The sequence below is a fragment of the Callorhinchus milii genome, unplaced genomic scaffold (genome assembly GCF_018977255.1).
Source record: "Callorhinchus milii isolate IMCB2004 unplaced genomic scaffold, IMCB_Cmil_1.0 Scaffold12, whole genome shotgun sequence".
NCBI lineage: Eukaryota > Metazoa > Chordata > Chondrichthyes > Chimaeriformes > Callorhinchidae > Callorhinchus > Callorhinchus milii.
The window spans coordinates 1,494,247-1,638,425 of NW_024704753.1; the positions used below are offsets into that span (position 1 = coordinate 1,494,247).

Below are 144,179 nucleotides of genomic sequence, written 5' to 3' on the forward strand. Positions count from 1 at the left end.
TTCGTCTAGAAAATTCTTTGAGGAATTATGCTCTTATGGAATTATGTTCTTATGGAACAGGTTCAATGGCTGGATGGTTTTCTTGTGTTACGGATACCTATTGTAGCATCCTGCTGTTGTTTAGGGGAAAATACTTCAGGTTAAAGAACATTCATTGTGCTCCAGGATGAAATGTGCTCATTATATAACAATAATATTCCTTGCATTTGATGTGGCGCCTTATCAGGGTGTTGAGATGTCTCAAAGCGCTTCGCAGATTACATTGTAAAGTGAATTGATTGGATATTTTGCGGGCGGAACATGGCAGCCAATTGCACGCAGACAGTCCCACAAACTGTCGTGAATTGAGCGACCAAATCATTATTAACAAAAAAAGGCCCGAATGTCCTCCTCTCGTGCCGCAGTTTCTAATTTCCATGAAATGAGACTAAGAGGTGACACATGGTGGTAAATGGGTCTCAATGATTTGATGGGATCTATTTCCCATTAATGAGTTTCAGTCTGGCCAGAAATTTCTGAAATTATTCTAAGGTTACAGGTAGAGACTGGCTTCACTCAGAAACATCTTGTGTTAATCAGGTTACCTTTCAAACCAGAAAAATAAAGATCTGTAGATGCCATTAGTTTTCCGTTCTTCAAAATATTTATTTTGCTTCATATGAAGAAATAATAATACTAATAATAATGCTTGCATTTTTTGGTGCAGCGCCTTATCATGTCGCCGAGACGTCTCAAAGCGCTTCACAGGATTTATTGTGAAATGGAGTGACTGCGTATTTGTGGGCAAGTGCAGCAGCACAATTGTGCACGAGGTCCCACAAACAGCCGTGGGACGAAAGACCAATTTTACTGGCGGGTGGAAGGTATTGGCGAGGACGCAGGGAGAGATAAACTCTTCTCTTTTCGAATAGTCCCAAATTTGCAGGTATTCCTCAAAGCCTTCCTTATGCTAATTCAGCCTTGAGGAAGAATCCCTACTCGCAAAAACGTGGACGACAGAGGGCTGCGTGACTTAACGTGACTCTTTTCCACCTGAACAGCAGGCAGGACCTCGGTTTAACGTCTCATCTATGAAAAAGCATACATGCATATGACACTTTTTCAGTAGAGTGTGAATGGTTTGCACACATTTGCGAATGTGCACCGACTTAATGTTGCAGCAAGACCAACCCTGAAACACACCCATGCTGGAAACATCCATAAAACGCTCATCGAGGTATTATTTGAAACTGGAGTTGGGATTTACATAACCGAACCCTTCACAGTGTGATACAACGCGTCACCCTCCGTTGCAGATGGAACTAATCTGTCATCCGTCACACATACAAAATCATCCACGAATGAGTTACATACCACACACTCGCACACAATGCTTTTCACCCACACCTCGATCCTGACCTCAGACAAGCCTACAATGCTGTCTTTGTTGGACGTTTCATCATGCTTTCCTTCCCTGCCTCGTTCACTGATCTCTTCGTACGACAGAGTTACCCGAGGAGCGCTCAGCTCTGGATGTTCCTCCGTGAAATAAGAAAGAAAACCCATTCAAGCGAAGAAAATAATTCCCAAACCCACTCGTTAAACTCTGCTACCTGTACCTGTCGCGAACATGGAGTCCATACCATAGTAGTTAGCTCGCTTGCCTCACAAGCGAGAGGACCTGGGTTTGATTCTCGAGTGGGGAAATTTACCTCTCAGGTGCTTATCCCAGTTCCTTTTTGGATGTGTGTATCGTTCCAGCTGTAAAAGCCACCTGAGCGAGGAGATTACACCCCTAATACTTTTGCAAACAAACCTGAGTGGTGGGTTATCGAGCATTTGTATATCCCTTAACCCCCCCCCACCCCCACCTCTAGTTTTCTGACCGAGATCCCAGCAAACATCAGAGCAGCAACACAGGCCAATAAGTAATTACAGGGCGGGGAGGGAGGGGGGGGGAAAAGAGAGAAAAAATACCAATGCGATTTTCAGGTGTCTGGAACCTGTGATCCAAACTCAACCTATGTAAAGAACAACCAACCCATTGCAAATAAAATGATGCAGTAAATAAATAAATGGAACCAGATGCTTGCACTTTTGCACAATGAATCTTTGATTATCTTTGAGCCAAAGCAGTGGGCCATTATTAACCATTCAGTAAAGAACATTTTACACCTCCCTGCCTGTGAGGCACAGGGCTCATTCACCATCAGGATGCTTTTCATCACAGCCGGTCACGCTGCCCGCCTCTCAACAATAAAACACACACACCTACGTTTACAAAAAGAAGGGAAACAAAGCTACGATACCAATCAGTTGTGCGCAGGGCAAACAGACGACACGGAGATGCTCCATTATGTCACGTGGCTGACTCGTGGCGGCCCACCTTTTTTTGTGAGTAACAATTCGTTGAAGCGGGCGAAACAAATCGAGGGACAAAATTCACGGTTGCTCCTCAAAGCCGAATTAGTATCAGGAAGGCTTTGAGGAACACGTGCAAAATTTGGGGCTTCCACTTAATCAGCATCACTCACCCGTGCCCATTGAGGGCTGATCTGCACGCTTCTCACCACCAAGGACATCCACTGCATCTGCCTTCTCCCAGTCCGCTGACTGCTCGTCAGTTAAAAGGAGAATTAATAAGAAGAAGAATCCTTACATTTCATACAGCGTCGTATCACATCGTTTTGCGCAAAGCGAATTGCCTGTGTATTTGGTGGGCGAGAAGCGGAGGCCAATTGCAAGCAGCAGCGTCCCACAAACAGACGTGGATTGAGTGACCATATTTTTGTGGGGAGTAGGGCTTATTACTGTTAGGGCCTCTGCTCTGTTAGGGCCTTAAACCCACAACCTTCTGACAGTCACTGCAAAAGGAACGAGAGACACACAATAGCCCCTGAAAGTGTCGACCGAATCTTTTTTTTCTCTCTCTCGAAAACCTAAAATATTCGCCGGCTCCCGAGTCAGGTTTTATTTTCCGGCAGTTTTTTTTCAAAAAGGTTTTTTTTTTTACTTCTTCTTCTTCTTCTTCTTCAAAAAAAAACAACTCGTTTCAGGACTTTTTAAAGAAATATATACAGGGTGACCAAAACCTGGTGACACCATCACAATGTCTGGTAAGTCTTAAAGAAATTAGGATTTTTCTTTGAGACAGTAGGTTAGCTGAAAAATAAGCCCTTTTTGGTCACCCTGAATAAAACACTGCCTTCGACTGCCATTTCAGAGGCTCTCCTTTTCCTCCCCCATCGCACTGCACTTCTGGCTGCCTGATTAAGTGGTTTACCGTTTCTTTAAAAGGTTCTGTAACTTAGACTGAAAACAAATACCTCGAATCCATCACAAAACGTAAGGCGAGCCCCTCAGTAATTACCGCTTGGTGTAGCGCTTAAGGAGGTCAGCCCGCGAACTGTTAACAATGTTTATATGTAAATAAAAGAGCATCACCTTGCGTGCTCGCACTATAAGCTCGAAAAGCCCCCCTTTCCCCCCCCTTTCCCCCCCACCACCCCTCAGTCGCTAATGATGGAAAGGTTCACGACCTGCCCCAAACGTACAGGATTAGTTTCATTTCCTATCGCGAGGGAAGGCAAGCCACTGGGATTCGGCAGGCTTTGGCTCAGGCCACGGCGCTCGCGGAAAATAAGAACAGGATCCGATCAATAAATTAATCGCGACTTCACCGAGGGGACGCACTTTACATGGGTAGAAACTGTCATCAGCTTTTAGGGTAAGGGTGAGTTAGGGCAAAGTTGGACTCGGCACTGAATTAAATGATTAAATGCTTCCCATTCACAATTATTCCAGTCCAGCTCTCCCTCTCTCTCTTTCTCTCTCCACAACTGGAATGAGATTCCCCCAAGTCGGGCGGTTTCCCAGCTTGCTCCCCGCTCGCCCCCAGCCGCCCCCCTTTACCCTCCCCCCTCTCAAGCGAGGGCTTGTAACCAAGAAACCTCGCTGGAATCACGCTCCACCAAGGTTGGTAACAGTGGGACCTTAACTGCCTTCAAATTGGCTGCTGCAAGCGCTGTGAAAATCCACAAGCCAAGTGAGCCACCAAGTTTTTTGGAGCCCTCCCCTCCCCATCCCCACTCCAGCACTTCAGTGAAGCGTCAGGCCCAGGTCACCAATTCACAACGTCCTGATGTGGGACTTGAACCCACAACCAAACATAACCCACAACTGGAATGTAGTTTGTTGGCAATATATGCGCTACCAAACCACTGTGGTGCAAAGTCATTGCCTTTTTCCATCGCACCATTGAGGGAGCGGGGAGCGGTGGGGGGGGAGCCTTAATAGTAATAATCCTTGCATTTGATATATCGCCTTATCACATCATCGAGACGTCTCAAAGCGCTTCACAGAATATACTGTAAAGTGGATTGGCTGTGTATTTTGTGGGCGAAACTCGGCAGCCAATTGCGCACAGCAGCGTCCCCACACACAGTCATGAATTGAGTGACCAAAATATTATTTATTTATTTTTTGAAGGGATTATTATCCCCGGAAAGCGATCCGCCAATTGACTATCAACCAGATTTCTACTTAATGCTGAGTAAACAGAGGGGTGTGGGGTAAGGAACTTTGCCTAAGGTTTCGCCCTGCCCGGGAATCGACACCGGGTTCTCTCGAATTCGAGGCGATTGCTCTAACCACTACATTACAGGACTTCACATTGCCATTTCTGGAGCCCAGTTTGGAATTGCCTGTCTCAGTGCTTCACTATAAATGTACGATCAACAATAATATTAAGTCTCATGAATTAGCATCCTGGCACGGCGCTGAAAAAGCTGCTTCCAAGCGATGAAAGACAGCGACAGAAGTTAAACGCCACTGAGTCGCACATCTGACATCCAAACAAAATAATCTTAAGAGGGAAGAAAATTCTCCCATATGTTTGATGCAGCCTTTCTGAAAGGAAAAGCCTACATTGATTCGCATACACCTGTTAAGGATTACTACAAAAATAATTACCGAACCAGAGGCAAACCAGTGCCAGTATTTATTCATTCTAATAAAGCCCTTAAAGTGACAGCCCCTTCTCGGCTCACCCACCCACACAGAGTCAGAAGGTTATAAGGCAAGCGAGAGGACCCGGGTTCGATTCCCTTACTCCACACGCCTTTGTTTACCCAGCAGTAAATTAGACGTCAGTCGATTGGCAGATCACTTTCCGGGGCTAATAATCCCTCCAAAAAACATTTGGTCACTCAATCCACGACTGTTTTGTGGGACACTACTATATGCAATTAGCTGTCGTGTTTCGCCCACAAAGTACCGTCAATGCACTTGACAATGTATTCTGTGAAGCACTTTGAGCCGTTTCAACGATGCGAGAAACCACTTTATCAAATGCAAGGATTATTAATATTAATAATATTCCCGTGGGTTCAGAAAAGTTCAGTTTAAAGTATTTGCAGCAATGGATTAAAAAAAAAGAGAAACCCCCAAATTCAATTGGTGGTAGAATTAGTAGCTGAAGGATGATTGAAGCAATAAGCAATAAGGTGGGACCTGTATTTTAGCCACAACAAGACATTGCATTTATATGGGGTGAATCAGAAGTCCTTACTCAGAATTTTGAATTATTAATTATGTTCGTTTTTAAGAACATTTGCCCCTATTCCAGGAGACGTCTTTCAACTTGTTCGTGTAAGTTTTGTCACCGAGTTGAGGTGTGTGAACATCGACGTGGCATGCAGTTTGAACATCTCCTGAACACCTACGCCTCAGGACTTTTGATTCGCTCTGTATGTATTGCGGCTTTCACAAGTGGAGAACATCTTGTGGCAAAAGCGAACAAAAAGTGTTGCTTTGAGCAAATTTGCACAAGCCCAACAGCTTTCAATGACGAAACATTTCCATGTCATTCACAGAGCCTCATACTTTCTGCCATGGAAGTCTCAAAGGTCCTCAGAGCTGAATGTCTCAATCATAAGGATTTTGCAGCCGCGCTTTCTCTACCCGCCCCCCCCACCCCCCCCCCTTCCCCGCCACCCCAACACCTCTAACTTTCTAACTTTGCCACCCGAACACTGGGACATTATTACCCTGTGTGAGGGGAGCTGTATAAATGCAAGTTGTTGTTGTCGCTGGCAACTTGGGATTCTTCAGACTTCAAAACACACGACATGAGCTCATTTCCACCCAACACTTTTATAAGCGGTGTCGCTTAAACGGGTTTTGGTGGCTGCAATTACAGTAACGTGCGAAGACGAGCGAAAACAACACATTAACTCGTTCACGGCTACAATACGTAATCTGGCATTGGCCGCAGCTGGATGCTGGAACCGGAGAGGGTGCCACATGGCGCTGTTTTTGCAGCTGTGAGAGCGACTGTGGCTGGAAGTGAGTTAAACATCGCCATCTCAGGATGCAATGAGTCATTTGCCACGTTTCGTTTTTTTTTCTCCTTACAAACACTAATTTAGGAACGTCGGAACCCTTACAGCACGAACCCACTCGTACCCTTGCTTTCCATCAATTTATTTCGGGGCACAGATAAAGACAGTGGATTTAAGCAGGGCATTAACAACAACAACAAAAGAAACCACCGCGTGTGCAAAAGACGTTTGCTCTGATAGCCTTGTGGATTGCGGGACTTAACCGTACTGACCAGACAGTCGCAGGTTCAAATCCTGGTCTCTGCTGCTTCTCTCAACCAGGGCAGCAGTTGAGACACTGAAGTTGGCCAATGGGTTGGAGAAGGGAATAATCAGGTATTATTCCCGCTCCCCTTGGTAGCCAGAGCCATATTGTACGCTAATGCAGTGTTGTTCCAGATTAGACGTTAAACCGATGTCCCGTCTGCCTGTTCAGGTGGATGTTAAAGATCCCGATGCACAACTCGAAAAGAAAAGGAAGTTTCTCCCAAATGTCCTGGCAAAACAATCCGCCAGATAATATTGGGTCATTTCATTCGTGGCTGTTTCCAGGGACATTGCTGTGCGAAAATTTGCTTAATTAAAGCTAAATCCTTCCGAATGAAACTTCTTTTTTTTTTAAATTGTTCAAATCTGTGTAAATTGAAATGCTCTCCACGGTCCCACATATAGTCCATCCAACCCAGCAAATTGCCAAAGTTTCAACCCAGAAACTTTATCATTAGACAATAATAATAATAATAATAACTCTTGCATTCGCTGTAGCACCTTATCACAAATCGTTGAGATACCACAAAGTGCTTCACAGGATTTACTGCAAGATGTGGTGAATTTATTGGTAGTCGACTTATGCATATTACTCAACGTACAATACAAAAGGGTTGAGGCTCAGTGCCCAATGGGTCTGTTGGAGAGTTGAAGTATGTTAACCTTGTTATATACGGGCAGCCGAGAGCACAAAAAAAACGTTTCATCATTGCTCAGACCTAATCCGTGCAGCTGGTCAAAAGCTCGAGCACTTTCTTAGCATCTGCTGAAATGTTTTCATCAGTGCTCTGTGTTGAACAGTGAATGGGGCCGGAGCCAAAGTTTAAAAACTGTTATGAGATAACAAGCTTACATTTGGTGCCCTAATGCGTTGGGCACATTTGTCCATGACAAGATCTCTTTCATTAACTTTGTAGAACATCTTTTAAGCTCGCCACAAAGAATCAAAGGGACTTTCAGAAAATAAACTGTAAGCCCTTTTCGCAATCACGCAGCTCTTTTTTGGCAAACGAAATCTCACTTTTTTTTTGTAAAAAAGACATACACACACTCACCGCCCGGCGACCACACAGGAACAAGCATTAAACAAAACATTCTGTTCCAATTAACATACAACTCCTTTATTGAACCGAGTTCCGAGCAGCGACATGGCATTGGCTCACGGCAGCTCACTCTGGGCAAGGTGTAAGCAAAAAGTCAAAAAAAAAACATTAAAAGAAAAGCTTATGCATTTCAGGGAAATTAAATATTAAATCTACATTTCCTCTCTCTTCCACCCCCCCCCCCCACCCCACCCCCACCAAGAAAAATAATTGTGGGTCAGTTTGAAGTCAGAACCGCGATTAATTAGATGGACAAGGTTCCCAACCTTTCAATGAGCTGAATTAGAACAACTTAGATTTATAATAATTCTGGCATTTGATACAGCGCCTTCAATGGAAATGTCTCAAAGCACTTGACAACGTTTCTGCAAAGTGTAGTGACTGTGCATTTGTAGGCAAAGAATCCCACCCAGAGCACGGCTTCATTTCCAGCAACCTGCGGCCCAGGCATTAGTCGAAGAATTGCTTTGCTGCTGTTAAAAAAAAGATTTTCACTTGACGTGATCCCAAATCTGGTTTGAAATCAAACTAAACAAGCAAACAGCGTGTGTGTGTGGGGGGGGGGGGGGGGGGGGGGGGGGTGCTAGTTATATGAAGACTGTGTTTGATTTTTATGGTGTTACTTCTCCTCTCCCCCACCCTATAGACTGGGGTTAGAATTCCACCCCTAAGCACTGATTGACACTATTTGACATATGTATAAATTGGCACTGATTATATGCTGATTTCCACTTTGGTCATTGCAAACATCTGGACATATTGGACACGTGCTGACTTTGCTTATATGGACTTGGATTAAAACAGACACAATATAAATTAGTTCACAGTGACTGCAGCATTCTACGAAAAGATATTCAAACACAAGTCAATTTGATTGCCCGAAATATTCCATAATAATATTCAGTTTAATGATTTTCCCCTTTGATTCCGGCTTCTTGAATCTAAACATGGACATTTTTTAAAATTATAACACATGTAATTGATCTTTTACATTAACCCGGACGTGACATGGATCAAAGTGATGGCTTTCCATCTGCTCCAGTTTGCCAAACAAAAGCATTTTAACACATCACAGAAATTAGAATTATAACATAGAAAGGAGGCCATTTGGCCCATTGAGCTTGTACTTGATTTATTTTGGGGGTGGGGGCGGGCGCATTGACAATTAACCATATCGTTAGCTCAAACCTACAATGCACAGAATGGTTTTCTTTGAATTCAGCCTCATTGATCTTTCATTTTGACCTACGATTATGTGTTCTGACCTACGGTTTACAGAGATCTGTCTCCCCACACGATTTCTTCCATTTCCTCACTCCTCCCAAAACAATTAACATTTCACAACCGCAACATTTGGTCAATGACACGCATTCGGTACGAATGTTTCCCCCAATGAAGGGTGACATCCAACATCCCGGAAATAGCCGAACAGGATCCAAACAAAAACTTGTCAAAGGTTTTGCGGAAACACTTTTTTTTTAAAAAAAAATTATTTAAAAAAAATGAATAATTTAAAACGCTGATGCAACCAGAATGACATTTCAACAAAATTGAGTTGGTTTCGAGTTACTAACCTACAAGCCGGTAGTTCAAGCGATAAAGCACTCGACTCAAAACAGAAAGCCAAGTGTTCACGTCCCAGGTCACATTCCACTTGCCCCAAGGCTAGTGACTCCCCCAGTTATTTACCAGGCTATTGAATGGAATGCATGGCCTCTGTGTGTCAGAGGGCCTGTGGTCTGGAAAGGGGAGGAAAGCACCAATTACTTACTGCTTTCTGCTGAGCTTCGTGAAAATACTCCTTACAATTGGCTTGATTTCCAATGGTCCGCATTCATTTCAAACACCAGCTACTCGATACCACAGGAGAGAACCCAGGCCCGGCTAACGAGCAATATCGCGTGAAGCTTTCTGGACCAAACAGGAAAAGGCCCTTCAGCCTGTCAAGCCTGTTCGGGCATTTTATGAGGTCACGTCAGACGTTTAAATCCCATTTCCTCAACTTTTCTCCATAAATTTTCATGCTCCTTCCTAAATATTAATCTTCTTTCTAGAATTTTATTTGGAGTGAGAAGAATTTAATGCTTACTCCAATCTGCTGCTCAGTCAGGCAAGGGTTCCCACTGTTCATTGCCTACACAATCAGGGGATAATCTTTCTATATACAAAAAAAANCAATTGAGAACAATTGCCACTTTACATATCATTTGGAGAAACAGATGGTGCCACCCAGGTAACAGCACTGCGAGCCCAACTTTATTTTATTAGGCAGCAAAAGCTTTTTACATTCACCAATTAAAACAGGCATTCCAGGCACTTGTTCACAAGCAAACACCAAATCATTTTCATCTCTGGAATATCAAACAATAATGAGTTAACTGCTCTCTTCTCAAATGGACAAGGTAACTCTGATTACGTTGGTCAACATTTAATTGGAGAAGCTACATACTAGACAGAATTAAAATGTAATCCTAATAATCTTCAATTCCTCTGAGAATAGTACTTTAGTTTCCAGTTTCTTGCGCGGTTTCTGGACAGCAATCACAGAGGAGATTCAGGCGCAGGACACTGTTTGGTCAATTTAAAATCTAATTCGTCCAGAAAAGTAGACATTACTGTCTACTTAAGATGTTTCTTAAATGAGACCCAGCATCATGAACCTGCAAACTCTTGACTTGCTCCTTTGGTGTATCTAAATGTATTGGGACAAGGCCAGTCACTAGTCAAAGCTTACACTAGTCAACTCTTTCCAATGGTGGACTGTCACTCTTCTGTAAGAACCACACGCAACAACAACTTGCACTTATATAGCGTTCTCCACGCAGGGTAGCTTCTCCGAGCGTTTTAGCAAACACTGATGAAACCCGGCTTTTATGGAGATGGGTGACCCTTGGGATTTCACAGGGCTGTTGGAATAAGCTCCAATTGAACAAGCTGACTTCTGAAGCACGTTTGGGACAGTTCCAAACGAAAGTTAATTAACTTTTCCTATATCTGATTTATCCGATATCAATTGTCTCTTGCCTACAAAGCCTAGAGGGAACCAAGTGAATGATACTGAAGCAATTCTAGTTCTCGACTCCTTATGTGATTTGTGGAGTCTAGTAGTTTTTAGTTGTTAGGGCACTCGCCTCACAAGTGAGAGGACCTGGGTTCGATTCCTGGGCAGGGCAAAATGTTGGGCAAGTTTCCTTACTTCACACACCTGCGTTTACCTAGCAGAAAAGGAATTAGGAGCCCAATTGTTAGTTGATTGGCAGATCGCTTTTACTGGGGTAATAATCTCTTGAAAATAAGAAAAACTTGGTCACTCAATCGACGACTGTTTGTGGGAACGCTGCCGTGCGCAATTGGCTGCCACGTTTCGCCCACAAGATATACATTCAATTCACTTTACAGTGTGTTCTGTGAAGCGCTTTGGGACGTCCTCCCGACGTGAAAAGCGCTATATCAAATGCAAGGATTATTATTATTATTATTATTATTCTGTGAAGCGCTTTGAAACATCTCGAAGACGTGATAAGGCTCTATATCAAATGCAAGGATTATTATTATTAATAAAAGAGATTCCTTCCAGACTCCTCTCTGCTTTTCTGGGGATACATTAATTCCCAATTTGTTTTGGAGAAATGTGCACAGGCGATGTCCAAGTACTCTCAGTTTTAAAAAAAACTGTATTTTGTTTCATTGAGAAAACATAAAAATGACACAAGGTCATTTAGGTGCCAATCAAACAACCATTATCGTGCACTGATTTTTGTACTTTTTCTCCATTCTACTGTTCAAAATACCTAGATATATTAATACAGCTCCTTAATGAACAGAACACAAATAACATTTCAAATGTTTATTCTGATTCTGTGAATTCTGGTGTTTTCATACTACAAATCCATGTCAGATGTTAATGGAAATAACGTCATTTTTAGTCAAAAAATGGCAAGGTGCCATTGCTTAAAATGAAAACAAACATGCATGCCTTAATGGTCTTGGACCAGAAATTATTTAAGATGGATACAGTTTATGAATGATTTATGTGGAATTGTGCCTCAATATCTTTTGTAAGAGTTCTGATTGGCGCACCTTTCAAAGAGACTCTGGAAAGCAAGAATACATCATTGTTCATTTATCACTCCGGACTGACAGTTTTACAATATATAATCCTTATAGAAATTACCTTCTCAATAAAGACATCCTTTATTTACAGAGGGCTGAATTTATTAAGTGTTTCTGGTTGCTGTTTTGTGTAAATATAGATCACGTGCACATTTATTTTCCCAGCACTATAAATTTTAACGAGCTATATTTTCAACAAGTACACTACAGGAAATGTATATACAACCTCATCATTGTGGCATTAGTTGTGCTAAGTTGTTCATGATGGCTAAATTCATAGCTCCATTACACATTTTACAAACACTGGTTTCAGCTGAAAGAACAGTGGTGTACTAAAGCCCTGAGAACTGCAAATGGCAGAAGCAATCTGAATGTTTATTCCAAATAATAGCCTGTAGACTGGATAGTTTGTGGTGGTGTGGCCAGTGGATAATTATAGATGTGTACTGATCCAATTCACGAGAAGCTAAGGCTTGGTAACAAACCAAGGAATCCAACAATCAACCTGTTAATATTAGGGAGCAAGTTTACAGAAAAGTGGAAAATTATCTCCTGTAATCGGAGGACATAAAGAGTCAGAGAATCAAGAGTATTAAAATAGTGAGTGACTCATTCAGCAACGTATCCCTGGAATAAGTGAGGAAGAGTGAAGGATTGAAGAACCCGACTGAAGGATATCAATAAATTCTTACGTGGGGGAATTCGTTTTTTGACGCACCTCTTTTCATTCCAATGAATGAAATAAAGCAAGGTTTTCCGGGATACAATGAGATCTTTGGAACAGGTTCAGAAGAAATAGTAAAAACGGCCACACGTAGCCAGCGTTATAGCCCATCCCTCAATAGAAATCAGCTTTAGCTCGCAATTGCTTGGACTCTCGCCTCTGGGTCAGAAGGTTGTGAGTTCAAGCCCCCATTGGAACTTGAGCTCGCATGTCAGGCTGAGACTCGAGTCACTAACTGCAGGAGCGTTGAATTACTGTCACAAGTGCACAGTGACTACACTTGACAGCAATTACCCGTGAAGCACTTTGAGATATAATAGGCACTGTATCACACGTGAGATGAATTGTCCTTTCCAAGATACCTTGCTTTACCGCACACTCTACCAGCAATCCAAGAGGCACAGGTTTTACAAAACAGTCTATTCTCACAGCTGTGTGAAAAGGCCAGTTCAACAATCACTGACAAATGCATTTAGAAAAATAAACCCCTCCGGAAAATGAAAAGCACAAAAGAAATGGTGTTTCTAAATTGGGAGATTTGCAGGAATGATAGGAAACATGTGCGTATGTTGAAAAGAATGAAGAGGGACGTTCAACATTCAAAGGGGTAACATAAAAGCATCTGTAACTCAGCAGCAAATTACCAATCCAAAATAATCTAAACAGTGAATGTCTAAGTTTAATATTTCAATTAAAAGCACTCTGTGATCTCCACGATAGTGGCCTCATCTGCCCGCCTCGTTGTGCTCAAGTGTAAGACATTGCTTCCATCTAGTGGAATCAAGAGTGATTTGCTGAGGATTCCCTTATTTAAAAGAAATGAAATGAAAACTACCTTTGAAGGCAAGAAACACTAAGAGCTACGAAGCATATTTTACATAATTCTAAATTCTGGGGCTGGGGGGGGAAAAGATGTACGTGAAGCTAACTAAACAAAATTAGTTCAATCACCGAACACGTGATGTTACAATAGACTAGACGTGAACTTTGCTTACAAGAGCTATCCTGCAAAAAGGGAAGAGAGGTCGAAGGAAGGCGCTCCAAGAGCCAGTTGATATTTGACAAGAAGAAAAGTACGCACAGATGTGCAGATGTCACGTAACAGTGGGTAAAACGCCCACTACAAAAATGGCATCTTTACACTTTGCATTACTTGAACAAACTAGAACAATGTTAGGACAACCGTCGGGGTCACAAGTCTCGAGTAAGACTGTCTGTTCCCTGCAGAGGTTATTCCTCTGAATCTACCGCTGCTTTTAAATCACAGTACCTTGTATTTTTCTGGGCCACATATCAGCGACCTAATCTACAGCAAACAATGACAATTAAATTTAAATGAACAACACGCAGGGAGAATCGCAACTCATTGCCCTCCGGGGAGCTCACAAGTCTATTGTCCAATCCGAAATCCGATCATGAATGCAAACTCCCTCTTCGGAGAACCGTACCACTTTACGTCTGCAACTGAAAATCATTTACATTTTTTCTCTCAGTGCTCGCTGCCAAGTTCTGTCGAGCGGTCGCAAGCGAAGTCTAGTTTGAAAAGCCGATGTGGAAATGTACTACGATGTTTATTCCAGGACACCCTTGGTCAGTTCAAAGCGAGTATCGCAGCCCTATCCACTACCCACCCAGTGCTTTTCAACCTGAGGACCATCAGTGGGTAATTATGGACGGAATAATCGGTAACACAACCAGGTCCCAGCGTTGCTCATTTCAAAACAAACCCAGCCTGATGAGGCGGTCAATCTTTAAATCGATTTGAGTACTTTCAATCCTCGTAAACGTTTGAATTTTTGAATAAAATCTTTAGGCCTGGAATTTCACTTTGTCTTAGCCTTAAAATTTTGGCTGAAGATTTAAGATCACACTGGAATTGTGGAAAAATCCTAAATGCGGTCTCTGGGAGCCGGTTCTATTTAAGCACTCAAAAACAATTTTTCAAAATGCCTATTTCGCCCATATAGTCAATTCCCTTTACAGTATGCGCTGTGAAGCGCTTTGGGACGTCTCGAAGACATGATAAGGCGTTATGTCAAATGCAAGGACTATTATTATTATCATCAATGACGCAGAGAAAGATCTCAAGAGGCCTTTTACAAATGTCGGTAACTAATCTGTGGTATTTCTTTCTGTGATTCCTTAATAAGGTCTCTGTTCAGTTTAAACTGTGCTTTTTGGAACAAGTTAGTTATTGAAGATCCTATAGCGCCTCACAGGAAACTACTTGCCAAATAGCGACTGTTCGTGTAGATAAGACATTTACACGGTATCATCCCAGAAACCGCCATTAAGTGAACGGCCAATTTATTCAGAGGATTTGGGGGCAGAACACTGACATAAACTCACCTTTTCCTTTCAAATAATACCATGGGATGTTTAACTTTGACCTGGACTGGTAGGACCTTGATGCAATCTCATCTGAACGGTGGCACTTATAACAATGCAGTGCTCACTCCAATACTGGGTGATGGGTGTGTTTGGGGGGGGGGTGGGGGGGGGAGAAATGAGGAATAGAAGGGAACGGGAAGCTTCACTGTCTTAAAACAGGGATAAAATTATGGTACAACATAGAATTAATTCCAGATTCGATGAGTAAATGGTGGCGGAATCACTTTGTTGAGGGTATTCGAGCCACGATGCACGATATGCGTGAGTGCGCAATCACACACGGTTCAAAACATCCGCAATGTGTAATTGCAAGACGCTAAACAGGGAGCAGACATTGGCCTTAGGAAACTTTCCCGCGTTGAGTAGATGGGACATGGACTTCGGAAAACAATGAAACATGGGTGTCCAGTTCACTGTTGGGCAAGTCACCCGATTTTGCCAGACATTGTAGGGCAGGAAATAGATGAGTAGGTATGAAATCAGTGGATTTCATATGCACGGTCTAAGGGACAAGTTTTAAGACAAGTGCCACAGACATAGATAGGCAAGTTGCATTTCGTTCACTCGTCATGAGCAATACACCAACCATACAATCAGTTTATTCCGTATCCGATGCCAGACTGGGAGGCAAAAGGCTCTAAAATGTTGCATTTGGCATTTTTTTTAAAAATGCTTCCAGAAAAATTACCATCAAGAATTAAGACACAGCTAGATTCTTAAATAAACAACCAGTTCAAAAGTGTTTGAATATTTCCCACAGTGTATTAACCAATAATAGTTATATTTTAATTTGCAATTATGGAGAATTTTCCAAGAGTAGATTTACTAACCAATACATTTACTATCGAGGATTACTTCTGCTAAATGTTAATTACTGCTGTACGAGCAACACGCTAAAGCTTTTTACTTATTCCAATGTCCATCTACTTCCTCTGGTACATTGGAATGCAACTTTTTTTAAAAATCAGATCTGCAAAATGTACAGCTTTCCCAGTACTCCTTTGTTTGCAACCTTGACATATTAAACAAAACCTTTAAGGTAAAAAAAATCTCATTGCTCAGCAACTGTACCGAGCTCTTTGTGCAATCAGTCATGAGGGCTGCTTGACACAAAACACATGAACTACCTGGACTGTTCCAACCAGTTAGAAGCAGTAATGTGTAAAACACTGATAGTCATACATCTTTAAAAAAAAGATATTAAATAAGTATACTGGAAGGTCTTTGTGCTTAAAATGACAGCCATCAATTTTCAGGTTCTTTGCCAGAATTTATTGGTTTGCTTTCAACATAATGTTGAAAATATGGTCTGTACCCTTCGGTAGTCAAGTTTTCTGGCAAAAATGTTGCGTCTTGGCATTAATTTAGTGCAAACAGCATGTTGATGGAAAAATGCTGCAGAGACTCATGGCATTTTTCAGGGCCAGGGGAGCACCAGGTTTCCACCATTTATACACTGAACATTTTTTGAGACAGTTTGCAAGTGAAAAGTCACGGAACATGTGAAACAGAGGAGTATGTAGATTTTATTTTTTTTAACAGTTTTAAAACACAATCTCTACAAGTTCGGAAAGAATATGGTCACTTCATTCTGCAGATATAACATACGGAAAAGGCTGAATAAACTGTACCAAGCTGTAGGAGATTTACTTTCTCTGCTTAATAATGTACACATCATTAATAGCTAAAACAAAAATGCAAAGATTTGTGTTGCAATTTATAGTGCAGTTCAACTTAAAGAAATTAAACGCTGACAAAACTAACGACTGTGAAAGTCCATATTGCCCTTTATCAGCCAACAAACATCCATTTCCAACTGCAATATACAGCAAGAACCAGCATACAACTCCATTTGCACAGCGCATCCCCTTTTGTTTCCTGTTTAACCTGGTACATCTCAGTAATTAATTTAATCTTTCACCTGCATTTTATGCCACACGCCAACATTATAAATACAAACTAAGGCTGTCTAGAATTAAATCAACGGATAGTGCTTAACATAAGTTTAAAGTGAGTGGACTGCATGTTTTATGTAACACAGATTTCAGATTTAATCTGACAATCAAATAAAATAGATCAGCTTGTGACAACAGTAACACACAGAAAGCTGCACTAGCATACTTCAGTTTGGGATACTGATACACAATACATTTTGGTTAAACAAGGCAATATTCCTTTGCTCTGGTTCTACGTGGGACTATTTTTAAAATAGAAGTTTTAAACCTACTCAAGGTTTCCTTTCATTTAATTAACCAGGCCAACTCATGCATTCGGTATCTACTGATTTCATCTTGCATTGACTTTTTTTTCCCCCCCAATTAAAATCCAAAATACAATTTCTTCATGATTCCTCAATCTCTTGGTTTATACGCAAAGTTCCTGAAAACGTACAAGACTCGTGCATGTCGATGAGCACATTGGTGTGGGCAAGTTTGAATTCACTGGGATCAGTTCAAAAGATGGGGTGGGGGAGAGAAGAGTCTATCATACACACCAATCAATAAAAATAGCAATTTTTTCATGACTTGTTTATAAAGGGGTAAAATAGTAATGCAAGGATTGCGGCCAGCGCATGATAGACCCCTGCAACGCTAACACAAGATAATGGGTTAATAATAATAAAACACTTTTGTGATATCACAGTTGCCCTCTCTCCGGGGCAATTAATGTTATTTATTTGTGCCTTGAGGTTCAAGATGCCAGGGTCAATGTTACACACATTGAAGCTTTAAAACTGTTAAAAAAANCTGAGATGATCAATATACATTTCATGTCTTTTACTAAAAGCATCCAGACCTTTTTTCCCCCCCAATTGAAGATGTATTTATCAAAAAGAATGCAAAGTATCCAAGAAAAATCTATATACAAGATACTGTGGGACTTAAAATGTGGACTGAGGGTCTTGGCTGGAACCTGCTTCACTTAATTCCTGAGGTTCATTGTTAAATTTTAACTGCAGCCATTTCCACCCAATGTTTAATTCGCTGATATAAATTTTGAGCGTTTATTTTCTACAACACAAAGCGCCATTATTTTAGCTGATGATCTTGATGTACAGCAATAAAAACATATCAAAAATTTTAAATGACACATAAAAAAAATCAAGATAGTCAACGCACGAATTTTGTGGCTAAAATGAACTATCTTTAAACGTTTTCCTAATAGTATACAGGAATTTCTTTTTCTTTTTCAAAAAATAAAGTTTGTAAATAAAAATGTGTCAGGTAACTATAAGGTGGTCTCAAGAGGGCAAAAAGGAATGGTTTTCATAAACTACCACAGAAAGCCCTAATTATCTAAATTATAAATATAGAAAAAAAAGCACAGATAGTCTGGCAGGATTATACCACTTAAAGGCCAAAAACTGTGTAATCTTATGATTGACAAAAGGGAAGGAGGGAAGTGGAGAAAACTCAAGACTAAGATTTTGTGTCACAATTTCAGGAAAAGGATCACAAGTACTGTAGTTGAAAAATTTAAAAAACAAAGCGCTTAAGAAATGTATAAATATAAAAAGCTACAAATATTAATAAATTACAGTAAGTCACGTGGACTTAAGACACATTAACACGTCACTAGTTAAGACCAAAATACTTCATGTTGCATCATAATGCAAAGTTTAAAACAATAAGCTCAAATAGAACACAAGTGTTAAGCTTATTCACACAGCCTTGTCGCTGAAATGTAGATTTTTCTTCTTCTTTTTAAACTGATGTATCGTGATTACGTACTGTTTTGCAAGGCCACACAAAAGTAATGTCTGTTTTTCAGGCAATGCCTTTTATAAAAAATAAAGTTCCATTATTGTATGAACAAACTGAAGAAACATTTTATTGCAAAGACAAAAAAAATCTTTAAAAAGGTAGTGGAGCAACAGGTAGCTACAGAGCAACAACCTGTATGTCTTTTGCAATAAAGGTCAGTATTTTGATCATATTTACAGGGCTCGCATCATGATTTTTTTTAGAAAGAATGTTTCCTTAAATCTAAAATATGGAATTGCCTGAGAAACAAGTTTATAGAGACAATATCCATTAACTTAGATTAAAATGCAGCAGTGCATTATTTAGCTTGTTTTGTAACAGACTTCTTTCACGAGTCAGGTTCACAATTTTAAATAATCTGAGTCTTCAAGACAATAAAAGCCTTTACAGATAGATCCATTCTCGGTACTGCCATCCGTAATTTAATGCTTAACACAGTGCTTTACCAGAAGGCTCAGTGATGTTAAAGGTATTATTGTGACATCTTTGAAACCTATTAAATGCTATTTAATGCTATTTAGTGAGCTTCCCCGGTTATGCCACAAGCCAACTGGAGACAACCTGCCAAGAACAGCCAAGTGCTACAAATGTGCCGAGAACGCTCCACAGACAAGTAAAATGGATATAGTCTCTAAACGGAATGATCTAAATGTGTTAATCTTTAGGTCACACATTTAACAGCGTTCGAGTCAGGCTAAATTCTAAGACAAAACGTTTCTCATTCTGAATTTTATAGAAGAAGTTTTCCATTCCTATGTATTTTTAGTATCTTCCCAAGCCTCTGTTTAGCAGTTGCCATGCCCTTCTTTAAACGTTTTCCTGAAAGAAAGAAAATACATAAGATTATTACTGCACTGATTACACATCATGCGTGTGTTACTGCAAAGATTCATTTCACAGCTATAAAAGCATTGGGCAAAGCTACAAGTATGTTCCTTTGAACAGTAAAAATTGACTTACCTAAAGCACATACACAATGGAAGGGCTAACACAACACATGTTGAATAATTACTAGAAATTAGTCTTTTATATGCCACAACTAAAACACTGAGGTCTACAATTCTATTGTAAAATGTGGCTTGCTGACATTCTTCAACATACTGGACTTAATCAGACACCTACATTTTACAGAAATATATCTGATATGTACACAGATTGCAGCAAGGTTGTAATGTGACTTGAGGGGTTCAGATTAAGTGCTCCTTGTGATACTTATCACACTAAATGGACCCAAAGCAGCACTCTCTCGCCTTCTCTCAAGCCACAACAAGCTCTCATGATAAACTCTGAAAACAAAATCCTAAATGAGAACTGTCAGCACTGCAGGACAGCTTTTTAAAATATATAATATATACCGTGAGCGTCACTGGGTATCTTATATGCTGTTGCTATTTGGGGGCCTTTTATTCTTCGCTGGCGACAATCTCCAAACTGAAATAATTAACAATGGTGACAAGCCCATGATAAAATCATTTGTAGGCAACTAACAGCTGGCATTCATTACAAAAACTTAAGAAGAAATAAACCAGTGCCCAGCAGACTTTGATTCAGCAATTGTTACATAGACCATTGAAAGAATATTGAATATTTAAATACGACATCAATGCGTTCTGACATCTTAGATAGTTTTACACAATAAAACTGAACACAAATAATTAGAATAATAACAGTAAGGTGCAGCTCTGATGTAAACATATTTTGGGAGGGGGGGTCTGCTGGTGTCTGACACTTCCGGATACCTATCACTATGCTTCAGAGTATCCAAACCGAGCTGTGATTTCCATGTATCCCACCTACACATGGGAATTCCAGAAATAGATTGTTAGAATGAAATGCGCACTCTCTTTATTCAAAGTGAAGTACAAAATGTGCCAGTAAACAATTCACCAAAAGGCATTTAGTGTCTTAGCTAAGCATCCAGCAGTCAATTAGACTTCAGAAGAGCTGCATTGATAAGCTCCTCATTACTATCCTGAAAAAAAGCTCGAGCCCTACTTCAGAAAGCATAGATTGGCTGAACCAGTTTGAATTGCCATCATCTGAATTTCCAACTCAAGACTCTGCAGCTGCAAATATCTAACTAGATGCTGTACTGAAAGTTAATAATCACTAAATGGCTGCAACAACAAACTACATTTACATAACGCCTTTCATGACAGAAGGACATCCCAAGACTCTGGACAGTTGTTTGCACCCTTAACTGTGTAGCGCCTTAAACATTAAAACTTTTCTTCCCCATTTGTTTAAATCTTGTACTCTACCAACTAACTTATGCCTCCGTTATACTGGCTATCACAGTATCACATTCACGTCCACGCAAGTATAAGTGAGAAATCTGTTTTTTGCACCTCATGTAGATTGGGTGTATTTTGACAGCAGCCAATGATTTTTAATTAATAGAAAAAAGGACCAAAAAAGCCTAACTTTTTTTTTTACAAAAGAGGTAAGAGGAAGAAATTCGAAGAGGATATGCATTGCACTGGTGGCATTATCGGGGCAGGTGATGGAAGGGAGCCAGGATGGGGGGGGGTTGTTAATGGTTGTCCAGGCAAAAGAGCATAGAGTTGCAGACATAGTGGAAACTGGGAGATATCAGTGAGGCTCAAGAGAGCGAGAAAGGGATGGAGGAAAAAAAAATAAGGGTAATGAAACAGAACGCTATGATTTAAACCTCTCCAATTCAAAGCTCAGGCCAGAAAAGCACAGTTCAGTCTAAAGTTGTGGCAGGAATTGTAGATGTGGAATCTGGAGCTGATTAGATCCGCAATTTTTTTTATTAAAGCAAAAGTCCAAAAGTGGGTGATCAAGAGCAGCGGCAACGCATAACTTGTTGGGTGAGATTTGGGGATTGGAGGAGGAAACCAGATTATCTAAGCAACCGCTGCTCTGTTGAGGAGGGAGCTGGAAGCAACAGATCCCTCCCCTTCACCCCCATCACTCACACCACCTTGCTGCTTCATTTCATATAGAATTAATTTTACATTGGGTGAGAGGCAGTTAAAGCTTACAGATCTTTCTCTTCCAACAGTACTCTGCAAGTCTGCAGGATTTAAAATGGAACAGATGGAAAGAAAATGAGGTGCAACAGGAAGAGGCACTCTTCATGTTCTCTCGCACGGAAGGACTTGTAGACATGGATGTTAATCTAGTCCAGACATTTGCGTTCTGTGATGAACGTGGTGTGCAAGAATGTACGTTTAACTCCCTTAAAACAATCCTAAAGATGTGCTACATTCCTCGATTAAGATTGAAACTTTGGTCTCCAGTCTGAACTGGACGGCTATCTCAATGCTTCTGGGGTTGAGACAACAATTCACAAATTTAATGAAGTGGCAAAAAGAAAAAAGGTTGGAAAATGGATTTCTTACCATTAGTTAGGATATAAGGACTTAGTGAGATGGCTCCAGCTCCTCCAAAAAAAGCGCAGTTAACCTCCTGTCCACTCACTATCCCTTGCCTGCTCTTTCAAACTTACCCTTGTCTGCTGAACTAGAGCTGGGTGTAATTGATGGTCTTTTCTGTGTCACGAACACACCTGGAGCCATAGGCTGAGACCCTCTGTTGGCTTCGACTACACCCAAAGTGCTGGCACCAGCAGTATATTCATGATCCACTAAACTACCTGTATGGCTGTCAGTCTTCATTTCTGTTGAAGCGCTTTCCTGAGGGATTTTACTCGAGTCATCCAGCGACAGCTTCCGTTTGGTATATTTTCTCTTCTGACCTTTCTGTTGCTCCTGCAGCAAAACACAATGATCAAAATTAGAAACAAAAATATAAACGGTAGGATACAAGTGGGAAACTGAAACCCCAACACAAGGCTGTGCTTTCACAAAAGCGGAAAAAGGGAAATCTTAGATGGGAGAAATAATAATCCTTGCATTTGGTATAGCGCCTCATCACACCTTCCAGACATCTCAAAGGCCTTCACAGAATATACTGTAAAGTGGGCGATATAATATTGTTAAGGTCATACCGGTTTACTAATGCTCAGCTTTGCACATAATTAAAATGTTTATGATTTGAGAAACCCATTAGTTAACGGTTTACACAAAGCAAGTGTCTACATAAGGCATCCAGAAGAGAAGAGCACCTCAACGATTCTTTTTAACTGCAAAGATATGTTCTCATCAATATAATCACCAAAATATTATCTGCATATTTTGTCAGACATCTATAATACTTATTTTGGTTAAAACATGGAAAATAAAGAGAAACTTGTAATGTAGAAATCAGCCAAAAAATTGGCATAATTTTCTGCCATTTCTGAATGATCGGGACATACACAATATATAGTTTCCAAATTAAACTAATATCTGAGAGCAGCAATGTGTAATGGAGTCTAGCATTCAATTTGCTAGATCTAGATAGGAAACCCCCCCAAAGGAACTCACTTGCTGCGATAATTTTGCTGCAGCTGCCGCCAATCCAGTTTCTATCGAGGCGACTCTTGCCCCTTCTCGTGTTGGTCTATCATGTCGAGGAACAGATGGTGTAACTCTGGCTGGAAAAACGCAAAAAACATCTATTTGCAATTGCTGGATTCCATTTAGAAGGGAGATTCTCTGAGCTCGAATGCACTTAAATTAAATAATGTTTATTTACTCGCAGCTTTCGTCATGAGCAAAACTATTTCCGACTAAAATCATATGCCTTTGCCTGCCAGATTAATTGGTATTTCAACCCCAAGGCCATTTATGGGACCTGCTGTGTGCAACATATGCACAATAGGATTGTTCACTCCAGGGGGGGAGAAGGCCCCAACAGACAGGGGGCAAATGGCCTCCTTTTGTGATGTAACTCGCTAGGATTCTGAACAATCTGCAATTTCCCACACAACAGTTTATGGCACAAAGTGATTTACTACAACTCTGCGGTAGATGCTGAACTCTTGAGAAGGCAGCAAATGTACCTGTAGGATTCCAAGGTGTATCTGAACTTTTTCTCTTTTTGGATCTCGATTTGAAAACTGGATCATCATCGTCAGATTCAAGAGACGGATAAACTGAGAATACAAAAGAAACCTTTAAATACATTGCTCACCGTCGCCTTTTCATTGTAAGCTATTCAACTTCAATAACCTGGTCTGGACAATGATATACAACAGCTGCTGCTCATTAAAAAAATAATATTTTTCATTACTTTCCAAACAGAATGGTTGCACAGTAGATAGGAAACACTCCTTTCATTTATAGGCTTTCGCTACCATACAACATTCCCCCCACTGAGAGGACAGGCAAGTAATAATAATAATAATCCTTTTCACGTCGGGAGGACGTCCCAAAGCGCTTCACAGAATATACTGTAAAGTGAATTGACTGTATATTTGTGGGCGAACGCGGCAGCCAATTGCGCACAGCAATGTCCCACAAACAGTCGTAGATTGAAAATGACCAATTTATTATTGTTTTTGGTTTTGGAGGGATTATTATTAGGCATGTAACCAAATAACTGGCCTGTCAAAACTCCCTGTGTAACAGAAGTCTAGGGTAGGGGTTGCTTTGATTTTCCCTCTTGCAGTGTACCCTAGCTATATTAATACAATTTATGTTTATATATTGCCTTTCGTGTCAGGAGGATGTCTCAAAGCACAGTAATATATCCTGAAAGTACTGAAGCCTAAAGTAAGTTGAAAAGCAACAAAATCAATGAGTGCTAATTAGCAAACATCTCTGGTTTAAAAATGTATAAGGTATAGTACAACTCTAAATTTAATCCACAGCTATAGGTTGAGTTTTGGAGATTAACTTTCCAGTCACTCAGACGATAACAGGTTGTGATATACTCACAAAATAACAGTCAACGTCCCATTAATATAGACTAATCAGATCAGCACTTTGAAATTATACAGACCCTACACAACGACATATTCCTTTGAAATCTGAATCCAATTTAGGATAATGATCAGTAACATCAGCATCCAGAAAGTTAGTTACAGCATTCAAAATGCTTTGGTATGAGCAAGAGTACAGACACATGTGTAAAACAATGTTGGATCATTATGTGAGGTTTAGGTGAGGTATGTGGCTATAATTATGCAACATTAATTTGCTTATGTCATTACGTGATTGAATAATTTATAGTCATTTTGAAAACTAACTTTGCAAGCCAACATCCAATAAATTACGGCTTGATGCATTTAGTGAGATCTCCTCAAACCCTCCTGCAAATAATTTACTGCTGCGATTTTGCTAGGTTTCACGAAAGCGGAGCATTGTCAAGATTACTAGTATGATTCATTACAACCATGCCATGCCATCTGGATGTGCACGACCAGAGGGGGGCAGATTATACCAAAACAGCGTGTAGAATGGCATAATAGGATGTACACGAGAAAAAGAGGAGATTGTTTCTTGACAAGATTCCAGTTTTTAAAAAGTAGCCAGGAAAATTTGCATCAAAACTTCTTAGAACGCTTAGCGCATTTTAAAATGCAAGCAAAATGTCACTATTTTGAATTATGTTTAATTATATTTATATTTAAGATCTAGAAAAATCACCATTCAAAACGAATTTACAGCACTTCACTTAGTTTCCAACCTCTATTCACTTTGGTGGGCCTAACCCCAGCTGAATTTACAATAGTGAAAGCTTACAGAAACCAGTAAGCTTTCTGCACCAACTCATTATCATTTGAAAAATATTTTAGCACATTAGCAATCTAGAGAAAAATAGAAATCTTGCAACGCAAGCAATGCATTCAGAAGCCTTCGTGAGGCATCCAAGATTTACACATCCTTTTATTCAAATTTTGTGACAACGCTCAATTTTCTGAAGTTCATGTCATACAAAGTCCTGATCTGTGCAAATGAATAACTTAAAAACAGATGGAGTGAGTATTCTGCATCATATTTTCACTATCTTGCGTCAGGCCCTACATAAATTGTAAGTGATGGAAGTTTAATGAAGGCCATGTGAGAAACATTCCACCTGTGTAATTGACAAACATGATTAAAGGGAACAATGGTTCGAGAACCACAATAAACCAATGTAACTTTTTCCATTCATCAGGAAAATATTAGAAATCCCCCAACAATTATAATAATGAATTCAAAAGCGAGTCTTAAAATTGGCTTCAGGAATTACATCTTAATCACCGAAGTTCATTAACAAGGAATTGATTATCATTTTGGCAATATCAGCGTTTCATATTTCAGGTTTTGTGTAAAGTGTCCAAAGCTAATCTGCTACACTATGGAGAACCATATTTCACAAAATTATTTTTTCTTGGTATCGATGAGAGGAAGAAGCATTAGGCGTTGGTTGCAATCATACTGCTGTATAGTAATCAATCTAATAGGGTACCATGCTGATGATCAGACGTTTCCAGCAATACATTAATGTCAAAGCTGATGTACAATTTATTTGTATTTCAAGTACACAAATTTATAAGGATGCACAAATACGCTATTTCCCAAAGGAATGTAGTTTTGGACAAGTGGGTCATTAATGAAGTTGTTTAAAATCTGATTGAAGTACTTTTAAGTCATTCACAGACCTTGTTACAATTTCAAGAGTGAATAATATTTGTGAAAGGGCACTTTTATGTCTGTGTGGTATTACCACTGCATTTTAGCAGAAAGTAAAAATGTAAACTTGTAAATGTTGGATACAATATTCAGATGTTAAAAAGGTCAATAACAGCTGCCAAACTTTCAGGACTGATTAAAGTTCTATTGTAAACAATTTAGTTTGTCGAACATTTTTGAAGACTAAAGTACTTTATAAATGCAATTTAGCAAATTAGATTCTAATGGTTTTTATTTGGTCCTGGTAAGGAAACAGAAGAAATTTCAGCTTTCACCTGCCAGTGATGAGTACTGCCAGATGCACATTAATAAGACAGCCAAATTGTGGACTAGTTTTTAAAGAGTGAAACTTTGCCGTGTCAGATAAATGAACTTCTTATGAAATACCCAATGTGCTAATGCTTCATGTGCATTCATCGTGAAATTCTGAGATTTACTAAAACACATGTGTATTCCCCCTCTGGGAATCTTTTCAGAAGTGCACATAAGTAATTTAAATCCAATCTAATGAAGTTTTACATGCCCATTATACTTTAAAATTTAAATTATTAGATGCAAGGTTACTTCCAAATGTTTGTGCGCTATTGTGCATTCGCTCTACCCTTTTGCCATTTTTTTTACTTCATTTGTGCGACGGTTCTTTACCAGAAGATGCTCTTACCGTAATCGGAATCTTTAAAGCATGCTCCTAGGCTGTCCTGGTCTTCCTCATAGTCATTAATGTCAATAGTGCTCTGTACGGTGTTTTTGACTAACCGCTTCCCTGTGGGCTTTTTAAGCTTGTTACTAGTTTTCTTTGACGTTTGAACTATGGAGGAACTATTTTTAACTTGGTTACTGGTCCATGATGTCTGCAGGCAGGAGTCCGAGGACTGAAGGTTTGCCATGGATAACATGCCCTGGATGGCCTCCTGTGTGCTGGGAGAGGCGGGCGGTTGGCTGGAGTAGAAGATGAACAGCAGTCAGTGAACGAGATCTCATCAATAACAACAGGTTTGAATCCCATTTTATATCTTCAAAGTTTCACCTTTTATTATTATAAACTGGAAAATATTAAAATAGAAATATTTTAAAAATGCATTAATCCTAAGGGAATTTAAAACATTTTTGGACCCACATTAAAAACACTGAAACAATAATTTTATTTTAAACTACATTTGAACTAAAATGTTTTTTTGAATTAGAATCATAAAACTTAAGAATAGAAGGCCTTTTAGTTAATCAAGACAGTGCTGGTGGAAGCTAATCCTATGTAAGCCACATTACACCACCCCTTTATGTTGGTACACTTCAAAAACTTAACTAATTTACTTTTAAAATTTGCTAGGGCTATATTTTCAAAAGCCAGTAGAAGCAAGCATTTCATATTCGAAAAAAAACTGTGGAGAAATTCTACAATTGTCAACAAGCAAGTGCTTTCACCCCATCACAGTTAGAAAGCACCTAACCTCCATTTACTGCCTCAATTCTATTTATTGGCTACGGCTATTTATTATGTCCAGTTTTATTAAATCCAAGAAAGCAACTAATATTAAAACAACTAAATTACTAAATTAAGCACCAGGCAGATGCAATTTTCTGTTACTTTTAAAATATCATCACCTGGATGTCTAAAACATATTATTTTTTCTTCAAGGCCATTTTCTTCACCTTTTTTGCAGCTCTCAAACAATGCAAATGGACCATCAAAATTTAAATACTGACCCACTTAAAATGAAGGAAGCGCCCAGGGCAATGCAGAGAATAAACAGAGAGGTTGTACATGCAAAACTGTGATGAAAATCTTAAGGCAATAATGGGAACTATGTCCATACATTGTATGAGTTGCACATGTATATTAGGAATGAAGAAAGAACGCCAACTGGTATTAATATCAGAGCAGCGCCAGATTGGTCATACTCCCAATCAGTGTGCCTACTTGGTCCAGCTCAATGCTTCATACTGTCAAGATCATTTTAGCAGTTGAAAGAGGGATAAAATATCTCAAGTACCTCGTGTTTTAAGGTAGAAAATACTTCAGTATTACCAAAATAAATTAAATTTTCGTGTGAACTTCATGTGCAGATCAAGTCATTAATCAACTGAGGCAATATAGACAAATAGTTTAGCACCCTTTCATCGCTTTATTTTAGGCAAGAGCAAAGTATGCAAATATGCAAACAATTTGAGTAACTAAATATCCAAAAGAAACCAACCAAATACTTTGGATTAAAGCATCCCATTATCCCACTTGAATCTTAGCTTACATCTGATAATGTTTTCCACTCTTATGGTATCATATGCTCTTCCAGCTGAAATGTTTGCTATTCTTTCTGAAGTTACTGAATTAAAACATCTGACTTTATAAGAGTGCCTAAAGGAAGTGATGTCATTGCTTCAATCACCAGATTTTGCTGTGGAAAGACATATTAATTATTTGGACTAAGTGAATATCTACCAGATTGACTGAGACATTACTGCTCTGCATTTATACCTGAAGAGTACTAGACAAATGTCTACACTGCTATTTGATGGGAGGAATCCCACAGGAAGAGTAAAACCCAATAAACAACTTGAACCAAACAAAGCCACTGTAATTTAGTAGTGTTATGGACAGTTCTGCAATACTCTGAATCCTAGCGCTTGATCTTTCAAATATAATTCCTACCTGTTTGCACTGTACTCCAGGCCCCCGACTTGCTTGCTAGCCTGTAGTAAATCTAGTATTCCTGCAGAGCTTCCTGTGTCAGCCTTCTTGTCAGTAGCTGGATCTGCCTTTGCCTCGGTATCTATATGAAGTGAACCTTCATCAGACGAGTTGTCAGCCTGCCAGTTAGAACAGGACAATGACAAAAAGTAAGAATCTAACTGCAAACAACACTTCCACAGTAACACAACGCAACGGATAAGATTATTCATTCCATTAAACTCAGCAGTCTATACGTGGAGCTTCACAGTGCGACGATTTAAATACAATTGTGATTGATGAATTTGATTGGTTATTGTAATTAGCTCTACACTGGTCACTTCCTTTAAGGGCTAATTGATCTGTAGGTTTTACACCGATTAAATGTGCATTAATTGGATGTGCATTAACTTTACAAACACTCAAACGTAGAATAGGAGTTTTACACAAGGGATCTCAAAAACAGTTACAGCGTCTGAAAGAAGCAAATCTCACCATGCTGTAGCTTTGCAATGGGTGAAAACTAATAATAAATAATAATAATCCTTGCATTTGATATAGTGCCTTATCACATCTTTGAGGCATCTCAAAGCGCTTCATAGAACTGACTGTATATTTTGTGGGTGAAACGTGGCAGAGAACTGTGCACACAGCCGTGGTCCCACAAACAGTCGTGGATTGAGTGACCAAATTAACTGGTTTCAGGGGAGGTCAGAGTATTATCTGAAGGAATCATTCAATCCCAACAGAATAAACTGACAGAAAAACAAGATTGATTAAAAACTAATTTAAAATGTAATACTAAGTGAACTTTTAAAAGTTCCCTGATGAAGTCGTTTTACAAATGGAAGCAAAGAACAGACAACCATTGGTTTCCCACAAACATTACAAAGTTACTGCCATTGCGGATTCAGGTTCGCTGAGCAGAGTGAATGCAATGCACGCAAGAGTGCACAACGAGCGCTCCTTTCACTTTTCTTTGGTTGCAAAGCTGTATGGAATTGGTAGGTTACAGGACTGGACCTGGTGTGAAACCAGAACCTCCAAAAATAGCTGGAGTTAAAGTGCCCTGTTCACATCGCCATTGTTAACAATGCTATATAAATACCTTCCCTTAATTTAGGCCAGCCCAGCAAGAATTCTTAATACATTCTGGATCAAATCCAAGTGATTAAATTAACATGCCTAAGGCAAACCAATAAATAAAATGTTTTACCTACTTCTCATGTCTGATTATATTACTGAGCTGAATAGCAGAGCCCCTAACTAACAGTCACAGGCCAATCATGCATTAAAAACAGAATGGGTTATACCTGGTTGGAACTGTGCTTGACTAGTAATTCTCGCATTCCAATACGTCCAGTACTCTCTTTGGTCTTTGGCAAAACTGATGGGTTAAAACATACAATAAATAGTTAATTGTAGCAGTGGCATTATTTTGGGTGTCAGCCTGGCTCAGTTGGGAGCATACTCGCCTCAGAGTCAGAAGGTTGTGGGTTCAAGCCCCATGTTGGGACTTTTGAGCTCATAGTCTAGGATGACACTTCAATGCAGCGCTGTTGGAATGCTGCATTGTCAGAGGTGCTGTCCTCTGGATGAGATGCTTAACCAGGGCCTATTCGGGTGGATGTTAAAGATTCCATAGCACTATTCAAAAAGAGAAGGGAGTTTCTCCTGATCAACAATCTCCCAGATTTTAAAAAATTGGTCATTCACTTCATGGCTGCAATTAAGACATAGTTACGTGCAAATTAGCTGCCATGTCTGCCAAAAAATACGGTCACTAGACACTAGATTTTCCTTTATAGAAAAGGCACTTTTGAACCAATAAGGTGCCATATTAATTGTAAGGAATATTATATATTTTCTCTTAATAGCAAATGTCACACGATGATTGTAGACTGTAGAAGGCGCTGCTTCTGAAGGCTGTACCGGCAAAAACAATTTGAATGTTTAAAAGGGAGGTGGAAAGATTAGCTATTTAGGAAGTAAAGGTTTTAAGAGATATGGTGAATTGGTGGGGAAGGGATAAATTGGTATATTTTAATTAATGCAAACATGTGAAGATTCACTTACAAGGCAGGTTTTTTTTGGAAGTAGATTTCTTTCTTCTTATAGGAAACTCATCAATCTGCAGCTCACCATCATCGGACACATACTCGTATTCATCTCTTACTAGTTTCGGTTTGTCTTTAATATTTTGCAAACACCCAAAGATATGATCAGACTTCTTAGAGTTTGTCGGGGTTTTCACTCCTTTACAACTAGGTGAAGCAAAAGCAAGTAAAGGTTAGACGATTACAAATGCGACAAGTAAAATGTTAATTCTCAGAATATTCTGTTAAATAAAAATATAATTGAAAAAACATTAAATTTTAGTCTTTTGTGTGCATATCAAGAGTTCAATTACAGAACCACGCAATGCCAGTTGTTTGTTCTTTAACATTATTAATTCCGCCACTTGCGAACACATTATTAATTCATCAATCCACTCATTTTACCCTCCCCCACCAAAAAAAGTTATTTTCTCATTACATCTTTCAACAACTTTTTTGATTTGGCTATCAAGAAGTGTATGACAGTAGGATTATTTGCCCACAAATTAACCTCATCGAGAGTGGGGGAGAGAGCAGTCTTCTGCCTGCCAAGCGGAGGGAACAGAGAGTTTGGTAACGTCGACAATTCATAGCCTACAATGAATCAAAATAGTACAAATGCACCAGCACTGAGAAATCATGAGTTCATACTGCATTGCATCAGCCCTGAGAAGTATAAACCTGGCTTCTAGCACCACTTCTCTCTGCTGCTGAAAGGATGGCTTCCAGAAAACATATAGCAAACATACAGTATTGGTTGAATAGTTGATGTTTAAAAGCGTCTGGCCTTAGATTAAATAAATACCACTACTGTATTATTGTCATGGTGCCACATAAAAAATGCAAACATGTGCATTTCATGCTGTACTTCAAAACTCTGGAGCAAGTTTTGCTTTGTATGCTGCATTTGTCAGTACCAATTATGCTGGAAACTTATTCAGTTCCAGGATTCAAATATTTGGATAAACGATTCAATCAAACACAGATGAAGATAGTTTGACTAAATATTTAACCGCACACCTCAGCAGTTTTTTATTAGTGAAGACCAACTTGAGTTTGCTATTGTCTTTGCTTCCCACCAATAGTGATTTCTCGGATTTTCCATCTTCCATTTTGAGCAGAGAATCTGGTTTGCTGTTCTGGGAAGCAAAGAAAATGCAGACGAGGATTAGCTATTAGTAAAGAGATTTTATTTCAACTTTATTTGCCATTTACAGTTTTAAGTTACTAAAGTGCCATTAATCTATTGTGAAACAAAAGGTACTGTATCTGGAACAGTGAATACAACAACATTTAATGTTGTAAAACTGTGGAGAATGTTTCACTAAATTATAAAGTAGATCAGAAAACAGATTCAACCACAATAGGGCATTTTGCTAAAACATATTGAAGATTCATTCACACACACGTATGTATATATATATATACACATGTACACACACACAGTATGTAATTATTCCTCACCTTATAGGATTTACCATTTGCCTTCCCACCTGTTCCCTGAATACAAGTCCTCGAGATAAGAATATCACTACTAACTTAGCGAGAAAAAAATCTCTATAGTTGCATCAATCCTAGTCCATTAAATACAGTGAACACTGGTGAAAACAATGAAAGAACTAAAATTGTGCTGTTTTCACCAACTGGATAAAACAATATTCAGGAAATTTGTATGTTACAAATCTTATAGCGTTTTAATAATACCTTATATTTAATAATATACCCTAAATATTTTCAGATTTTCTAAAATTCACCTTACCTTGTACTTCCATTTCAATTCAGATTTGCTTTTGTTCTGCTCTTGTATTCCAAATTTTAGTACATCATTCTGATTATTTGCAGCCTTTCTCTCTGCCGCACGCAACAATTTCTTTGAAGTCTAATGGAAGCAAATAGCATACTTCTATGTAGTATTACACAGAAAGGTGTGGGGAAGTCATAGCGGAAATGAACATTACACCAAACTGATTTCTTGGACCTACACTTATATGCCATGATATGCTAGGTTAACAATAAAGGGTAACTGAAAGTAATTATAGGACAGTATACTTATTGAGCAATTTAGATGACTTGATAAACAATGATATAACGTCTGTACGCGACAACATGGAATAGAACTTTATTATATATTATTCGGCTACTATGACATGCATGGAGGTATGCATTAAGCTTATTGTTAGAGGATACAATACTGAGAATATATTAAATGAAGACAAAGTTAATAAAATAATTTTAAAAAATCCACACCTTCCTTCCTTTCTTTGGTGCTTCTTTTTTAATCAAAACTTCTTTTGTGTGAGCTTCTGGGATGTCAAGTTTGGGGACTAATGGTGGTGAACTTTCTTTTTCTTTCTTCCCTTTTTTCTTAACTCCTTCTTTGGCGCGTGACGCTTTCTTTCTGACTGGCTTTTCAACAGATGCTGTTCCTGTATGTTCTGGTACTTTAGCAGGTACGGGCAGGCTTTTTGTCATACTAACCACCTCACTCGCCTGACCTTCATTTGCTTTTAATGCATTCTGTGAGGATAACACAAAAATTAGAAAATATAGATGTCTTATAAGACACAAAAACTTCCAATCCTATAAAAACAATCTGCAAAACAGCTTCTGCTATACAAATCTTGTTCACAAGAATTAATACTTAATATGTACTGACAGCAAGTGAAGATTTGTTACTCAGACTTAAAACATACTTAGGCCTTGTGATTTTCACATTGCATCAGATATCTTCCCCCCACCCTGAATAAAATTTCAAAATCCAGGTTAAATACAGACTCTGTGATTTTGGAGAGAGACGCAGGCAAGGACACCCTACACTCTCTGTGCTTGGTGTAAATGGTCAGTGGCACCTACCAGTTACATTGCACAGGCAGGCAATCCCTTTAGGAGACCATGGCTAAGTGAGGTAAGAGGAGGGGAGAGGACGCAGGAGAAAGAAAGGAATAATTAAGACAGCCAGGTGGAGAACAGTACAGATGGGCCATTTACAGCCTCTCACATGCATTATGTTTATATCAAGCTAGCATTTTATAGATTAATTTATGATGTGTGAGAAGTTAGATATGTTCTCAGTAACTAATAAACATCATGCTCAATTTGAATCACCTTGTTAAGTACATTTGAGTTAAATGGATATTTTTACTGCCAGTTAGCACCCATAAGAGATTCTTTATTTCCTCTATTGCCTCCTGTTCCTAAGCTGCTGATGGCAATGAAATCTGTGACAGCAGCCTAACAGAATAGAATATAAACAATGCCTCAGTTGTCATATTTATTTTAATATATACGTGTATGTATATATATATACACACACACATAAAAACTTTCTTCATATCCACGTGTTCAATTTTTGTTCAATTTTTACATTCGTTATCTCTTCATAGTCATTTGTTGATTAAACCTCAAATTTTCAGTTTACAAACTTCAATGAATTAAAAAAAGTCCCAAATCCCTTGCAGCTGATTTTACCCAATTTATTTGACCGGATACAGGAAATCACAAGACCTAAACATCCTTCAATCAATAATAAATTACCTGTAAAACATTATGGGTTGAACATGTAAAATTGTTCAATTTAAATTCTACATATAGAGGAATTGGAAAACAAAAACAGAAATAATATAAGTGGGAACATTTAAGGTTGATTGATTCTTACTAATAACGCAAGTATTATTTGGAACCAAGAATGTTGGGTTGCATTGAATTAAATATACTTCTTGGTAATAACAGTAAACTTCTTTTCATAACGCTGGATTATAAACACAATTACTGAATTCGCAATCTAACTGAAAATGGTCTTGCATTACTAAAAACTCAAAAAAAACAAAAGCATCATTATATCATATGACTATGGCAGATGTTCAGTTTTAAAGCTGCAGTATCTTATAGGAAACATCATGTTTTCAGTTTATTGTTGGAATGGCAATTTTTCCAATACCATGCAAAAATATAGAATGTGAAAATATAGCGACATGACAGAACAAACTGATAGAACATTCACTAAGACTTCACCTACTTCTCTTTTGCCACCTGACATATCTCATCTCTGTATAGTGTCATGTATGGTCTAGCAGTGTAAGGAAGTCTGCAGGGGCTGCCAGTGGTGCTGCAGAAAACATCCTCGGGAACCGATTGAGTCCGAATCTTCCAGATAATGTATAAAAAGGAACATCACTGATGATTTGCAATGAGGGATTCTTAATCAAATTATCTCTTTCCTCCTATTTTTTAATGTATAAAAAAAGCACATTAACCATCTTGTGCCGTAAGCTACATTAAAAAATTGCGCAGTTTACATAAGACACCAGACGTTCCTATAAATACTGCAGCTTTAATCTATTAAAAAGTGGTATATATAATGGATGCAACTGAAATTTCACTCAACTCAATGAAATGTATATTGTGGGGGGAAAAAATGATTTAATGAAACAATGTTCAGTTCAATTCTATTTAAAGGCACGCATTTCTCCCCCAAAATATCTAGAGGTTACCCTCTGCTTGGGTAGATGTACCAAACTTGGAAACATTCATTTACTTACGAGCAGAGTGCTTTAAAATAAGAAAATTCAAAACAAAACTTGCATTTAACCTTTAACATTAACAAAGTTTGAATCACTGTGAGACATTCTCTTTAACCAACATCAAAAGCAAAATATTCAAGGTCAGATTGTGAAAGAAAACCCACCTCTAATATTCGAATTTCTTTGGCAAATTCCTTAATGAGTTGTGTTGTTTTAATAGTTTCTGGAATTTCATCCTCATGATTAGCTATAACCTAAAGGCAAAAATGTTATGAAGTAATAGATCAATAACAAGCAAGTGTCTAATGCAAGTAGCAACAGACTGCTGGAGACAAGGCAAAAGAAGGCAAACAGCTACAAAGTTGATTAAGAATCAGAGGTTTAAAAAACCCCACAAACAACAACAAATTGCATTTATATAGTGCCTTTCACATCAGGAGGACATCCTAAAGCGCTGGAAGGGCAATTACCCTCATCTTAATAAAACCTTCTGGTGTTTAACTTAAATCATGGGTTGGATTGTCCCCACTGAGATACTTTGGGAGGCAGGGGAGAGGTGAAAGGAGTAGGGGAGCATATCGGGGAAACAGGAACAATTCCTGACAGCAAATAAGTAGGCTGGAGCCACCTAGCGGGTAATCAGATGGGTGGGATATACATACGACTAAAGAACATTAACATGCATTTATCGTGACAAAGATGACTTAACATTAGCAATTATATCACAAAGTTTAGACCTTCAGTTCTTTAATCTCTACACTTCCCAACATGCATATCTAAGAGTATGCCAGCATCAGAAGAGAATAATCAATGAGAACAAATAATATCCTTTACCTGCTTCTTGGTCCACGACCTGAAAGTCGCATTTAGAGCTTTTGCTCCCTGCATCAGATAAGGAAGTGGCTGCTTCCCGGATTTGTGTAAACCTATCAAGAGTCAAGAAGTCAATACTTCCATCAATGTCAGTTAGGTAAGGATCAGTGTAAAGATAATTGTTTCTTGAGTGATCATTCACAAGTTTTTTTTTTGTTTCACGTTACCTTTGAAAGTGTCAAGCAGATACTTGCCAGCATACCAACATGTTGTTTCAAAGTTTGAAAATTTGATAAGGTTGTTAATTTTCAGTCGTTTTTCAACTTCGTAGGCTCTGTCATACAAACCAAAACGTGGTTACACAATTTTACAGGATGCATGGAGCAGTACACAACCATGCGCATCATCAGAACATGTTGAGCAGCTATTTCAGTCAGTTAACATGGAAATAGACTGCCACCTAGTGTAGTGAATGTAAATTCAATTCAAGTACTCAAAAACTCACAAAATGGGCAATTCTTAATTCTACAAAAACGAATATATCCTGAGTGACAAGGTAGGAAGAAAATAAAGTCTCTGTGTGAGAAACTGCGAGTCCCAAAAATACTCAGTGAATTAGCTAGACTGTATAAAATATTACATATATATATATTCAATTCACTTTACAGTATATTCTGTGAAGCGCTTTGAGATGACTCATAGGGGTGATAAGGCGCTATATCAAATGCAAGGATTATCATATTACTACTACTATATACTACTATATATGAGGAAGAATGGACCTTTCCTTGTTTTACATTTTTAGGTGTGTTATGCCACATACAAATAACGACTGAAATACCACTTATTCTTCCAAGCTTCTAAAATAGTTGCGACAATACATGGATATCTTTTCGAAAAAATTGTTTGATCTGTACAAAGTTGGACAAATCAATTAGCTGTCTTCTGATAGGAGGGATTTCTCAAATACTGGGAGTTACATCCTAATTTCATGCTTGATTTGACTGAAGCAATATTTTGCTTTCATTTCTCCTTTTGCATTTTTGCAAAAAACAAACATAGAAGACCAAAAAAAAATCTGTTCAGTCCCAAAGTAAAACAAAACACGTTAGACATAAGATAATCTGTCATTTGGGAATGCTATACCTCATCTGCATTTCAATGTTTAGGCTGTGTAAAAAGTGTCCTCCAAAAGCCAAGCAGTCCACTGGGGTTAGCGTTGCATAAATCCAACCTGTTAAGGTAATACAAATTCATTACTATTAAATTAGAATGTGTTCACAATCAGTTTATGCAATGACACAAATCAGGTCAAGTGAATGCCACTGAATAATGCGTACACATTTGTCAAGGGAAGAAAATGGCACAGGGCTGCTGAGGCATTTTGCCAACCATGAGAAAAGAGGTTACCATGAAGATAGTGGGACTTTAGGGATGAAACTGTGGCCTTGTATTGTACCTGATGGAATTAATAGACTCTGTCCTTGTTTCAGGATGCACTTGTAGCATCTGTCTACTTGATCTGCAAAAAACATTTCACTCTGATTTGATGATGAACTCCATTGTTCATATAAAGCGAGATTTGCAGAAGTTGATTTGATCAAGTAGAAAATTTTCTCTCCCTTGGAAAGATCAAAGACATCAAAGACAGATTTAGTACGATAAACAAACGCTTCCAACAAGTAGATTTTTGTTACATAGATTATTTTATATGTAGCCCGTGGCATTGCATATCGCAACATTTTCCACAAAGGTGCTAAAATCCACTTTTGACATCAACAATTACTTGGAATAATAAATCACCGCAAAACACAACAGCATCAAACCCGATTGCAAAATTACCAAAGCAGTGCAACATTTGATTTAAAATATTTACTTGGTACGAGCAAAGGGGACAGCCCCGGTCGTGCAGTGGATAGAGCTGCATGCTGGTTTGATTCATAGGGGAGGATAAATTTATCTGACACCCCGGCTGAGATTAGTAACTAATCATGTAGGAACTACAAGAATGGACCCATGTTCTATCGCCCCATTACAGGACAAGCCACTACAACAGCATGATACAATACAGGGCTATCTTCATTATAAACTGTATGTGCTTAATAGTCAGAGTCCAACTTACTCTTTGGAGATGATACCAAACAGATGACCCCCAGAGTCTATGTGAAAGTCTGTGTAGCTATCCTTTACACCTATTTGGCAAAACTTTGTTACTTTTGGTTTATCAAAAAGTGAATCTGCAGGCCACAAATTATCAAGCCAGGAGAGTTTCTTCACAACTTCAGGAGCGTTGACCAGATTGGACAATCTGTAAAATAAAACAAAAGAATTTTAAGTTGGCATTAAAAATATCTCGGGAGTTTGTCTTTTGAATACAGTAAATTATTTAGCTATCAAATGAAAAATTAGCATTCCTAAACACAATAATTATAAAGGCTGGGTATAAAAAAATTACAGGGTGACCAAAAAGTCTTACCTTTCAGCTACCCTATCATCTAAAAAAAATTATAATTTCTTTTACAACTTTTTAGACTTTGTAATGGTATCACAATGTTCTGGTCACCCTGTATACGCACTCTTCTTCCTAAGTATCATTAGAATCTGCCACAAAATCTGATTTAAACTCAAATAATCAGCTCAATGATTAAATTTCCCATTTCCTTCTCTCCAGTGGCTTCTGTCTATTCTCTTCTATGTAGTTTGTGCTGTGAATTTCTGCAATAATTGCTTAAATTGCAGCTGAAAACTAATTCAAACAGAATGAATTGGACTGCAGCACCTTTCCTCTTGAGCCTCCCGGATTCTTTACTCAATAGCCCAGATTAGAATGTGCCTTTTCAGAGAACAAACTTTCACGAGACTTAGCTCATTGAGTAAATAAACATACAACAATAATTTAGTGTATCCAACTGCTACCTGTGACAAGAGTTAATTCTGGCATACATAGAATGCATTCTTTAAACAACATTGGCATACATGTTAATGTACGCTAAAATATCCAAAACTAAATAAAAAAGTAAGTGCGACATTAAAAAAAAAGGCAAAGAAGTGAAAGGAAGCGTAAGTTACCTGGTATCTGAAAATTCCAGGTTGATCACATTGAGGACTCTTTTCCGGTTTGCACCATAATAGTAGTTAACAAATTCTTTTACGGTCAATTTGCAAGTCTTTTGTTTGGTAACATCTATAACGTCAATGACTCTATCTGGACCTGGAAAATAAAAAAAAACGGGATATCACACAAGTGTCTTTTTCAGAGTTTAGATTACATCCAATTAAGATGCAACATTACCACTGAAACTTATATGAAGTAACCCAAACAGCATCCGAATATAACCTTGATGGAGTGCAAAGTATAAACAGAAGCTAGTTGCCCTCAGCATTAATAGTTAAAATGAAAAATATTTCAAATGAATAACCTTTGATCAATTTGACTTTGTTCACCTGCACAAACCAAATATTTTCTCCCGTGTTAAATCCACAATAACCTGCATAAAAGAATTCAATTGTTGTTCACGGGTATATTTTTTAAAAAGAAGCAACTGGTTATAAAGCATGCAAAAGGTTTATTCTGAAAATCATCAAATAAAGAAAATAATCAAAGACGGTTAGAAAATGAGAATCTCAGTTTTATTTGCAACTGTATCATCCCAGATTTTTCACAGGGTTTTACTATAAGGTGTAGTGACTGTATTTTTTTGCATACCAACATAAAGATAAAAGCAGAGGCATAATTCTTCTGACAATTCGTAGATAAGATACATAGCACCCTTCACTTGGGGTAGCATCTTGGAGCGCTTACGTCATATTCATTGTAGAGTTAGCAGATTATTCTTTCCCTCGTGTTTGTAGCTGCTTTAAAGATTTCTTATATCAATTAGCACAGTTACAGGAAAATCATCCAAACAGAATCTTCATGGAATATCAGTGGCAATATCTCCATCAAGTAGTACTCCTGGATATTGAAGAATTGTTTTGACAGGATATAACAATCGAGAAGACTTCATCTTATTCATTCCAAGTTTCTTCCATATCAACATTGCCAAATAATCTTACTGGATGCTGTGATCTTGAGAGTAGAATGGGCCATGAGACCCTGACATCACTATGGGGATGATTTAACTTGGCTTCACTTTTATGAGGATTTTGCTTCTCATCACAAGGACCACAAAGATCAGTTCCTGAAAAAAGGAATCCTGAAAATAGTCCCCAATGTTGTCGGAGTCGCCATCCCAAAATTGTTGCCTTTCCATAATTAAGACACAGCAGATGCTGATGAGTTAAAAGTATCAAAGATAAATGGTGTGGAAGGCATAAGCTGAGCTGGGTATTGTATCTGAATGCCTGGACCTGCACAAAAACAGTACCAGGGAATAACCGCTTGGTCTCGATCTAGAACAGTGGGATGCTCTTAAATAATTTGATCCCACCAAGAGCGTTGGGTATTTTATTTACTTAATAGCCTTTTCCATCAGAAGTACCTGAAGGTTGCACTGAAGGCTGGATCTTCATAGAAGGCAGGCTATGAAATCTTCCAAAAGTACAAAGATTCGTGGCTTGACAATCTTTTCGGCTCAGTCATCTTCACTTTGATGAAGGATGACAAGCCTCTGAATTCTCTTTGTTCACCCTCTTCTGAAAATGTGAGCAAATATTGTACTCACCAAGTTGTGATTGAAATTGAAGGTACTAATGCATAACCATCAGAAATGGAAAATATTTTTTGTATGTAGAGGAAAAAAAAACTTCAGCACATTGAATGAATAATTCTTAAAATGGTCCCTTTAACGCAAATCAAACACTTTTGCCCCAAAAGATCTGATTTAGCAAATAGGTGTTCAATAATAAAAACTTGGATAGAGCAAATGTAATGTACCTAGTCACAGCACCATGAGAAATATACATGAGATTGATGCTTGTTGGTAGCGGCACAAAATGCAGGAAAGTGAAAATCAATGGTTCAGTCCAAAGTCTTGAAAAGGACGGTATCCTTTTAAATTATCCTAATTGGAATGGCAACCTACCCAAAGTTGGTGAAGGATACTCAATAAAGAATAATTACAAAATATCAAACTTTTAAAAAACATAATGGGGTAATAAACAAAAGGAAAATATGAAATGCACCCTAAGTTCAATTGAAACTTACTGGTACAACAAACTGAAATATGGTTAAGTCAATAATGCTGAATGTAGATCAATGCTGTGTGTAGTTTAATTTCAATTTCAGCTGAAGGTAATAAGATAAAAGAGTTCAGAACATGTTGCATTTAATACTACAAAATAAAACTATAATGTTATTAGTTGAAAATGAATTCTTGTAACATATTACTTTGGAACAGCTGCTACTTTCAAGATCTCACGACATTATTCAAAAAGAGAAGGGAACTTCCCCTGCTGTTCTGGCCAACAATCTTCCAGATGAATTGGTCATTCAATTAATGCCTGTGAAGGGGATCTTGCAGTACACAAATTGGCTGCTATTTTTGTATTCAGTCACTACACTTGACAGCAATTACCTGTGAAGTGCTTTTGGCATCGACATTACAGCCCCTATATCAGATGCAATTATATTGTTTTACCCTGAAGAGAGGATTATTGCTACTTATCTACTACAAAGCACAATTTTAGACTCAAAACATACAGGATTTTTCTACACAAGTCATCTTCTTATTCGTGATGCAATCTAAACCCCTTCTATTATAGCCCAGTAACACCATCACAACTATTTGTTGCTCATCCAACCTATATTATGCTAGCTAGCTAAAGCCTACAATTGAGTTAATGGTGACTGCTCTTCACTGATCTTTATGACACAATGCAGTTGTAATACATAAGCATATGGAACCAATCCCATTTCTCATTCCCCACTTTTTATTAGCACTGACCCTTCTTTTATGCAGATAAAGTAGGATTGATATCTAAAATAAGTCAGAAGAAGTGCAAGAAAATAATTAGAATAAACACATTCTCTTCCAGAATTTGTATTTTAATAATGAAAACAGATACGACACAGATACGATTCTATTGTATTTGTCATTTAATATACTCACCAACATAGTTTTCAAGATCACTAACAGAAAACGTAGGCGGCGGTAAACTTAGTCCCAAGCCATCCTTCTTTGCAACCAAAACAGGTCCTGTAAAACCATTATCTTCCAGAAATTCCAAAGACAACTGAGTTCCAGTCAGTCTAAGGATAACCTCCTCAGCACTAGAACAAAATTGAGATTTACTTAATTTGAATAATATAAATGCCATAAAATATATGAAGAGAATGCTCATGATAAATTAACAGCAGTTACATGAAATATCATAGACTCTTTTGAAAAATCACATGAGTGATTCAGTCATATTTGCATATCTAAGCCTTCGTGGTGAGGCACAAGACAGATATACACAATTATCGAAAAAGGTAAATCACTATTAAACAAGGGAAAATCCCCTTCTGTAAATCAATGAACACGACCTGCTGCCAATTTTGTGACATTTCATAAGATGTTTACATTTTAATACTACACTGAACTAAAGCGGAATGGTCTGATGTAATAGTCAATTACAGTGCAAGAAAAAGGTACAATACTTTGATAAATGTATTTATGGAATATTTCAGATAAGAGATTCAGTGTAATTATGCCAATTTTCAATAACACAGAGGTTGCTTATTGTACAGTACCACAAGTTTTTAATAACATATTCCTGTGGCTGTTGGGACCATTAGCTCTGCATTACCAGAAACTTAAATGTTCAAGTTTAATATCCCATGCACTGAAAAGCTTAAACAATTCATCATATTCACTGGTGCCTCACAAACAACGCTTTCCATTTCCTCCATTTGGGAACACCTACTTTGGGAAGGTCCTGCTTCGGAGTTCCTTTATGAAAACCTGACTTCCATTCTGTACTGGTCGCACAATGTCCACAATATGGATTGGCTCATGCTTTTGCCTTTTCTTTTTCACTAGAAAATATATTAAAAAGATTGAAAACATTTAATTTTACAGAATTTTAATATTAAACAGAACAATTACTGAAGGGTCTCTGATTTCATAATATATAAATATATTTTAAAAATTCAAGATTCCCAAGTTAGCAGGGCCTACAACGAAAGAGTTAATTGAATTTAGCCCCTTTGATTTTTGAAAATGTGATTATTGAAAAGTGAAAAAAGAAACAACATTTGCCTTAATAATATGAGATGACAGACAACTATGAAACAAAGTACTTTGTTGAATAACAACTCACTCGTAGACTGGCCGTGGGTTTTTTCACAGTTTGGACAATGGTAGATATCAATATATGGAGCCTCATCCTCTTCCACTCCAACACAGCTGTAATAATCCCAAATGTAAAGTTGTGTTAGAATTATAATAAACTGCATTTATCCTAAACAGCTAGTTATTTGTCCATTGAGAACTAAAAGCTTGCAGCTCTTTGAGATTGTGTCATGTTTATTGTTCACATTTACAGCATACAGAAGTTTAAAAAAATGACCTAATGTATCTTGAATATATTTAGGTGAATAAAATACGGTAAATACACAAGGAACAGGAGAAACTGCCACTACTACTTACAATTCCTCATGCATGAAGCATTGGAAACTAGCACTAAATCCTACAGCCTGAAAGCTGCAAAATGTGATTTACAAATGAAAACCGAGATGGACTGCTTTCTAAGCAGTGATTTCCTTAACTCTCCAGAAAATTATACCCACGTTAAATTTCAAGCTTTGCAAAAGGTATATTCCTTTCGATAATAATACTTTTATCCTGAATTCAAATTCAAATCTAACTTTCAGAGATCAAAGGAAAGTATAAGATGCAATAGTCATTGTTCACTTAAACATATCCTGAAACTCACCTTGTTACTCTACTAGTTCTGGGACTGCACAGTCATTATAAAATAAGAAAATATACCAATACAAGAGGTTGCTTAGATTGTTTGTACAGCTCCTAGGTGGCATTATCTGCAACCTTAATTCTCCTCAATATTAGGAAAACCAGTAAGAGATGAGAAGAAAAATAAAAGTATGTGTGCACCACAACAGCTCTCAAAGTCACTGCAAGGAAACTCTATTTAATATTATTTTAAGGTAAACCACAATAAATTTGTTTCAGCATCTGGCTATTATAACTAATTATGCTACAGGTGAGCTAAGGTCCTGTGGGACTCTTTAAATCCCATTACCCTGGATCAGAGCATGTTGAATAATACTATTATAATAGCTTCCCACAGACACCCATAAAAAGCAATATAGTTCACATCCTCTGTGGGTCAAAACTAAAATCAAACCATTTCCTTCCACATCACAGCTAACACATACCATGACTATGTTCCTTCTGTGCAAATTTGCCTGGTTTATTTGCACCTTGGAATGGCTAATATACTGTGTGCCGCGCTGTGTGCTGGATATTGCTGCCACTTCCTCCCAGAACCTACTAAATCAGGCCAAGTTATTCAAACAAGTTGCAATAACACTTGGTACTATTATCATATGTGCTTTTAACAACAACTAAATTACTAAAACCATGGGGTAAGTCACGAGTTTCCCTTCAGGTTTATGCTAAATCAATCTAAATTTATTTTACCAAACAAAAGCAACCTGCTCATTTTCCTCAATTCTAAACTAACAATTTGCCTCTACCTCAAATACAGAGTCAGGTGTTGAGTGTGGTTGTGTGTTTTCTCCCCCTGTGGTAAATATTTTGCTATAACTCCAGTAAATTCAAGGCAACCGCAAGCAACCATGAAATTGTGACTCAAGACACAGTGGTTACAGGTTTGATTGACACCTGTGCTTGCTAGCCGTATACTTAATGTGCTCGATCAGTCTTCAAATTCCTAAATACTTTATTGCATGCATGCACAAATAAATAAATAAAGCCAAGATATCTTGACATTGATATTGACTTAAGTGATCGTGACAAGATAAGCTAGAGTCAAGTTATCAGGAGTTTACTGTAGTGAGTACAACACGTTAAGATGGTTGCATCCCATTCCTGCATTTGTTTTCAGAAAGTTAAAACGTTCCAAAATGTTGCACGTCAGCATAGCAGTCCACGAAGCACAACTCGGCAAGCACGCTAGGTGCCAAGACCAGCAATGTGACTTACTTCAAACCCGAGTGACTAATTGTTACTGCAGGAGTACAAGATGAAAGATGTAATACTACTGTAATTTATTATTGTTTCTCAACACTCACCTCAGTGCTGAACCCAGAGAATGCTAGACCTGGTCCCTGCACTTATTTCAGAGCTAAATAACCATGGTATCAGGGCAACTATTGCAGAGAAACAATCTAAGGACAAGCTTACAAATCTTTTCCATGAGTTCTCCCAGAGTACTCCTTAAGTGCACATAATCCATTCCAGTCTGTATATGGTTCAAAAGGAGACTTATAATTTTTTTAACAAAAAGTTTAATGATTTGGAAAGGAATTGTCAATAAGAAAACCTAAGTCAAACTCAATTATTGGAGGACAAAAATCTAAGGAAAGGTTAAAGATAAAGAAAAATTAACCACTAAAAAAGGCAAGATTTTATTCTGTTACTTGCTATTACACACATTAAAATAAAAAGCAGAAAACACCCATGTGGGAATTATTTCTATCAATAATAATAATCCTTGCATTTGATATAGCGCTTTTCACGTCGGGAGGACGTCCCAAAGCGCTTCACAGAACACACTGTAAAGTGAATTGACTGTATATTTGTGGGCGAACGCGGCAGCCAATTGCGCACAGCAATGTCCCACAAACAGTCGTAGATTGAAAATGACCAATTTATTACTGTTTTTGGTTTTGGAGGGATTATTATTAGGCTCTGTGTGGAGTAAGGAAACTTGCCCGAGGTTTCGCCCTCTGCCTGGAATTGAATTCAGGTCTCTCACTTGCAAAGCGAGTGCTCTAACCACTGAGCTACAGGACTCCACAATAAATGACAAAATGACCTAACTTTGACGACCATTTGTGTATACTGTTGGTTACATTTATACACAATAACTCTATAACTTTGTTGCAGGTGACATAATTAAAGGTACCAGCATAACGAACCATTCAGAGTTTGTAACTCGCCCCTTTCTGAAGAGCTGATTTTAAAAATTCTGTTTTCTCTATAAGAGAAAACTAAGTCAGAACAACAAAAGCTATTTTACTATGAATAAATACTTCACACAAATAGTCATTGCCTTTAAGTCATGATCTCATCCCAAATCAATCATTCTCAAGCCAACAGGGCCACCAGATCTCTATTTTTTATTCAATAACAGAATGCAAGGTGTATGAGTGCAGCACAGGTTCACCAGCCTTTCTGATGGATATTCTCCTCTGAGGAAGTCCCTTCTGAGAATCACCTTGGCCTGACAGCACATTTGGGATTAGAAATACTTCAGGGGGGGGGGGGGGGGAACTTAAAAGGAAAAAAATGGTTTGACCTCAAGACCTATTTCCAAAAATGCTTCCATCATGTTCTGAAAACATGGGAGAACTATCTCACAGTGCAGTACACCAAAAGGCTATTAGAAGCCAGTGCTCATTCAAAAAAAAATACAGGAACTACTTATATCTATCCCAGTTAGTCATCTTGGAGTACACTTGTGCATTCTCACCAGCTTCTTTCTACCTGACCTGCTTTTCCTAGTAGTACAAACAGCCACGACACATTGCCATTGTATCTGAACTCAAAAGTAAGTTTGGACATTTCAGGACCTGCAGCAGCCAACAGACCGGTTTGAATGAACATTTATATATATATTTTTTAAAAAGTCAGAGGTACTGAGAAGGGTTACGATTAGGCTAAAGGAGCATTTGAAATGAGTAGTACAGCAATACTGTAATCATAGTTCACACTTTATTCTGGGATCTCAAAAACAAGTTCCTCAAAACTATAGCACTTCAGACTTTCATAGTTATGTGGAATACGATATATTTATACCGCGTTAAATAAAACTGGTGTGCAAAAATTATGAAATTAAATGTAGTTTGGAACCAAATAATAGCACAGAAAACATTAAATTATAAATGCCACTGACCGATAATGACTGAAATAATAATAATAAATCAATTTTTAAAAAAAACCTTGAAAGCCTTCCCGATACTTTTGTGAAACTTAAAACACACAGGAAACGGACTTTTGACAACACAAACTGGGAACTCAAACGTCAAAAATCACGCTACAGGCACAGAGGCGGTGTCTTTCTCTTTTTCTTTCTTTTTAAAAAAAAATAATTAAACGGTCTCTCGCAACGTGACAGCAAACAACACATCGAAAATGTCATCTTCCACTTTGGTACAGTTTATCCAAAGAGAAAGGGTGTACGATCTGACACTGTAAAAGGCTGATAGGGGAGCTGGAAGGATTTTGTTGGGGTTTGGAGCCCAAAGAGATTGGGAGGGGGGAGAGGGGGTGCTTTATGGACAAAAACCAGGAGGTGATGAAGATAAGTTACGGCTGTGTCTGACTTAAAGATAAAGAGAGGGACACAGAGAGGAGAGGGACACAGGGAGGGAGGGAGGGAGAGGCGTAGAATGACACAAGGGGTGACAGAGAGAGGAACCTGAGCTGGTGGACAGGACGTTTGGAGGGTGGATCGCCACGTAAAACTTTGGTGTGTATTTTTTTTGGGGGGGGTCGGGGGACATACTGCAATGTACTGAGGCCCTGAACTACGAGACGGTTTGGGGGGGGGGGGGGGGGGAGAGAGAGAGAGAGAGAGAAACGGGCAGTTAGAGGGGGGGGGAAGAAAGACAGAGACAAGAGGGGGCCACTGAGAGGAAAGAATGAGGCAGAGGGAGTGAGTCCCAGACCGGGTGAGGTGAGGGGGTGGAAGAGAAAGAAAAAGAAAGAGAGAGAGAGCTGGAGAGAGGGGAGAGGAGAGGCAGCGCCTCCAGCCATCACAAGGCCTCGCTCCTCCAGACAAGTCAACACACAAGTTTTTTCTCAATCACTCTCACACAGACACACACACACACACACAACCGCTCTCAGCAAACAAAAATACACACACACACAGGGCCTCCCTCCCTCACACACACACACACACCAACACAATAACAAGGTCGCGATGGAAGTGGGAGGGAGGGGGGGAAGAGGCTTCTCTCCCTCCTCTTTCTACAGTAAGATGCGCCGCGCGGGTTACCTGCCGTGATACCAATCCTTGCAGGCGTCGCACTCGATCATGAAGCGGGTAACGTCGTAAGGCAGCCGACAGATGCAGTAGACGGGCACCGCCGCCATGTTGGGAGCCGCCGGGGCGGGAGCGGGTTTTTGGCGGTGTGAAGGGAAGCGGCGCCTTTTTTTCTCTCTCTCTCTCCTTCTCCCCCCCCCCGCCCCCCCTTCCACCCCACCACTCACTTCACTTCACTCACTCACACACAGCCGGAGAGGAGGGGGCGAGAGAGGCGTTACACCCTAACCCAACCCGCCCACCCAACCAACTCAGCCGTGAAGGGCCCTCCTCCTCCTCCTCCCTCCTCCCCTGAGGGCTCAGCTTCACTCACTTTCCCACCGCCCCCCACACCCCCCCCACTCCGAACCCTCCTCGAGGACGGCTTTTGTTGTTGTTGTTGTTTTTTAAAAAAATATATATATAAAAACATTCGAATATAAGTTATATATTTGTGTGAGTGTGTGAGGAGGAGGAGGAGGAGGAGGGGAGAGAGAGAGAGAGGAGAATATATTTGATGGTGTGGTGACGGAGGGCAGTCCTTCTCTCCCTCACGCTCGGCCCACAGCCAACGAGCGAGCGAGCGCCCGGCCTTCTCCCCTTCCCGCCCCGCCGGCCGCCCGCCCGCCAGGCAGCGCGCGCTACGTCAGTTGCTCCCTCGCTCGCGCTCTGCTCCCTCGCTCGCGTTCGACTGCCCCCCCTCCCTCCCTCCCCAGCGCGAGCGACGTCAGTTGCTCCCTCGCTCGCGCTCGACTGCAACTGCCTCCCCAGCGCGAGCGACGTCAGTTGGTCTCCCTCGCTCGCGCTCGACTGCTCTCCCGCTCTCCCTCCCTCCCGCCCTCCCCAGCGCGAGCAGCGCGCGCCACGTCAGTCGAGTCGGTCGGTCGGTCAGTCAGTCAGTCGCTCTCTCTCTCTCTCTCTGTCTCGCTCTTTCCCTCCCTCCCTCCCTCCCTCGTCCGGTCCCGGTCCATCGGTCGGTCGCTCGGCTCCCGACTGCCTCGCCCGGCGCGCGAGCCCGAGCGCGCGCGCGCGCAACAAGAAGAACAAAAAAATATAACGGCTCTCTCCAGTCTCTCTCTCTCTCTCTCTCTCACGCGCACCAATGCAACCCCCGACCCCCCCAATGCAACCCCCACTCCCCCACACCCAATGCAATCCCCACACCCAATGCAACCCCCTCCCCCCTCTGAATTCCGATTCAAAGGCGATCCCGGTGCAGCCCCGGATCCCGGGGGCAGTGGGGGGGGGGGGGGGCGACCTCTCTTCCTCTTCTACACCTCTACACTCCCCCCCCCACTCCCAACCTTCCTCCTCAACTCCCCCCTCCGCAAGCCCCATAGGCTCCCAACCTCATCCATTGCAAACCCAATCCAAGCCAAGCTTTAATCGAACTTTTTTTTGTGTGTGGGGGGTGGGGGTGGTGGTGGGGGTGTCGCGTAATGGGGACGATTGGCTTTTGTCTGAAAAAAAATTGCTCAATTCTTTCCCTTTTCTCACACTCCACCGGCGCAATAACCACGTGCCGGTGGCGCAGGTCCTGCTGAAGACCTTTCTTTTCGACCGCGCCTTCGGTCACCTTCCTCGGCCTCCCCCACCCCCCCGGCTCGGTCCCCGGGATCCGTCACTGTGAAGCGCTCTGAGACGCCATCCGGCGCGGAGGGCGCGACATAAATCCAAGTTGTTGTTGTTGGTGGCGGCTCTTTAGCACTGCGATCGGGTTCCTTGAGGGCATCGGACACCTGGCCGACCATAACGAAACCTGACACGCAAAGCCCCAAACCGGTGAGCGGAAGCACACGCGTGTGCCGCAACCGTACAATTCAGCGTAAGGGGTTACTGTTAGAGTCTTTGCTGATCACCCCACCCCCAGCCTGGAGCGATCTGATCCTGATCAATGATAATCTTTTTAGACGATTGAAAAAGCATCGTGAGCATGTTCGAATGTCCCGTCCCCCCACCCCACCCCCATCCCTCTACATGAAAAACACTTCCTCCAATATCTACTTGTCACCTTTTTGTTATGCTTTTTCTGTGTCAAAACTCAGCTCCTCCGCCCTACTTCAGTGAGGCCGACGTACAGCTGAAGACAGAGGATGTCACAGGTGCAAAGGAACGATAGATATTTGTACATATGGCGGCGCTCAATCGCAGAGCAGGTTACGTGTAGGTTCTGACATAGATGTAGAGTGAACATAACTGCAAAGTAAGGCGGTCTGAAACGTGACCGCAATGTTAGCTCATTTCGTTCAACCATCTTACTCACCTGATGAATAAATATTACCAAACAAGGCTAACAATTAGTCTTTAGCCCTGCTTCTATCTCACTCAATCAGCTGGGGGAAAAGCTTTGAGATAATTCGATCTAATAATAACCCACAATTTGAACCAGAACAAAATTGCATTCTTGAAATACAGACAACACAGCGTTATTCAAAGATTTGTTTCGTATTCCTCAAAATTAAGGTTTACCACCCTCGTACTTCTAACCAGCAGTTAATGTCTTACCTTCAGTGACTCCGCTTTCAATCTTTCTTCTGTCTTCGGACGCCCAAAGTAAGCGTGGATATTCTAGGAGCTCCCTAAATAAGGAATGGTTGCTGAGCATTGGAGGACGGTGCATGTTCTCCTCAAACTCAGAAAGGTAGGAAACATAAACTTGGGGATTAGAGACTAATTCGCTTAACACACTTATACTCGAGTACCTTTCATTGGTGACAATCAATAGTCATCTAAAGAGAGCAGAAGGCAAGCGACGTCAAGAGGTTGCGTGAGGTTGATCTACAGTAGAAAAGGCAAATGGCTGTGTTCTCTGGCTTGAAGCAAATCTATCACTGACATTGTTTTACAGTTTGCAGTTTTTAAAAAGGACACATCTTTATAGGAAATACAGATCCAAGTGAGCTCCAGAAATGTCTAAAAGTAATGAATTTGCAATGAGGATCGCCTGGGTCCATTAAGCCCAAAAGGCGACTTCGCTGAAAATCTTGGGTGGTTTTGTTCACCAACACAGTGGCTCACAAAAACTCTGCCAAAGACTTCCCCCTGCAGGACACCAGAAGGCATGTGAACCTTGCAGACGACAAATGGAAAGCTCAAGCTAAGAGATGATCGTGCTCAGCAATGGACAACTTGTCAATCTCGCATACGGGAAGAGCTGCTCAATGGACAGATTCACAACTCCTGTACTGTCTTAGTATGAATACTGAGGGGGCTCCTATGTAAAGGAAAGCTTGAATGGATGTCACCCTTAGGAGTAATTATTGCAACTATGCACTTGATGTTTGTTCCTGACAGAACATCCAGTTTTCCATAAAAGTCAATGCCAGTGTCTACCTCCTCAGATAAACAGGTGCCGCTCGGAATCAAAGTCCAAATGGTGTTCTCAATGGCAGAATGGTGTTTATGACAAGTCCAACAAAGCCAGAGATACAAATCAATCATCAAACTCATCAATACGATCGCTGTTGAAGCTGAAAGACTTCTAAGACACAATAATGGATGAATGTGCCACGAGTTCAAATGTTTGACGATTTTCCACGTTACGCATCAGGGAATGAATACATAAAAATGTGTATAATTGTTATAAATCCTCGGGAGGGGGGAAGCACAGTGACATCGGAATTTTAAAAATCATTGCAGTCCATGTCTTATCTGTAAAGACATTCCTTCTCATATGCCCCTCCGTCAATATTTTTCACTGAAAAGCTATCTAACTTCTATTGAATTTAAAATCGGAAATTTACAGCCCAGAAGGACGCCATTTGACCCACCGAGTCCGCACCAGCTCTCGCAGCAAGGTGTTCATTCAATCCCGAAGCTTACTCTCCTCCCCAATACCCTTCAAGCCTCGATTCTTTATGTCTATTTCCCTCTGGAAACACACGATGGACTCTGCAATCTACCAGTCACATTGCATTCCCGCAAAAGGCACTCGCAGGACACTGAGGATCACATATTGATACGAGAATGCACACGGTCTCTGATGGCTTCCATAACAGGGAAGCATTTAACAGAATGGGATTTTGCTGCAGTACTTTGCCGGGTGGTACAGTAGTAAAATGTTTTCCAGAGACCAGCAGGTGGCACCAAGAGTAAATTTAATGTAGACGTGGACATTTGGGGAAATGTAGAGGAGGGAAGGCCTTTCATTTTGTACCATTGAAAAATTAGGAGCACTCGAAAACACTCACAGCAGGCGATTATAACCTTTTCCAAATTGGGGGGGGCAAAACATTTCTGTCCAGGAAGCCCTACGGCATTATTCCTAATATGTTCTTTAAGAACATCTTTTAAATTCTCAAAAAAGTAAGTTTTGAGCGTTGAAGTGACTGCTTGCCAAATTACTCAGTGAAAGACACCGGATTATTCATTTATCTCTTTTATTTACAAAAAATTGTCGACTGCTCAAGATTATCAACCAGCTCATGGCATGTATTAATGGTTTCCCCCTTATGCGTGGGTCGGGGGGGTGGGGGTGGGGGAGAGGAAAGTGGGGGCGAAGAATGCTCCAATTTTCAACACCTACAGTTTCTCGGATAAAAGCTGTATTCCAAACCGGCATCCTCCGCACATTTGGTCACCACTCAACTGAGATTGAAAAACGTTGATTGCCGAGGATTATAAGAAGAATCCTTACATTTTAATATAGCTCCTTTCACGTCGGGAGGAAGTCCCAAAGCGCTTAGCAAGATTTACTGCGACTTGGCGCGCAGCCTAATTGTGCACAGCAACGTCCCACAAACAGCCAAGAAACAAAAGAGCAATTTTATTGGGAGGAATTATTGGTCAGGAGACGGGGAGAAACTCCCTTCTCTTTGAGAGCAGTGGCCACGGCATCCCACTCAGGTGGTGTTCTGCCTGATATTATCACAATGTAGATCGCAATCTAAAACCTATTTTGTTAAGAGCTACGTAGAGCAATACGATGCAAATAAATTTTGCATTTTACAAGGATTTAGTTATCTGTATAAAAAGTCAAGGCCTTACAGTATTCGCAGAGTGTAAATTTCTTTCCGCCTCCAGACAAACAAGGGAACATTTGATCTTATTTAAGTGGAAGAATTTAATTCAGGCAAGAAACTACACGTGACCAACACAACCCCAGCCAGATCAGGTAAAGTTGCTCAACGTCCATCGCCTGGATCGTATCGGAAGCCAGTTGCCAACAGAGCGGCTTTCCGATATCAGAGCTTCCAAGACAAAAGAGCCTGTACATTAAAAAGGATCCATCGATGCACACAAAACAAGATTCAGACCCCACGGTGACACCGATGGCGATTTGTCGTCTTCCATAACCCGGTTGATAAAGTCGAGGCACCGATCCCATTGGAACCAGATCAAATATGGAAATACAATTGGTGATATGTACCTTGATGCAGTATGGTTTCAAGGTTAGGTGCCCCCAGTAAGGTTCAACTGCATCGAGCGAGAGTATCGAAACACTTTTCAGTCACACAGGTGAAAGAAAATTTTTGTCAAGAGTTACGTGGCACGGCAGGAGTCAACCTGTTTTATCTGCCCAATGTTGGAGAGGGGAAAGAAATCAAATCAGTGCGATATTATTTACTGTACATGGAACCTTGAGATTCCCAATAGACCAGATCTGGACATATCCAGTGTCAAAATGAGGAAAAATGCAGTCAGTTTCAGAAATCTGGTATCTTCGTGGCAGTAATTGAAGTAAGGCAGCGTCACAATGTTTTACCACTTGAACCATTAAAAATAACAAGCCAGGCTTTTCATTTCTGCAGATTTCTGTTGTGATTTTTTTTGCCCCTGTTGTGGGCTTGTGCCAATGTGATTTGTGGCTCTTTCACTTCCGCAGATGAGACTGAAACCAACTTTTTCCATGCAGTTGCACCTACGTATTGTTCCACAGACACCAAGTTCAAAACATTTATATAATCGCAGTATGAGGCTGGAAAATTTCACAAATGAAAAATTGGCAACACAACTGACTATTATCCTTCAGGTTTGTCCACACACAGGATATTCTTACGGCGCTTATAGCTCTTACTTACCCCACTCTTGGCTAAGTCAATTCTATTTTAACCTTTTTCAGGGTTATTTATTTTTTCTGTGGATGATTAAATAAAAGTTTTAGTGATCAGCGACTGGTTAACTTCTTTTTTTCAAAAGATAACTTCTCTGCCTCACCCACACTCAAATCTTATAAACACAACTAAATGCCTCAAGTGTAAAATCCAACATCTACCCGATGTACACATTATAAAATTGAGCTTCCAAACTATTCTTAACTGTGGCTTCAAACTCCCACAACCCAAGTTCCGCTCCAACATTACCATATCAATCGGGTTAGTGCAGTATTGTACAGTAGCAGTAACATTGATTAGTTGAGTCTCTTATATTCACAACTGTGACATTTTGTTAAATTTCAACCAACCTTCATAATTTGCTCCAACAATTGGCACATTGTTGGCCAAAAATATTTTGAAAGTACATTTCTGTGATTGAATGGTATTCGCTGCGTCCGAATGGGGTTTGAATATCACATCTACGTTTATTAAAACATGGACCTGTGCGACTTCATTAAACTCGAAAACTAATTTCGAGGAATGAAACCGAGATTTGAAGCCTTGTACTAAATTACCCATCGCAAAATCAGTTTAAAGCGCATCCATCAGTTGTACGTTCTTCAGTGCCCTTTTGTCTGTTCATGAAAATTGGTATCTTTGCACGTTAAATATGTAGAGGACACTTTTAGAAGCACAGAAAGGTTTCTTTAGATCAGATGGTTGAGTGGTTATCCTGTTAAAGCTAGATTTTAAGGTGTATTTAATCCACTATCGTTTCCAGTGTTTCCTTTAATACATTTATAAAGCATAATTTCAAAACGATAAAAGATAAATAAAAATACCCACTTATTAGCTCACAAATTCGGTCAATAATTTCAGTAGTTGCACATTCTTCGAGAGATATAGCTCAAGACTTTTAGTCCATTTGAGCTGAGAAAACCAGTGATGCACGATTAAGAAGGGCTGTGAAGGGGTAAATAGTGGTCGGAAAGTAGATAACCCGGACACAAATTAAAGTAATTCCAGAAGGAATTAGAGGGAGGGTTCAAAAAACATTTTTCACATAAAGGGTGGATGGCTTCTGGTATTCCGCACCACAAACTTGTTGAAACACACTCCAGAAATTGTTTTAATGGGAAGTTAAGATAGATTCTTGGGAAGAATATTAATGGAGAGATTCTAGGAATCTAAATGCTTACCCCAATTGAGCCTCCAAACTAAAACTATACCAACCAGCAACATTTTATGAAATTGCCAGAAACGGGTTTCTGAACATCTTTTAGCAGGAAGGTAAAGAAAGACAGGAATAGTCTGACGTTCCAAACTTACCAGCAAAACTCAAGATACAATGAACAATCCAACCGATTAATGGTGAAATCACATGCTCAAGTTCAAAACAAAAAAAAAAACAACCAATGGTTTATACTAAAAGAATAAAGATTTTTATTAAGCATTGTAAGTTGCATTCAATAGCCTTCCAGCAATACACCACACCACAATCCATCAACAACCAAGCAAACCCAACAGTAGTTCATTCTTGCACAATCCATATGTAGGTAGAACTCCTTTCAACTTACATAAAAGGTACTATTTAGCTGTTGCGGGCAGGGGGTTGGGGAGGGGGTTACATCTTATTTCTGTTCACTAATGTGTGATGAAGAGCATCAGGAACATTATATGAAATAATGATAAAGTAAGGGTTTCGATTTGAAGTACATCAGGGTTGAAACACTAACAAAAACAGCAAAAAGGTACAGGTATACTTACTTGCTTGTGCTAAACTTTTGGTGGGAAAGTTTTTTTTTGTAAAAAGACAAGCAATTTGCTGATTTGTCTGCTACAGTAAGGGGGGGGGGAAATTTCCGTTTTTTTGAAGATTGAAGCTTTTCAAAAAATTTCGCAGAAAGATCACTTTTGCTAATACGAATGCATAAAACAGCAACAGAGAACAATATGAATACAGTCGCGATGAGTACATCAGGGTTAACATTAATCATTCAGAGTGGCTAGATAATTTTTTGTAGGTTTTAGAATAAATGCAACAGAGGTCAATAACCACAAAATTTAAGGTTAGAGCAAGATCAGTTAATGACTAAACATTTTTTTTTAACACCTTTTTATAGGACTATGACTAACTGTTTTTAAAATTTGCAGATGGGCACAGTACTTGTAGGGTGGAAGAAAGAGGACGATAACATGCATAATATTAACTACACACTTCAAAAATTATGAACCATGCAGAAGTTTAGCCGAAGTAGTAGTACTAATGTCTACGTCTGATTCAAAAACCACTGATTTCATTGATCACGGATGCATGGTAAGGAGCCGTCACATTCACAAAACGTATCAATTATATGGTGATGTTTAACTATTTGTAAAGGTCATCTGCATCTTCAATGAATATTTTCAGTTGTCTCTTGACATGTAATTTGCTTCTTGCACATATATGCTTTTCTTAAGATTGCCAAAACTGAAGCTGCGATATTACTCTTGTAACTTAACATTGAGTTGAATTCTCTTGTCTGTTTGTTTGCTTGTTCTAAATCATGTGTTGACGATTAACCACATCAAAACTCATGACACTGAAGTAAGATTTTGTTTTGTGGTTCTGAGCCCTTTTCCAGGCTTCATGTGAAATTTAAGTCTTAAAATAAGCAACTGACACAATAACACATAAAATCAATTAAGATGGCAAAGTTATGATGCCAAGTACTGTACTTTAACCTAAATATTAAAGACTGCCAAATTAAAGCCGTATTTGCTTTACCGTCTGAAAAAGAAAATGTAAATTGTCGTAACCAGTTTTGAATGTCTTGTAATACCATTTCAAGTGTGGGAGTCAAATGCTCTTCATTCCATTTGATAGCATTCAACTGCAAACTGGCTAGTAAAGACTGCGTGTTACACAGCTGACATCAGAGGGATCCAAAATTCCAATGTCCTCATTTCTCTTACGGAGAAGAAAATATTGTATGCAACTGTAGGCCTTCTTTTCCAAATACTCCCATTGTGGAACCTTCCAAACATCCTTCACCCCCTCAGCAGAAAAAAACAATAAAACATTACTCTTCCTTTTTCAAGGCGGCAGTGCCAAGACTTTCATCTCTATTGCAACTGCCGTCTGTACTTAGTGCATTTAAGTGAGGATTTGTATTGCACATTTTAGAGTCATTACTCAAGGCACTTTCAGTTTGATTGGAAGCCCTGACGTCTCCCTTGTTCCCATTTAGTTGGGAAGTAGGTTTGCTTTCGTCTGAAACTCCATTCTCAGCGGGGGAGCTATCTGTAGTCTCTGCCGCCACGACCCCCGATTGCTCCTGTTCCTCTGAAGCAGGGTTTCCCGAATCCCCAGAGCCCTTCAGCTCTTGAGCAATTTCTTCTGCTGAGGCAGCATAAGCTGGTTGACTCTGTCACACACACACACACACACACCAAAAGAAAATTTTAGTCAGCACGCATCTGTAAACATTTCTGGTGCTCAGGAATACATTTCTAACATATCAACAGCGCTGCACTGTAGCAAATAAGATTAATCTAATGCACGAGGGATCTACCCAATGTTAATGAAACGTTAGCATTCTAACTAGGATAGACTGCAAAGCCTCCACGTGCCATTGAAACCAGTTGCTGGATTTAGTTAGTTTTTGCTGATTGGCTGGTAAATCTAGAGCGATTGAAATGTACCAATTTAGCACGATAACACCATTCATTTTGATAAGCCCGAATACAGCAAGCTCCAAATCTATTTTGGACACAATTCAAACCCAGAGCTAAATTTACCCCAATTTGCAAACACTCTTATCCATTTGAATCGGGCTCTGCCATGTTTATCAGTATTGTCTGTCCTTGGAATCTAACCGCGCAGGTATTTTTCAGGTTTTATGGCGAAACAGCCTTCAATGTGACTGCAGACAGACAGACACACACACACACACACACACACACAGAGCTTGGCTGGGTTATGCTGTATTTCTCACCTGAGTCACTCCTGGACTTCGGACATTCCAGACAGCAGAACTTTTAGTGTAGTACTTGGCTCCTCTGCTGAAACGACTAGCTGCTGGGCTGGAGATAATTCCTCGTGCACGCCTTTATAACAGCAAACACAATTTATTCCAACTATAGCAAACCCACTTTTCAAGAAAGTGAACAACTACGGGTAAAATCAATGATCAGCATTTACAAGATGCTACTTACTTTCTGAACTAAGCTGAACACGTTCTGGAGGTGCACGGCTGTTAATGTACCACCTGAACAATCCGTGATAATGTCACCATATTGGGTCCAGAACTTCAGATCTGGATCAGATTTGGACTGGTCGTTTGAACCAAATCACGCACTGAAAGGCTATTTGCTTAGTTAGCAATGTGCTTCCAGCTGGAAAATTCTGGTTATCATTTTCAGCGCAGCACTTTGGCTTTTGAATGACATTATACTTAGGAACAGGAGAAGGCCATTCAGCCTCTCAAGCCTGTTCTGCCATTCTATAAGATCATGTCTGATCCGTAACTCAACTCCAATTACTACCCGAACTTGCCCCATATGCCTCGATACCAAACAGAAATCTACCCATCTCAGTCTTGAAAATATATCAGTTGGGATCAGACTCGACTTGAGCATTTTTTGATGTGACCGGCATTTCGCTGTAAAACAATGCTTCATTTCTTTTTACTCCCGTTTACTTCTGATTCTATTCAAAATTTAAAACTACTGGAAACCGATCTACGGTTAACAGCGATGGTAGTTTGAGAGGGAGGGCTCCAGTGTCTGCGCGCGCGGTGGGCTGTCACACCCAACATACCCTCTCGCTGGCCCGCCAACAGAAACGACCTGCAGAGGGAAAGCCGCCCGTCCACGCCCACGCTTACTTCCTGCCCACTGGCCGACCACCGTCCCCGCAATCTCCAGCTTCCCACCCTGAGGAGGGATCGGCTGGACACCTGCAGATAGACGGAGAGACAAACCATCACTGCTCAGCATTCCTCATTCTCTTGGAGGTGCACAGAAGCCCTTCACTAAACAAAGGGTCAGTGACTTAATGGTGAAAAGACAATACCCTTTAAAGGGGAAGAAAAACAGAAGTGTGAACAGTCAGACGACTGATCAGAATACATTAGGGAGGGCAGGTTACAAGTCAAGAGAGACAAAGGGACAATGTGGAGATAAACTACACTAACAGGAGAGTAAGAAATAAAGATAACTGAAGCAGAAATTAAACAGCAGAAGAAAATGACGCAAGAATGAAACAACAGTGTAAGTATGAAGAGAGTCAAAATTAACAAAGGAAATAATAACATGAAGCAAAAAGAGGTTTTAATGAATGCTCTTCTGTAAACCAGGTGCAATCAGCACAGGAAAGCTGGGATCACCAAAAAGAACACACAGCAGAGAATACCCATCTCAAACAAAGGCGCTGGAGCAAAATGCTCAAAGTGTGTACTGCTTTTAACCTGGGATCCAACCTTTCCCACTCTGTGAAATGTGGCACTTCAGCATACCCAGCAATGTAGGAACAGGAGGAGGCCATTCCGCCTCTAGATCTTGGCTGATCTGCGCCTCAACTCCAAATAATAATATTATAATATTTATCAATAATAATCATAATCAAACACGAGTTTGCTTACCACCTAAACCTCTTCCCCTGCCGTGGTGCAATGGCATGTGTCCAATAGGCCGTGGGTAAATCGCAGCTGGGTAGAAATGCATGGCCGGAGGAGGATAAGCGAGAGGGTGGATATGCCTGGAAAAATTTAACCCTTCCAGGATACTTTGACGCATCTTCTCAAGTTTGGCAGCTTGTTCAGCCTGGAAAATCAATGAAATCACAAGAAACAGCACATTTTCAGAACTTCTGACAAGACAGGATTTTTTTTTCAAATGACTTCATTTGAAACATCTGCTATTCTAAACGTATTGCCCTGCACTGTGACCGAGACAAAGCAAGGTTCAGAATACACAACAGTCAATACATGAACCCAACAGCTCTTCAACACAACACGCAAGCAAAATGCTTCTCACATTGCGCTTCAAACTGCACCTTCACTCACAGAACCACCCGTTAGCAGAAACGTGTTCCCAACATGAACACTGATAAGACTTCAGGCTATATTGTTCAAAATTACTTAAGATTAGCAGTTTAAGATCATGGTCTGTATTTAACTTTAAAAATGATTACATGCAATGTGCAGGCCATTTAATCAACAATTTGCATTTATGTAGCACCTTTCAGGTAGGGTAATGTCTTGGAGCGCTTCATCAAAATCAAGCCCTTTAATCAAAATGGCAAATTAATTCGAATTCGATATCCTGCCTGCCCAGCATCCAGCAATGCTTGGAATAGTTCTCACTGTATGGTAGCTGATGCCATTGTACTACATAAATGTACAGTGTAACAGAAACCGCACTGAAATGGTCTTATGTCTAGAAAAGTGCTTTAAAACAACCTCTCAAAGCAAAAGGCGCTATCAAAGACATCTATCACCACCTCATCCTGTTATTCTCATCTGAGAATTGTAACTTAATCGAGAGCAAGACAAGATTGTTTTAAAAATTGTGCAGGTTATTTTCACAAGTGCAGGACAGACACAGAGAGGGAGAAAGAGATTCCTTTGCCGCCAAGATGAAACCATGCCAGAGAGCACCCTAATTATTCTCGATAAGACGCCTGTTTTGTCTGCTGCACAAACGGGAAAAGGTCTCAGTCAAGGTAACCAGCAAAAATAATAAACTAAATTCCAGAATTGTGCAGCACTAGAAGGAGACAGGAAACGCAAAGGAATATTTGTAGAAAGACACGCTTAGAACTTGGCTGCTTAAAAACCACTTACTTTACCCAGCAAGTGTTTTCTCTCCCACCATCCCATGCATTCCCCCACCCCCCACGGCAGTATTGTTTATAGCCAATGCTCAGGCCGAAAAACAGACTTCACAGCGTTGGCTGGACATCTGAGCTGGGGCTGGAGCCAAGGGAAGTTGAAAGGGGAAAGATGACCGAAAACGCAGTCCAAGTGGCATGTTTTTGAGATGTGCTCTGAAAGCAGGGAGCGAGTGAGCGAATCGGAAAAACTCCAGACCGGAAGGACCCAAAGGCATAATGTTATAACACGTACAAAGTGGCATTCACCAAATTATCAGTGCTGTAAAAAGTAACATCTTATAGATTTCTTAAATACTTTCTCGTGTGTAACGCGCCCCTGGAATAGAATATTTAAAGCCATACCTGACCATCGCAGAGGTCAATCAAGGGTACCTTTTCCCGGCTCACTTTTATAAGCTTACTTTGGAAAAGTTTGCCATCAAAGTACATCCACGGACAGCAGTGTTCCCATGGAATTGGCTGCCCGCAAGCATCATTTGCAAAAAGTGCCATATCAACCCCACTCATAAACAGAGCTGCAAGCTGGATACCCCGTGGATCCAAGCTATCAATCTGAAATCGAAAGGGGGAGAAAGAGAGACAAAAAAAACCCACACACAAATGAGAAGCAGAATCCACACAGACAAGAAACACCTGGTTCACAGCTTTAGGCAGAGAGTGCCTCACACAATGATAAAAGCAAAACCGATTCGAAAAAGTTGCTTTTTGGCCACAACACAAGTTCAAATCTGAATCAATCTCCGTTGGGGCTAACATCAAGCGGCTACCATGGGGCTATCTTTAGTGTGTAAATCCCTGGCTATAAAAGAGGAAACTAAGTTGGTCAAGTGGTTAAGTCTGTCAACAACTCCCTGAGTTTGTTCAAAAACTTCAGTCGCCATGTTAATAGAACTTCAAAAAGATAAATCTTTTCTTCGGTGTTTTCTTCCCCAGAAGGACTGTTTATCAACGGGCTTGAGTGTGACCAGGGATCAGGCTTGACAAGATAGTGCGGCTCATCTTACCATTTGTACCACTGTATTTAGTCGCAAAGCTAAGAGCTGACAAAACTAACTGAAGTTCTAAGTACTCATAGGAATCTAAACCCATGACTATTTCACTGTGGTTAAGCACTTAACTGCCACAGACACTGGGCAGCCTTGTCTTTATTATACTGGAACGGGAAAACAATTTAAACGGCTCTGCCTGTGTTTGGCAACAACGTTGGGGCAGGAGTTAGAAAGAAACTGTACTTAGAAACCATTCCCGATTCTAGGTGTAGATAGAATATGTGTTTGAAATTGCATAGCAGATTGTATAAAATCCCATAAATCTGTCAGCCCAATTCCAAACAAGTTTGGGCTTAATTTTATTCACCATCATATCCTTTCTTCATCTCACCTACAAGAGCGCTGCAAAATAATTTACTCTTAGCAATGAGCAGAAACACGGCCTTTCAGAATGATTCAAGACTTTGGCTTAACGTCAGCCCTGAAAATTAATCGTCTGAGCTTCACACAATGCTAAAGTACAGTTAAAATGGAGAACACTTTTACCAGTGGGAAGCAATATCTAACATATTAACTGAATCCTTCTGTAAAACAAAAACTCCCGTCTATGAGAAAAAATTAAAGCCACTTCAGAAAATGCTGTTTTTTTAAAAAAAAATTCTCATTTAATTCCATTAATTTTACATTGAGGCGTCAAAAATACCAACTATGTAATGCTAAATGCGTTGCCTTTCTCCCCCCCCTGCCCCACCTTTGTCCACTTTTAATGGAATTTGCCACAGCAAGGATTACCTTAAGCTCTTGCAGCTGATCTGGTTCATACAGTTTAGGAGATAAAGCCTGTGCAAGGAATGCATCGAGTTCATGGCGACGCAGAATCCTCACACCTGGCCACTGCAACATGTAGCTACAGGGAGACAGACACAGCACCGTAAACCGACTGGACATTCCACGCGCAGATAGATAGATAAACGTCTGTTAGTTTGTGCTTCGTTTCAACTGGGACAGTTCTGAACAAAAAAGATGCGATCACTCAATCCACCACTGTTCATGGGGACACTGCTGTGTGCAATTGGCTGCCGCTCTTCGCCCACAAAACAGAACAGTCAATCCACTTTACAATATATTCCGTGAAGCGTTTTGAGACGTCTAAACGATGTGATAAGGCACAATATCAAATGCAAGATTATTATTATTGTTGTAATAAACGTGCAATCAATATATTTATATAGCTACCCATTTAATTGTCCTTCCAGCACTCCTTACTGCAAAATTTGCATTGGTTTGGGTGAACCATTGGGTAATCAGTTGGTGCAGATTAGCTGCCACCTTTACCTACTTAACAGCATTCACTTCATTTCGAATTCATCTAATTTTGCGAGAGTTTCTACTACGTGAGGAGTGCTACTTAAAAGGTAAATGATTTAACTGCCGCAAACTTTGCAGAATAATTGCAACTTTGAAAGCTGGCTCGGGTTGAGAGGTCAGTGCTGAGCAAAGCGTTTGAAGCCTTTAAGAGACTTTCATTTCAGCAGCGCCTGGCAGCTCTCCACTGCCCTTCAACAATTAGGGGACCTCAAGAAAGGTTTCAGTAAGAGTGACTTTCATTTAGGAGCAAGCCCAGCCTATTGCAGTTGGTTTGTAACACTCTGCTGCAATCCCCAATGTATATGTACAGCAAAAGCAAGTCATTAGATAGTCTGCTTACGTTCACTTCATCTACACTCCCTTCCCCCCATTTACCTTGTAACAATAAAATAATCCTCGCATTTGATATAGCGCCTTATCACTTCTTCGAGACGTCTCAAAACGCTTCACAGAATATACTGTAAAGTGAATTGACTGTATATTTTGTGGGTAAAATCTTCTCCCCAATGAAAATAGGATTAGTTCTGCAAGTCTCTATTCACAATGCAGAGCCCTAAATCACAGTATCATAATTGTGGCTCTTCTTTTCTAAACCCTCTACACATCAGTCAGCATTTAACGGTGAGGCACCCAAAATTGCATAAAATACTCCAAAAGCATCTGGAGTATGCAACAGTGGAAACAACATGAGATTAACCGTGTTAAAAATATCCCTTCACAGACTAGATGGTGGGCTGCAAAGAACGTATTGTGCAGACTCCACGCTTCATTGTTAATTAAAAATTCAGGAATCAACCGAAGCAGCTGGATAGTTATTTGGCAAAATAGAAGGAATTGGAGGGTGTGAGAGACTATGAGTAGCGTAGAATTAATTAATTTATTTATTTAGAATCATTCTTATTTTGGGACGGAGCACAGTGGATCTTTCTGGTCCTCTACATTTCTATAGCTACCAAATAGCCGTATGTGGTCACTCGATCCATGACTGTTTGTAGGAGACTGCTGTATGCAATTGGCTGCCGAGTCTTCAAACACAAAACACAGTCTATTCGCTTTACAATATATTCTGTGAAGCGCTTCGAGAAGTCTCAACGATGTGATAAGGCGCTGTATGAAATGCAGGTATTATCACTATTACCACATGTCACGGATTAAATATTGGAAAAAAAAGACAGTGATTCAAAAATCCTTTAAAATTGTAATTGTTCTAATTTAAAATCCATATAAGATTTGCAGCACGATTTGCTTCAATATCCTGTGGCGTTTGCTCCCCGTGACACACAGTACTTACCGTAATACACAGCAAAGCACCAGAAGATGTGTTGGGACATTAGAGGGGTTAAGCATGGCTGGCGTGTCGGACCTCACACAGGCCAGAAATGCCCTCATCCTCCTGTTTTTATCCTCCACCGCTTTTCCCAGCCACAACTTTTTTAAGTTGGGGCAAGTCCACTCTCTAAAGGCAAGTGCTTCTACCAGTTCAGGAGTCTGAGGAGATTTTCCCTTGTAAGCAGCCCACTCCTTAACTAAAACTGGTGGAACTGTGAAGTAAAAAGAAATTGACTGAGCACGACAATTCTTGTGGATTTGACTGCAATCTTCACTTCACAGGATCACGAGAGCATTGGAGAGACTAGAAATCAACACACAAAACTTTTGCGCTTAGCTACATCGAAAATTATTTTCGACTTCAGCATTGGGATTCACACTGAAAAACAGCATATTCCTCGTAACAGTCGAGCACAAAACAGAGATACTCACACACTATAAACATCACAAATTTCCATACGTTAAACTACTCTGAATTTGTAAATGGGCCTCCAGCTATTTTGCACTCTCAGTACTCTATGCCTGGACTATGAACTCAAGCACGAGCTGCTTAAACTCGTAAACTTCTGACCCAGAGGCGAGAACCAACCGAGCCAAGCTGACATGTCTCAGCATTTTGTGCAGACTTTTAAAATTAGGGTGTTAAAAAAAAACTAATTTCTGATCAAATGTTACCAGATCACCGTGCGGGATCTAAACGTCAATAATTGTGTGTACTTTTTAATTCAGCTTCAATCACAAAAGTTAACTTACGTTCGAGCAGGGGTCTATTTTTTCTTAGTGCAAGCCTTTCTGCCTTTTTCCTGGCCTCAGCCAGGCTAAAGAGGACGCCATACACACACTGGCGTAATGGTCTGTATAGCAAAGCAGCGGGAGGTAAATCTTTATTGGCTTCATCTTCGATGCTAACGGAAATCTTAATCTCACCCTAAAATTAAACAAAAAAAGTGTTCCCCATTAGATCTTCCATCTGGTAAACATATGGAATCAAAAGATTCAGCAACATGCCATGGTTCACATTAAAACAGCGAGTACCTAATATTCTATCGTTACCAATACATGGACAGTATTCCAAGGCTTTACGGCTAATTTTGTCCATTAAATAATGAAATGTAAATGAATTAAAAGCGGGATATTCACCATTATCCAAAAATAAAGTCTTCACGTAGCCCGTTACCAAGAAAATAATCAATCAGGAAAAACTTCTTAATGGGAACATTTTAACCCACCGTTCCTATTCAGCAAAACACTATTTAAGAGATTTCCCTTTAGACCAATACTGCCACAATGCATTGGGAGGCAGCTGTAAAACAACAATCCTTGCATTTGAGACTGAAGTCCCAAATTCAGTCTTAAGATTGCACAGAATTGTGGAAAATGCTTCAATTCAATCATTTGGAAGAAAAAAAACAGAAGTTGCTGGGAACGCTCAGATCTGAAACGTTAACTCACTTTCCTCTCTCCATAGATGCTGCCTGACTTGCTGACTGTTCCGAGTAACTTCTGTTTTTATTTCAAATTTCCAGCATTGCAGTATTTTTCCTTTTGTTTATTTGAAAACCTGTTTTCCGCGGTTCTCAAGGTCTAATGCATAACAACTAATTTGGGCTCACCTTTGTAATAACCTGATAGACGTAAGGGTACATTAACCCCTTCCTGTGTCGGTGCTCAGCAACTCTCAGGACTTCTGGAGCTACCATTGGCACAGGTGGGACAGTGATATCCATGTGGTTCCTTGTAGGCATCGACAGTAGAGATGGGATCTGCACACTATTGATTGGGTTCACTCTGCTCTCAGCCGGAGCAGGGGAGTTTTGGGGATCTGGTTGGTTTCCTGGAGTGCTGGGGGGAACCTCCACCTGCAAAACAGCCACTGAAGTGAAGGATAATTTCACAAACAGATTTAAGGTCGAAAGCACTTCACCCTGCAGTGGAAATTGTTCAAACGCTGCAAATGATAGTTCAGAAAAACAGGTGGCAACCCAGAATGTAGACTTTGGGTGTCAGGGGATCAGGTAGCTTAGGAATTGCTCGAAAGGATGAAAACCCATAAAACACACACGCTTTTCGCACGTGATTTCAAGTGGTCGATTATTTGATGCACTTTTGCAATCATATTTTCCAATATCTCAAGTGAAACAGCGGTTGGGAGAATTGCAGGTATCCTTGGGATGAAGGAAACAGTTTTGTTTATATAAAAAATGCAAAGCTCCTTCTCCTATCCCCTGTCACACTATAAGAAAATTTGCGTGCATTATACGTATAAATATACAGATGTCAGGCAAGAACAGCGAGTCAAACCACCTGCCAACACTCACACCCTGGGCTCCTATATGAAGATTGGGTGCATTTGGGCGAGGTACCAGAGCACTGCAACAGTACCGGGACCTTCAGCAGAGAAAGGCAAGAAAATTGGAGCAATCAGAGATTCGGAAAGCTCCAAGCAGAGCAATCCTGCCTTGAGGAGAACAAATTAATATTTATACAATACCTTTGTTTCATTGCGAATACAGGCACCGGATTTCTGGGCTCCTCCAGTGGCGTTTTCCACAGTTTCTGACAGATTTCCAGGCTTCTCCCAAGCTGGCTTAGGTCCGACCTGATGTGGCTGCTCACTGACATGGCTGAGAGAAGAAAAGCAATCACGTTTCATCAATTCATCTTACCTCTGCTGAACAGGAGCAATCTATTCGAGAAATATCACAGACAAATAACTAGACAGTACTTGGAAAAGTTTGACCTCTTCCTGGTCGGTTATTGAACAATAATTATTGACAGTGATATCAATGGCAAGCTATGTAGTTTTAGCTGGTTAGATTCCAGCTGTTACCCCAACACACACTCTGGGGTCCCCAAGCCTTGGCTCTTCCCACCCTGCGCCTAATACTCTCCGGAATTAGGTAAGCAGGATACCTCCCCCCCAGGGAAAGAGTGGGCATGCCATTCCAACAATCTATCTCTGGAACTTCCATGTGTAGGTGGGATGTATACAGTTCTCAGCTTGGTTTGGCGACTCTTAAGCAAAGGTGATGGGTTTCCGCCCGTGTCAAAAGAGTGGGGATTGAATACTTACTTAACAGTCCCGCTGCTGTTTTCCTCGTTGTCAGACGAGGAAGATGTTGAGGAGGTGGGGAAGAACGGAGGCTCCGTGCTGCAATTGTTAGGACTGCCGGTCGTAGCTGCGGGGATGTTTGGTGAGGAGCGTTCATACAGCGGCGTGTGCTTCCCTTCGTGAGGAATGTTGCTGTAACTGTTATTGGATTCCAGGGCAAGGCTGGGGTCAGACAGGGCAGGCTGGTATGTACCTAAGGATGAAGGTGGATCTTTGCTGGGTGTGTACATGTCTGAAGTAGTCTGTCCTGAATTGGCAGCCTGGCCAGGGATCTGTTGACCGACATGATAAACGAACAACGGAATCAAATAAATACATTCATTATGTTTTTAGTATAATTAAAGCAAGCTACATCATATCTATTTCCAGTTGATCAGCCATTAATGAGGAACAATATTATTGGAATAACCCAATAATCTGTTTCTCCTTTCCATACTGGTTTTACCTTGCTCCAGATATTTACTCTGAAATTGCTGGTTGGAAGAAACCTAGAACAAATATTTAATGTAGAAGGCCCCCTTCAGTGACATTACAAATGTTCTCTTGCTATTTATTCTCCTGGTATTTACCTACGCTTTCTCTTTCCATCCCTTTATATTACACGGCCAATCTCAGTTTTGTTTTCCACGAAGTCGGATTGTGGCTGAAGGTGTACAGTAATGCTCTAAACCACCCACTCTCTTCGCTGACTGACTGCGCAATTGTGAGCAACTGCCAAGGACTGACATAAGAACTGCTGATTAGATCTGGAGGCTGATCCAGTGACAAACTGTTTGCGGAGACATCAATCTCCGTCAACATACATACCCCTCAACAACTGTGATCGTCATTTTTACTGAATTGTCAAGGATCTTCATGTGAAAGAGACAATTTTTCCATTGACCGATTCACATTCAAAAGCATTGTTCAACTCAGGTCAATCAAACTCACCGTAGGCTTAGCCTGAAGATGGGTTTGTGGAATGTTAAGCATCTGGGGATGTGGAAACGGCGGCACAAGACCAGGCACTCCAAACGGATTCGGCCTCATTCCTTAAAAGCATATGGGTGAGACGGACAAGTTACACAAAGCCCTAAAAAGGGACAGAACAAACTAAATGTACAAAAGCCTTCGGGGACAAGTAACCCATGTGCACCGTGAACGTGGAATGCTTTGCCACAAGCCCCGACCGAACCCGAGACAAAAACATATAACGGAAGCGGAGAAGTCCTTGAGTAGGAAGAATATTAAAGGTGCCGGATATAGGATAAGAGTGGAAGAACTGGCACAAGCATAGGCTTGATGGGCTAGATAGCCTCCTGTGCTGTAATTCCTATGACTGCATGTGACAGCCCACAATGAAACCTATTGCAAGCACAAGCAAAACCAATTGTTCTTGCTCTTTTGATACATCTTTACACAGGTCTCGCTGCACTGGTACGGAGCTAAAAGATCATCCATAGCAAATGAGGCACAAAGAGGTTATAACCAGTTATGCACTCATATCTTGTGCCATGGGGATACACTCTACCAAGTACGATTCTTTAAGACCATCAATACAACCACAGCCAGTTCTTCTTTGGACTTATAACACCAATAATCTTGAAAATGGAGCAAAACGCTCAAGCAGTGAATCGCACAACAACAGGAAACTTCAATGCAACAACAAACCTGACTTCTGTACACTTTGACAAGAAAATCCCTGCTCATCAGACAGAATCGTTTTCAGAGAGCTCAAATAAAATCACCGAGGTCAAGCAAACCACAAACCTTTAGTTCGCATAGCCTCCAGGTTGCAGAAACTGAACGTTTATTCAAACTTCCTAATATGTACCTGGGAAAGGAGCGGGACCATGCTGAAATAATGGAGGTTTGCTAGCAATGGAGTAATATTCAACTGCCCTCTTGAATCGTTCAATTTTATGTTCTGTCCTAGACTGAAAACAGATAACACCACATTCATAAAAGTCATCATAATTCAGAGCGTTTTATGCACACAAATTCATGCTGTCCCATTTAAAAAGCACAGCTGTAGAAAACTGCACAGTACAAATTTAAAGAGGGCGTTTCGTTCATGATGTTGAACATTACTGAACATTATTTCAGGAACAATTTTAATCATTTAGGAAAACAAAACTTCCTGTGCGCATAGCAATAGAGGCTTTGGATCCAGTCAGTCGCTCACATACCTGGGATTGTTTAAAAACATCTTTCGCCACAGCATCCAAATCACCAATTTCCTTAATGTTACGAACATATTCTGCGACCGCTTTTATAACCACATCACAGGGAGGCAGGACAAGCTGGTGTGCGCGTACCTGGAGGTAGACCAAAGCCAACAGATTTACACAACATTCTGCTTTCTCCACGTGGATTTGACCTGCAAAAATCCCTAGTAAAATTCCTCTCTCTAAGGCCTAATCACAAAGCGATGTGCCCAAAAATCAGGCCTAGCAAGCTCAGTCCTTGGCAGTTGCCCACAATTGAGCAAGGGTGACATCATTGCATGAATGCACAGAGAACCATTGACTTAGCCTCCTTTTTAAGAACCATGCTCAATCGTATTAAGTAAATACAATATGAAAAATCAACCCAGGGTTTGGCGCATAAGCAGAGCTCTCTCAGCTCTGCTACTTTGGAACAGGAAATGCATCAAGGCGAGTCCAATAGCAAAAACAAAAAAATAGAATCCTATATATTCCTTGCATTTGATATAGGCCTCATCATGTCATTGAGACTTCTCAAAGCGCTTCACAAAGTATATATTGTAAAGTGAATTGACTGTGTATTTTGTAAATGAATTACCTTCATTTGTCCCCCCTCCCCGGCCCAAAAAAAAACAGAGGCCATCAAATCAACAAACCATATGCAGGGCAGTAGAAAGGCACATCCGCTCTCTGGCCAAGGAAAAGTGTATAATCTCGAAGGAGGGGGAAGAGAAGGAATCTACTTGCTACATAGAATGGACTTGCTGACATCATTTTGAGCGTAGCTTTCCAGAGAAAAAAAGACTAGAAGTTTCACACAAATCGATGACACTTCACACTTGATCTGTACATTCCACCATTCCAGTCACAGAATGGAACCTTCAGTAAACTGCGCACATTAAGGGGCAATGACATGCCTGGCTCCTTTGGGAAAAAACTTTATTTGTACCTTTAGTGAGGCTAGAGGATGATCTGGACCAAGTAAACTCCAGTGAAAGGCCGCCAGATCTTCATCAGGTAGTATATGGTTGCCTAAGTTAAACATAAACAAATTAAAGCCAATTCCTGTTCAGGTGAAAAGACTATGACATTCATTGATCAGTTTTCAGTCAATGTAAACAATTCTCACAAATTACTGGGAACTACCTCTAGAGCATTTGACTCTAATCTGAAACAAGCTGCTGCAATCCTGTACAAATCGTAGGTGAGGTAATGCGGAGTGCTCTATTCAAAAGACCACACATGCATACATCCACAGGAGATGATTCAAGAGTTAGACAGCAAGGGTGACTCAGGGACTTAGGAATCTAAATTAGGAAGACACACACGGCTAAAGCAGTTTTCATTGGAGCAAAGGTTAAGAAGGGATATAATCCAGATCTTTAAATAGCTGACAGCTAAATAACACTTTGCCCCTATTGTGTTTATAAATTGGACTGAAAATGCATATAAAAGAGTAAATGGGTCTAAAATTAACTGTACCAGAGAGAGAAATTTCCACTGTAGAGAAGCTACATGCTAATGGGATCTTTCATCGAGTCTTTAGGGAAAAACTGCAAAAGACAAACGTTAAATTTTTCTTCTTCCTAAAATCTTTTCCTTCACCTTTTTGAAAACAAAAGGCTGCAATTTCGGGTCCTGGCTGTGTATATGAGAAACAAAACGGAATGGAAGGAAAGTGGTCTTCTCTGATGCAGCTGAATAGTACATAAGAGTGTAGGCGACGAGTGCTGTTCTCTACACTGCGAGCTCTCAATCTTGGAAGGAAGCCTTGGAGGCCCTTACAGGGAATGACAAAGTCTGAAGCCATTGGCCAGACACACAGACTTCATTGCAGCTGCCCCAGTGACACTGACAGCACCCAACTTCTCTCTCGGCTGTTGAATGGCAGAGGACAAGGAACAGAGCAGGAAAGAGGACTATGATGAAAAAGAAAAGGTTTAAATGTGGGTATTTACTGCAACAATAAAAATATCAGCTTTTAAAAGTTGGGCGCTTCATACACAGGCACATTGCATGTTAAGTTCAAGACCAACAATTACTTCACATCTTACCAGGAATAACAGTCATTCCCTTCCACCTAAGACAGCACTTTTGAAATAAATTATCTGAAATGTATTCACCCACCTAAGAGTGCAGCGAAGATAACAAACCGACTGGGATTCAGGTCTAGTTGCTTGGCAACTTCGTGCATCAGGTATTGGCTGGTAGTGAGGCTTTTGCCATTGCGGCTCAGTTTAAGGGCATGGGCGCTGAAATAGTACTGGATGTTACACAGTGCGTAATCTGAGTCATAAGCAACCAGACCGTGGAACCCATTCTCTCTGCAAAAGGCAATCACTTCCTGGTGATGGTCCTCAATGCTCTGTGCCACCTGAAACAACAAGACATTTTATCTGCATGTCACTTGGTCACACACAACAACATTTAGCAGATATCAATCTTTAAACTCACTCGCTAGGTGCAGTTTCATGAATCTGCAGCTGTCCTTGTGTTCCCAACACATTCTCATCTGCAGAGAATATTTAACACAGTCGCTCACAAATTCACGTTTTTTAAACAGGTTTAAGTTAACGAGACTATATAAAAGAACATGCCTACATGTCCAAAAATAAAATTAAGAATCAAAAACTATTCTCCCTCCTACCCAGTTTAGAAGTTAGAATGGGGGTTGGAGGGGGAAGAATAGGGATCTGCTGAATTCTGAGTAGTTTTGTCTCCAGGCCTTTGACAACAATGTTTGCCTGTGAACACAATCAAACTGCAGATGACAGGCCACATTGGGAATTCAGAGCCCCCGTGTGAGCACAGCAAGATAAGACGTGGGGTAAGTAACGTCAGTAAGGGTCAATCAAATGTACAAATTCTTCCTCCACTGATAGAAATGCTGTATTTGTCAGCACAGTCATCCCCTCAGCTGGATGAACAGAGAGACATACAAAGCGAAGTGAACAATGAATCAATTTGAATTACCCAGTGTAGATAGTGATTCCGACTTGATCAATAACCCGAGATAACCCTAACCCAATGTGGTTAGAAAACCATGATGTAGATTTCATAATTTTTTGTTCGCCAACAAGATACAGTCACTACACTCTGCACTATATCCTGTGAAGCACCATATCCCAACTTGAAAGGCGCTGTATCAAATATATGTATTATAATTCTGTAAGACAACTTCCAGAGTTGGGAATCTGTTAATAGAAACCTTTTGCAGCGATTTTGTTTCACACTATTTTAATACTTAACGTTGTATAATAGAAAAGAAACCTCGCTCTGACAATGCCAATACTCTTCACTTGTGCAAGTCAAAAATAGATCGAATAATAGAATAGTCGTTCAACGTCCCTGAACTCTAAACTGCCTCAAGCTTGCATAGACTTACTAAATTCATCTGGAAAAAACGTGCCCAGTGGAGAAGCTAGCACCAGCATAGGCTAGTTAGGCCAGTTCTATTCTAGAATTTATACATAATATAATCTTAAGTAACACGGGAGCAGTGAACACAGATAGACACGAGCAACTTTTATAATCCAATTTCCATTACTGAGGCTGAACGGTTATTGCTCTGATGACAACACATCCCCTGACATTTGAAACCATCAGGATATTGAAATCAAAACATTGTGGTTAATTGTGAGGGTGACAATCTTCCACAGTGATCTACCACCGACGTGCTGAGCTAACACCACTATTTATTTTTTTCATCAAAGCATAACTAACAATGATTTGAGCGTTTCTATTTTAGTCTCAAATGGATGCAAACTGAAGATCAAGTATAGGTTCAGATACTAAGACAAGTTTGACAAGACGGCACTCCAAGTTTGCACCAATTTTTGCCACATTTTCAATCTATTTTCACCAATCCTCCTCCATCAATCCTTACAGGATCTTATTCTGCATCAAGCGCACGCCATAAATGCTAGTTATTGTTGTTATGCTATACCAGTCAACCCAAACTGTTCATGGATAAACTCAGTACAAAAACACTCAGAATAGGTGCCACTAAAAATATAGTAATTTCCTGCACTTAATGTATGCCCATGTTCAGAAATATAAGCTTGTATTCTGCATCAGTAGATTTGTAAACCAACAGTCTCTTGTTCAGATGAGAAAGACAAGATTGCAGTTTTACCTCAATGAAAGCCAATGAGTTGAAGCTCAGGGAAAATTGAGTGGTTCAGTCTATTAAGTTGGTCAATTAAGAGGAAGATGATAAAGAAATGCACTGAAAATGCTTTACTTTCATTACCAAACAGTAGAAGGTGAAAGGTTGCACTGTACCACTTGGGCACAGACAATGCAAGCTTTCTGCCAATTGGAATTTAAATATTTAAGAGAAACACATACATATTATAGAAGCATACATAAAAATAGACAGATGCATAGCGTTAATGAAGTGAAGCACACTTCGTTTGATGTTTGCGATTTCCACCAGTGGCAATGTGAACTAAAAACCTAACCAAATATGATGCACTGTTATTGTGCTAATTAAAATTGTGTGCAAGATGGATAATGTGCAGTCCAGTGATGTGAAAAAATGTTTTTCACAGTTCTTAAAAGGAGAGACATCGAAATGAAGGTTGAATTTCTAAAACGGTTTTAAAAATTCTACTCAATCTAAATTTTAAGATTAGATGGTCTCCAAATGGAATGTCGGTGGAATGTCAGGAATGTTTTACACAGTCACCGGATAAATTGTAATAAGATATTATTTATAATTATTATTATATAATATATATATATATTAGAGGCCATCAGTGAGGAACAACACAATGCTTGTTCAGAACGCTTTCCATGCTACGTGTATTTGAATTGTGACCATCACCTAACAACACAATTCTTGACTTGATGACTCCAAACTTTGTGACTGAAGAGGACATGTTTGAACTATGTAACATGAGCAGGTGCTGGAGCAACTGAGATGCAATAGGAGCATCACAAAGCACACCAGCCCAACGCCAAAGCACATTTGGAGAATGGTCGGCATACCAATTAGTCAAGCAACAACACTCAATCTGACAACCGTGAATATTAGCTGCTGTGTGAGGTGAAGACACAGCATTGCAAGCACACATGCACAGGATGAATACTTAAAGACATCTCCAGCAGCACATCAAGATCAATCATTCAAAGCAACTGCTGTGGTTAATTTCAAGACGACTGCGATTTAAGAATGCCTTTTCCTCCCCCATGAGGTGAGAGCTGCAAATGGATATGTTTTAAAAATTAAAAAAAAAATCTATCAGTTCTCAATGGAATAATTCTGCAGACCAATGTTTTGACAGGGGTTATGTGAGAGAAAGTGGGCCTGTTTTAAAAATTAAGTGCAGCTCTCACCTCATGGAGGGGAGAAGCATGAATGAAGCATCAGGAGCGAGCAAACAGTAGGAAACAGCTGTGTTTACCGACGGGACAATGTGAAATCAGTACAGAAAGAAACAGCTTTGTGAGCAATGTCCATTTCCCTCTCACTTCACATCCACAAACATTTGCTAACACTTTCGCTGCCTTACATTTCAAATACGTAGTTTAAAAAAAAACCATTAAAATTGTTATGAACTTCCACATTAAAGTTTTTTGCTAATCCGAGAAAGCTTCTAACGTTTTACTTCCCCCTCTCCAAGTCCCCTGCGATGTTATTTGGTTGCTTTTTTCTACTGGGGAACAGTTCCATGGACACCTCAGCCAAGAGGCCACTATTCATATGGAGTCTTGTGGGGTGTGTTGACAGGGTATTCAATCAGGGAGAGGTGTAGAGATCTCATCCACGTCTACCCAGATTTCCAAGGAAAGGTATGGATTGCAGTCAGGAGCAGCACCGCAGGCTGTTCACTGTCTGCCACCCACCTCCCACCTCCGCACCTAATTGGCACCGAGGGCAATCAGGGCTCCAGCCTCTGTCCTGACAAGAGATCAGCTCCCACTGCACACCCAAGGCATCACAACTGCCACGTTCAGCTGTATATGATCAAGTGCTGCACTTTTACATACTAAGCAAATAAATTCAAACATGTCGCATATATACAAACGTACAGAGACCACACATCAACTGTATCAGGAGTATAATAAGGCAGCTGATATTTAAAACCATAGTTACTCCACAGTTTCCAAACAGCTGCTTTGGGATGTAAATGCACAGCTCTGCAGAGTTCATTTCTGATTTTCATTTAATTTGGACTTTTAAACATTCAACGAGTCCAGAAAGGTTGGGCCATTCGCTCCAGACTTCAGTATTTTTGTTAGCAACCAGCATGCTTAACTGAGGAGAGTTTCTGTGTGTCGACACGTGGTCGGAACAAGGAGGCAAGAGCCAGACACAAAGTAGAATGCAATGGGTGCAACACACAAGAACATTATCGTTTCCAGCATTTATTGGCAAAGGCAAAGCTTTCAAGCTCCATTTACAACTGCAAACGCAGTCCGGGAAACAGGTCCAAGTGTTACAAAGGCAGCTTTTCAAAAGAGAAATCAACATTTCGGGCCAAAAAGGGATGAAGTTAACAAGAGTTTTTTTTCCACAAGTCTCAAGTTCCCAATAGATTTATTACATTACTGAGTTAAATCCTCACGATCTAAGGATAGAACTTGGTTGCTTTCTGCTATACATCAGGTGCCATTCCCCAGAGTACACACTAACCTAGGAATTTGTACACAGAATCTTCACACGAGGAATGCCAAACTCAGGAGACCTCACTGATCAGCGTAAAATGCTAGACTCAATACAGATTGTTTTTCCGATATTCGTTTATTTAGAACAATAATTTTAAATGAAAAAATAATAGCAATAACAATAATGAAAAAAATCCTTGTACTTGTTAAAGAATCACACCAGGTGGACAGATCAAAGCAGGATTTTATTGTAAAGTGACGTGTCTGTATTTTGTAGGTGAATGTAGCCTCATAACTAACATTTGGATAATTTTTCTCCCCTCAAGAAATAAAAGGTCCTAAGCATTTAAAAGCAGTCAGTCACAATCTCTTAATATTTTATGAATATAAGATTTAAGTAAAAGCTTTACATTAATTACACTGGTCTCTCCAATGTTAGGACTGTTTCTTCCAACAAAACCGTGAGCAGAAGCTAGAATGAGGCTGGTGTATTATGCACACAGATAGGTCTGCCCATGTTTAAGTGCTGTGTACATACCTGACAAGCCATAAGCTCATAGGTGAGATGTGAAGGTGCCCTCACACGTGAGATAAGCATCTTCAATACTTAAACATTGAATAAATAAAGTCAAGGTAGAAATCCTCTCAATAAAATTATGACTTAACAAATGCAGAGAGATAGGAGTCTAAATTCCCTGACTTTGAGACAGCACAACTCCTCTCCAAAAGTTTCAATCAGGAACTGAAACCAGGGGCAGCAATAACTTTTTTTTTTGAATGCAACAATAAAGTGGCTCAGCTACTCACTGAACAATATCCCACTCACAATCTTTTTTGTGACTATTTTTAAATACCTTAAAGATCACGTTGGAGCTAATCTATCTCTGGAATTTCCATGTGCAAGTGGGAGGCATGGAATTCTCAGTTTGATTCTGACACTCTTAATCACGGTGACCGGTTTCCGCGAGTGTCAGACACCGGGCTGACCAAAAAAAAAAAAGAATGCTTAATTCTTCCTTCTTCACTTCAGACCACTCCTCACTTATCACACAGCTTCCAGCTGACAGCCAATCCTCAGCCACAAAACTCCAGCCTCACTGTCCTCAGATGGATGACTGCACAAGCAATCGTGCTCAGAAAGCAATACTATTAAAAGTATGCTCAGCAGTTATGCAAGTGTGAATTCGAGCAATTATCAACTCTTCTTCCAACACAACCAAGAAGTGCCAAAGGCCTTTGTAAATTTAGCGATTAAAAATATCTGCACAAAGTCAACAGCCAACCTCCTGAAATATACTTTCTGGTGCAAGTAGCATTTAAGTTCAATCAACCAGCTGGAATTCACACACAGCCACCATCACAGGTTGACACCTGTACTATCAAAAGGTTTCAGGATCAGAACAGTAATTAATACTTGGATCGCAGCTGCAGTGTTCAGTCCACAATAGATTTGGAACCATAGGAAATTACAGCACCAGAAGAGACCATTCGGCCCATCGTGCCTGTGTCGACTCTCTGAAAGAGATTTCTGTTTAGCTATATTCTCCTGCCTTTTCAGCACACCACATTAAGGGGATATTGACACATAAACATCCAGGATTACGTACCTGACAAATCCACTGCATCTTTAAAAGCAACAAAACACTGCAGAACATTACACATCACCATAGGCATTTCACCATGACAACTCCCACAACCAAGGAGCCAGCTCAGCTGCAGGGATTTTTACGTTAACATATAAGTTTGCAGTGTCTATTTTTTATCATGGTTTGCTAACAATTTAACATGTACTTTCATCAGCTCAGTATTTGTTGAACAAGAGAGCCCAACTTAATTACTAACATGAAGGCAACAAAGCAAGTGTGTCAGGTGGGAGTGAATCATTGGGCGATCCAAAAGATCCATTTCACTATCGTATAATCCTGAACCTTTTTCATTGTGTAGAATATGTTTGTGCCACATCAACACTTTTTTTTTTTACTGAACATGTTTTTCCTACACTTTTGTTCTTATTTGGGGAATATGGCGATCATATGAGTTAAACAAGCAACAGGTGCATACTCAACTGACACCCTCAGACTGAATCACAAACCATGATTAGGGCCATTTCTGCAAACCTCTCCAATACCATTTGTGAAATGACAACAGAAAAGACAGATGTGCCTGTGTAACATCGCAAAGCTATCTTGACGCTAGGCATCTTTAGCATCCTGCCCACGTGACGTAAAGGGAAACAAATCACAATCCAATAAGCTTTAATACTTATGCAATATCCCACATCAAATAGCACCATTACCAGTGACAGATTTGTACCTGCTAGTGTTCCATCCAATTTAGCCGAAAATGTTGCACGCACAACCAAATCTTACGTGCCAGGCTGGACCTTGAGCTCACATACCAGTCATATGTGAAGAAAACTGCATTTTAAACTCTGCTTTGGACTTGGGGCTTTATTTAAACTCTGAAGCAATTAAGATAATTTTCCTCTGATGCAGAAAATAATAATCCTTGCATACGAGATTGTACCTATAGTGTCAAAACTGCTTTACAACAACTTGCATTTACATCACACCTTTCACATAAAATTTCGGGAGCACTTCACAAATAACACTGACTAGAGATGAAGTTTGTTTATATTGGCGTATGGTTACATCATTCAGGTACAGTGATTACTGTCAATCGTGGTGACTGTTTTATTGGCAAACATTTGATTCCAAGAAGGCCCCCACCCCCTCTTGTCAATGTCAACCACCCATGACAGAGCAAGGGACACAGCCACAAATTGAAAACAGATAAATCCATACACCGAAAGGAAAGCAGATAGATGGGTACACACACACTGAGTCAGATAGATGGACACACACACACACACACACACACAGAGTCAGTCACATACAGTCAGTCAGTTAGACACACACAGAATCAGACAGACGGACAAATACAACAACAATTTGCACTTATATAGCGCCCTCCATGCAGGGCAGCGTCTCAGAGCGCTTAACAGTGGGGGGAGGGGGGGAAGTGGCCATAAGCATGGTTGAAGAGGAAGGCGGAGGGACTGAGGAAGTGTGTTCCAGAGTTTCGGGGGTGTAGTGGCTGAAGGCACGACCTCCGATGGTGGGGCGGAGGGTGGGAGGGATGAGCAGGAGGCCGGCGCCAGTCACGCGAAAGCGCCGGGTGGTGGATTAGGGAGTGAGGCTGTCGGAGAGGGAGGTACCCGAGAGTGAAGGGATTTGAACACGAGGGCGAAGATCTTGAAGTCGATTCGTTCGGTGATGGGGAACCAGTGGAGCCTGGGCCAGAACTGGTGGGATGTGGGTACGGAGTTTGGTCCGGGTCAGTATGCGGGCAGCAAGAGTTCTGACACAGTCCGTCAGATAGGGGGACACACACACACAGAGACTGACCCCCCTCCCACACACAGTCAGAGACCGACCCCTTCCCACACAGTCAGAGACTGACCCCCTCCCACACACAGTCAGAGACTGACCCCCTCCCACACACAGAGACTGACCCCCCACACACACACAGTCAGAGACTGACCCCTCCCACACACAGAGACCGACCCCCTCCCACACAGTCAGAGACCGACCCCCTCCCACACAGTCAGAGACCGACCCCCTCCCACACACAGTCAGAGACTGACCCCCTCCCACACACAGTCAGAGACTGACCCCCACACACACAGTCAGAGACTGACCCCCACACACACAGTCAGAGACTGACCCCCTCTCACACACAGTCAGAGACTGACCCCCTCCCACACACAGAGACTGACCCCCCCACACACACAGTCAGAGACTGACCCCCTCCCACACACAGAGACCGACCCCCTCCCACACAGTCAGAGACCGACCCCCTCCCACACAGTCAGAGACCGACCCCCTCCCACACACAGTCAGAGACTGACCCCCACACACACAGTCAGAGACTGACCCCCTCTCACACACAGTCAGAGACTGACCCCCACACACACAGTCAGAGACTGACCCTCTCACACACAGTCAGAGACTGACCCCCACACACACACAGTCAGAGACCGACCCCCCCCCCCACATGGCTTCAGGCCTCCGCTCTGCCCGCGGCCCCACACAAGGCTCCAACCAAACCCGAGACCGGATGTGGCGGCCAGTGACGGGGACGGGTCTGGGCCAATCGGCGGAGCCCGGTGGCCGGTACGGCGGGAAAAGGGGCGGGAGCTTCCGGTCGGTATCAAGTTGGGTTGAGCGGTCACGTCACTAAATTTTGGTTAAAAAAAATTAAAAAAAACCCACAAACACCAAACACACAAAAGCTTTAATATCCCCCAATGTGGGTGTGTGTATATATATATATCATATACAGAAAATGGGGGGTGTGGGGGGTACAAACCACCATCAGCCCCCGACCTGATTCTGGCAATTTTTTATTACTTTTTTTTAAATATAATATTCTGTTATTATAATTTTTTATCGATTTATATCTTTATACACAACTTATATACGTTGGAAGAGAAAGGGTAGGAGGAGGGCCCCGGGGAGGGTGAGGGAGGCCCGGGGAGAGGAAAAGGAAGGAGAGGACTGGCTCCGGGTGGGGGGGGGGGGGATGGAGGAGGGAAGATGCCGGGGTGGGCGAGAGTGTTGAGGGGGAGAGAGGGACCTGGAAAGGGGGGAGTGAGGGGGAGAGAGGGACCTGGAAGGGGGGAGTGAGGGACCTGGAAGGGGGGAGTGAGGGACCTGGAAAGGGGGGAGTGAGGGGGAGAGAGGGACCTGGAAAAGGGGGGAGTGAGGGGGAGAGAGAGGGGAGCCCCGGGGGGGGAGAGGGGGGGGTGAGATAGAGACACACACCCACAGACCGGGCCAGGCCCAGGCCTCCCACCCCCCGGTGGTGGTGGGGGCTTTATTTACCTTGACTCGGAAGCGGAGCAGCGCCAGGCGGATGCAGTGGCTCATGCAGACGGGCGGCAGGAACCAGACCTTGGGCGGGGGGGTGCCTTTGTTCTGGACGTGGCTGACGATCTGCTGCGACGTCTGGCGCTCGTTGGTCTGGCGCTTGACCCACTCGTGCAGGCGGCCCTTCTCCAGGGCCCCGTTGAACAGCACCACCAGCTCGATGTTGCCGCCGAAGCAGGCCTTGGACAGCGAGGCCAGGTAGCTCAGCATGTGGTTCCACTGGCCGCCGCTCACCCAGTCGTTGTAGAAGCCGCCGTACAGCCGGTGCAGGCAGTTCTCGGCGTCCACCAGCAGCCGGAGCGGGCTCTGCGGGGCCCGGTTGCGGCCTCCGCCCACCAGGCCGCCGCGGGCCAACTTCTGCAGCTCCACCGGCACCACGGCGCTGGCGCAGTGCTTCTCGATGAACTCCTGGAAGCCCTGCACCCCCATGGCGGCGGCGGCGGCGGCGGCTGAGGTAAAACGAGAGCGAGCGGGAGGGAGGGAGAGAGAGAGAGAGAGAGAGAGAGAATGGAGGCAGAGAGCGGGTTTTTTTTTCTCTCTCTCTCTGAGGCCCTCCTCCTCCTCTTCCTCCCTCTCTCGCCGCCGCCGCTGTTGTGGCCGCCGCTGCTTCGGGTGGACGGCGAGGAAATGTGTTCACAGGGCCCGAGCCGCCGCCGCCGCCGCTGCTGTGCGTCGCCGCTGCCGCCGCGCTCTGGGCCTGACCGGGAGGAGGAGGAGGAGGAGGAGAGTGACCGCAGCGCCCGCCGCCATGTGCTGTCAGTCAGTCACTCAAGTCAGGGCGCCATGTCTGGTGAGCGGCCGCCGCGCAGCCGCACTCGCGCCGCCTCCTGACGTCACCGCGCCCCGCCCCGCCCCCCCCGCCGCCGACTGTCAATCATTAGCTCCGCCTCCTCCCCCACCTCCCCCCGCCCACACTCACACGTCATCTCACCCCCCCACTCCTCATCCCCCCCCATCTCCCCCCACTCCTCATCTCCCCCCCCCATCTCCCCCCACTCCTCATCTCCCCCCCATCTCCCCCCCACTCCTCATCTCACCCCCCCATCTCCCCCCCACTCCTCATCTCACCCCCCCACTCCTCATCCCCCCATCTCACCCCCACTCCTCATCTCCCCCCACTCCTCATCTCCCCCCCCATCTCCCCCCACTCCTCATCTCCCCCCCATCTCCCCCCACTCCTCATCTCCCCCCCCATCTCCCCCCCACTCCTCATCTCACCCCCCCATCTCCCCCCACTCCTCATCTCACCCCCATCTCCCCCCACTCCTCATCTCACCCCCCCACTCCTCATCCCCCCATCTCACCCCCACTCCTCATCTCCCCCCCACTCCTCATCTCCCCCCCCATCTCCCCCCCACTCCTCATCTCCCCCATCTCCCCCCACTCCTCATCTCCCCCCCCATCCCCCCCCACTCCTCATCTCCCCCCCATCTCCCACCTCATCCCCACACCCGTATGTACTATACAATGTCAATCATACAGACACAATGGCTGTCAATCACCCCCCCCCCATACAGCCGATCAATGTCCTGTAACACACGCACTGTCAATCACCCCCCTGCCCCCCACCCACCCACACATACATAGTGTGGTCATCCCCCACACACAGGCCCTCCATCACCCTCCACACTGAGATTGATAGATTTCTTGTGGATAAAGGGATATGGGGATAAGGCGGGGCGGGGGGGTTAAAATAGATCAGCCGTGATCTTATCGAATGGCGGGGCACAGGCTCGAGGGGTCGAATGGTCTACTCCTGCTCCTAATTCTTATGTCCACACCCACACGCGGTCAATCTCTCTCCCCCCACCTGCCCCACTCCACCCACACAGAGCTATGAAGCGCTCTGAGACACAACCCTACACGAGGGGCACCCTATAAATGCAAGTTTTTGGGTTGTCAATCATTCCCCCCCAACACAACCACACACAGGCTATCATTCTCCACCCACCTGCCACACACACCGCTTCACACAGACTGACAGTTAACTTCATTAGCTCCTATAGCCGCACACAAGGTCAAAGCTTTCAATCACTCCCACACAATGAGTGTGCGCGAAGGGAGAGATATCGATCCTCCTCCTGCCAACCCCAGACCCGAGAGACGGGAAGTGGAGATGTGAATCACTTCGCTCCCTTCACACCCATGCAAAGAGAGGGCAGCTAAACACAAACCTCTCACAGAACGCTGCGCAGTCACGGGCATGATGGGCTGAATGGTCTTCCGCACTGAAAATTCTGGTTCTAATGAGATGTCAATCAGAGATAAGGGATATGCAATTCTCCCCCCCACCCCACCCCAAGCAAAACACAAAGGGGCCCGTGGGTGGGGAGGGGAATGAGTGAAAGGAAATATGTTCATTTTTCTCTCCCTTCAGCTACAACATTTAGCAGAATATTGAAGCGCTCCAGGACGCTGACCCGCGTGAAGAGCGCTATATAAATGCAGGTTGTTATTGTTGGTGAATGAAGATGGGAACGACTGCAACGTGTACAGCTCAAGTTATCACACACAGACTTCCACTGAAGAAGCCAAGTTTTCAAAAACCCAACACAAATGGAGACGTAATTCTAAAATATCCAGTTTACCTTTCCATTTCTGCTCTGCTGCCTTTTTCTATCACTTAAGGGGTTCCCCGAGCTCCAATCACCTGCACTTATCACCCAAACCTATACCAGTTGATGGTTCCAGTCTACATTTACCAACATCCTTCAAAATGTACCCACCTAATGTCCACAGGACCATTTTACCTCATGTAGGCTTCGTCACCAAGCCTTGATCTCCTTCACAGCCTTTAATGGGACACAGTTTCTTCATATCTCTCGTGTGTTTCAACCAACATTTGCCAATTTTTAATATTAATAATGATCCTCGTGTTTGATACAGCACCTCAAAACATCAACACTTTAGCGTGAATCGCTGGTAACCGTAGTGACTGTTTGGAGTCAAACAGCATCCAATTTACACACAATAGTGTCCCAGAAATAGCCATGAAGAGAATGCCCGATCGATCTGGAGGATAAGTGGCCAAGACTTTGGCAGAAACCTGTAATTTCGATTTGGATTTTCTTCACAAAGGAGGATTTGAAGAATATAACCATTAGAACCCAAGCCCAAAATGTAACTTTTTTTCCTCAAACATTATAAAGTTAGACTTTAGCAAGACCCGTTTGTAAGCTAATCATCATGACAAAATTGAACTTCAAAGATATTTGGTATGAATCACTCCCAATTAAGGCTGAATCATTAGTCGCGTCAGCGCCTCTGTACAAAGCAATGTGTTTATATAATGCTTTGCAATGTCACATTCTTCTGTTAGGCTCAAACGTGATAAACTATCTCGTTATGCCTGTGACCTTCAATATATGGGATGCACTTGTACAATTCACATGCATTTAGAGAAAAAAAATCTTCCACCATCCCCCAAAGTTACATTAAGCAGTTTTCTACAGTAGTTTTGCCTCTTTAAATCCATTGCTCGACTCACACAGATCAAAAGCACCACATTGCAAGTTAACAGATCTTTTGTTGCACTTTCATTTGTAATAATTTCAGCCATTTTAACGTTTGGCCACATTGCAGGATTCCTTTGAGTGAAACAGTGCCCTCTGAAGATAATTCGATGGTGCTACACTGGGAAATTATACCTCTCGCCAGTCGTGCAAACTTCTTGGAACTGTAGAATACAACCAACCCGCGCTCTCCTCCTCTTCCAAACATGACCTAGGAATGGTGGCACAGGAGAAGGCTAATCGTTCTGAACATTGAGCTTGTTCTGACAGTTTTGTAAATTTTGGGGGGGGGTTAGCCGGGTGTCTGATGCATACAGACCCATCACCCATCCAAACCGAGCTGAGAATTCCATACATCCCACCTACACGGAGATAGATTGTTGGAATGAAATGCCCACGCTCTCCCTGGAGGGAGGCATCCTGCTTACCTAATTCCGGAAAGTATTAGGCGCAGGTTGGCAAGAGTCAAGGCTTGGGGACCTCAGAGTGTGCGTTGGGGTAACTGCTGGAGTCTAACCAACTAAAACTGCATAGCTTGCCATTGATAGTGCTGTCTGGCCAAGCTTTCCTGCTGCAACATCAATGGTACAAGACCATTTCAGCCCTCTTAATTGCATTTCCCTCCCTGGCTTTTCTCCATACGCTTTAATAAGAGCATCTAAACAAGGAACAAGTGAGTTGAGGCACAACCGTCAAGCACAAAATATGTTTTATTTATATCTTTAAACAGGTACAATCTCTGTGATTCGAGTGCACTGACTGACCACGCCAGTGAAACAAAAAAAGTAGACTATTTAACAGGCAAAGCAATTTTTTTTCTTTAGTGCAAGCATCGGATGTGTATGATTTTAGGTTCGACTTTCCATTTTTGCTCATGAAGCATACAGACATGAATATAAAACAAATAAATGCAAGATACGATAACAGAGAACAGAAATCTCTTACTACAGTAAGTATTTTGCCGAGGCAGAAGGATTCTGCACAATGTACTATAAAATTCCAATTCTAACCGAATTGATGGAATATTAAAGGGGTATAAACAAAAAATAATTTAGACATTAACAATCAGAAGTACAGTAACTATACAATTCTTTCACAGCTTGGCAGTACAAGACATCTCTGCCCATCAGCATGTCGTATAAAATATTGCAGGAAAGTAGTGTAGGATGCCTTCAAGACAGACTTTTTAAAGTGTCGTATCTACCTTGCTTACCTGTTTTTGAGACCCCAATATTGTTTCCCTCAGCGCTTCTCTGTTCAAACTGTGTGAGGCACAGATAGTCGAAACAGTATCACCAGTAACCTTTGTTTCCCCCCCCCCGTGCCATCAACACTGATCATATTCAAAAATAATGCAATCTATAATGCTGTATAAGTTATGAATCAACTTAAAATGTTACCACTCTATACAAACAGATCTTCTGATAAATATCCATTTCAGCCAATTCGAGTTCATCGCGTATGTATAAATAAATCGTGGTTGTATAGTTTGGAAAATCAAAAAGTCACAGCAGATTTTTGTGTTGTGTAATACTGTTGGTATATCAGCAATTCATAATTTAACGCTTATTTAAAAGAATAGCACAGCTTCAATGCATTTATGTGCAGGTACTTCAACATAGCAGATAAAGGTCACATTTTTTTTTCTTCCCATAAACAAAATTGGAATCACAATTACTTGGACTTATCCCTACAGAAGCAAGTGGATTGAGCAGCAGCTAAATTATGTGTTTGTACGTGTACGTTAAACCTCTGGACAAGGGGAGATATTTCTAGCAGCAATAACTCAGTTACTTTCATATGACAAAAGGACAAGGAAAGCAATGGAGAATCGTTTGTTTGTTCGTTCATGTGCACAGAACTAAACTACCAGGAACACAACCAGACCTTTTGTAAACCTTCAAGCTTTTCACAACTGAAACTAAAATCAAGAGTTGAAACAGATCAAAAGCAGAAATTAAAAAAAATTAAATACTTCTTTCCAGCGGAAACTGAAAAGCATAATTCAAGGCACTATACTCCTGCAGGGCTCCTTCTAAGTGTCCGTTCAAGTAAAGTTATAATTCAGCTTAAGGTTACTAGTGTTAAATGTACAAAGCAAAATATAAAGTGTCTGAATTGCGAAGACAAATGCAACTAAATCGCCCAAGAACTATCTAGCTTTCAGCAACTTGGTGAAAATATTTCAGTCATTGCTCAAATTTATGGCTATGTGCACAAGCAAGCCCACACTGGGTGCCAATGTATTCAGCTGCAATCAAGTACATTTAATCTTGCCTTTGTGAACAAAAGCAAATCTTCTCTAAATCCCCCCCCCCCCCACTTATTTTATCTCAAATCCTTCAAAATAAAGCTAGGTAGTCCTCACGTTGGACCCGGATGGGTTTATAATAGGTTGTTGTAGTGGTACAGGAAACATCTGTATACCTCCTTTACTAAGAGATGGGAAAGGACCCATTCCTGGATGGCTTAAACCCCCAGCAGGCTGTGACGTTGGAGGCGACACACCTGGCCACTGGACACCGTAAGGAGGTGTTGGGATGACTCCGCTATACTGACACAGAGGCAGCCTGTATGCTGGGATTGCACCAGCGATTGGAGTTCCTGGCATTCCCGCTGGGATTGTCGGTGATTTCCCAAGTACCAACGGAGCAGATATCGTGCACGTCACTGGAGCTGAGAATTTCCGCATCTTTCCAGGCGCACACAAAGCCTGCGGAAGAGAAATAAAGGCCACATGAAGACAACAAATTGCTGTTTACAAGTCTGGTTATGTAACAGGGCTCTGGGACACTACCCTGCGTGAGGGGTGCTATATAAATGCAAGTTGGTATTATAACGGCCAAAATAATGGAATAGTTCTTTCTAAACGTGTTTTAGGCCTGTAAACCTGTTCAGAATCTGACTGTAGAACACGGAAAGAAAATCTATCAACATTTTGAGCGGAGGAAAAGTAAAATGAGAATTTGTAAAACTGCAGGACACTTTTGCATTTGCCCACAAAATATAGTCAGTCCACTTTACAGAATATCCTATGAAGTGCTTTAGATGTCTTTGAGAATGCGATAAGGTGCTATATCAAGTGCAAGGATTATTACTTTTTTTTTTAAAACTTGCATCCACCACGCTGCAATGCAAACAGGACATTTGCGTTCCAGAAATATTGTGCCTTGTACACGGCATCTATAAACATCCCAAAGAATTACCACTTGAAGTGCAGTGACTGTTTATGGGCACACGCTGCAGCCTCTCGGCTCTCAGTGAAGGCCCACAAGTAGCAATGAATTGAAGGGCTGATATATCTGGCAAATTGTTGGCCAGGATACCAGGAGAAATGTCCTCTTACCCAATTGTATCACAAGATCTAACAGAGAGGCAGATGGTTTAAGGTTTTATGTAAAGGACACCTTTGATAATACAATGCTCCCCCAGGAGGGTTTCTATGGGTAAAGTGAAAGAAAGTCACGTATTCCAGACTCACGTCAGCTTGGGATGGGTTTTGCCTCGTCTCCAAGTCTTGTCTGTGCTGGTTCTGCTTCAACTGGTTCAAAGATGGTTTCATTTGTGTAGCGCCGACGGTCTCTTTCGTCCAGTCGTCCACAAGCTTGTGCAGGTCATCTGTGAACGTTCCTTTCTTGTTATTACTATTGTTGGCTTGAGTTTGAGTTTGCGTTTGCTGCTGCGTTGGCTGACTTTGCTGGGGCTGCGGATGATGCAGAGAGTGGTGAGCGCCGCTCAAGCTTGAAGACCCTATAAACAAAGTGAGAATGGGACATGGACGGTCACACAAGGCAGCACTGCTACATCTTAATGCGTTGCTGTAGAGCATTTAGCCACCAAACAAATGCACGCACAATTAAGAAACCAAGCAATGCAACGCTGATACAAATTAAATCCAAACACACGACAATCAGTCATGAGCAGAAGCGCATGCATTCGTGTTCCTTACGGTGCCAAACGTTACGGTCACAGACGAAACGTGACCTAATCTAAGGTAGCAGCAAGCTCCAAAATGGGGAAGTTGCAAATGGAGTTAGTTTAGAGCCAAAGATGAAACCAGCAACATGCTGCGTACAGCGTAATAAATACTGAGAGAGAAAATGGGATAGTTACTGCTGCGATCCTTGCCGAGACATAGCCGTTTCAGGGTAGACCCTACAAAGTAAAAACGATAAAGACAAAACAGTTAGGCTTTAAGTGGCTTAAGGTAACCACTCTGACGGAAAAGCTGTTGATGCAGTATAAAGCCATTATTTTGTGCAAAGTGGAAAAAAAATCTCAGTGGCTTAAAATGTTAAGAAATTAGCTGGCTAATCCTGCAGCCCATTTTTTTTAATATATATTATATAAATAAGTCATTGTGCAGCCACACCAGTATAGTTAACATCAAACTCTGGAAGGAAAGAGATGCATGATCAGTTTCTCAACAAACCTTATTTTACATTAGGATAAGGCATGCACATGTATAATGAGATGATTTCTCTTCCACCCACCCACTAACAGACAGCAAATTTCCCTTTTTTTCCCCCCCACCACGAATAAACAGGACAAGTGTATTTTAATGTTTATTTTCACTCCAATAACTCGCACACAATTTGTCAGTTACATGTTGCATCTTAGGGAACGTATTCTTTTTATTTAAAAAAAGATCAACGCAACACTCTTAGCAAAACAAAACCATAAATGCAACATGCAGGATAAAGGCATGTTCGGAAATCGATACCGCTTCAGAAATTGCACTAAATGAAGTCGACATTCTTTGAGCAAAGCTAAAATCATGCGCCTTTTTCCCCACAGACATGATGTGAAAACAAAAGTCTAACTCTAATTGGGATGGGGATAGGGAGTAGGTAAAATACCTCCCACCCCACCACAAAAGGCAAACTTCCACAAGCAGAAATGGGGACAATCTCTATGGTCTGGCTGCACGTAAACTGTTAGACTTGCACTTGTTAGGTATAAAGATACATTGTTCTGGAGGTCTGTGGCCATCGGCAGAAATTAAAAATACTGTTCAAATTATCTGCAAGAAACTTGCATGCACCACAAAACCGAAGTACTGTATTTTAGCTGCTCTGCATTTCGTTAAAATCAGATATAAATCAACTAGCATAACACTTTGCATACATTCCACTTCTGATAAATGAAATAGTTCATATACTTTTCTCTAACAATACTTTCCCTTCCCTCCTTCATCACTACACAAGCATTAATGTTAATATTCTCCAGCCACGTGCATTCCCTGAAGAACGTGTAAGCTTCACATTACAGTGGAAGCAAATAGCTTAACAAAGCCTTAATATAACGTCAAATGGTTAATACAAACATGATCACCTTTACTTACACTGGGACCCATTCCTAGACAGGTAGGATGCTAAATTCCTCTTTGTTGCCTGCACATCTTGTGTGAAGTGAGTTTAAGCAAAAATGTTTTGAACTACAGATCAAGATTCTCAATAGTTGACTAGCTGTGTTGACAGCAGCTTAGCTTCCCTTTGTTTGAAAACCCTCAGTGAATGTATAATAATAATCCTTATTTAATACAGCGCCTTATCACATCTTCGAGACTTCTTACAGCGCTTCACAGAATATACTGTGAAGTGAACTGACTTTTGGGCGAAACGTGCTGCCAATAGCGCACAGCAGCGTTCCACAAACAGTCGTGGATTGAAGTGACCAATTTATTATTTTTTTAAGGGATTATTACCCCCGGAAAAGTGATTCACCAATCGACTAACAACCAGGTTCCTACTTACTGCTAGGTAAACAGAGGCGCGTGGAGTAAGGAAACTTGCTCAACGTTTCGCCCTGCTGGGAATCAAACCCAGGTCTCTCACTTATAACGCCTTGGGACGTCCTCCCGACGTGAAAGGTGCTGTACAAATGTAATCTTGTTGTTGTATAACAGTCACTTTACAACCAAATCATATTCCTTTGCTAACACAGCAGTCAGTTTATTGCTACATATGTACTTGTCTTACTAAAACCATAGCTGGAAAATTGTCCCTGATATTCAGTACTTCCGAGGCCAAAACTGACACAAAAAGAATGCATAGGCACAAGTTATTTGTAGACTCATCCCTCACACTTCTCCTGCTCACTCAGCTGTGGAGTGCTTTGGTGCCTGAAGGAAGCACAATCCCAATGGCATTGACACCTGGCACTCAATGTTAGTCGATTCCTCAACAGTATGTATCCCACCCTCCAGCAGAAGTACATTTAACATCCACTTCAGTGCACAAAAGCCAGTATTACCTGCAGGTGAAACTGTAGAACCAGTAAAATAGAGTACATTAAACAGTTTTCATTTACAACCATTACATTTAAAATGTCCTCCAATCTATAAAGGCAAGTCCAATGCTGTCCATCTTGAATGCCTATATTCACAACAACTTCACTGGTTTGTTTTGATTGTAGCACTGCTATGAGACTAAGTGGCATTACAGTAAAGTAATTAGTTTTGTTAGGTTCTCTTTTTATAAGTGTAACCAATCATGCATGCAAACCATAATACATACCATCAAAAGCCTATCTAGATCCAAAATAAGTTTTCTAAGGATTAATTTCTGGTTTAATGGCAATATTTGAAAGGTAACTACTATATATATTTCTTCCACAGAAAGAGAAATAGTTAATGCACCACATGCCATTTACAAATGCCTCCAGCACCAAATCAGAACAATATACCTTTATATGTTGAAAACCAGCATCCACACAAATTTGGTATTGATTTAAAGAAATTCAGGAAGCGACAGACATTTTATTATTCTAGATTTAACAAGAGATACAAGTTATGATGCACAAATAGATTTTAAAACTGTGTGCTCAGAGTAGAACATATGGATTGCTTTTTAATCAAGTGTAAAGTTCCACATTGGTCCAGATCGATGGAATATGGGAAAAACACTGAATCCACAAGGCTGTTTGGATTTACTGAATGTATGCTGGTAATTATGTCTAATAATTAGAATGGGCTATGGTTTTGCAACTCTCACTCAGAGCACAAAGTTTTTGTATTAAAAGAAAATCAAAAGTGGGAACTTTCCTTGAGGCAAGGTATTAGAATTTTTTTTAAAAAAAGCAGTACTGAGACAAACTGACCAGTGTCTAATTACAGAATAGCATAACAGAAGAGACAAAAGAGTTCTAGTGCTCCAGCTAGGATATTTTACAGCACAATTTGGTGGGAAAAGTGACTCATCTGAAATATACCAATTAAGACATCCTCGATATTTCAATTACTTAAGAAATTAGTAAAACCAGTAATGGAAATGGGAGATAGTTGGGAATGATCAATGACAAGTAGAAAATACCAAATGAATGGAGCTACACAAAACTTGTTGAAAACCAAGTTCGGTTGTTCTGCCTTAACTAACTGGAGCACTGATGTATCAGCATTTTTTCCACATGCAGACATTTCAAAGATACAACAGTGTAAAAATAGTAAAATATTTAACAGTCCTTAAGTGGGAGCTGTACCCTCCTGTGACCTTCCTAGTATTGCATCAAGGAGATACAGTGCTAAGTATCCAGCTTGTTGCATGCAAGTCTTCATTGTCGAAACATGTGTGAAAGAGATCAGTCTTCTACAGGAGCCCATTTTTTTTTTGGTGAAATGAGATGCTAAGGGGAGTAGACTTGTATACTTGTCACAATCAAAAAAAAAAAGTTTTTTTTTTAAAAAAAACTGCTTAAAATAAATTACACTAAGATACAAAAGCTTTGGTACACTCAGGGTAAAATTTTTGATGTGTGTAAAATATTTTTTTTTAAAAAGATGAACAGTTTCACAGAAGGTGAGCTCTTCCACATATGCCCTTGGGGTTTATAGTGAGGAGCCAAAAGCAGTGCACTAAAGCATTTGTATGTGAAATGAAAGAGAAGTGCGAGTATGACAAAACTGATAAATGAACAAAAGAATGGGCTAATAAGCAGGCTTCCTGCCGAAATATAAAATGGACTGAGATAGCGAGAGAAGATGGGATGATTAGTTTAAATACAAAAAGAACAAATACAAACAGATGGACAAAGACACAGGTCCACTGAGGAATCTGGTACGAGGTTTGCTACTAGATTTATAGGTCACTCTCTCAGACGTTTGGTGGTAAACCGTCCAGCCTGCGAATGAATATAAAGGGGAAAAAAAACAAGACACTTATAAAGTACATATAGCAGTGACTCGAGATCCTAAATCATTCAGCTGGGTGGCTATAAGCATCCACAGCATTTCATTACTAATACAGCTATGAAAGAGTTAGAAAGAAAACTGATAAATGTGCAAATAGATGCAATGAAAAAATATTAAATTTAATATCAGATCAGCAAGATTTTTGGTAAAGAAACTTAATAGAAGTAACTTCCCTCAGAGTATCTGCTATAAGCTAGTTTTCATGCTATGCAAATCTGTAACATCCCCTGTAATTATCTTGTATTTTGTAGGCGAAAACCTATAAAACAGTTGCTACACTTTACAGTAAATCCTATGAAGCACTTTGAGATGCCCGCCCTACTTGAAACAAAAACAACAAATTACATTTGTATCGCGTCTTTCACGTTGGGAGGACATCCCAAGGCGCTGGACAGTCAGGGATTTGGACCCGAGCTAGGGAAGGTGTAGGAGGATGATCGATAATAATAATGGTGCTATATCAAATGTAAGAATTAATTATTAATCATCGGTAATGAAAATGGGTTTGGGAATCTTTAATGCTGCATGGAACTATGAATGGTTTCAGAAGGGACTTGGCCAAAGTTCTAGCAATTTAAAAAGGTTCAGAGTTATTCAAAGCATCAAAGGAATGTTGGCTGGGTAGATAAGATGAATCAATGGCCTCCCCCTGCCTGAAACGGTTACTGTGTTGTCTATTCCATTTTGTTCCATCATTTGTGTTATTCGGAGAAAGGGCAACAGTTAATAAGCAAATATTCTGCAACTTGGCAAGGGATGGACAAGTGCAATCCAGGGTGACTACTTTGTGACCTTACTTTTGTTCAGCATTTCCAGCAGCCTGGCCAAGCTCAGGACATGTGTAAACTTGAACCTTATGGAGCTAAGAAAGAACGTTAACGCACCATTGCACTCTCGTTATTTACAGTGCTAACGTTTAACAGTTTGGATATGACAGCTTTGTTCAACATTAGATACTAGTTTATAGCAGACTCTCAATTGCCATATACTGAAAGGCACCACAATGCACAAATAGCCAGTGACCAGAAAAGTTAAATCAATCACTTGTACAGTATTATATATTTTAATATATTGGAAATGCACACTAAACTTCACTTTAGAAACAGTACAAGTCTTGATAAACATCCTTTTGCACAAGCATTTTCCCAACAGCTTTCAGGACATTAGAACTAATATGCCAATGTGCAACTTACAAACGGTTTGTATTTCTGACCATATATTTCATCAGGACAAATTGCAAAAGTTATAAATGCTATCAAAAATTGCACTAGATTTGTCAAAACATCACTGTTTGTACATTATTAAAAGGCATGTGCATTCCATGGGGATATGGAGCCAATGTAATATACAGTCAATTCACTTTACAGTATATTGTGTGAAGCGCTTTGTGACGTCTAGAAGACGTGAAAAGCGCTATATCAAATGCAAGGATTATTATTATATGCAAGGTTTGAAACATACTCCCATAGAATATAGTTTCGAAAGATTGGATAACATAAGCACCCAAAAAACAAATTCAAATCAATTTAACTTTGATGCTTCTCTTTGCCTTTTTGAAAACAAATTAAATTTTATGGGGGGGGGAAAAATATGCTATTAAGCTATCAAACTTAAAATTTGGTAGAAAATGTTAGCAAGATGATTACTTTTTCTTTAAAAAAATGAATTTTAAATGCCCAATGTACAGACGGCACAATACATTTTATACCCAATGTGAAGAGGAAAATAAAGCCTGGTAGAAATTCAGCCCTTTCTTTGATCATTTAATTCTCAAATGAAAAGGAATTAAAGGAAACTTTAAATCGTGTTTATTGCGATGCAATGTAATTTCTATTTATCCCAAAATGTGTTCCATTTGGATCGAAAAACCTCTGTCAATTTAGTTCGCATTTCTAACATCGGGAGGGAGGGTGTGGGGGAGAGAAGTTGTCTTGGAAATTTTCTACATTACCCTTTGATCTTAAAGTAATTAACTGGATTGTTCTTATGGAGCATTGAAGCAGGGGTTGCAAATGTTAAGCCACTTTTAATAGCAAGTTTTATAGCGTGTCCAAAGCAAAAAGAGTTCAACAGATAAACTTTGAACCAGGCAAAAATATTAAGCAGAATCCAGCACAAATATTGAAGTACTTAGTTGTATGTATGTTTTGGGTTTGGTTGGTTTTAAAAATATGCACCCTATTAAATCCCTTTAAAGTGACTCGAGTTTGTGTAAATATTGTGAAGTGAGGGATAAGAAACTAAAAGTAAAAATAGTACATTCTTAACTCAAAAACATTTATCTCAACAATTTCAAAAGGATTTGGAAGTAGGTTTAGTGATTTAAACCATCAATTACATGGTTAGGTTTCTGAAGCACAAAATGCTTATGATACCTGTGCAGTCAAAATTGCTAGAATTATGTACTTCTTGCATTCAAAAAGTGAGTGAGATCCGTAATCCGAAACTGGTGACTTTATCTGGAAGATCAAATTTATGTATGTTCATGTCAAAAATTCTGGAAAATCTGATGTATTGAAGGGCTATGACTGGGTTACAGCACTTCCTAATCCACAGGTGCCAAATAGGTGATCTGTATCAATCAATAATAGCGATATAAAAAGAGCCGACACAGGCACGATGGGTCAAATGGCGCCCTTCTGTGCTGCAGGATTCTATATCGACTTTATTTATTGTTTCTGAACACAGTATTTGGTAGATTGTGGCTTCTATAATACACCAACTGTGGTGATTGATAAGGTGCTAACAGATATGAAGCGCAATACATATGGAGTCGCAGTTGGATAAATAAATGTCGAGGGAAAATTCCATGCACATGCAGTATTTCTCTTTCAACTGATTTTGCGACATACAAGTGGAAAATCAGGGGAGGCAACCCCTGCACACCTCCACCCCCCTGCAAAGCAAAGCGCTGCAATTTGTCCTCTCACTATATGTACCACTGATCAATTCTTTGCCTGACCTTGCAAAAAAAAAAAAAAAAAAAAATATGGCTGGCGTGATTAAGCGTGCATTGATGATGTGTAATGGAGAGAAATTAGTAAGTCATACCAGAGTGGTTATCTGAACATAAATGCCAGGAAAATGAGTCTGCATGCTTTTGTGCAAGGTTCAGAATGTGGAAGTATTGAAAGATATTGGAATGAAGGAATCCATGTACATTTTAGTCTCAGAGAACCTCTCCTTCCTACATGTAAATATGGAAGATTCAGGTTTGTCAGTAAATACTACAAAATGAAAAGGGCTTTTTTTGTTAAAAAATCACAAAAAATAGTGTGTTTAATTCCCAAAGAGTTCAAAATCCCATCCAAATGGTATTCCCATACAGGCTTCCCATTGAGTTTGGTGAGACATTCAGTGGAGACAAAGGAAACTGGTGAAATCCCTTCACACCTCAATGAAACTAGTCTCCAGGTACACTGCCTTCAAAAGCAGTGTTGGAATTATAGAACTATTTCAGACCTGGACTGCTCTCTTACAATCCAAAAGATACCAGGCAATTCAGAGTGAGAAAAATACTAAAATATATATGGGGGATCCTGCAGGGTATTCCAACATTTCTACGTGTTTTTAAAATGTTACAGTATCTAAATTTAATTGGGGGGTGGGGTAAAAAACAAGACAACATAGTGTTGTATTAAAAAACCTACCAAGGTCCGATGCATTTGTATTTCCATCTTAAAAAAAATTGCTATCTACTTGTGCACACCTCTGTTAAGGTGTATTAGACTTGCAACAACCAGAAAAAAAAACCTGTTCCATAGATTCCGCATAGTTAAAGCGTTAAGATAGTTACCTTGACCAACACCTGCCCGTGTACCGCCTGAACCATCACTAATGAAGCCGGAATAAATGTTGTCAGATGATAAGGAGGACTTGATTGAGCACGGCTGTTGGGTTTGCACAGCCTGAGATGAGGGAAGAGGTTCCCCTGTATCACAAGTGCTAGAGGTATCTTGAACTGCAGCCATGCTGGAATTAGCTTGAAAACCTATAGGAAACAACCACCGTGAAGTCCATTGAAAACGTCACATTATTTGAAAGATGAAGAAAAGTCATCAAGTCCAATATCAAAGCAATACATTGAGCTGAGTTACTGTACCAGAGTGGCAGGAAGGGATGTGTTCTTAGTGATCCATTGACGAGCTTCAAGAAATTGGGGTCTAGTTTCAGAGATGACTGGCACTTTGCCACGTTTAGCAGAGTGTAGGGTGGGTATTTTAAGCACTAGTTAGTACATGGCACACAGTTATTTTGGTAAATACAATTGTTTTTAGAGATACCTACAGCTGAAACAGTATTATGTACGGTGAGATGCTTTACTTTGTTGGCTAACTGAGATACGCGCACTCACTTGTATTGCTGGCTGCATTCTTGAGTGACTGCACGAGCGGATTGAGAAGCTTATTAGTTTTTAGCTTGTTCTTGCTGGCTCTCCGACGTCTGCCTGTAGGTGGCACAGCTTGCAAGAATCCCAAAGCTGTTGGCAATGGTTTCCCCAGACGTTCGTACAAGTCCTCGATCTCAAACCTTTGCTGAGCTTGAAGTTCTGAGATCTCCTTCATGTGTCTGAGAAAGAGACTAAAATAGGTCAGGTCTTTAACATCCACGATACTGTACAAAAAAACTACCGTGTAACAAATTGCTAATGCTAACCCGATAAGCTATTAAAAATGTACGACTAATTCAACCAAAACATCTGAACATGTGTTCACATAAACCAACAGAAAAACTCAAAGATAGCTAAATTTCACAAAAAAAAGTATGTTGCTAATTGAATATCCAACTTAGCAACAACAAATGACGTTTACATTAGCACCTTTCACGTTGGGAGGAGGTCCAAAGCGCTGGACAGTCAAAGATTTGGGCCTGAGTAGGGGAATGGGATCAGGAGGGGTGGAGGGCAAGGAAGTGCAGTCCAAGAGGTGAGACGTGGCTTGAAGGAAGGCAAGGGATGAAGCAAGACGAAGGGACTGTGGAATGGAGTTCCAAAGGTTGGTGGATAGAAATGCTGAGGGCCTGACCGCCGACGGTGGGGCAGGCCGAAGCCTGCGGAGCAGAGGGAGTGGACAGATAGCACTAATGTTTCTGGGTTTAAACCCAGTGGATCGGGTTCAACTCAATCCTTTCAAATTTGATAAAACGAGTACCACATCCTGGGGAGAAAGAGTGGGGCTCAGAGGCTAAGCAGCCTTACAAGGCAGCAGCAGATGTGTCCTCAATACCTGAACAGGTAAGACTCTGATAACTGCAGCAGTTATCTTTATCAAAGATAATGACAACCTAATATTTTTGGTTAGCGGTCTTGATTTTGACCCCAAACCATTTAATACACTAGAAAATCAAAGAATGCTTGAACCCAAACATTGAATAAACACACTTGTCTCGTAGAGTATTCAATTCCTTCTTCATGTCAGAGTCCTCAAACTCAGAATCATTGTCACTGCTCAGGTAGGAAGATTGGGAATTAATAACTATGGCCGGAGCAGCCAGATCCTGGCCTTTTCCTGACTCAGGGCTCTGCACATCAACACGATCAATTTTCTTTAATAAACTGCTCAATTTCCTTGTGAAAGAAAGCTCTTCTGCTGTTCTCGCCTGATTGCAAACAACCGATGCCTGAATGACTCTGGTTTTTGCACTGAATGTTTCTTCACCAGAGTCAGAAGAAAGTGGGCTGTGAAGTGTAAATTCCTCAGGAACAGAGGTCTGTGTTCTCGTTACCAAAGGCTTGAATTCAGGGCTTGGAAGAGAAAGCCTTGGGTACAGCCCAGGAGGTGCGGAGTATCTGTTGAAGGATTTTAAAGCCACTTCGTCTTGCGTACTGATCACTGAAAACCGGCCAATGGTGTTAATTCTTGTGATGGTCAGTAATTTATTGGTCATGGTTTCCTGACCTGCACCTCCTTCGCCATTTACTAACGTGGTCTCTGTTACTGCTTCGCGAGGCTTGGACTCGCTTGCTGCGTACTGCTCCATTTGTTTAACAATATCTTGAGGTGTTGGAAAGACCTAAAACAGATTAGGAAAATGTCACTCATAGCAGCAGCAGGTCATTCAATAGTGGGCCTCAGACATTATCACAGTTTAGTATAACCATTCATGCTGCATGCAATAGCGCTTACTTTTTGAGACTGTATTACAGCATGAAATTTGGTTGATTTATGGTCTGCTACCGACACGACCGTTTTGTCAACCACAAGATACAGTCAATCCATTTTACAATATATTCTGTGAAGCGCTTTGAGACGTCTCGACAACGTGATAAGGCGCTACATCAAATGCAAGAATTATTATTCTGACCAGGTTTTCTCCCACCTCACACTTACCATAACATATCCCGGAAGAACAAGACTGACAAGGCTTCGGAAACAATCACACACCCATGAGATTAACTTCAGAGAAAAAGTTTGAAATCCTTTGCAACACGCACCTGAAATCGGTTTATTGCCAGAGGACGCAGACTCATTGCAGACGAGACAAATATCTTATCAGATGATCCTGCTCCACTGGCATCCGATGCACTGACTGAAAAATGCCAACACAAGGATAGTTAGAGCTGTTATATTTTAAATTTTTTCAAAATTATAAGTCAATAACATTTAGAATCACGTTTGAAATCTTCTGATAATCGTATCTTGAAATGACAAAAAAATTCAATTAACTCCACAGACAACATAAGAGATATCCAAGCATTCTTCAAAGTAAATCTTTACATGTCAAATGGTGGGTGTTACAAACATGAAAATGTTTAAAATGAAAAGAATACAACTAAGAGTATAGGCGAACGCACCTTTGTCAGAGATCGATGTTCCTGCAGACAGTGCTCCATTCCCTGGTGCAATACAACTATCCAAACCCTCATTTGTCCCCAACGTTTGACTCTGCTAAACAAAACCAAATTTATAATCAGAATAGAATGCCAATTAATAAGCAATTCAGTGACAGATGACACTCAATTCAGCTCAATGGCTAGCGAGATGTGCGAGTCGTTTTGACTTTAAACAGAATATGCACACACCTACAAGTGTACTTCAACAAGCTTGCTTTTTCAACACACTGCTTTACTGAATCTTTACTTATTCATGCTATAAACATTCCCCCCCTCTCCCCCACCCCACCATGGTTTTGAAGCAAACCCAGTTACGAATGAACGGTCTGTTTCCAGGCCTCTGGTGCCAAAGCTTATATAACCAGGAACTGAAACCGGGCAAGAGACACAAAGGCAAAGTTGGCTTCCCAGATCTTCCCTTCCTTCAAGAGAATTGACCATTTCTCCTTAAGTAATAGGGCTCACTTTAATGAGTGCCTGGGCATGAACCCAGCTCTTACCCTCAGTGTTGTATCAGATTTTTTAATGTCAGAAAGCTATGTAAAATAAAATTCACAAGAATCACAAGTTACACATTGGTGTTCAATGCCGGGATACTCTCGTATTTATATCATTTGAAGTGTAATCTGAAATAATACTGAAGTTACGAACACTAAAGTTACAAGAGTTATTCTGTGATCACTTTTGCCTGAAATAGAATTTGCAATCACAATTGTGTTAACAATAGAAATTGAGGTCATGCACATTTATTAACTGACACAGATCAGGAATAGATTAGATTCTGGTTTTTAAAAAAACAAACACTAAAAGCACTTGACTATTCTTTTAGAACAGGACTATTGAACTTTCCAAAAATAAAACATAAGATGCCTAAAAGGCAAGACTGTCGACTTTAATAAGCTAGTGGCCAATAATCAGCCTTAAATAACCTGAGCTGCACCCACCATTCACCACCAGATTCAGGATTCAAGCAGCAAGGTGAGAAAATAGGTTTTTTTAGGAATTCAAATAATAAATTTCAAACTTATCGCAAATAACAAGGCACTGAATGAGGTCAAAACGTATTAAGAATTGGTTGTTTTTATCGCAAAATTACATCATCATGATGATATTCTATGATTTGACAATGAACTAATCTTCCTTGGAGGGTAAAAGCAGGAACAGTTTTTAAATAATTTAAGGATGAGGTTAAACAACTGAAGGGCCTTTACATCGCACTGTGCAACATTATACCTCAAAGTATTTTTTTTAATCTTTAATTTATTTGCGTTAATTTGAACTTTAAACCTTTTAATCAGGATAAAAGAATTGAAATTTGCAAAATCCCAGTAGCCCCAAACAACCCAATATTTGTGTATTAAATCTGATGTTCACATTACCATCCTTACCAGGCCCAAATAAAACCCATTTGACATGAATGAAGGGACACAGGAACACGAGTACTGTACTTTCCTCAATGTTTCAAGCTTAAACACAACCTATAATCAAGTTATACCCACTGGATATGCCCCTTTAGAAATGTGGCACCTAACACAAGGAGACCAAGTGGCCTTTACTTTCCAATTTTTTTATTCTAAATTAGAAAAATGGAACTCCTGCATTTCAATAGCAAACTGATGTGCAAAGTCGTTGCTGACAACATTGTACTGAAGAAAAAAAAACTTACATCAAGATCAGTGGATCCACACTCTATGGTTGTCATGTTTTTTGAAGCCAAAATAGAGTCCCTGTCCACAGCTAATATTGGTGTCAACACCTGCCGGTACAGAACTTTGCCAAGAACAGCCTGACTGGACGTTTCTGCCTCAATGCCAGCCTCAATGGGCAAGCTTGACAGTGACTCCTTGGCGGAAAGTGGAGCGATTGGTAAACCTGAATCCATCGGCGAACTTATATCCATGACATCTTGCACAGAAACGGCCATGGCATGTGTTGCGTTAAGGACTTCACCGTGGGGATCAGAATAAACCAATTCTGTACCACCCAGCTCTGCTGCACAAGCAACATCAGAAGACCCTGGAGCAGGATGAACAGGAGTAGTGCCTGTGTGTTCTTGGTACAATAACGTACGCAGCTTCTCGTCCAGGGTCTTTATTGTGTTGTCTACAAACTCGACCTTACGCGGACCTTCACCATCTGACTCGACCATAAGGGAAAGCTGCTGCTGGCTGCCGAGCACACCGGTCATAGTGATGGACTGAGACTGGCTTTGTGCTGGGTGTTGCTGGAGCGCACCTGGAACGACTTGTGCGGGACTCTGGGGCTGCGAGCCACCTGTACTGTTGACTGTCCCAGAAATGCCCACTGTGGACTGCATCTGGTTTGCAAAAGGCTGTTGCATTATAACAGGCTGCGGAGCACCATCAGGCACATAAGTTCCTTGCAGCACAAGCTGATGCTCCGAGACCGCACTGTGAATTGGACTCGGCTCGGCAGGTTGAGAAGGAAATGAAAGTTCTTTCTGAATAGGTATTGAGTGCACAGGGGCAGGCTGAACTGAGCAGGGCACATCCACAACCAAAGGAGGGCTGTAAAGCTGATCAACTTGCTCTTGTCCTGATTGCTGTGGGCCGACTGCATTAGACAGGATTGGAGTGTATTCCTGCGCTGGAAGCGGACTTTGAACAGAAACATTTGATCCGTCTTGAACTTGCTGAATGTTCGGTTGCCCTCGACAACCACTCTCGTCTTCTATTTGAGCATGAGTGGCTAGACCAGGGAGCATTGATGGGGGAGCGGCAAAATCTGCTGGTGACCCTACAGAAGGCAGTCTGGCCAATTGTGGAGGGACAGCATTGTTGCCAGAGGGACCATCATGAGTTTTAACTGTAGCAGACGAGACCTGTACAGCCACAGAGTCTACTTGCTGTTCATCAGTTCCATTTTCTCCTTCTGAAACACAGGGTATAAAAGTGAAAGTAAAAAACTTTGCATTAGTGATAACCTTGGGAATATTATAGTTCGAAGCGCCACAAGGAAGACACTTTTTTCACCCATTTCACATTTGAGTCTGGATTTCAGTTTCCTTTCTCCCAAAATGTGTTGATGCTGCTGGTGTGGTTTCAGATACCATCCAGTTTCTGCAGCTTTCTCATCAGCCTTTTGTAAGATAACCATGAGTTGAGAGAATCCTTTTCCTGTCCTTCTCTTTCCTCCCCCCTCCCACGCACAAGTACCCATGACTCTCTCGAATGTGATCAGCTAACTCAGAACAGAATGGAGATGGATCCCATGATCTTCTCATGGAGATTTAAAAAGAAAAACCATGAAGATTGGAATTATTATAGGTTTATTAGGAGATGCAGCCAAACAACATCTGAAAGTGGAAAGTAAAAGTGGCACTTCTTTCAGTTGCTTTTTTGAAGTGCTGAACTTCTAACATTTGCTGTTTTTATTTCACTTCAGAGTCTAAACAACTCAGTTACACACTAGATCCACTAACTCAGCTCTCAGGGGAGCTAGAATTTCTTTGAACAGCTGTATATAAGCCAAAAAAAACCTCACATATTGTTCCATTAATTAGAGGGTTTTAGACGCTGGCAAATTCTATCTCACATTTTACTGCAAACAGCCATCATTTATTTTGTTTCCTTTCCATACCAAATAAAAGCAGTAAAAATTGTTTTTTCCACTTCAATTGCAAGTGTATAATCTCCAGGGTAGGAGGAATAATTATTTCATACCCACAACAGGAGCCGACTGTGGTAAAATTGAAGCAACTTCTGCCGACATCTTCGTTGCCAGATTTTCCACGACTGGACATATGATAAACCACCTTCGGCCAGTATGCAATACTAATGACAATGAAGAACAAACAGTGAGTTAGAGTTTAAGGCATTTTATCATCAGCACAAAGCAACTTCAATCAAATTACTTTACTTTAGTCGGAGTCAAGGACCAGAATTGAAGTGTGTTGTTGGGAGATGCATGCAGGATTCTAGACTTAAATCCTTGTAGCAAACATGGCATTGTCAGGCTCCCAAATGCTTCACCTTTCCCATTACACTTAGGGGAGAGAATATTGAACAAAATCACACTTCAACTAATGAGATTAAATGTCAGTTTGTAGGACATTGTGGTGTGTAAATGTTTGCCTTGTTCACCTACAAAAATTCATTACAATTTACGGTGAATCCTGTGAATTGCTTAAGAGATGTCCTCACTATGAGAAAGGCACTACGTATCAAATGTAAGGATTTTATTAGGCATCATTTTTATGCTCGTCAAATAAGACTTTATAGGATGGTTGAGGTCATTATCACGCCTTATCGTGTCATTGAGACATCTCAAAGCGTTTCACAGGATATACTGTAACAATATACTGGATTGACTATTTTGTGGACAAGCAAAATAATGTTGATTAGAGGGTTTTAGATGCTGGCAATTTCTATCTCACATTTTGTGCCACAGTAGAGGCTGGGGACATACACATGTTAGCAACAGAAGCAATGAATAGATTTGAAGATCCGTCGTATTGAACATCTCAACCCAGTGTGCGAGGTATGAAGGGTGTGGGATTATTTCTACAATGCAATTAAAGTTTTTCTGCAACTCCTTTTTCTCCCCCACTTTCCACTATTTATCATCCTCCCCACCTAATCAATCAATCAGGAGGGTATATTCCTTACAATCCAAGACTTTATGGCCATCATTACCACCACTAATTGCCTGGGATAAGATCCAAGCAGGACTGGCTCATATTTGACTTCACCTTTCTACAATTTAAACCTTTTAGTGGGCCAGTCACATTTTAAACAGCATACCTGCAACATCGTAAAGCACTCCAAGTGAACAAAGACATGCATTTGGTTCATTAGCACAAGAGGTAAAGTACCGTGCTTACCATTCTGTTGGCACTGCTGAAAAGCTTGAACCTGCAGAAGTGGGACAGGGAGGAAAAACAAGAGAAGGGACACACACAAAGGAGACAGGACAGGTAAATATACTATAAATAGACTACGGTTATAATTTATAATCTAATTACAAAGTTATTTGTACTCAAGGCAACTCATCTTTCAAGTCAAACCAATTTCCACACAAAGAAAACCCAAACAATATCAAAGCCAGTGCACTAATAATTCGTACTAATAAAAGTTGACAGGTTAATAACATTTTCTGAATATATTCTGAAATATTTGGTGGTTGGTGAAAGAGACAAAAGAAGTTATTATTTTCACACTTCTTATGATAAAATAGTCACGATGCAAAACCAAATCAATAGGAAATCCAAGTAAGCTTGCCAGAATGATTAATAACTCACAATACAAGTTTGTTTGAAATTGCCCATTGAACCTTTGACTAATCTAAAAAATATCCAAATTGTGCTTTACATTGCAGCTCTGAATCATCATGAAATGATTCTCAATTGCTGAATTAAACTGCAATATGCTTCATGTAATAGTATGAGAAAGAGCTAAGGGAAAACTAATGGGTAGCGAAACTGCCTGGCTCAATGCAATATAAATCAAAATGTACAGCATGAGAAAAAGTGTTCCATACCTCACGTTCAGCATTCGACCTGACAACAGCTTGTTGAAGGTTTATACCCTGTTCAGAGGCTCTTTCTCCCTCTGTATATTCACTAAGCATATCCTCTGCTTTGTCAATTATATCCTTCATTTGTTCGATAAAGATCTCCTTCTCAGTTTCCAGGATGAAATCATTCTCCACCTGTTCAAAATTAATTTCCATTTAGTCCACAGCAAGGGAAATGAGAAATCAGCCAGTTGCTGGCCACATGTACAATTTCAGTAGATTGTTCTTTCAATTCGATAGGTGGGCCTCACCTCACATAGGATTTTAAAGCTTACCATGTAGCATGCTATTTCATCAGGAGCATCTCCGTCCAAATCAAACTTGAAGGTGACCATTTTGTGATTGTGTGTTTCTAGCTGACATTCCACCATTTTATCTCCAATATTGGACACCTGCAGGAAACGTAGACACTTAGAATTAATTCACTGAATTGATCAATTAACAATAATAATAATCCTTGCATTTGATATAGCACCTTATCACGTCTTTGAGACAACTCAAAGCGCGTCACAAAATACTTTGTAAAGTGAATTGACTAGCTTGTGGATGAAAGCGCCACAGGCAAAAGCAGTCAATTGCACACAGCAGCGTCCCACAATCATAGGGTAAGCGACCACTTTTTTTTATTAAGTTGTCAAGTAATGCTTTCTTGCACAATTATTTTCACACTTACATTAAGAATAGTCAGCTTAGGTTTGCTGGTCTTCTCTTGACGAGAGCGGGTGCGAGTTGACCTCCTGTGGTGCTTTTTTGAACTTCGGCTCTCCTGTTTCCCACTGCTGTGAATGCCTTCGTATCCATCACTCATCTCCTTGCCTGAAGCAGCGTCAGAATACACTCTGATTGCAGGGAAAGATTCACAAAACCAGAGTCAGGGTCACCTTAGGTCCATCTGCACCACAAATCAATTATGCTACATTGTCTTGTTCATTTTGAACGCCAAGAAATTCTCAATTCATCCTCAGATGACATCAAATATCAACACATCATCCGGGAAACAAATCTTCCCAATTTCCAGGCTCTTTTACATTTCATTCTGGACCTAATGTAATCCGCGTTTTATCTGTGTCACTTTGTCCTTTTCCCTCTGTTCAAATTCAAGAAGCTTTCTAAAATTATTTACTCAAGAAGGCTTGATGCCAACATTATAAAGGATGGACAATGAGGCGATGGATTGCATTAGGACTAGAAAGTATCTTGCTGGGACAGAATATCCAATTTATTTAGCAATATAGCTTTAATGGATGCCTAGCTTAAGGCTGCAACTTGCACTCACTAACATCCAATGCTGGAATAGAGCTGCCAGCAATTACGCTCATATATGCAAGCTATATACATGGTCTACTGGAGGTGGGAAGAAAAGCCATGACAATAGTGTTCTGCTATTGTGCGTTATTTCTGCATTTCCTTCAAAATGCAGAATCGATGGGATTCTTCTTAAGCATCCTGAATGAATGAAGGACAACAGAAGGACATTACCACAATATGACTTACCCATCACCATAAGTACAAGGTGCAGACAGTTTATCTTGCTGATGATGATGGTCCTGTTTGTACAAACAATAGCTGTTTAAGTTACAACCGAGAAAAAAAATCCTCTCATGTTTTCAATTTTTAAAAAAAATAAAAATAATTTTAAAACAATGTTCATGTCCACCTGGTTTAAATCAAAGTCAGGACCCAGAGATCAAAGGAGAAACAATTGTTTAACTACTCAGTTCCTCCCTTGAATGCAGATCATAGTTGATTAAACATAAGAAATGTTGGCACATCTGTATATTGCACGTTTGCCCCATGAAGTCCCCACCTTAATAACAAGTGCCCAAGTGGTAGATTTGCTCTGGTGTTCCCAAATGATTTGCCAACCTCGCCACGATAGTAACTTTCTATTGGGAAGAACAAGCATCAACACCATCCTTCACCATAGCGAAGGTGGGAAATCTGAAGAGTGAAAATATTTCCACTCTTATCCACTGGGCAAGCAGATTTATGAAGATTCAAAGAGATCCCATCAATAGGTTTGCTCATCTCCCCTCATACTTAGAGAAGCTATAGGGATGGTGGGAAGGAAGTAACAGCTATATATACCACCCAGGACTCACAATTCTGGTTAAGAGAAAACAATGTGCCAATTGTGAACTACAGGCTTTTAAAATCCATTCCAGCAGCATAAAAACTTACATATACATCTTGACAAACATCAGTAGTTCCGGGGATAACTGGAGGAGTAATTCTGCTGTGTTGGCTCAGTGAAGGGGGAATATTGTCCTGTCCGAGTTGGGGCTGTTGAGCTAGAGGTGGGAGACAACTGGGCTGTACTTGAATACCTCGTTCGACATAGAAGGTACCAGCTACTGGAGTCGTCTCGACCTGGATTTGCAGAGGAGGCGACAAGATTTGAGGCTGGGACAAAACTTGGGGCTGGGCTGGCATGATGGGTATCTGGTGTGCTTGAGGTGGGATTCCCATTTCAGCCGAATATTGAAAAGGAATCTGTGGCATAATCATCTGTAAAAAAGTGTTTATTTTGGTTAACACATTCCATCATTACTTAACCTGATACAGATGCATTCCATCGGAAATATTTAGAACTTGAGACAATCCACTCATTCTAAAAATATATCCATTTTGCAGCCACAAAATACAGTCAATTCACTTTACAGTATATTCTGTGAAGCGCTTTGAGACGTCTTAACGTAATAAGGTGCTGTATCAAATGTAAGGATTATTACATAGTCCTTCCAACCACCTTAGAATGGAATCCAACTAATTCTACTTTATTCTTCTGCAATTATTTCCTTTTGCAATTTCATTTTTATGACCCAAAATGTTTGTCCCAACTTCCACATTAAAAAGGCCTCATCTTACCTCAGTGCACACTTTTTGTAAGGCAGAATTTTAAACTAAACTTTTACACGTTTCAACAAATGTGGCTGTTGTTCCAATCATATTGAGGATGAAAAAAATAAATTGAAAATAAGCAAAGCAAATGCCTGTGGGTTCAAAACACAAGACCAAATTGCTGTTTCAAATAAAATGAGAGAATGTACGATAAGCATCGAGGCAAACAAACATGTAAAGTTTATTTTTATGAAAGCAAAAGTAACCAAGTTTAAGTATTTCTTTGCTGTAGTTAGCTTGAAGGCAAACACAGCAGTTCTACATTTGGTGGCAGCAACACAAATAAAACAAGGCAGTATTGCTGCCTCTGGAGGCAGAGAGACCCACATCAAGAGTCTGGTTTGAAAACAGGCAGTTCAGGCTCCAGCAATCATGGCTTTAATGACCATATCTACATGTTAATTCAGTTGCTGTGTATTACTGTTAATCAGAATTTCAGCCTTGCCGCCCAAAACTCAGTATGAAGCAAAATGCACAGAATTGGACTGAACAAACATAAAAGAATGTTCAGACAGGAGAGATTTACATAATAGTCGCCCTCCACCCAAGAAAGTAATTGAAGGCATCATAGGCGTTTGTTGTTTGGAATGCGCTGGAAATTAGAGTTCAGTTTTCATATCTAAATTTGGATTCTGAGCACCAAAGCAAATGTAAAAACCTGACGCATAAATTTTAATTCGAGTTCACAATACCCAAGTTGTTTTTTGAATTGAATATCAGATAACCATTCCTACAATAAATCTTTTATAAGGCCGAGGTACGATTACTAGATTGGATACATTTAAAACAATACTGATAATTGAAAATCTGGATTAAATGGCCTGGATACTGAAACTCGCCTCAATGAAAGCAAATGCATATTAAGCAGAGACAAACTGAGACAGAAATGTTGACATGGGTTACTTAATTATGCACGAGGTTTGAATATGGAGCCTTTCTGGTCTGTATAGTTCAGTTCCACACCATAAGATACATTTATCCACCAAGCTATCAGGCAACCCAGTCATTTCTGTACTGTGTAACAAAACATTTAGAGATAGTATTTGCTATCGAAGGATGTCTGACCATCTGGAAAATAGCCAGCATTCGTGTAATTTGCAAGATTATATTGAGCACAATGTACTTGTTTTAAAATAAATGCATTAAGTTGGATTGAAGCTCACTTTGTGCAGAGCATTCAATTACCATTGTATCCAACAACTCCTGGAGACGGTATTCGATAAAATCAAAACTTAAGTGATCGGCGCTAAAATTACTAGAGTCTAACTTTGTTAATGCTTTTTTTTTGGTCTAGTGTTCAATATCATCTCACTGTGATTCACAACCCCAATAGCTGATAAGAGTAGGAGTCAGTAAACATTGTGTAGCTTCTTGGTAATCCACACACAATGCTTATTAGTTAGATTTCCTTGGGTCGCAAATACCACAAATGTTTGTTTCACAGAATAAATACTCCCTGATGGCTGAACAGATAAATGGACCACATTATGTGCTGCTGAAGCACACATTGTAGAGAGGTCCCATGTTCAACCCATACTGCATTCATGTGAGCCCCATGTTGATGGGGAGTCAGGGAATGAACGAATCAGGCACAGAAAAAGATTGAACGATAAGCAATCATGTCACTAAACAATTTGGCAAGTAACTGCTTCCATTCTTAGAATTCTCTAGCATATTATATATACTGGATCAATGTGTTCCAATAAGAGAGATTTGACAAATACACTGTTTGTCTTTGATACGATTTTTGAAACATGACATTTCATGTTCAATTTGCAGTTTTCTTTACAAAAGGAAAATCATTTACTTTAACTTACAGGCATTTTTTTTTTAAAAAAGGCAGAGATGCATTGTACATTTGAGTTTTTAGCAACTTTCATGTTTTTTCATGTTTTGGTGAAGCTCTTCAAGTCAGTCCTCGCCTGAGGACATAACTCATTATTTTTGTCAATAGGATCACCTTAGACTTCCAGATTAAGTAGAACTACATTTAAGAGTGAATTGCTCACCACCCTATTCCAATAACAGACCTTAACCCTCAAGGGATCAATGTCATTTTTATTTTCTACACCAGCCAAATGTATAGTATTGCCACATAACATTGCCTATTTATATGCAGTTCATACCATGAACCCACAGGGACCTGGATTGAGATAACTTAACTACATTTTGTTTAGGATTTTTATACAAGGCTGCAGGCAGGGAGTCCATCCCAGGTGACAGAAATGAAAGGACAATGTATTAATACATGATGCCATGCAATCCCACAGAGATTTGACGACTTAATTCCTGCAGACAGAGAAGGCAAAGCAATGCACCCACTGCCCAGATCAGTTGAGACTCAAGAACAGTTTGTCAAAAGCAATTTCTCCAACACATTAGCACAACCAACTCACTACCTGTTTGCAATTGTGAAGACCAAATCCATTTCATTTGGAACATGCCTCACAGTAATAAACTACAAAGTAGTAGAAAACGATTTGGTTGGGTGCCATTCCCAGTTTATAGCCTGCTTACATCACATGTCCCAGATAGGAAGGGATAATGCATCTCAAATCAATTCTGGTAAAATTGCCAAGGAGTTTCATTGAATCCAAGAAATCTAGTCCAAATAACTTCAGTTCAGCAACTGAGTAAAATTTCTGAAGCAATAAAAGCAGACATGCCTTTTATGAATCTTAACAAGGTTTCCTCCACCTCCCTTTGCTCCAAATCTAGTAAAGCCATGGTAAGTCCTTAATCAGGACTTGATGGCAATCCAAGTCAACTAAATTATTTAAAAAGAGGTTATTGCAAAATTAAAATCAAGGTCACAATCCATGAATTACTTGTCAAATCTATAGCGAAATGGAATCATGTCACAATAGTTTTCAAGTCACCGTGGTTAAAAAAAAATCTGAATCATATCAAAGATACGGCCTCCTAATCTCTCATGTGTCTGATAACAGCAAAACAGTCAATCAAGACGCTTTTCCTACCTGAGTGGGTGTTGCTTGGTTGAACTGCTGATGTGGTACAGCAGAGATCTGTAATGGTTTGAGGTCTAGGAGAGGTTGGGATGGCTGTGCTGGCACCTGTGGCTGTTGAACCGGATACTGCGGCAATGGATGGACAGCAGACTGGACAAGAGGCTGACCTGCAGGTAGTGGCTGCTAAGACAGCCAAACAATAATAATCATCATGTACGGCTTTAAAGCCACATCCAGCCTCCTCTCCTCATACAAGCTGACTTACCTTTACCCCCCCAGATAATTTCACCTATAAAGTGCATGTATTACCAATAGAGTATCATGACCAATATTTAATTTCCAGTTGGCGTGGAGTACACAATAATAAAATCCTCTTTAACCCTTAGACTGCCAGTGAGTCGACAGATATTTCAATCAGTTTGCTCATTGGTTTTCTGCCTCAACACACAAAGTTACAGTAAGTGAGTTTCTCCATTAGCATGGACCTTTATAATGGTTAATTTAATCCTAAAGTAAATGCCAATCACAATAAAAAAATTGTACTTTACCTGTGTTTTCCTGGGGTCCTTTTGCCCCATCAACTTTCTGTCCTATTTTACTACATCTTATTTTAAACATTTTAAGTCACATCCTTACCTTAGTGCTCATCTTCCAGCTCCCACTGCCTATTTCAGAAGTCCGAGACGTGATTTTTTTATTGAATAAAATGTTTATTGGCTAAAACAAAGTTATGAAACCACTAGACACTGAAGACAGTGGCTGTATCACAGACGAGACCAGCTCAATCTACGATGGGATAATTCAAGTGAGAAATGGAAACTGGGAGCTGAGAGAGCAGAATTTGGTAATCCCTAGAAAGATATTGCTGTTAGACAAGTTAATGAAAAGGTTTCCTGAATTGAAATGCTACGCAAAACACGACTAGAAGTTCATATATTTAAAGTCACTCCCAGTCACGATGCAAGGAAAGTTTTCAATACTTTAAGAGTGCAATCATGCCAACTGCACGTAGAGCATGAACCAAAACAAGAAACTGCAATTGTACTCAACGTCTACCTGAAAATGGAATGTTGTAGCGCAGAAATAAGGATCCAACTAGGAGAAAGGAAAACACACAGATAAAGTCAGGAAAGTGGAAGGGATCGCACACCAAGTACACTTCACTCAAAAGGGGAAGAACAAGGTTACATACTGACAAAGTTGGGTAAAAACACATAGTGGTGCTCACCTGCTGTGGTTGTACTATTTGCACTGCAGCAAGGGGCACAGGCTGCTGGTAATGTTGCTGAGACCCAAGTTCATGGACTTGCTGGGGCACCACAGAACATGAGACATGTACCATTGGATTGGGCTGTTGAGAAAAAACAAAGCGACATTTCTTCAATTCACTCTACAGTATTTTGTCTTGCTTTAGAATGCTTTGAATAGTAGAAATATGTTGGAAATATGCTGGGCTTTCCAAGGCTAGATTAGGTGCATTGAGATATTGAATCCTCAACATCAAATGAGAAATCCCAGCCTAGAACAGGAGGAAATTGATCCTTTCCCAAAGTTTGCTAGCGTTCCAATAGATTGAGCGCCACTATCCTGTAAAATCAAGATTACTGCACTAAAACTGCCTTGTCCACTAAATAATCTAATGCAACAAAGCCTTAAATTTGGCAACAAAATAGTCATACTATCGACTAGGGCCTGAAAGGGCTAGGTTATGTCGATTGACACACCATTTTCACTCACCATGCAAAGTAGCCTCCAATCAAACCTTTATACACAACTAGCCACCCATTCCAGAATTCATACCAATGGATAAAAATTCTCTACAAACCTACAAAGGGCTTGGACCATGGGTACACCAAGGCTAACTGTTGGGAGCATTTGAAATACAGCACCATCCTCACTCATGAAGCATCTTGCTGAAGAAATCATGGTTTATAACAAATTACATAAAGCATTACTGCTTTATAAATTACATTGCAGATCAATAGACTGGAAGAAAAATGAAGAGTAGTTCTCATTTCCACTGCTCTGAAATTATCGGACAGATTAACATTTAAGATGGTGAAGATACTGGAGAAAATAAGCAGCTAATAACTTTCTTGAAGGATTGATCTGCGTTAATGCAAGTAAACAAAGTAATGTGAAATGCCGAAAACTATCAAAAGTCATACTAAAACATTTGAATCAAGTATTCTTTAGAAAAGAAGAACATTAAACAGAGCAATACATTTAACATAAGGTTACAAAATTGGGAAAGTTCAGTTCCATTCAGGAAGGGGATTTCATGCAGTTTAAAGTTAATAATTGCCTTTATAATATGAGCATTCTTGACTTTTTTTAGTCAATTTCCTTCCCAGGTGTCCCCAATAATCAGTGGATGTTTGTGTGAAACAAATCCATGGTGCATTCGCAGCAACTAAAATGGTTTCCTTTATTATAGAAATTGACGGGATGAAGCAAGGAACATTTGATATGCTATAGCTAGAGTTTAAACAAATGGAACAGTCCAAGGGTCAACAGCAGGATCTTCAAAATGAACATGACTGTTATTTCCAAGTGAGGAATTCAGAACAGGGAAAAGCTTCACGGTAAGAGAGGGGCATCTTTCAACTAGAAGAATGATTTTAAAAATCATGTTCTCTCATGCAGCCACGACATCGCTACTGGAAGGGCAGCACATTGAGTTTTTTTGGTCCGGAAGAAGAGCTAGGAAGACTTGTTCAAACCTACCGCGTCACTGTAGATTTTAGCCGTTGGACCATCCACGCTGCTGTGTGAGGTTGGAAGCAATTGCTCACCATTTTCTCTTTGTGATTGGTTCCAGGAATGTTTCCTACTGTTCCCTTCATCAAACAATTGTGGAGCCCCACAAACAAGTGTCTCTCCCCGAGGGCCAGTGGACCAGTGCTGTCCACGTTCTGCCACCTTTACATTTTTCAGGAGGGTGCAGCTGGTCTTCTGGTTTATTATCTGATGCAGAGACTTGTGCAACAAAGAGAGGTCTGAAAGGTCGCCATAGGAACGGGCAGTTGGTGGAAGACAGCAAGAAACTAACCTTTTGGCAGATGGGTTAGAGATAAAACGAGGAATAAAACTAACTGGATGACAGCAACATAAAGGTAGTGTGGAATCGGTCACTTGAAGTGGAGGAGAAAATAGCTGATTGGGAGCTGACCTACGATAAAGGGTGCTGTGTGTTAAATGACCTAGTTTATTGAGGTTGGTTTCATCTGATCCGTAAGAAAAGCTCTTGCCTTGCTGCTCATGTATAAAGCTCATGTGCTCATTGTCTTTCACAGTGTCCTGAGCGATTATGGATTCACTGTGCCGCCGAGTGTAGCAGGAATTTTCGGAGTTTAATGGCGTGCACTTATTCACAAATGAAGCCTCAAAATTGCTGAGAGGAGAAAAATAGCCAGGACAGCACTTTTCACTTGGCATCTGTGGACATTCACTGGAAGATCTCTGCGATAAATGTGGACTTGATTTATGCGGTCCTTCCTGCCCAATCGCATCATGCACTGAACACAAAGGACTTTGGTTCAAGCTTCTAAATAACGGGTGAATGCTCTGGTACTTCGGAGCTTCGATTAAAGAGGTACTTCCTCGTCTTTGGGTCAAGAAAGCCTGAAGTACAGAGTTAGGACATGGTGAAAAAGAAACCAGTCTCTCAACTGCCTGAAGATGGGGAACATCTAACAATATGTATTCCCGACAATTGAAGGAGAACACTGTTCGACTGCATCAGTATTAAAGATAAACAATTCACCATGCAAATTATCCATCATAGCTTGCTCTTTACATAAGCATTACTAGAACCACCACCAACAATGCAATGATTGACATTCAAATAAATCGAACACTAATTAAATTCAGGTGAACCAAGGGGATATAGTCAAAATATTGGACTGACCATCTTGGAAGCAGGTCCTCAACTGAGATTTAGATAAAATAAATTATTGCAGAATGTGTCACTTCAGACAGCACAGGCCTATTTGGTCTATTGAGCTGTGAGGGAGCCAGTTACTCCACTGAAGCCAAATTCTTTAGTGCAAATTCCCTACTTCTCTCCTCCGTTCGAAGTTTCTCTCCTGGTGTTTATTTAATTTCCTTTTAAATAATTATGATCTCAACCAGCTCCTTGTGGCAAACCATTCAATGTTTTTGCAGCCCTTCTAATTCATCCTCAAGGCTTCCAGTAATAATCCTGATTTATGGACCTAAATGTCCAACTTTACAATCTTAGATTAACCTTCTCTGTTCCAGGGAAACCTACCCCTACATTTCAAAGCTATATATCCTCATCCCTAGGATTATCCTTGCATAGTTAATATATTTTTTCCTGTTGCTGACTTTTTCCCCTGCTACTCTGTCTCCATCTTCAGTTTCTCTAACCACCTTTTACTCAGGCTTATTAAAATGTTACTACCTCCGCCATGGGAGCTTTATTCCCACAAGACACAACCACAGGTCATCTTAACCATCTTTTGTTACAATACATTTTTGGAATCAATTTTAAAGAGTCCTCATTAAACAGTGTTAAAATGGATTTGAAAAAGGTTTTTTCGTGATCTACATGGAGAATTCCAGAATAATTAAAATCAGTTTTAAATGGAAATTGCTCATAAATTCATTCAAAATTAAAGCAGCAACTTTTCTTTACATGTTTTGCAAGAAATAACTTATTTTAATAACACCTTATTGCAAAGCATTTCACACTAATTGCTGGTAAGTTTAGTGCTGTTTTACCTAGGCAAATACAGTAATAATAATAATCCTTGCATTTGATATAGCGCTTTTCACGTCTTCTAGACGTCCCAAAGCGCTTCACAGAATATACAGTAGCCATCTGTCCCAACAAGGTCCTCCTAAAAGCCACATGTGAACGATCAATTGATCTGCAAAGCCAAGCTGACACTTGAGGTGTGCCATTTTCAACAGAGACTATCTGATCCTAGGGTCCTGCCAATTCAATCGTAACCTGACCATTAAAAGATGCACAAGTATGGACGGCAATGACAAGTTCTCCATTTTTACTTCCATCTAATTTAAGAGCGCATCTTAACCTCTACTTAGCTCTTCCTCTGAATGCCAACTGAGAACAAGAACCCACCATTTAGGGAATCAGCTGGGAAACCCACATCCTACCACTCCATTGTGCAACATCAACACTGGTCACCACCCTCCTACCCACAACTCTTGACTCACCTTTCTAATTTTAAACTTGTGTCTTCAATGTCACATGGTAACATCTAAATTATGCAACAAGATTATTAAAAACACATATCAAAGGAGCATAAGAAATTTAAGGTGGCACACTCTTTCTTCAGCTCCAGTAGAGTTTAACAATAAAGTTTCCAAGACATTTGCAAACATGCTTTTATCGTCAAACTTTGCAATCAGACTATCGGGACACTAATTGCTTCTGGGAATTCTTTATGACATCAGACAGACTGCATGAGGATGTGAGGATATCTCTCTCACACACACACACAGGATGCCAGAGGAGGCTGAGGATGGAATGCTGAATAGATAGCAAAAAATGCTGCAGAGCAATCTGGAAGTAAATAGCTGTTTTTTCCAATTTACATAAGTGGCACTGGTGGAATACCAGAAGTGACAAAGACTCGAGAAGGCAGTACCAGAAACAGGAATGCCTCAGGAAATTGCTGTGCACAATCTGTTTAGCTAACTTCAAATGTAAGATATCCCAAGTTTGTTGGAAGTATTTTTAGCTTCCTTTGTTCTCATTATTAGAACCCGATAGTGAGCATGCGGTGACAAATTCAGGGCACAAAAATTGATGGACCTACAGAATTAGATCTACTTGGTTTGATGCCCATCTTTCACAGTGAAATGTGTTGAACTAACATGCCCAATGAGGGTTTAATCAAATGCTTTTGTGCAAATGGCCAGGGACCACACTGATTACCTGGAAATTTGTGCAGATAGATCCCATTAAAGGGAACACTCAGAATATAATGTCTGTAATTGCCTTACCTGTAATCTTTTTTTAATATATTAAAAAAAAGTATTCCTGATGCAGTCCAATTATTTTGGAGGGACCTCCTGACAAGTGCTGATATCTTTTTAAGTGCTCCGGGACGCTACCCCGCATGAAGAGACCATAGAAATGCAAGTTGTTTTTAATCTTCTTGGCTTTCACAAAGATGAATGGACATCTCATGGCCATGGATACATGTGAAATCCACAACCTCAGAAAAGCCCAGATTGGCCAACATTGAAGGTCAGCCACTGTGCAGTGACATCCTTCAAGTCCACTCCCTTTTTCCCCAAATTGTCACAAGGCAAGATGATAAAGGTTGTGCAATCTAGTCTGTTGTAAAAAACAAAGTGGGAGCGTGCACGGAACTAAGAACCGTAGAGAAATATTTGTTTAGCAAAACAACTAATGAACAGCTAACTGAACATGGAATTGAATTATATTGTCGTTTTTTTTAACGGTTAGCTTACTTGCTCCAAACTCATAACTGGCTGAAACCTTGTAGCCTCATCAGAACTTACACCGTAGTGCAAAGACAGTCATTTCTGCAGGAAAATAAAGTAGCATATTAAAAACAAAACTCTTACTGTGGGTGGCTGCTGGTAGAGACCCAACAGATGATGGGAGCTGATGGAAGGCGTTTGAATCTCACTCTGTGGTGGGCTATAGATCTGGTGTATTCCAAGGGGCATTGGCTCATGAATGGACGAGTACACAGCACTCTGCTGGCTGCCTTGAGAGTCGGAGTAAAGTGCCGACCCCAGTCCACTATCGAGTGTGCTGTCAGCTATAAAAGAAACGGTAGATAAATAATTAACATTCATTTACACTTCTAACTAAATTTATTAGCCACATTAGCAACCAGATAGGCTTAAGTGCAAGACAAAATAAGGAACCGTTTTCTCAGATGGTCTCAAATCATCTTCCTCTGATGATTTGAAAAGCATTGAAATGGGATCACAGGAATTTACAGAATTAGAAAAAGCCATCTGCCTGATCCCAACAACAATGTTAGTCTAAGCAGCTGATTGAGAAATTTTTTTGCCCAATGGACCTGGCCAATTCATGTAAAGAAAGTCCTATGCCTCTAGGCATTTTATGGAATCTGGTTATATGATCCAATGTATTCTTTGTCTGAAATGCAATCGGAATTGGAGAGTGGTAAAGTTAACAACCTCCAATACATTTTGACACAACTGAATTACATTCCTCAATATTACAAACAACAACTTGCATTTATACAGATTGCCCTTCACGTGGGATAGCATCCCAGTACGCTTGACAGTGGTGGAGTCTGACCCCAAGCCAGTGGGGAGAAGAAATAGCTATACTTGCATGTAACGGAAGTGGCACTAATGTGCATGCTTGGATGTACATGTTGGTCAACTTCAGGCTCTTCAGGTTCCGAGGGTACGGGCTGGCTTGGCTGAGGACCACCAAGCTGCTGTGCGGAAATCTTCTGTTTTTCTAAGTCCTCCATTTCTCGCTGAGCTTCAATCTCATTGGCCTGCTGCGTTCTTTCCCTCCGCCACTTAATTAAAGCAACCCGGTCCCGTATCGATTTTGCAACCGTTTTGGAATCACATTCCTGAAAAAAGCCTGAATCGATCTGCAACCAAAGTGTTACAACATTCATTCGAATGAACAGAGGAGAATGGGAGGAGGGGGAGAGAGAATTGGATGGGGTGAATGCTCATGTGACATAGGAACACTGGCACCAACTAGTTACAATTTATTTATATTGAACCAAGTTGGGCCAAATTGGCCTATTTCAATCCTGTACAGTAATTTGTAATGTAATTTGTAAATTGATAAAATTATTGTAGTTGGAGAATACTTAATCTAAAATTTGCTGACATGAAGCTACTGTTTGTGGCCAAGTGAACGGAAGAGGATAAATTGCACAGAAATCAATCTGGATCGAGAACAAAATTTCCCATTAGTGAAACTATCGTAATCTAAAGCTAAACTAAGATGGTTCAACGCCAGAGACAGCAAATTTTGTCAGATAACCTTTGGAAGAGGTTTAACTTTCTTGTGGCTGATCTTAATTCAGTTGTTGCATTTTCATTGGTACCTGACCTTATATTTCAGATTACTGTCCTGGAAGTATAGTGAGCAAACCATTTTAACCAGAGGTTTGAGGCTATCGCAAGGCCGTGGGGTAGGCCTGACGATAGAACCTGACATAGCAAATCTACCAATCCTTGAAGCTCATTTCAAATGGTAATACTTTAAATATTGTGTTCCGTTTCCATACTTTCAAAATAATTTGGCTGAAATATTAGTTGACAATGAAACTCATTAGATTCAATGATTTTTGACTTTGTTTTCATAGACCCGAAGACAGAACGTTCATCGATAAGTAAAACAAATCCGTTCATCATGACTAACCGCAGTGCAATTCCAACTTTCTCAATTTGCGGTGTCAGTCAATAAAGATCAGAAACCAGCAACGTTTGGGGAAATGTTAAATATCTATTTTGTTCATCTGGAAAGTCATTAAACAATTCATTCAGGCTTACTGAATTCACTGATTTACAATAAATAGAAAATATTTATTAAGTTACAATAATCATTAATTTTTCCAGTCACCAGATTCATTTGCAATATAAACACCTCAAATTAACATTCTCCACTGTGTACCATATTTAGACAAGCAATATTTAAACTTACAACCACACATTACATGCTATTTTATGCCTTAATTGTAGTTACAATTGTAATTCCGTGATCAATTAGAGCACTAACAAAACCGTTAGTATCGGTTACGTACCATTTCTTGTGCAACATCTTCAGGATGATCCTTATGCAAATCAAAGCTGAACTCAATAGCTCCATTGTCTTTGGGCTTTCCCTTCAGCTTTTTAGCATCTTCAACACAGAGTCTCATAGCTATCGAGGATTTTTGGCCATCGTCTTCTTCAGCAAGTTCAACTCTCACCCCAGTATCCTCCGCAAAGAATATATGGTTTAATAAATCCTTTATAGCATATCTGTGGAATTAAATGTTTATTAACCAACTTAATCTATTACAGCAATAAAGTTGAAGTTTTAAAACATTTGTTTTCTAAACTATAGTCCACTGAGTTTGTTTATAAGCTACAAATTTCTGGAGATGTGTTTGTATGCCATTTATGGTGATTAACCACTTAACCATCAAAAAATATAAATTTGAACATTTAAAAGTTAACACTAGACAGCAATCCAAGATCTTGTTGAATAACTGGGCAATGAATATATTTAATGATGTCTTGTTAATCTTATACAGTAATCAGTCATGACATTTGATGGAAACAATGGATCATTTGTTTGTGATTTTGTTACAAACCTCTCCTCTTTATTTTGGCAGATGCATTCTCCAATGATCTCTTTTATTTCCGGATCAGTGACCTTGCCAAAACTTGCTGGTTTCACACCCTGTAAATTAAAGAAAACTATTTAGCTGTGCAGGTCCAGTAAAGTTATCCAAATACAGTTTGGTTAAAAACATTACGTGATTGCCAAAAGCAACTTAACATCAAAAGCTCCCACGCAGTGTTTGAAAGAAAACTCACAGCTCTGAACTTATCAAGCGAGCTAAATAGATTCAACGCAATTGCGAATCAGTTTAAATAAAATTCATTGGGTTACAAAGAAAATTCTCAACTTGCTTGGCAAACTAAGAAGGAATTTCAAAATTCTAAACAATGACATTCATCAAGCTCCAATCTATTAAAACCTCCATAGAATGTAAACAGCAACATCCAACAAAAAAAATCTAACATGTAAATTACTACAAAGAGCATCTCCAACCAGCACCCCCCCCCCCCCCCCAAACCTGCATACAATACCTAACCTGTAGCAGCAATGGGGAAGGGGGATGTGGAAATCAATACATCAAGAAAAAAATCAATAAGCAAACCCAGGTCAATTTTTATTGAACACACTCTACTGGTTAAAGCTCACTGCATGTCCCAGGCATCAATGCAGCAATTTAAAGTCAAATGCTGCCATTATCACAAAGTACTGTTGCAATGTCCTTTTTCCTGCACAAATGCTCCTGGTAGATGAGGTCCTGAGGTTTTTCAGCCAGATCGAGAACTACACATTAACATTTTGTTTGGTAAGCGGAGTGGGTAGAAAAGAGGTGAAGTGGATTTTCACTGCCCTATATTCTGGATCCAAGTGAACTGCAGTCTTCAGACAAAAATACACTGTTACCACACTTCAGTAAATCCTGCCAAGCGCTTTGGGACATCCTCCCGACAATAAGGCACAATATCAAATGCAAGAATGAACTAATTTTGGATCGAGTCCCAAATGGACTATTACTTGGTGTCTGGATCGCTTCAATGGTATAGGTGAATTAGGCGTTTGCTTTGAAATTTACAGTTGTAATAAAGGAACACAAAGCACAGAAATTTCCATCCCTTATTAAGAAATTATATCAGGAACATGGTAGAAATGTGGCCTCTCCACGTTTGTCTGAATATCAAGAAAAATGAAAAGTCATGGCTTACCATGAGAAGGGTAAAACAGCTGTGATGGGGGCGATAACTATTTTCCTCTGGCAGTAAGGAAATCACATGCCACCCGCAGAGGAATATCCTGGCACTAGAGCATGTTAAAATGTAAACGAGGAATATTCAAAATGCCAAACAGAAGAAATAAAGGTCATACTGCCAACAAACACACAAGAGCCAGTATGAGATATAAAGCTGTTTCCAAATGAAATTTCAATCTTTGCATCTTAACACATCTGCTTCAGATGCAAGCCATAAGTCTGTTGCCTAACTGTGTACACGAATACGTGCGTGCACTTTTTTTGTGCGGGTGTGCGCATTTGTGTTGTGTAGGGGGGTGGGGTCAAAGGAGAGAAAAAAAAGTTAAAAAAACTTGCATTTGATTCAAATCGGGTGGGCGGTGGGGTGGGGGAGGAGACTGCCAAATCAACACAACTTAGGATGTGAACCTGTTTGACTCTGTCGGGGGTGAACTTCAAAGCAAGACAATGTACACAGTCCGTTTCAAGTCATCACTCTAATGTTATGACCATAGGCTTTTCTCAATCTCTGCATCTAAAAAAAACATGTGAGTGGCCAAGTATTAATTAAAACTTTAAAAGTCTTGGAAAAATAGAGCAGTACATTCCAGTTTAACATACAAGCACTAATTCTTCTCCACCAGAGTGCAGAGCCAAATGGTTCCAAAGATAATGCATTTTTTTTGCCACAAGGGGAATGAATGACCTCTAGTGCTCAAAGAAGGTCAATGACAATAGTTAACGTTACCTGGAAAGCACCTGCTATGAAAGGAAGCAAAGGTGCTTCTAGCCAATGGTCAAAGTCCCCCAATAACTGAATTTTCAGTACTGTACTTTTATTCTAACAAAGGTTTTTTTTTGTGGATTCTTTAAAATCCTGGCATAAGCTGATTAATGTAACTGCTGTTTGGCAGAACATGAAAAATCAGCAGATATGAAGGAAACAAAAGGCTTCTCTGAAAGATATTGTTTAACCAAAGCAACGCACCAGGACATTTATAATAGCAAAAACATGTGAAAGTGCAGTGCACGTGCAGTGCGAAATAATCAGATTCTATAACATTAGTAAACTTAAATAACAAAAACAATGTTGGAAAATATTTGATTCAGCCAATATCATCTCACAAAGTATTTATTTCAGTCTTATAGTCTTCAGCAACCTCTTAGGGGACAGGGCCAAAATGGCCTTTATGCAAGGGTGGCCTCTAAGTAAGGGTCATTGGGGTGCAAACTAGGCTGTTCCTGGGAGTTTAACAAAGGTCGGTTGCTTGAACAGATGAGCGTATATCACAACTGAATTCAGTATTATGAAAACAGTTTGCCTCAAACTATCACAGATGTAACCAAATCCTTTGAGCAGGTCCTTCCTTTCTTGGCACTGCCTTGCAATAACACCGAATGAAAATGACTGAAGAAAGAGTGAAGAGAGCAAAAGCTTCAGAAATACCCCATACTCAAGCTTAGTAAATTGGTCACTTCAATCCACAATTGTTTGTGGGACACTGCTGTGCACAATTGGCTGCTGCGTTTCACCCACAAACTATACAGTCAATTCACTTTACAGTATATTCCGTGAAGCACTTTGAGACGGCTCGATGACTTGATAACACACTATATCAAATGCAAAGATTATTATTAGTCATGGATTCTTGTATCCTTTCTGTCTCACACTCTAACCATTTTCCAATTTATCAGATGACCCCCAAGTACAGAGCTACTTGAAATTCCACGGCATAGACAATTTCAACTTACTGATTAAATCCAACCTAGCACTATATATGTAAGCATGCGTGCTAAGCTCTCCAAGGTGCCGTCCAGCGTGAAGGGTGCTATATAAACGCAAGTTATTATTATTATTATTTGTTGTAAAGATGAATCAGAAATATAACTATAGCTGAAATCATTGCAATTAACAATTAGAATAGTCAACTTGAATAGTTCCGTGAGGAGCTATACTAATAGTCCAGTGATAAATGAGTTTTTGGAGAATGTCACATATTGATGCAGTTGTACATTCTGATCACAACTCCATCACCCAGGTAAAACTAGACAACCTAGTAGTGAGTGTCTAGGCTGCTGTGCTTTCACCTGTGGGATTTAGGTTTAAATCCAGTCAGCCTTAATGAGACGGATGTCAATGTCTCTATTTCCATCAGAGTCCTGACACTAGTATCTACAATCTACTGCAGAAACCTGCACAAATTGTCAATCACTTTCACGGTGGAAAGACAACATTTGACACTGGTGCAGTTAGGCTGCTCTGGAGGTCAGGATCAATTTCAAGCAGCTATGCTGTCCTACAACTAATTTACCACACCCCAATTCTGACACTGCAAATGAACGTCTTCCCCACCCCTTTAGCAATTATATTCCCCAAAAAAAAAAGGAGAAATTCCAATTTCTACTAACAAGCACTCCAGCCAAAAAAAGGCAATAATGAAGGCAGAAATCTCCCTACATTCATTATGCTGCTGGAGATACCAGAATCTTTTGTGTTCCTCTACAGGTTTTCTGTCAGACTGTGATTAAATATTTCAGCTAATAATTCCCAAAAGGCATAGTTTATTCATCTTGTCAAACCTGCAGCACACACACACAGCATAATAATGGCTTCAACTGCAATAGCCAAGCATGTGGGCTTGGGTCCAAGCCAACAACATTCGCTTCTCACAAATCAAAGCCTGCACCAACACTTATAGATTTAATCATTTGATTCTGCGTCATTGCATGCAGACGGTCATCGAGTCTGTGAAAGAACTGGCAACTAGTTCACACAAACAGAAGAGAGAGGAATTGCACCCTATGCAGTTCCAAATGCATTGCAAAGCTTTATTAATTGCAGGATATGACTGACCTGGCATTCTTTACTCACTATCTACACACACACACACACACATATAGGAGCATAACAAAGCAGTTGGGCAAATTGCCAGGGGGAGTCCCAAGATGCTGAAGTGTGCAAGTAGGGAGTCAGCCAGTAAGAGTTCACTCTCATGAGAAACATGCCTGCACAAAGGATACAGGGCAGCTTCCTCCATCTATACAATAATATTGATCGAGATTGAAAAGCCCATGTTGATGGATAAAGGCTGCATCAAAGCAGTTAAGTTTAGATTAAGATACAAAAAAAACTAAGAAAACTTGAAGAATTCACATACTGACAAATCCTACCTTTAAATACTGACAAGAATGCTAATAGATTGAGAATACAAAAAAAACTAGAAGTATTTGGCCCATCAAGCAGTCCCTCCACAAGCCATGTCTAGCCATCACTGCCAAAACAAATTACTTAATGGGACAATTTGTTAAAACATTCGATATTCCAATAATGGAAGAGCTGCAAAACTGTTCTCAAGGAGCTTCAGAGCTCTAGTTTTGAAAACAATAATGCGGAACTGGGCCGCTAGTCAAATGACACCACCACCATCACATCAGATTAGGATAATTTGTATCCTGTATATAATTTGTATCTGTACATTAAAACAGCAGACAACACCTCAGACTTCTGACTAAACATTTCTTCAAGTTGTTAAACTGGTTCTCCTCCCTTTTAATCTAAATTAAATCCATTTGAAAGCAAAAGCAATGTGCGTAAATGTCAATACCCACAAGAGGAATCGAAAGCAACATTTGCTTTTAAACTTACCAGGGGGGAGGGGGGGGGAAAGAGAGCTCATAAACTAGCCATAAATCTACTGGCTACATCACAAACCATAGACTTCCCACTTTAAAATGCTATTCATTATGCTAATAAACACTTACACTCGTTACTTTCCGATAGATCTGGGCAGCATTCTGACATTCGGAGTAAGGATATTCAGATGTAGCCATTTCTAACATACACATTCCAAACGCATACACATCCACAGATTCATCATAGTGTTCTTCATACATTTCTGGGGCCATAAATTCCGGGGTACCTGAAAACAGCAGCAGACGTAAGCATTTTTATGTGAATTGAATGTCCCAAGTTATTTACAGTATTTCACAACAGTTTCCAAACAACTGCAATGATGGAATAATGGTTACAGCGTTATTTAGAACTGGTTTACAAAACAGTAAATGGCTCATTTGGAAAAGAAAACTTTTGTCAATAAATAGCACCAGTGGATTTCACTAATTAAATTCCAAGCCCATTAAGTGCATTAAAGATTACATGGCAGCAAAAAGAACTCATATTAACCAGTACAGTCAGTTGGTAGGCCTAACTACCTGACCAACACTGAAAGTATAATTTCCTCTAATTTTACTCCCAATCATGCAATTTATAAAAAAATTAACACTAGTATTAAGTACTACTGTACTATCAAACGCTTTAAATTTGGAGATGGACTGTCAAAGTTCAACCTCCACACCTTCATACCCAAAAGATCAATGGCAACCAAGAGGCCAATAACCTGTGAGCTATAGGCGCCGTGATCAATGTACAGCCCAAAGTCAACAGAATCAGGCACAAGAAAGCTGAAAAGACCAATTCAAAAAAAAAAAAAACAATTCTGGCACCCATGAAAGAATTATTTCTAATCATAAACCATTTAAAGTTAATGATTGCCATTATCTGGCTTATCTATATCAACTGTTCTTAAACAACAGCTTTGGAAAATCCAAGGGAAGCAACAAACACCGTGCCCGGATTTAATATAAAACGGAAAACGTATGTTGAAAGCACAATATATGCTGGAAATCAACAGGAACAGATAGGTCAAGTCATTAATAGATTATGAAATACTGAAGCGTGGTGTAGGGTAAATTAACAGTAGGTGAAATAGCTGTAAGGCAGTGTAAAATTACAACTCAGTGAGAATAAAAATAAATGGGAAAATGGAAGAGGCAGCTAAGCCTTTAAGATAAGTCAATCTTGAGGCCAGAAGTGAGCAGAAGATAGAGATAAGATGGCTTCTGATTTTTGCACTGGGTTTATGTACGTATGAGGCTATGAAGTGTTTGGGGGAGAAGATGAAATGTCTAGTTAAAGGTCAGATTTGTGTGTGCAGAAGAAACCGATCTTCAACAAAGCAGTCAGCCAATCTACTCCTCATCTCACATGGGATCCAGGTCACAACTCCAGACACATATCTTTAGAGTCAACTGTCACGTCTTGTGGAAACCACAGCAAATAAGAAGCTATTTTTGAATCTTAGTCCTAGACATCTGCAGCCTAAAGTACTGTTCTCCTAATGTTGTGGTTCAAAATGGATTAGATCCCCATCATGGTGTCAGACCATAGCCTTTGACAGTGCTCCTTGATGGCATCACTGAGAGGCAGATCTGCTCCAATCTAAATTTCAGAACTAGATTGATCATTTATTCAGTCGATCCAAAGACACTGCATCATGAATAAACTCACATTTGTTTTCTTATTAAAGCATACGAAACAAGGGTCCCATTGACAACCCAGATGTGTTTCATTCAAGCCTTTGTCCTCCCACCAAGGTCACTTATACAAGACATTTGGCGTAATTGAAGTGTTTTCGGGCTTCAACCTGGAATGTCACTGGATATTAGAGCACGCACTTAGGGAATATGATCGTAAAAGACCAAAAAAAGCTAAAAAAAATGAAACATGGCATTCTTCTAGATTAACCACAAGGAACTTAGATTTGTGTTTGACAATTATGGGGCATTAAAGTTCCACTTTATACATTACTGATATCCATTTTCAACCGCAAGCCCGAAGAGTACACCCAAAGGTACCTGCAAAACTGTGATGGCATTTCTGACTTCAGGTCTGAAGTTTTTAAAAACTGGTCACAAATTAAAGAATTGTAAACCTTAAGAACTGCTGACAACCAAAGTTGGGAACGTGAAGAACGAGCTAGAGGCTAAGAACTGGCTATCGAAATAGAGAATGTTGGACATCCTCACTATTTGTGATAAGCATCCTAACTGTAAGAAGTCTTCAGTTTTTTTTGATCCCCTTTCAGGCTACCCATCAGTGTACATCACATTCTAATTAAAAAAAATACTCCAGACCTCAACGCCACACTCACAAGTCAACACTTGGGAGAGGAGTTAAAAAGTTCCACTTTTTGGGTTCCTGCCCATGATTTCAGGCACCACTTAGCAAGCCAGCTGCAAACAGATACTTGCTTACTGAAATTGTCTTGGGATTTGGAAATCACAAGTTATGGGACTATAGTGGTCAAACCACTTGACCTTGTAAGATGCAAGCTACGCAAAACATCACGATCCTCACTAATGGCGACTGGCCTCCCTCGTGTTTGTGAAAGGAACGCCGCGATTAAGGATTTTCGATTAAAAGGAGACTGCCCAATATAGGTCAGTGGGTAAAACGTTAATGGGGCTTTGTATAACTGGGTAACAGAAGACTTTGTACAACTAAGCCACTGCAAAGAATTGAAAGGGCAATTTCTGGGTTCTCAGAACCTTTGTTTAGTATTCATTTTTGGCAATATTCAGGATATTTTAATACCATCAAGTTAACTGGTAACAATATTCATTCCCAGATCCATTTGTTTGACAAACTCCCCCCACCTCAGTGTTATTATACAAGCAATAAATAAAGTCAAAGACTTTCCTCTATAAAATTTCTATCCTAATTGTCAGGAATTACACAGAGTGGAGCAAAGAAATCACGATTGAAATAGATGTCTTACTTTGAGGGTTACACTTCAGAGTTGTTTGAGGTGGATGTCAAACAAATGTGGCAATGGCAACAGTATTTGTGCAGATTACAGAAATTAAGCACTCTACTGTGAATACAAAAAACGGATAAATTCTTCAGATATTTACCTATCACACTTTTGGCAAAAGAGGCACGCTTTAGAGTTGCAAGGCCCAAATCTCCTATTTTGACTGATCCAGTTGGTCCAGTAATAAAAATATTATCGCATTTTAAATCCCGGTGAATAATTGGAGGAGTTCGTGTGTGCAGAAAGTGGAGTCCTTTCAATACCTGTCGACACCAGCTTCGCATAACTTTTGGTTTCATCACTTTAAATCGTTTTAAATATCTGAAAATATAGACATTTCATAAAAGCTTATGTTAAAAGCAGGATATACAATCTCAGGACAATTAGAGCAATTTAACATTTCACAAGGCTTGGTAAAATCAGGGAATAGGTTCAACAGCTTTGACAAGTAGGTGCATTCTTCTAGGTCTTCAAAATACATGCTTACAGGGGCATGAGTTGGCTCCCCTTTTCTCTTAATGCCAGGTAAAGAAAACCCTCAGTAAAGATCAGATCAATCATTTGAATTCTGTAAATATACACCAAATAACTTTTCTCCCATATGGATTAAGGAATAAAGCCATGGATTTGGGATAAAGCCACTCCTGCACAATTTAGTTGGATCTGTCCACAGACAATGATATTCCATTATGCTTCTTCTATTTTCCCCCATACACTCCTATATTTGGGTTTTAAACAAACTGCATGTTAGATGTTATTAACTTCCATTTCACTTAGCGCTGTAAAAGCTTAAACAATAAAATGGCACATCTGGGTATCCTGTTAGTGAAGGACACGTTGAGAGATAAGCTGCGTGTGGAATGCTGTATAAATGCAAGTTGATCTTGCTGCTGGAAAATTTTTTGGGTTTAATCAAAATAACTTCAGATTTAGGGCCCTTCATAATAAGGATCACCATAGTTGGTTCATGAACAAGCTAACGAGAACAATGAATGCAGAAAATCCGTAGCTCTTAACAACGAGAAAATGCATTTTATATAGCGCCCTTCACACGAGTTATAGAGTCCCAGAGCCATTGTCAAAAGCACATCACATTCAACGAAATCCCTCTTTTCTTAACTTCCTTCCAAAAATCGGTCGAAGCACATAAACGTTATTCATCGATTCCCTTCCTGCACATTCACAGCGCAACCAAGGGAATTTGTTGGTGCAAGTGATCAAAGTTTCTCCCTTCAGCGAGAGGTCGATAGAGAAAAATTATTGCTAATCAGAATTGGGAATTCTAGCAATAAAGACAGCTTGATATTATCCCCTCCCCTTCTATTAGAATTGAGCTTGCACATCTTTGAGTTTCAGGTCCGTATTAGATTAATAATCAGCTGGGAAAAGGCAAGAAAGAAAAGGTTAATTTTAGCTCCAATTTTTTTNGGATATAAACTTCACAACCATAATCACCCCAAAACACAGCTGCAAATAAAATAGTTCTGAGAATCCAGCTCCCAGATTTTTTTTTAATATAAAACAGAATACTTACGTTTTCAAAGTTCCTGAGGTCATTAATTCTGTAACTAATACAATACATTTTTTTCCTTTCAGAGTAGTCTCCCAAAAGTCATAAAACCGAACAATGTTGGGGTGCTGCAGTCCTTTAAGCATCTCCGCTTCCTCTCGAAATCTTTGACGTTCTGCCTTCGTAAGTTTTCTGTCCTGTAACGAAAGAACACCACCATAAGGACAGGGCAAAAATCATATGAGAGGTATAAAAAACAAACAATCCAAGTTTTCATTTAATAATATTGGTGCACGTTAATTGTACCTATTTCACAAAAATGCTAAATATTAGATTTAGCCATTTGCATTAATCTCAGCCTCATCAATAAAATACTTGCATTTGATATTGTGCCTTATCACGTCGTCCAGATGTCTCAAACCACTTCACAGAATATACTGTGAAGTGAATTCACTGTATATTTTGTGGGCAAAATTCCCAGAAGCATTCCTATTGCATTTATGTCATGAAACATGCAATATTCCAAACAAAGTACGACCTCACAAGTAATCTATAGAAGGTTAGAATACTGTACATTCTTTCGAATCGCAAGACAAACCCTCAAAATGCAACCTTGGATTAATGAGCTCTTTTTGAGCTTCAGATCGATTATAAACTACCAGTGAACAACCAGACTAATTCCTTTTCCTATTTCACCTCAGTTAATGGAACCCTTCATCATGTCCCAATATGCACTACCTTGCATTCACCTGAATTAAAGCCCACATGCCACTCTTTGGCATATTGTTTAATTGGTCCAATCGTTTTCAATGCCATGTATCCTCTTAATTATCTGCCCAAATAGCTTGGTAAGAGAAACACACATTTTATAATAAGAACTGCTCTTCCATCTAAAAAAGAAATCTAAAAAATGCAGCAACAAACCTACTTTACCTGAACAATAAGGTGAAGCATAAGATTGTTGCTGGGTTTAATAGGGTTTGCGCTAATATACTTGTGTAATTTTTCTCATGGATGTGAAATTCAGGCCATACAAGAATACATTTCACACTGACAAAGGCACTTTGGTTTCAATTTACTTTCCATTGCACAGGATACAAATTCAGAGCACTCCCAGGAAGAATTACACACCACAGCAGAATGCACTAATTGATCACAATTGGCCTAATGCAAACAAAATCTTCCTTTCTTCCTCCCTGATTTTGGAAGGCAAAATAACATTTGCTCCTGAGGGGAAAGATGGATGGTACCAATACTTTTAACCATGAACATTGTGCGTCAAGCAAGCCTGAAATAGGGTTAAACCCATTTTGTTAAAAATTTCTTGCAATTTTTGTACTCTAAACTCCTCTCCAACAAATGAGGCTACAATAGACTCGAGGATTGGCCCTGAATTTAAAGAACTAATCCTGGCTGATGGTTTCTAAACTTCAAGCTGCCCTTTACCCGTTGCTCGGGAGACTTAGTCATGATTTGGCATTCAAGGTGAGGTTTGCCCATCTGTTTGTTCTCTGGCTGCATCGCTGCTCAGTGTCTCATAGGTGTTTACTTTTATCCAAGTTGATTCTTGCACTGTGGACCAACATGCGCCAATGGACCAATGTGTGCCAACTGTAGCGCAATGAACATTAACATCCATTAACATTATACAGTAGTTTAAAAAGACACCCACAGATTTCTGCTTCAATTTAAATTGAATGATTTCAAATACAGCACATCCGCCAGGATACATCACTACTTTATCTTCCTAATGGTTTAGGATTATGGCACTGAAAGGCTGGAAAAGATATTGATCTTCCTTGTAGCCTCAAACTGCAACCGCATGCAAAATCAACAGGGGAGCAATGACACTTAAATGTCTTTCCTACAAACTACAGTACTTTCAAAGTCAAAAATTAAACATAGAAACATGCATGATGTTCCAGCAAAGGGGAAGAAATTCAGTAGCAGAACAAATTAAAATACCTTTATTATTAAATTAAAATACCTTAAATTATTATTTGTATTTCCTCCAAATAAATACATTGTACACAGATGTGTAAATGCATGCATACAAAATATTTATCTTCAGGAAATCATGTCATACGATCCCTCTTATGAATGTCCACAACCCACATTCTGCCTATATCAAAATATTGCAATAAAAGCTAATGATATTTAAGGTGTATTTTATATCTGGTTACACACATTAACCAGACTCAAGCAATCTATTAAAACATGTGTTGGATAGATTCCTTTTTTTCTTGCAAGCTCCCAACACAATGCAGGAATTCTGTTTAGCATCAAGAAATATACTGAAAAGCTTTGCACTGTACTGCAGAACCCAATTCTATAGCGTATAAATAATGCAAGCCAACACTGCATCAATAAAGATGTTCAGGGTTTTGAAGCTCATATGGGCACATCTTGCAACATCAAGCTTTTTATTAGTCTTTTGAGGTCTGGCTTGGTCTTGCTACAGCAAAATCAAAAGCACTTTTATTAAAACTTTTAAACATTGGTCTGGTAGAAACAAATAGTTTTTTTTAAATAATAAAAATGTTTGATCGAATTATGGAGCAGAAATGAATCCATGTGAGGTTTACCACCATTTTGACTGATTTCATTGATGTTCAGTTTCTCAGTCACAAAAAGTATCCTTTGCAGCACTAGATACTACACTTTAGCAAAAACTTGTGATAGGACTAATGCACAATAAATAGGGGTTAAAAATAAATGCTCCAAATACTCCCTTGGAAAGTAAACCTTCAGTTGAATTGTGATATGAAAGCATTTCAAATTAAACCCGACTCCTTTTATCCATTCTGACACATTCTTTCCCCATGCCGTGCAAGCACTTTAAAAGTGAGCAGAGTAGAAAGTAAAATATTAATCTGCCTATTAATTTTTAAATCTCAAATTACTCTTAGAAATGGGAAATCTAGTAACTTGACATTTCTTGCCAATGCTACAAAACCTTCTTGTAAATTACACAAAACAAAAAGATTAAATAGCATACGGATTAGTTTGGTTTGAGAAAAATAAACGGTATTTTGTACTCAGACTCCATTATGAAATATTAATACAGTTCACCATACAAGAACCTCACTGAAATTGGTCAACAAATCTCTACAAAGAACCATCACAGTAGAGAGATTTGTTACAATTACTGTGGATTTCAAAGTCACTCGTTTATGCCAACAGGGATTTTCAAGAAGCAATAAAATAGAAACCTAAAATGGCTTACGGTCACACAGGGTCATTTCTGTAACCAACGTAAGAATGCTACTGTGTGAAATAAGTTGCATCATTAAGTAATTGCTCTACCAAACCAGTTCTTCAGAAGATTGCAGTACAAAGGCAGATGAGCTTGCCTTTGCAAAAGAAATCTTCAGCAATTCCTAAACTTCATAAATTGCACAAAACAGAAATAAATAGATATTCCACAATGTTAAATGGATGAGCTATGGGGAATAATTGAATAAGCTCTTTAAGCATCTCAGAGGGGCTCCTTTTCAGGTATTAAGATGGTAAATGGTACTGCGGGAATACCTTTTCAGATGCTCCAAAGCTGCAGACAAGTGGAGAAAATTTCAGGGAAGACACTGGAAGTTTTTAACTCAGAGTGCAATTAGCTCCTGTAACAGGAGTTAACTCCCGAGTTTTCAGGAAGGATGGTTGAGACCAGAAAGCTGAGCTAATTTAACAATCTGATACGGTCATGGGAAAAGAGGGTGGGTACTCCAGAACACAAGATCAATTAGCCCAGTAGTCTTCCTCATCTATACCATACATGATCTTAGGAGTCTGATTCTGCCGTTCTACCATCCAAGTCCATTACTGCACCCATTAAAGTCTTTAAACATCAACCACTGCAAGATCTCAAAACAACTTGTATTTACATAGTGTCTTTACATTCGAAGTGCAAATCGGTTAGCGTGTTGATCCAACAAGAAATCTGAAACTGGCTCCAATGACAAGGCAAATCAGCTTTTTTTTTGGTCAACTTAAAACATACCCCTATTGAATTAAGCATTGGCAGAAACCAGTGTGCAGTAATGTAATAAATCTGAACAGCTGTTTGATGCATTCTCTTACTGCAGTTAAAAATTCATATATTCCACTTACAGCCAATACTACAAATCTCCCAGACAACACAAGAGAGTATTGTATTGCATTAAAGAGAATTCAGGTGAACATCTGGCTTTATTATTAGAAGAGTATGAGAATCACTACAATCTCTTCAACAACTATTACAGGAAAAAACAGTGCCCCAATGATTGACATTTATTTACGATCATCCTCAACACAAATTCACAGTTCTTCGACATGAATGAAGATTACCGTCTTTAAGTGGGTTGTCTGATAATGCATGTTGACCAAAAAACAGACACTTTCACACATGATCACTGCAGAGCAAATAGAATTGAATACTTCTGCTAAAGTACACTGGGTTATAGTGTGAGGAATCTCAGGTTTGGGAGATAAAACGTGACAATGAATTCCTGGAGTACAGAAACTCAATGACATCTTAACAGTGAAGGATGTCCATGGCTACAACTGAAAGAATGTTTAATATGAGAAGGGTCAGTGACTAAGCTCATGCCTAACTGAATCGCATAATCCTTCAGCATATTAAGGTCACAGGCTTGGTGGGATGATATCCAAACGGGGACAGATTTCAATTCAGAAACAGATGCAACTGGATCAAGATATCAATTATAGGCCTTGATATCAGCCTGAGCACTGAAGCGTAGGACAGCACAGAGATGACTCAGTGTGAATAAATACAACTACTGTACAACCAAAAATAAGTAGAAAGTACATCAGCAATAAAGGTCAAACATGTCAAAGGACTACAGCCTCCAAGAAATATGGTGACAACATGTGTGTGTTTGCACGCGCACACAACCATCTCACTTAGCAGTGTTCCCGCCCGTTTCCTGGATAACTCTGTGCTGGCAAGTATATGATTGAGAACAGCATCTTTTTTCTGCTTGTGTGATTTTTCAAACAAACTAATAAGAGAGGCTTTCTACATGAAATTCCAAGATTGTAGGTAAAGAAAGTATAGAAATTCTAGTCCCAAATTATTTTAAGAGTCAAGAATGCCAGTGGGCGTGCCTGAAGCCAACGCTATGATTAAGCACATTACAGAAATAATATTTATATATAGGTAGTGTTTTTCATGTTGGGAGGACTTCAAACTCTTCACACAGCTGACTGAGTTAATTATTCAAAGTTACATGACACCACAACATACTCAGTAGACTCCTGTCCGGACTCAATCATCAGCACGACAAATGTCACCAGGGATAAGCAATCAATCACACCAGAGATAAAAAAAAAACTTTCTTGAAATCTGAACATCAGAAACATATACTGTACATCTTAACCTGTCGTTTGTAAACCCTAATTTTTAAAAACAGATAGAATTGGGAGATCTACATTTTATTATGTATGTTCATTGAGGGCTTGAAAAGATTCAAGATACCTGCCACAAAACACAAGTAAAATTATTTTTTGCTGTACTTGGCAAATATTAGCTTGTTTGGGGCTGTGTTCGTTTAAACAGTGCCTGCAGCAGAGATCTTTACAGGTGTTTGGAAGCTCAGCAAATGAATACAGCAGAGTTGGCAGCAGTAGGCAGGCCTGACAACAGCGAAGCAAAATATCACTGCAAATGCATATGCAAAGACAAGATGTGCAAAACTCTAAAAGTCACATAAAGCATGAATCTACACTATAAAGGGGGAGAGAGAGAAACATTTCAGAGCTGGAACCAGTTCAGCTAATGGATAAATAAAAATCAATATGGGAGGAATACAACTAAATTAATGTTGTTTCATGCTACAAAAAGGAATTACTAGCTTGTGCAAATGCACCGTTAACTGAATGATTGTTTGAGGACAACTGCATTTGACCATCTGAATATGGATATTGTGTGTAATAACTCAATTGACCAAGTTTATCAGCCAAGAATTTTGCCTTGAACGTGGGTCAAGTTGATCAAGTATCAAAATATTTCATTGCACACCCACACAATATTTATCAGATATAGAGTCCAAAGGTCTGTACAAAGAGCAAATCATTTATCATCATGTCAGATCATAAACAGTAATATCTACAATTAATGAAAACTAACTTTTGCTTTGGGTTTCAAATTAGAGCATTGATAGTGAGTTAATAACTAGGAAACAGCAGAAAAGGCAAAATATTTCAGATACTGGAAATCTGAAACAAAAACAGAAATTCCTGGGAACATTCAGAGAGCCATGCAGCATCTATGGAGAGGGGAAAGTGAGTTAACATTTCAGGTTGATGACCTTTCATTAGAACTCTAGAAGTTTAACACACGGCAAAATGTAAAATCTACTCAAAATCATTTCAATCACCCAATCTAAAATAATCCAGAGGGCAAGCGTTTTGTTTTTTGCCAGACCAAAGGAATGCATACAAATAATTACAATGTCATGCAAAAACAATGAAGTTTCAGCAGCATGATATACATCTACATTAATGAAGTGAAATATGACAGACGCAAAGCCTTTAAATAGAAATCCTAAAGCTCATTTCATATTTATATATACGCTTACACATCAATTTTTCCAAATACACCTTAATACTCATTGCTCCAGAAAGGTTTTGGATTCAAAAGAAAAATAAATTTGCAGCCCTTCTTGCAAAACAAAGAAAGCATTTTAACAAAAAAAGACTTGGTTGTGTGTGTGTTTTTGCCTTTCAAGGGGATATGCAATTGGGCATGTTGATAAATAATACAATACATCCTTTTATGCAAGAAGCCTCTCTGCATGCACACAGCAGTCACAAGAGGATTGTACTTTTATGCAGTAGCACACCCAAACCACTAACAGTTTTAGTTAGTCACTAACAGTCAGTTTTAGCCCAAATGATTTAATTGAAGATGATTAATTCAACTGGATATTCTTCTATTTCTAGGAATTGGGAGCATTCAAAACATGCCGAATTTCTAATACTTATTAGCATCTCATTAGTCTGATTTGCACTTCTGAACATTCAGTTCAGACTACCCTTGGATGCAAAGCCTTGACACACAAATATAGAATTAAATAGCATTTTCTTGGGTTGTGCAGTATTTAGTATTCTCAGTTTAGCAAACATTTGCAAACAATAAAGGGTTCTTTAGCACAGATAAGTCACATTATGAGGACAAGACTACAAATAATTATATGACCTACATATCGAGCTACTTCAATCCAAAATGCAGAAGCATATCCCTGAACTAAAGGTTCAAATGCACCATGTCATACACTAGAATAAACAGAAAACCATGCCAAACCAAGAACAACAAGGCAGAAGGGCAACATGCTCCTTAGTGATTACTCAGCACACTTAATATTGCCAAATGCGGCCAAACACCACATTTTAAGTCACATTATTCAGTACAAGACGAGCAAAGGCTTTCGGCCTCTATCCCTCAAGTGTGCAGCCTCATACATTTTCCTTAATGCAAATTTCACCAAAACCCCAAAAAATTGATTGTTCATTTCATTGCCGTTTGTCCAACATCACAAATGCAAATCAGTTGTTAAATTTGAAACTGAATTAATCTCAAAAATATTTTTGGTTAAGACCGACGTTAGTGAAGATACTCCAACTCACTAGTTCATAACATTCATCACACTTCAAAGTGAAGTACTAACTGCAATATTATTCTTCGAAGTATGACAGTGTTGGTTGTTGATGCAGGTGGACAAAATTATCAATTGTCTGCAACAAGCAGTATCTTAACACAATCCGATATCTTGGCTACTACCTACAACCTTCAATACTTAGATAAGGCTAAATAGAATAGGTGGCAAGAAAGAACTTGTTAAGACATCAGTAAAAGGAAAATATATAAACCATTACATTTGGACAAACAAGATGTTTTAAATCGTTTTCCTGGACAATGTTCCACAATACACTAGTCATCCACACAGAACCACCATCTAATTATTAATCTTGAAAGGATGCAAGATACGGCAATAACAGAAAATTTGGGGCCAAACTGTGGGCAAATGTCCTCAATTGCGTTATTTAAGATTTATCCTTCTTCCCTTCAAATGCTTTGTACAAATACACTCAACAAGATCAGCACACATACACATGCTCCCCTTTGTCAAAAGATAGTGACAAACAAGAGTAACTGTTCTTCAAGATAATGACAAAGCCATTTCCATGGACAAAAGCTGCTTTTATAGACTGGTCAATGAAGTAAGTAAGTAAGATTCCAATACCCAGTATTGTTTTATTTAATTGGTCATTAATTGTGCCTCACGTATTGCAGCTTTTAATTCCCCCCTAAAAAATTCAGGTAGTTTGTGCAAAAACACAAAAACTGTAAAATATACTTAGAATTATTTCACCAAATAAGTTTCATCAAATAGCCATTAAGACAGTAAAAAACATACCCTGAGAGCGAATTTGATACCACATCACTTTCAATTGTTGGGTGTATCAACATAAAAAAAATTCTGATATTCGATTACAACAACAATTTGCATTTGTATAGCCCCCTCCACACATGGCAGCGTATCAGAGTGCTTACATTATTAATAATAGCTTAAGTCAACAAAATAAATTGGAATAGTTGTCCAATTGAAATCAAACATCAAGAAGAGTTTCAGTGTGTATTCAATTTTCCCCACATGCATCTTGTGCAATCTTTCTACTCAAACTGAAGGGCACTATATAAATGCAAGTTGTTGCGGTTGCATTTCACCATGAAAAAAATCTTCACTTTGCCAAATTATACAAGTAGATGTATTCTAATTGTATGTATCAAACCCATCTTAAATGTAGGTTTAGTAGACATGATCACTTTCCGGGAAACATGTACAGTCTCCGTCCCCAGAGTTGGAAGCTATAAAGTCCTTTCACTTGGCAAATATTGGTTCGTCAAAATTGGTCTGCCAAGAATGATTCAGTTTCCAATCCAACCATCGCTGTGAGCAAATAGGTTTTACTAGACATTGAGCAATTTATTAGCTAGTAAATTACAGGCATATCGGACCCTTGATTATTCAAACCACAATTGCACATCAGCCCATATCCATTAGGTCCAGAATGGTGTCATTTTATTTCCTCCGGGAGGTAATTTTCTGCTGAATTTTTTTTAAACTGCACAATTGTTAAAAAAATTACTACGAGTCATTTGAAGTAACAACCGATTGTAAATGATTCGAGATAGCATTATGAATGAGATACTCTGTGGAATATAGGTTACAAGACGGTATGTTAAAAGAAATTGTTTTCCATTACTATACAATTCTGACTAGCTGGTAAACAGTGAGCTCGACCTACAGCCATTCTTTCCCTCTCCCTGTTCATTATCTGCAGGAACCAAAGGGTTGCTGGTGTAGCTCGAGCTGTCTCCAAAGTGATGATTACTGTAAAGAGCCCCTCTTCAGTTTACAGTCAAAGCTTTTTCTAGAAGCTCTTGCCAATACTGCACCTTGATCATTCGCTCAGAAACAAAAAAAGCATTGCGAGTGCTGCAATTATACGCGGTGCAATTTGAATGAAGGAGGCAGGTGTACACATCACGTCAGTTTTCAAGTTGTGACTAAGCAACAGTTTTGAAGATGCAAACAGAGAGGGCCAAGAGATACAAATAACTGTAAAAGGACGAGACTGATCTCATTAGTGCCCCCCCCACTCCTTCTTCCTTTAAGATCCACCACCGCGGCAGCTAGTTACTGAGCACTGTACTCTTCAGGAAATGTCTGACCAACCAGTTTGACATCTGTACTAATGTCTTTTGTTGAAAATTCAACGCTCCATCTTCTTACTGTAACTCCCATTTAACCTACATTTATGGTTTATATAAAACTCTACAGCTCTGAGCAGCTGCAGGAAGGAGACCAAACAGATCACATTGAGAAGGTAGAGTTCTATCTTTCCCTTTAGAATTTAAACATTCACATGAGACACAAATGTCTAGTTGGTCTCCAGTTCATGCTAGAAACGGCAAAGGCCATGATGTGATAAGTGAGCATTCAAACAGTTGAATTTGCATCTTTCCTACCAGGTAAAACCAATTAATATTCACACTGTAAAATTGAGTACTGTTGGGAATGTGAGCTCTACAGACTAAGATGAGTAATATTTATGAAATGTAGAATCTATAGATTCATCTGGAACTCCATTATGTGCCACAGATAACAACTGATTTCAAGTTCATTGATCAAAAAAAAATTCCTGTCACTCAAAATGTTTCAAATAATTAATGTTTATGGCAAAGGACACTCTCTCCACAACATAATAATGCTCAATCAATTCACAACGTATTGAATATATTAGGTTAGCCGCTAGATTAGTTACATCCTCTAAACTTACTATAACATCAGAAACATCTCATCACAAAAAAACTACCTATTTTCATATTCACTACAGACTATTTCTAAATCTAAATAGACTGAAGGTCATTTTCTGTAAACTTAATTAAAAATAATAATCTTTGTATTTTAGCACCTTTCACTTCAGGAGAACGGCTCAAAACCCTTCACAGAATTTCCTGCATTTTGTACGTAAGCGTGGCCGTCAATTTAAGCGCAGCAAGGTCGCAGAAACAATCATGAAGGCAGTGACCAATTTCATCTGGGGGACAGTTAGCTAGAACAAGGGGAGAAATTTCCATCTCTTTTCAGAAAGTAGGTTCCTTAACGACCACCTCAAGAGACACAAACGGGACCTTGGTTTAACGTCTCATCCGAAGGACGGCAATTCCAATATAATAGAGCTTCCCAACATTGCATTGGTGCGTCAGCCTAGACTGTGAGTTTAAAGACCTGACAGGCGAGATTGCTATCAACTGAGCCAGGCTGATACCTGAAAAACAAGCAGAGCGGTAATGTATTGCTTGCTAAAGTAGTGGATTATAAATGGTACTAAATCATCACGAGTAAATTGATGTTCTGCAAAACACTTCACACAACCTAATTATGCTCATTAATATTGCAGTGCTCCGAGTTTAGGACCAACCATGTAATTCTGAGACGTCTTGGCCTCCTGACGTGAAAGGCGCTGTATAAATGTAAATTGTTGCTGCTGTTTAGAAACTAACTGCAGGCTGAAATTAAACATTGCAGAGATGGGAGTACAATGATGCCTTTGCCATGAAAAAAAAAATGGGATCCATAACCATAGTAATCGTGTCATTCTTGTTCCAGGCCACAGAGGTTGGGAAAGGACAATTCATCAAGAAGCAATTAATTAATACCCACAGTAAGCGTCGCTGAGCCGCCTGGGGCACACTTTGCGTGTAAAAATACCAGCGGCGAGAACAGGGGACTGTGCTGTACAGGCGCAGAGTCTCCAATGCGCAATAGCTTCGGCAAAAGTGTAAAGCTAAAACGTCAATGTGTACGCACGTCTGTCGATAGCTTTGAACTTCGATTTAATTATTCAGATGCAGGCGAGTCAGGGGGCTCTCCAACTCTCAAACACAATCTGAACCTCCGATTAGGTGATGCAGAACGTCAAACCCGCACCATTTGGTTCCCAGATATCTCTCTCTCTCTCTCTCTCTCGCTCACACACACACACACACACAAACATCAATAAATAGTCATTCCAAGGAGTTGATAAGATGCACTCGGGGTCAACGAACGCACTGCTTGATTGGTGTGTCAAGGGCTGGAATGTTTTTGCACGAACCGACGCGAAAATATACACAGCCCCCGTTGCATCCCACTCGGGCTCTGCGCATTTTCGCAGGTAAAAAGCTCGCTTGACAAGAGTGTTACGCCGGCAGCTTGCGTCAAGAGGAACCTGCCTGACCTCAGTCTCGGTAGAATATTGCTCAGCAATTTTCACCAAAGCAAGAGGCATTATTTCTTACAGATAGTGAATGGCACGGGCATTCCCGACAGCCTTAAGCACTGACAGCAAATGTTTTCTTCAACGCAAAAGGGTCAGACGAGGTCTGGGGCAATAGAATAAGGATATCCCTTTCGTGGTCTCAGCTGCAGGCGTATTTATTATAATAATTATTATAATATTAATGTATAGCAAGACAATGAATCGGGCACTGATTACAGAGCACTTTGAGCCATATGTGTACTTGGGAATCATGTGTAACGCAATTACCACTCGGGTAGACCTACAGACATTGCCCACTTCCCACTTATATATTATATATATATATATACTGGATATACACACACACACACAACGCTATGTATTGATCGGCCCAAATCGAATTGAATGGCGTGTATCCCAATTCCAATCTCGGGCAACAAACAAACAACCCCCCCCCCCACGGAAGCACAAAACCCTCACGTTTTCACCCACAGAACACACACACACTCGCACACACACACACACACACCAGTCACTTCACAATATTATCCTGCGAAGCGCTCCGAGGCGTTTGGGTTGAGACGTTGGAACGAAGAAGCGGGCGGGTCGGTTTTTCGGGGGAGAAGGACCCCCCCACTCCCCCCCCACCACCCCCGCAAAAAAAAAACGTGCGGGGAGTGAGGTGAGTGGGGCAACAAATCGATCGCGAACGATTAGCAATTGATCACCAGAGGCTGTTGGATCACATCGGATAATATTATGATAGATTATAGATTAGATAATATTATGATGATGATGATTGATGGTGATGGCGATGATGATGGAGACGGTTTACCTGCAGCTCACACCAGGCCACCTCCAGCCAAGTCTCGGTGTCCAGACCCTTGTAGACGGTCTTGAAGGAGCCCCTGCCCAGCTCGACGTCGAACTTGAGGAACCTGCCGTCCGAGGAGGTGGCCACGGCTTTCATCTCGGCCTCTTCCTCGTTCTCCTCGCTCTTGGACTTGGCCATGTCCTTGGAGGAGTCGGGAAGCGAGGCGGGAGGAGCGGGAGGAGCGGGAGGAGGAGGCAGAGGCTGTGGCGGCGGTGGCGGCGGCGGCTGTGGCTGCGGCCGCTCCCCTCCTCCTCCTCCTCGGGCGGACGGGCACTCGCTCGCTCTGCCCTCCCTCTCCTCGTCGGCGCTCACGCTCTCGGTGGCGCTGCCTTTCTGGCCGCCTCGGCTGCTCTCGGTGCTGGAGCAAACTTCCCCCCGAGCCAGAGCCCGGGAGGCCACCGTCTTCCCCTTCCCCCCCTCCTCCTCCTCCTCCTCCTCGCCGGCGGCTCCCATCGTCGTCGTCGTCGGCGGCGGCGGCGCCTGAGGCGACTCCCCTAACGGCAGGTCGCGCCGGGCGAACCTCTGGCCGACCGTCACCTCGCCGTCGGAGGAGGAAGGCGGGCAGGAGAGGCCGGGGTCCGGCCCGGGGCCTTCGCTCCGAGTTTCCCTCCTCCGCCTCCTCCTCCTCATCCGAACTTCAGGCTCCGGGCTCTCCTCCGCGCCGGCACCGGGACCCTCATCACCCGCCGCCGCCGCCGGGTCCCCCTTCACCTCAGCCCCCGGCTTAGCGAGAGGCCCCTCGGCGGCCTCCATTGAGGAGGGGGGGGGGAGGGGGTGGGGGGCGGCGGGGTGAGGGGAGAGTGAGGGAGAGAGAAGGGGGTGAGGAGAAATGGGGGTAAACAATGACGGGGAAGGGGGTTGAGGGGGTGAAGGACCGAGCCCCAACCGGCGTCCCTCTACCCGCCGGAGGAGGAGCGGCAGCGGCCCGCGCT

At 40.4% G+C, this 144,179-nt stretch overlaps 3 protein-coding genes across 12 annotated transcripts; all 3 read right to left on the bottom strand.

Annotated features, from left to right (window-relative positions):
- Nucleotides 1-16,467: 16,467 nt before the first annotated feature.
- On the bottom strand, nucleotides 16,468-48,669 carry phf2 (PHD finger protein 2). Its single transcript, XM_042339594.1, is given in 23 exon segments — nucleotides 16,468-19,540; nucleotides 22,344-22,458; nucleotides 23,116-23,225; nucleotides 23,634-23,726; nucleotides 26,912-27,189; nucleotides 28,898-29,055; nucleotides 30,229-30,302; nucleotides 30,992-31,179; nucleotides 32,032-32,150; nucleotides 32,771-32,890; nucleotides 33,259-33,528; nucleotides 35,696-35,785; nucleotides 36,366-36,457; nucleotides 36,572-36,678; nucleotides 37,491-37,578; nucleotides 37,804-37,966; nucleotides 38,467-38,492; nucleotides 38,495-38,652; nucleotides 39,414-39,555; nucleotides 42,395-42,555; nucleotides 43,191-43,302; nucleotides 43,587-43,672; nucleotides 48,477-48,669. Coding segments are annotated over 23 exon segments (2,937 nt in total). The 5' UTR covers nucleotides 48,575-48,669; the 3' UTR covers nucleotides 16,468-19,451.
- Nucleotides 48,670-55,957: 7,288 nt separating this feature from the next.
- Nucleotides 55,958-82,371, bottom strand: LOC103185037 (constitutive coactivator of PPAR-gamma-like protein 1 homolog). The gene is made up of 17 exons (XM_042339554.1): nucleotides 81,898-82,371; nucleotides 72,527-72,773; nucleotides 71,349-71,431; nucleotides 70,382-70,510; nucleotides 70,027-70,129; nucleotides 69,144-69,244; nucleotides 68,175-68,485; nucleotides 67,593-67,725; nucleotides 66,715-66,960; nucleotides 65,855-66,029; nucleotides 65,064-65,313; nucleotides 63,197-63,311; nucleotides 61,758-61,967; nucleotides 60,163-60,343; nucleotides 59,340-59,478; nucleotides 58,516-58,627; nucleotides 55,958-57,945 (listed from the first exon to the last, which is right to left on the bottom strand). The coding sequence occupies exons 1-17, from the start codon at nucleotides 82,369-82,371 to the stop codon at nucleotides 57,601-57,603; spliced, it is 3,354 nt and encodes a 1,117-aa protein (XP_042195488.1). The 3' UTR covers nucleotides 55,958-57,600.
- A 3,775-nt stretch (nucleotides 82,372-86,146) lies between these two features.
- On the bottom strand, nucleotides 86,147-143,414 carry LOC103185038 (serine/threonine-protein kinase WNK2). Of its 10 annotated transcripts, none has more exons than XM_042339463.1 (28): nucleotides 143,209-143,414; nucleotides 130,593-130,765; nucleotides 129,159-129,379; nucleotides 126,168-126,325; nucleotides 121,212-121,300; nucleotides 120,657-120,876; nucleotides 119,216-119,489; nucleotides 118,468-118,667; nucleotides 113,108-113,230; nucleotides 112,936-112,974; nucleotides 111,889-112,059; nucleotides 108,191-108,517; nucleotides 107,504-107,556; nucleotides 106,683-106,848; nucleotides 106,285-106,401; nucleotides 105,974-106,144; nucleotides 105,318-105,348; nucleotides 104,158-104,268; nucleotides 102,141-103,366; nucleotides 100,436-100,529; nucleotides 100,076-100,170; nucleotides 99,023-99,654; nucleotides 97,997-98,223; nucleotides 97,439-97,633; nucleotides 93,474-93,572; nucleotides 89,568-89,609; nucleotides 88,936-89,204; nucleotides 86,147-88,167 (listed from the first exon to the last, which is right to left on the bottom strand). In XM_042339463.1, the coding sequence occupies exons 1-28, from the start codon at nucleotides 143,383-143,385 to the stop codon at nucleotides 87,808-87,810; spliced, it is 6,060 nt and encodes a 2,019-aa protein (XP_042195397.1). In that variant the 5' UTR covers nucleotides 143,386-143,414; the 3' UTR covers nucleotides 86,147-87,807. The 10 variants fall into 10 exon arrangements, with proteins under 10 accessions (XP_042195397.1, XP_042195398.1, XP_007901548.2 ...); XM_042339464.1 differs by having other exon boundaries at nucleotides 100,436-100,526; nucleotides 111,889-112,062; XM_007903357.2 differs by having other exon boundaries at nucleotides 97,997-98,211; nucleotides 111,889-112,062.
- Nucleotides 143,415-144,179: the final 765 nt, after the last annotated feature.

Coding starts and splice junctions, on each gene's coding strand:
- LOC103185037 (XM_042339554.1), bottom strand. CDS start 82,371: ATGGGGGTGCAGGGCTTCCAGGAGTTCATCGAGAAGCACTGCGCCAGC. Junction 66,961..67,592: donor GTATTCGCAATGAAACAAAG/GTATTGTATAAA, acceptor GCTGTTTTGCAG/GTGGAGGTTCCCCCCAGCAC. Junction 61,968..63,196: donor ATCAGCTGCAAGAGCTTAAG/GTAATCCTTGCT, acceptor TTTCGATTTCAG/ATTGATAGCTTGGATCCACG.
- LOC103185038 (XM_042339462.1), bottom strand. CDS start 143,385: ATGGCCAAGTCCAAGAGCGAGGAGAACGAGGAAGAGGCCGAGATGAAA. Junction 105,349..105,973: donor GGTCGAATGCTGAACGTGAG/GTATGGAACACT, acceptor CCACTTCTGCAG/GTTCAAGCTTTTCAGCAGTG. Junction 100,171..100,435: donor AACATCGATCTCTGACAAAG/GTGCGTTCGCCT, acceptor GGCATTTTTCAG/TCAGTGCATCGGATGCCAGT.